Source organism: Saccostrea echinata, unplaced genomic scaffold, assembly GCF_033153115.1.
Source record: "Saccostrea echinata isolate AGI-Se365-2 ecotype Australia unplaced genomic scaffold, CSIRO_AGI_Sech_v1 ptg000020l, whole genome shotgun sequence".
NCBI lineage: Eukaryota > Metazoa > Mollusca > Bivalvia > Ostreida > Ostreidae > Saccostrea > Saccostrea echinata.
In genome coordinates, this window is record NW_026889769.1 from 6,026,722 (window position 1) to 6,151,690 (window position 124,969).

Consider the following 124,969-nt stretch of genomic DNA (forward strand, 5'->3'; position numbering starts at 1 on the left):
TATGTAAATCATATGAAATTTTTAACATTTGTATGAGTTAACTAAAAAATAATGAGCTATCATCAAAATGTAGATGTTACTGACGATTTTTCTAGATTTGATCAATCTATCAAAAAAGAAAGATGAAATAAAACACAAGCAATATTACCTGAATAGCCCTTATTGCCACATCCACATTGTATGATCTCCGTCTTCTCAAATTAAGTCTGGTCATGCGCCTTTTCAAATGTCTACAGCTTAATTATTTAAAAAAAATAATGCATAAAATATATCTTAAAATGGGAGATTTTAACTTCAATCACTATTTCTTAAATAACAGATATATACATACATGTAGAACACGCATATAAACAATCTTTGAATGAGACTATAAATTTAATGTATAGTAATTTTATTACTCTTAGAGAAAATATTTGCCTATACAGGTACTTATATTATCATAACTTATGACAATTAATAATACCTACCTTATTTTCACACCATAATTACTCCAAAGAAGGAATATGATTTCTTTATTATCGTATCCGTTAAAGAAATATTCTTGAATCTTTTCGTCAACAAACGCCATGTTGTGCAATGACTGCTGGGAATGTTATCCGGTTATAGAAAGTACTAGTCGATAGAGCGATGGTGCGATGACACGATGACGATAGTGCGATAAAGCAATAACGATGACACGATATAGCATCGCGCCATCACTATCGCGCCATCGCATCATCGCTATCGCACCATTGCATCATCGCTATCGCGCCATCGCGTCATCGTCATCGCATTGTCGTGCCATCGCATCATCGTCATCGCACCATCGCTTCATCGTTATCGCACCATCGCTTCATCGTCATCGCATTATCGCGTCATCGCACTATCGACTCAAACCTCGATGGTGCGATGATGCGATAGTGAACTGCATGGCCCTATCCGGATTCCATAGTTTCTACAGTCGCGGCATAGCCTTAATAACGCAGTGGAGAAGACTGTGACGTCATAGTTCTCCAGGATCCACTAGTAGCTTGGGAAGGTGTCGGTCTGTAACGTAATGGGAAAATTCATTTCGTGAGAGAAAATGGCAAAATTGGTACGTTGTTATCTGCGAGTTTCAGAGAAGCATCCATTGCTTACAATGTCTTCTACCACAGGTAAGTGCATCGTGCACAGATTCATTAATTCCACTTTCGAATGAAATGTAGCTTTGGAACATATATTTTTTTTATAAGTAATACATTATTCAAAAGTCTTCAATACCATTTCTAAAATGTTTTATTTAAAAAAAGAATAGTTAAAATTTTCTTCATTTTTTTTCAGCTAAATATTACCTTTTAAAACATAAAATAGATAAAATGAAATGAAGTACATTTTTTTTTATTTCATTCAAAATGCCTGAAGACAATTTTACAAAAATATGTATTTCCTGTTTATGAAATATATAGAGGATATTCAATGTTTTGTAGATGAATATGGAATTTATTTTACGAGTGGGACAGGATTTTTTGATATTTTCACGAGTGAAAATATCAAAAAAAAATCCTGTCTCACGAGTGAAATAAATTCCATATTCATCTACAAAACATTGAATTTTCTGTTTATTACATTTTCTTTGATTTTCCCTTTGCCTCTTTCTTTTCTTAACACAGTGTCATAGGCTTGACGTCATAGTTGAGCGGTTGAGACGTCAAAGCTTAGCAGTTGTGTGATTGAAAACATTACATAGCATGGAATTTAGCAATATATTTGGGAAGAAATTTGCAGTTTTAGTTCTATCAAGATGCTTAGTTAATATCTCTATCTTATGACTGGACAGAAATTAATTTTTACTTACTTTGATATCCTTTCACACAGTGAGAGAATATCATTTTGGTATCCTTTCACACTGCGAGAGAATATCACATTTATTCAATAAATAAATCACAGTATTTCACTGTTGAAAATGTAATAAAATAATATATAATTTAATTTTAATTAAATTACTTTTCAGTCCGAACTGTGTGAATATTTCTTTCTTTATTCCGTGCTAGACAGCTAAAATGAAAGAAAAAAATAGTATTAGAACTAGAAACTCATTGCGAGCAATGAGAGGTCTTCCGTCCGATTCTGAATATAAAAATGAAAATTCAAGCTGAAAAAGTGATAAAAGAAATTCAGAATCTCTGGAGATTTAACCCTGGTCTTCAGCGTGAAAATCCAACGTGCTAACCATTAACCATTCACTTTTTTGCATCACTTCCTGTCACGACCGGAAGTAACGGCGACACACGATTTTCATACGATGCAAATAAACTGATGACGGACTGTCAATCCTGAAAGTTTCAGACTTCAGTCGTTCACTGTTGCCGAGCAATTGTGAGAACAAATTCTAATTTTGAGGACAGGAAAACACGCAACCGGAAGTGAATTTTATAAAAAAATCTCTAACGTGTCTCTAGACATTTGCAGTATTTACAACATGTATTAAAACATTTCAATTCTTTTTCTTTAAACGATATTTATGAGAAAGTTAAATATCGAAATTATGTATTTTATCTCCTAAAACCGGAAGTTGACGTTTTTGTTTCCGGAGGAGTCTAACATATTTCATAAAAGCAAAAGAGATGCAATAAGGTGATGCAAGTTTTAATTTAAAGAAGAAAAGTTGAATTTTTTGATTTCTTTGATCACTTCCTGTGACGACCGGAAGTGACGGCTGACAGTTTAACCCAAATAATTTTGCCTACTCTTCAAGGTCTATTACTCATATAAGTTTGTTGTCTTAATCTCATACCGTTTCTGAGATCTCGCTCAGATATTTTCTCACCTTGAGGACAGAAAAACACGCGACCGGAAGTGAATTTTGCAAAGATATTTGACGTTACTCTAGACATTTGCAATCTGAATAATATATCTAAAAATCATTTCAAATACTTTACGTATAAAAGATATTTATGGGAAAGAAAAATACTCAAATTATGCAGTTTTTCTCTTATAACCGGAAGTTGTCGTTTTTGTTTCCGGTGGGACAAACATATTTCGAATCTGCGAAAGAGATGCAATAATGTGATATAAGATTTGATTAAAAAAAGAAAAGTTGAAATTTTCGATTTCTTTGAACACTTCCGGTGACGACCGGAAGTACTGACGACGAAAACCAAGGTAATTTCGAACATCTAGAAGTCATGGTCTATCATCTCTAACAAGTCTCCAGTTCATATCTTTAGCCGTTTCCTAGATCCTTCGAGGACAAAATTTCATTTTAAAATCAGGAAATTGTCCATAACTTGGCACTGGAAGCGAATTTACCAAAAAACGGAATTTTATATAAACTTCATATAAAGACCTTTTATCCCTGAAAATTTCAAAGAAATTCATTGAATAGTTTTCGAAAAATCGCGTGCACAAAATTTTGTCTAAAAAAAAAGAATAATAATAAGAAACAATAGAATCACTATAAGGTCTTCCGTGGAGACGGAAGACCTTAATTATTAAGATCCGAAACGCGTATGATTTCACCAGCTATTATAATTTTGGATTTTTTTCACATGCGATGATTGCTTTGATAATTAAAGATGATGTGCTTTAAGTTACGGAACTTATTATCATTATTCAGCAATACTGAATAATTGTATCAAACCTTTGTTAAAAAAACTACAACAAAAGTTAAAGTTATTAAATAACGACTATAATGGCCAAGATTTTTCATATGCTCACCGAAAAGGACATTGAGAAAACCGATGTCCATAAGAAAACTTCAATCATCTTTATTGCGGTATAAGTTAGAAAGTAAAAAGGGTCAAAAATGCTAAATTATCTATAAATAACATTTATCAAAAGAGTGTTGTTTTAGGTGAAAAAATATGTGTACTCTCACCCAATATTTCTGCACAATATTAATGATAAGATCCATAACTTATTTTCCCGAAGTATATATTTTTCTTGTACCGGTATATGCTTCTTTTTCAGAAAAGAAAATATTTGTTCATCATCATGCATCATGAACCTACCTTAACTTAGAACCTACCCCCACCCCGCACAAACGAAGTCTTAGGGTTATACAGAATTCTTGCCCGTTTGTCCGCCGTCTCTCTGTTCGTCTGTCAGTGTAATCGTGGCCTTGTATTGGAGAAACGTAGACAGCTCTTACTTTGTATAAAGATTGTTCATGACTTGAGGATATGTCATGACTTTGACCCATGATCATTCCAGCAAGTTATTGAAGGTCTCTGGCAGAAAAAGTATAAAATTTGTGTTTGGTCTGCAATTTCCTTATGGAGTAAACAATTGCTAATGACCTGAAGGTGTGTCATTATTTTGACTCAAAATCAGTTGATCAAGTTCAAGGTCACTTTTACACTTTTATTTGTGTCCATTTTAGAACTCTCTAATGGAGACTAATTTGAAGTTGATACTTGACACAAAGATTGCTTATGACTCAAAGGTGTGTCATAATCTTGACCCAGTTAAGGCAATTTTTGCAAGTTCGCTGTCACTGATAGAAAAAAAAGTTAAATTCGTGTCTGGTCTGTAATTTTCAAATGGGAAAATATTGGAAACTCACAGTTCAGACAAATATTACTGACGTATTGAAAGTGCTTTATCACCTTGATCCAAGGTCATTCTAACAAGTTCAAAGTCACTGGTATAAAATGTGTGTCCAGTTCATAACTATCTCATGGATAATTGGAAGTTGATGCATCAAACTAAAATTACTTAGAACTAAGAGATTGTCACGGTATGGGTTAAGCAGAACTTATGGTATCTGCCCTCTTGGGATCTGAGGGGCGGGGTCAAAACCATGAGAATTAAAAAAATCTTCTTTACTCCTGGCAATTATGCAGTGAAACAGTTGGCATGATTGTGTGATTAGCAGTGTGTCCTCTACCAAAGTTGTGAAATTCATGGCCCTTGGATCAGGGTTTGTGGTGGGGTGGAACTCAATTGACCATATACATGTAGTGACAAATGCATAAATTCTTTAAAAATCCTCATTTCTCCCCCACGTATATTTTGCAGACAAAGTGCATGGTTATGATAAGCAAAGATGCCTCTTCCAAAATTATTCGTGGCCCCTGGGTGAGGGGTCATGGTGTGAAGGTGGGTCACTACTGATCCATTATTTCTTTGAAAAATTTCTTCTCTCCTCCTGGGTATTTAGCGAACAAACTAAGTGCACTGTTATGGTAAGCAAAGGTGTCTCTTCCAAAAATTAAATTCATGCTCCTAGGCGGAGGTTCTTGTGTAAGGTTGGGCACTAAGCTTTATCATTTCAGTTCTGTAATAGCAACCAACACTTTTTTCAAAGAAAGAAATTGCATTTATCTTTTAAAGTACATTAATGGCAACTGCAGATGCCATATCACAGACAGTAGTGGAAAGAACGGGGAAGTTTGACATTGTCCGAAATGGAAGATTTTTAGCTTTTGGCGTATTTGTTGGGGTAAGTATTTGTGTGCACAAATTCAAAATTTAGGGGATAATGGGACTCAGACAACTAAATCCCCCACCCCATATTTACACCCTATGTAAATACAAATCTAAGATTACTGTTAATTTTGTTATATAGTTTGACAATAACAGCATTCTCTAATATAAGATTAGTTTTATGATTTCGGTAGTTATTTCTCTTTCGCTTTAATAAAGTTTGAAATTTCCTTAATTAATTCTTTATCCAGTTATAAATTCTCATTCCATTGATCACCCATTGATCATACATTGTATCACTCTGCGGGGCCCTTGCTGACTTATCATTTTTTCTAGTTTATTGTATATATTTTTTCCTTTTTTCCCCTGATGTGTCCTTGCAGTGCAAATTTAAAAAGAAATCTTTTTGAAAATCTGCAAAATAATTGTAAATGTATATAGTGTTGATATTTGTCATGGAAACAATTAAGGTTATTCACTCTGAAAAAGCTTTTCAAATGCAAAAATAATATATATATTTTTTACTTGGATCCCAATTTTATGTATACATGTACTAGTATTCAGCGTCTGTAGGAATGTCTTTTAGTTTTGTGGATGTTATTAGCAGGGACCTTTACTCATTAACGTTTGTTAATATGTTCTTGTTACATGTATTAATTTGAAAATCATATGGACATCACATATAATCATTTTCATAATTAGCGCTTAATGAAAATTTACATATGACAAGTGACCTTGTTTTTATCTATTAATTTATCTATGTGACAAAGTTATGTGATGAACACACTAACAACAATCACTAAACTAAAATAACAAACTCAATCCTTATACTAGTATATACATTTTACATGTTTAAAATGACAAAAATGCACTCAAAATTTGAATTTCTAGCTTCCCCATAGTGTACGTCATTTAATCAATAAATTCTTTCGTTGGTTGTTACATGTAGTTTGGGAATTAATGTTACAGCAGTTTCAGAAAAAATACTTATTCTGCATTTAGTAACATGAATGCAAAAAAAAAACAAGATGTGTTTGTGAAACACTAATGCCCCCGTATGGCATCTTATAGCAAAGGTTAAACTTTTCAAATGCAAATCAAATATGTTGTTACCCAAAGTAAGGTCTTGTCTCGAGGAAAACCTGTGAAATAAGAAAGCCCAAGCAGCACCTGTTCAAAAGTTATGGCGAAGGTTAAAGTTTTTTAAAAGTAATTCAAACATCAAGGTCAAGGTCAAATGGTCAAATTAATGGTGCCTGAGGAAAGGCCTTCTCACAAGAAATATACAGACGAAATATGATAGCTGAAGCACCAATCGTTCAAAAGTTATGACCAAGGTTAAAGTGTTTCAAAAGTAGGTCAAACTCCGAGATCAAGGTCAATGGATTACAATTGTTGGTATCCAAAGGAAGGAAAAACATGTTAAATATGAAAGCCTAAGCAACGACTTTTCAAAAGTTGTGTCCAAGGTTAAAGTTTTCGAAAAGTAGGTCAAAGTCCAAGGTCAAAGGGTCAAAGTTGTTGGTATCCAAAGGAAGGTCTTGTCCCAAGGATTATATATGTGAAGTATGAAAGTCCTAGCACCAACGGTTCAAAAGTTCAAAGTTCAAAAGTTATGGCCAAGGTTAAAGTTTTCCAAAGTAAGACAAACTCCAAGGTCAAGGTCAAAGGGTCAAAGTTGTTGGTATCCATATGCTTAGTATGAAAGCCTTGGCACTAACCGTTCAAAAGTTATGGCCAATGTTAAAGGTTTTCAAAAGTAGGTCAAACTCCAACGTCAAGGTCAAAAGGTCAAATATGGTGGTACCCTAAGGAAGGTCTTGTCACAAGGAATACACATGTGAAGTATGAAAGCCCTAGCACCAATCGTTCAAAAGTTATGGCCAAGGTTAAAGTTGGGGAAAATTTTGCAAAACTGGGTCAAACTCCAGGGTCAAAAGGTCAAATTTGGTGGTACCCAAAGAAAGGTCTTGTCACAAGGAATACCCATGTGAAATATGAGAATATATAAATTTCGTTATAACAATTATTTGAATTCGCTATAAAGAATTAAATCTGTTATAGCAAATCTGGCCCCAGGATCATGAAACAGACTTAGACTTAAGTCAAATTTTCAATTGCCTGTAAAATGATTATTAAATATTGTATCAATCTCTAAATTTGCAGATAAAAACACTTTTGTAAAGCAATGTTGAAAAATATTTTAATTTTGGTATACTTGACTTTTACAACATTTTAGTACAACATAAAGATTTTGACTTAAGCTGAAGATGCTGCATGATCCCGGGACCTGATGAATACGGAAGTCCATTTAGGACCTATCAAAAATATTTTTGAATTCGATATAACGAATTGTCAAATTCGTTATAACGAATTTAATTCGTTATAACAATTTCTCTGAATTCGTTATAAGGAATTTAATCTGCTATAATAAATTTGTTGAATTCTTTATAACGAATTCAAAAATTTGTTATAACGAATTCTAAAACTTGTTAAAACGAATTCTAAAACTTGTTATAACGAATTAAATTCGTTAAAACGAATTCTTTAATTTGTTATAACGAATTAAATTCGTTAAAAGACTTAAAACGAATTCGACAAATCGGTATATCGAATTCATATATAATTTTCTATAGGCCCCGATTGTTGAATTTGATTACACGATTTTAATACGTTATAACAAATTTTAGAATTTAATCTGTTTCAACAAAATGTTTTGAATTCGTTATAACGAATTTAAAATTTGTATTAACGAATCAAACTCGTTTTAACAAATTCTAAAACTTGTAATTAAATTAAATTCGTTAAAAGGAATTCTTTAATTTGTTATAACGAATTAAGAAGCGTATACATGTATTGTTTCTAAAACATTTTCTGTTTTTCTTTGTTGTAGAATTATTATGATATCATGACAACAAACTGGAAGGTATTTTTATAATAAACAAATCACTGTTAAAAAATGATAAATATGTACCAAGCTAATAAGATTGAAGACAGCAATTATTAACACATTTCGTTCGGTTATTTTATACATGTATATGTAATAACAATTACATGGTATACGTATAAGCATAAAAAAATATGTCAGATATTAATTGGTATTATTTATATTTTAATTTATCACAGTAATAGTGATACATGTATGTTTTCCTTTGTCAAATCTGGCCCGCTGCTCAGATAATTAATTTTACATTCGTGCCTTTACAACACAGGTAAGGATTGGTGTGTCTTTGGTGTCACCACTGTTGTGCTGTTGTACAACACAGGTAAGAATTGATGTGGCTTTGGTGTCACCTCTGTTGTGTTGTTGTACAACACAGGTTAGAATTGATGGTTTTGTTGTCATCTCTATTAATTTTACATTTGTGCCTTTACAACACAGGTAAGGATTGATGTGTCTTTGGTGTCACCTTTGTTGTGTTGCTGTAAAACACAGGTAAGAATTCATGTGGCTTTGGTGTCACCTCTGTTGTGTTGTTGTACAACACAGGTTAGAATTGATGGTTTTGTTGTCATCTCTATTAATTTTACATTTGTGCCTTTACAACACAGGTAAGGATTGATGTGTCTTTGGTGTCACCTTTGTTGTGTTGCTGTAAAACACAGGTAAGAATTGATGTGGCTTTGGTGTCACCTCTGTTGTTTTGTTGTACAACACAGGTTAGAATTGATGGTTTTGTTGTCATCTCTATTAATTTTACATTTGTGCCTTTACAACACAGGTAAGGATTGATGTGTCTTTGGTGTCACCTTTGTTGTGTTGCTGTAAAACACAGGTAAGAATTGATGTGGCTTTGGTGTCACCTCTGTTGTTTTGTTGTACAACACAGGTTAGAATTGATGGTTTTGTTGTCATCTCTATTAATTTTACATTTGTGCCTTTACAACACAGGTAAGGATTGATGTGTCTTTGGTGTCACTTTTGTTGTGTTGCTGTAAAACACAGGTAAGAATTGATGTGGCTTTGGTGTCACCTCTGTTGTGTTGTTGTACAACACAGGTTAGAATTGATGGTTTTGTTGTCATCTCTATTAATTTTACATTTGTGCCTTTACAACACAGGTAAGGATTGATGTGTCTTTGGTGTCACCTTTGTTGTGTTGCTGTAAAACACAGGTAAGAATTCATGTGGCTTTGGTGTCACCTCTGTTGTGTTGTTGTACAACACAGGTTAGAATTGACGGTTTTGTTGTCATCTCTATTAATTTTACTTTGTGCCTTTACAACACAGGTAAGGATTGGTGTGTCTTTGGTGTCACCTTTGTTGTGTTGCTGTAAAACACAGGTAAGAATTGATGTGGCTTTGGTGTCACCTCTGTTGTTTTGTTGTACAACACAGGTTAGAATTGATGGTTTTGTTGTCATCTCTATTAATTTTACATTTGTGCCTTTACAACACAGGTAAGGATTGATGTGTCTTTGGTGTCACCTTTGTTGTGTTGCTGTAAAACACAGGTAAGAATTCATGTGGCTATGGTGTCACTACTGTTGTTTTGCGTTTTATTTCACTGCTTTACTTACACTGAAGCCCAAGACTGAATGAAAAGTTCAGTTTTTTTTTTTTTTTTTTTTTTGACATTTCAGACACTCACAAAAAGAGTCAAGCCCATAACCCCTAGCTTTTCCTTTATTTCATTCTTTAGATATTTCTATTGTGAATAATTATTATTTCTTTATGATTTCAATGCGTATATCTCTGTCCTACATACTTGTAGAGGATGAATGCCGTAAAGGTTAAAAGTTTCCATTTAACGTAGGATAACCTTGGGACTCTAGTACTTTATATTGATAACTAGTAATTGCTCCTCTTTTTACAGAGTGCTATTTGTTAATTTTGTGGCTCTGTTCTGGAACATTTATTTAGCCTGGAAGTCTGAGACAGCTCATCGCCAATATCAATCAAATATTCAATGGAAAGAACAGGATGTTTAATGTATACTGGTACAGTATTGTTTCAACAGAAACAATTATCTCTCTATAACACAGCTGTGCCTGGTGAGTTTAAAAAGGGGTGAAATCATTTGCAAAAATGTGATAGGACCAAAATGACATGGGGCGAAAATAACCCTGTACGCAGTAGCAACCAACTTCTTAATTTTCACTTTGGGAACTTCATCAAAAAAGGTCAATTTTTCAAAAGAATAGTTGTCAATGTTATTGATTTCTTTTTCATTTTTAGTGAAATAAAATGTTGGACACTTTGCATTTATCTTATATATACAATAGTGTACTGCTTTTCATTTACTAACAATATTTAAATGGGAATAAACCTGCTTTTACTTGTGGATGTACCGGTTGGTTGAGGCTGGATATACCATAATTTTCATTCCCTTTTTTATTAAATCTATCGAGTTTCTAATTTTGAGCGTGAAGTTTAGGAAAAAAGTACTTGAAGATGCAGTTGCATTGCTGTTTAGTGTACAATTTTTCCGTTTATTATTGTTTATCATTTGAAAAATGGCTTAAATCTAATGAATTCAACAATCACCTGTGTTTGTAATTATTGGCATGAGCTCTGTTATTATAGTCCCCTACCGGTAAAACCGGAGAGGACTAAAACTGCTATACTATGAATTCATTTTTGATAAGTCTTTGTGTCTACAGATAAAAAAATCAGATGGAGGAGGAGGTTACTCCAGAGTACCAACATTATACAAATTTTTGACAGCTAAAACTATCTACAAAATAGGAATGCAAGCGTGTACAAGAGTTTACAGGTGTTGGAAAATAAAATAAAGGTTGTACATGTATTTCATTGTTTAAAAATTTACATAACAAATTTGCTTAATCCAATGAAAATATATTTTAGGCCAAAATAAAAAATACCTTTGTTTCCCCTAACGCGACCGACCCAATTAAAACGCGCCGACTGGAAAGTTTTTTTCATAAGATTATTCAAATATTTTTTTTTTTATACATTTATCAACTTCTATAAAATAAAATTCCATCAAATCTGTTTTTTATCAGAACGACTGATTTTGTTCTGTGATTTTCAAGCGTTTATTGGAAACAAAATAGCGCCTACAACATGTGGTCACGGAGGGTTAGTTCGTGTTTTAAAAGAAAGGCAACGTATCAACCTTATACCTTTAGCATATTAGAATCCTGCACTCTTGAAACACTTCGTTTATAAAATATAATATCCAATGACTAATTGAAAGTGTTTGGGTTGTTCTTAAAATTAAGGTACGTAGAGAGCATGCTTAGGCTCATATGTCGTCCTCGTGATACCCCTCATGAGCAGACAAGGGGCCCACCTTGTGAAAACACCAATCAATTTCATTGCATTTTATTTAATTTGAGTTTTGATCTTGTACACAATTCATCAATATTCCAATGTTTACTATATGGGACCATAGGAGTTGTAAATAAGTCTGCATATTTCATCCTAATGAATAGAATTCAAATGTCCTTATTTTCATGCCTTTTAATCATGGGTTAAACTTCGTAACTTTGAAATTGTGTATGACATGTTATCATTTTTAGATATTGTTTGCCTCAATTAAATATTGTTAACATGGTTTTACCAAATAGATTTGAAATTATGATACAAGCTTCCTGAGACGTCCGTGTATTTTTCTTTAATAAGGCCCTGGAAGATTGGTTGTTTCTTTGATTTGAATCCCTTTGATAATTGTTGGGACAACAACATTTATCTAAACATTTGTCTGGTGAAGGACTCCAAATTTAGACGTGTACGCGGCACTTTAGACCATGAGCAGTGGGGATTTTTTTTTTCATGCCAGTATCTACTGCGTAACTGGACCTAAGTTTTTACTGTGCCATTCGAAGAACTGTTCTCAACGTCCCGCATTGGGATTTGAACCTGCAAATTAGAAATAGCTCCTTACTTCGAGACTCTTAAACGAAATGCTCTAGAAGCACTGCACAATTCGAGGCACTTGAAAAAGTACAAAGCAATGGAAGCTGATAGTAGGTATAAAAAAGTACCCTTGTGTGCAGTGTTTGCGTACCCGAGAATCTTTTAAACAGATGTATTCGATTTCAACAAATTTACTCTGGTATGAGATATTTCGATTGAATAATAGTTGTGAATTAATTTACCTTATATGTTGAGTTTAAACTGCATTTGTATGGTATTCTAGCTGTTTACAAATCACTTTCTTTTGTACTTAACTTATTTATAAAGATATCATTCTATTAAATTTTAAGAATGTATTTTCAAAGCTGCTGTCAAAAAAATTATTTGCCTACCTACCTACCCATCTTGAGATTTTAGGGTCGGGTTAGGGGAAACAAAGATACTTTTAATGATGGCCTTATCATGACTATTCATGACATCAGAAAATCTTTTAGCGTTTCTGAGATCTCGTCCAGACAAAATCTTTTAAAAAAATAAATCATGCAATAAAAAATTTATAACAAATAGACTATAAATATTACAGATGTGCATAAATCACAAATCTTTCATGGGTTTGTCTGTCCTTGATTTCTGTCGCAATCGCTAGAGGGCTAGCAATTAAAAAGGTAGACAACCCAATTCACTTTCATACGGAACTCATCTCGATCACAGAAACGCGCGAGGGATTCCGGGATCAGTTGCTTGGGAAGCAGCCGGTCTGCTACGTGATGGAAAAATTTATCATCAGTTTTACTTAAAGCATAATATTTATGAGAAAAAATGGCAATTTTACTACGAAGTTATCTCCGTGTCTTAGAGAAGCATCCATTGCTTACAATGTCTTGCACTACAGGTAAGTGTTTTATGCACGAACAGACCCATTAAATCCACTCCCCAAATCAAGAGATTTCTATAGGTGGATCCATAAATACTCTGTGACCCTCTTTTATGAATTTTTACACTGTACAGTCCAGTGTTTATCTCGTTGATTTTTGAAAATTTTTGCTAAATGTACAGTTGTATTATGTATATTTGCCAAAATGTACCACTGTGTACAGAAAAATTAAAAATCTGATGATTTTTAAAGGCGACACTCATAAAGACAACAGTAAATGAGTAACACTGTTGATATCTGTTTAAAATAATGCAGTTTATGTAGATAAAAAAATAAAAATTAAGTTTAATGAATATCGACAGTGATTGATCGAGGAAACTCGATCTGAACACGTGTTATATCAGCTACAGTTAGTCCTAGTCTGAATAAGCTTACTTTAACGACTAACTACTATAGTATACTTGAATGACTTACAAGGAACAAAAATCCAAACCGTGAAAAATCTTGGAAAATTCGGACTAGTGAAATGATGTCTTAATTTAAAAAAAAAAAATCTGGTTTTGCTGTCACATGTTATTCTACCTATGCTTTACTAGAATATGCAGTAAAACCTCATTATCAAAAACTCACTGGGACTGAGAAAAAACTTCGAGATATTTAAGAATTCGGGATATCAAGGGTAAAATACTTAAAGAATAAGTGGTTGGGACTTCCAAATCACTTCGACATATCCATGGTATTTGAGATATCAGTGTTCAAGATTCCGTGCTTAAGAGTACTATAGACTTTACATGTAGCTAGCACATCCTCCAGGAGGAGGTAATGCTGAACTTTTTAGAAATAGAAAAGGATATTTCTCAATTAATGTACAGGCAATCTGTGATTATGAACTCAAACTTAATAATGTTGTAATACGTTGGCCCTGCAGTACACATGACAGTAGAATTTTTGATAATTCTTATATTTGTGCTAAGTTCAAACACAGAGAAATTAATGGAATTTTGCTGGGTGACAATGGATACCCATTGTGGTCTTACCTTACAACATCAGTTCTCACCCCATACTTTTGAGAGGAGAGAAGATTCAATTTTGCTTTATGCAATATATACACATGTAAAAATTGAAAACGTTTTTGGCATCATGAAGAAATGATTTCCATGTTTGTGACAGCAGCTTTGACTAAAACTTCATACAAGCTGTATATTATTGTACATGTACCATCTGACCAGTATAGTCAACAACAAAAAACAGCCCAGTTAGGATATGCTGTATCCTGTCACACAAAAAAAGAGGATTCTAATGAGACTGAACTAGCTGGAATTGCTCAGAAGAAACTTGTGAGAATAGAAATGTGAGAATATTTTAGATTAACAGATTTGCTTTCCATAAGTGCAGGGATCTGTGTCCTCTTTTAAAATATTTCCATGCTTTTGATTTCTGGGAGGCATGCACATGTTTAATCTTGTGTAGGTGACTAGCACAGGTTTGATTCAAAATTCATATAAACACACCACAACACAATAATAGCAATTGGAATTACTCAGTTATATATAAACTGTGAAAACTAATCAAAACAAAGTGGTCCTATTTGTTACAGCCTAGATAAAATCTCATGGTATATAACGGTAAATAAAACAGGATGTGTTACAATACATTTAAAAATATTACTTATTTTTTAAAATGTATATATATCCGAGTAACAATTTTACTAACTGATTCTCGCATCATTTGAAGATTACCTGATACACTACTCTCTACCAATAAGTTTTTATATCTCTTTATTATACATGTATAACATAGAAAAATCTTGAAAAAAAAATTATTCATTATACATATAGAGACATACATTTGGTATCTGTTTTCATGATTTTTGAGAAAAAAGGTTTGTTTTTAGCAGGTGACTTTAAAGGGATGTGATAATGTAATCCAGGGTTTGACACTTAGGCACGTCTGACCGACCCAGTCTAGTAAATGTGTGGTCCGGTCGTGTTAAATGTTCATGAAATAAATGTTAACCCTCATGTCAGTCTTTCAAATAAATGCTCTAAAAACATTTTAAAGAAATTTTCTTAATTTTCCGATTGCAAACACAGCCATTGCTCTGAAAAAGAAAATTTCCCTGCATGACACATCGCTATTTTTGAGCCCGGATGTAATAGACAACATGGACAAGTCACAATCGAAACTAGCTTCGTTCAGTATCATTTCGTATGAATAATCTTTGAATAATATAGTTTTTGATTTATTTACATGTATATTTACGGTAATTATTTTATTTAAGTTCCTTGAATTAATGTTCTTTAAAGCTTATAATATTCGCATGTTGACTTATTGGGCTGCTACCTATGGGCTCAATGGGCTGCTACCTATGGAACAGTCTGTCAAAATGTATACTTGAACACATGCGAGAAATACACTGTAGTATGGTTTCGAAGCTTTTTTTCCATTATAATAGCAGGTTATAAAAAGAAAATTTTCAAGTTTGGTCAGGGCTAGTGATTTTAAGGTCAAGGCTAGTAAAAATTATGAGAAGTAACCAGATTTGACTAGTACTCATAAAAGTTAATGTCAAACCCTGTAATCATTTAATGTTCAAACAGATCACTGCATGATCAGTCATGCTTGCTTATAAGCTTTTTCATTTCAGATCTTTAATGACAACCAAGGCTTTTTTCCCAAAGAAAGAAATTGCAACAAAATTATATTTTCATCTTTTTAGGCACATTAATGGCAACTGGAGATGCCATATCACAGACAGTAGTGGAAAGAACAGGGAAATTTGACCTTGTCCGAAATGGAAGATTTTTAGTTTTTGGTGTGTTTATTGGAGTAAGTATTGGTGTTTACAAATTTGAATTTTACAGATAATGGGATTAAGACCACCAAATCCTCAACTCCTGGGGACTTGACAGGCAGTTCCCAATAATTGATATTTAAAATAAAAGACATAAAAAGATTGAATTGATCTTGAATATAGACCCCATTGAAAATTGAAAAGCAAGATGTGTTTGTGAAACATTGATGCCCCAGTATGGCAACTTACAACGAAGGTTAAACTTTCTCAAACACAAATCAAACACAGTCAAACCTCGTTATCTCAAACTCAAGGGACCGAGAAAATACTTCGAGATAACCGAGGATTTGAGATATCCAGAGTAAAATACTTTAGGAATATGCAGTTGGGACTTCAAAATCACTTTGACATATCCATGGTATTCGAGATATACGTGTTCGAGATACCAAAGTTCAACTGTATTTTGGTACCCAAAGTAAAGTCTTGTTTCGAAGAATATACCTGTGAAATATGAAAGCCCTAGCAGCAACCATTGAAAAGATATGGAAAAGGTTAAAAGTTTTTCAAAAGTGAGTCAAATATGAAAGTCATGGTCAAATGGTCAAAATTAATAGTGCCGAAGGATAGGCCTTCTCACAAGAAATATACATGTGAAATATGAAAGCCCTAGCACAAACCATTCAAAAGTTATGACCAAGGTTAAAGTTTTTCAAAAGTAGGTCAAACTCCAAGGTTAAGGTCAAAAGTTCAAAGTTGTTGGTATAAGTAAGGACTTGTCACAAGGATTACATACAGGTAACTCTTGATGGCTCGAACTGCGATCTCTGGAAGTTCTTGATCGCTCGAAGTGAGTCTCCGGTGCCGAATTTTTCCCCTATATAACTAAGCAAATTTACTCTTGATTTCTCGAACTCTTGATCTCTCAAAACCCTTGATCCCTTGAAGTCAAAATGGAGTCCCGCTATGCATATTCTATTAGAATTTACCCTCGATACCTCGAAGTGACTATGTGTATACAAGGTTATGTAATTAGCACCTTTACCTGGACATTCAAATGGCCCCAGGTAGAAGACGCGGGTCTCGAGGAACAGGATGTTTATTCAGGTAACACTTATGCTGCAAGGTGATAATTGATTTATAATTAATCATATTTTGCCTATATGCTATTAAAATAATTATCATCGACTGTCTTACAATAATTTAGAGACGAAGTGTCAGTGAAAAGTAGTAATTGATTAAAAGACAAACCACTGATTTAATTTTTATTTCGAGTCAGTGTCAAAGTTAAACGAAATATGAAAAAGCAGAAATGTTCAGCCTCAATGTCAGTATGACGACTATTATTTGACAAATACTTACAGAACTGCGTTCAATGATCATGTTTGAAATACTCAATGCTATGTACGACGCCATAAAATGTCGTTTACACATAACGAATGTGTAGTATGATGTCCGTATTACAAAGAATAAATAAATGAAATGACGATATACATGTACATTTTTTGCTTACTCAGTTTAATGAAATATTCATCTAAATTATGAATAAATATATAAAAACCACGTGGAAAAGGTTAGCACTGCATAAAAATAATTACATCTGGTAAGACTAATTTTAAAACCTGTCAACAAACCCGGAAAATTCCCGACTCTTGAAAACTCGAACTCTTTCAAGATCTCTCGAAGTTTTTCCTCGGTCCTGTGGATTTCGAGGTATGGAGAGTTACCTGTATGTTAAATAAGAAAGTCCTAGCAACAACTGTTCAAAAGTAATGGCCAAGGTTAAAGTATTTCTAAAGTAGGTCAACCTCCAAGGTCAAGGTCAAAAGGTCAAAGTTGTTGGTATCCAAAGTAAGGTCTTGTCACAAGGATTACATATGTGAAGTATGATGTGAAGTATGAAAGCCCTAGCACCAACTGTTCAAAAGTAATGGCCAAGGTTAATGTTGGGTAAAATTTTGCAAAACTGGGTCAAACTCCAAGGTCAAAAGGTCAAATATGATGGTACTCATACACATGTGAAATATGAAAGCCATAGCTCCAACCAATCAAAAGTTATGGGCAAGGTTAAAGTTTTTGTGCATAAACAGACAGACAGACAGATGGACAGACAGGGCAAAAACTATATGCCCCCAATTCTTTGATTACAGGGGCATAAAAATCATAGATGATGAGATATACAATGTAGGGTTGTATATGAGCTTCTTTTATCCAAAATAATAAAAATAATAATTTTGGAAAGAAGTTTGTGACTACTGCCATTATTTCTTATTAGGTTTGTTAGTGACTGTCTGTAGAAATATCAGTCTCATGGATGGCAAGGCAGAGGTAGATGAGCTGTCTATAAGATTGATCAACCAACAACCCAATATATTTTTGTAGACAGTCACTAACAAACCTGTTAAGTGATTTATTTTCTTGAGGACCATAATGCAGAAGACATACATGTATATACACTGTTATAATTGCCATATTGCTGGATATAACTTCTTACATGCCAGACATAGAAATGGTGGTAGTCACTTTCAAACAAATAAAAGTGTGATATTTTAGTCTGGGGGAAAAATAAATTTACATGAAAATTCTTGCAAAATCATTTGGTCCAAAGATATTACCCCACCTAACAGGACAAATATCCTATAGTGTGCTCTTTGAGAGAATTTCCATTAGAATCACTTTACCAGTAAACTAAGAAAGTTGTTGTATCTCCTAACTATAGCACAGTAGGTTGTTTTTAAAGTGAGATCCTGTCTATACATGTATTTTGCATAGTCTACTACCAAGAATCATTAATTCTTGTCAATTAATTATTTAATTGATGTATAACCAGGCATAGTGTGTCATTATTATTATGTTTAGGCCAGGTAAAATTAATCTTTAGATTCTCATCCCCGCCCGCCCCTCTCAAAGTGCCCCGCCCCGTTGTTTTTTATTTTGCTTTTTGGGTGCCAAACGTATTATTTTCATGTATTTTTATGGCATTATCCTGTTATTCGCTCCGCGGGTTGAATAATATTTGACGTTATTGACGTTATGTCAAATGAAAACCATTGGTCGATGTGAGGTCAGTATTTGAGAGTTTTATAGGTGGAGGTGCTACTAAATACAGGAAAGGGAAATCAAGAGTTCAGGACTGAATCTATATGTAGCCTACATAATAAACATACAAATTTCAAGCGTTGTTTTATATTTTATCTTCACAATATAAAATAAGAAATTTATAAATGAAATTTGAAAGTTTGCCCTTGTGCATAAACATTTTATGCAAGGACAAAGGGCCATACTTATTCGCACTGGTGCGAATAACAGGAGTATATATATGCCGACGATCTTTCCATTTTCAAGCTAAAATGCTCTGGAAAGGGAAGACTTCCCGGGAAAAGGGTTTCTTTTGGGGAGAGTACATAAAAAATGGGGCTTGGAGTTTTTTGGGGAATATTCCCTCTAAAATTGGCATTTTATGAAAGGACATAGGGCCATACTTATTCGCACCGGTGCGAATAACAGGAGTATATATATACAGACGATCTTTCCATTTTCAAGCTAAAATGCTCTGGAAAGGGAAGACTTCTCGGGAAAAGGGTTTCTTTGGGGGAGAGTATATAAAAAATGGGGCTTGGAGTTTTTGGGGGGATATTCCCTCTAAAATTGGCATTTTATGAAAGGACATAGGGCCATACTTATTCGCACCGGTGCGAATAACAGGAGTATATATATACCGATGATCTTTCCAATTTCAAGCTAAAATGCTCTGGAAAGGGAAGACTTCTCGGGAAAAGGTTTTCTTTGGGGGAGAGTATATAAAAAATGGGGCTTGGAGTTTTTGGGGGGATATTCACTCTAAAATTGGCATTTTATGAAAGGACATAGGGCCATACTTATTCGCACCGGTGCGAATAACAGGAGTATATATATACAGACGATCTTTCCATTTTCAAGCTAAAATGCTCTGGAAAGGGAAGACTTCTCGGGAAAAGGGTTTCTTTGGGGGAGAGTATATAAAAAATGGGGCTTGGAGTTTTTTGGGGGATATTCCCTCTAAAATTGGCATTTTATGAAAGGACATAGGGCCATACTTATTCGCACCGGTGCGAATAACAGGAGTACAGTGGCGCCTCGTTTATCCGGACGCCTCTGTCCCCAACGAAATCGTCCGGATAAATGAATCGTCCGGATAATTGAATCACATATCAAAAAGCACTCTCTATATAAGCATGTATAGATGCACATTCTTGTTTCAAATGTGACAGCAAAAAGAAAAAAACTTTTAAATTATATTTTGGTTAATTGTTTTAAAAGCAGTAATTGATTAATAAAAAAATGGATGGCCAATTTTATGCCGAGACCTCCTTTTTAATTCACCTTCTCTTTGACATGTGACTTCATGGGTTGAGCAAATTTTGATCTACTGTTGTTTTATTTTGTCATATATTATAATTATTGAAACTTATATGATATGACAGAACTGTTCAGCATCATCATTGAAAATGTTCAACTATAAACTAACCCTGTATATTCCCCGTATATTCATTACACATGGTTACTATAAAATTAACTGAACACTGCAAACTAATCAAACAAAGTATTAAAAACATTCGTAAACACAAGCCATCTTCATGATTATCAATATTATTTTTTTCTACAGACGCTAAGTTTGAATTTCGATCATTAAAAAATACCTTGAAAAACGTAATCAACCTCTGTACGTAACGCCAGTTTGATATGTAATGGACGTTTGTAAACAGTAGTACATTAGATAGAGATATTTCTTCTGTTATGTACCTTTCTGTATTGTCTTGTGGGAAAAAAAGCGTTTCAAATACTTTTACGTTTTTTTTAGAAATGGAGCTTCGTATTTTAAACTAACGCAATCGACAGGATAAAGAGCATTACGAAATCGCTCGTTATTTATTGTTCATTTTATTTACAACTCCCCAAAATTCTCCTTAATTTAGCGATGTATATACGGTTAGCGGATTATTATTTAATTAATGCACAGTGTCAAATAAATTCTTTGAGCTTCATAATAAAGATAAACGTGTGATTGAATTGGGGTAAACACACGCTAATTATAGACGCTATTGTTTGTAGGTCACAGGTAACCGCCTTCAAACTGACTGCATGGTTAATGTTTTTACAACAATTAACACGAATGCAAGATAAGTGTGAAAATGTCGTTTCTTGAAAAATTACCGTCCGGATAAACGAGTCATTTTTCAATGAACTATTATGTTTTGTGGTAGAAATTGACCGTCCGGATACGGAACGCGAATTTCCGGATTAATGAGACAAAATAACGTGGAAAAAATCGGTTCCCAAAAAATATCGTCCGGATGGTGAAGCGTCCGGATAAATGGCGTCCGGATAAACGCGGCGCCACTGTATATATATACTGACGATCTTTCCAATTTCAAGCTAAAATGCTCTGAAAAGGGAAGACTTCCCGGGAAAAGGGTTTCTTTGGGGGAGAGTATATAAAAAATGGGGCTTGGAGTTTTTTGGGGGATATTCCCTCTAAAATTGGCATTTTATGAAAGGACATAGGGCCATACTTATTCGCACCGGTGCGAATAACAGGAGTATATATATACTGACGATCTTTCCATTTTCAAGCTAAAATGCTCTGGAAAGGGAAGACTTCTCGGGAAAAGGTTTTCTTTGGGGGAGAGTATATAAAAAATGGGGCTTGGAGTTTTTGGGGGGATATTCCCTCTAAAATTGGCATTTTATGAAAGGACATAGGGCCATACTTATTCGCACCGGTGCGAATAACAGGAGTATATATATACAGACGATCTTTCCATTTTCAAGCTAAAATGCTCTGGAAAGGGAAGACTTCTCGGGAAAAGGGTTTCTTTGGGGGAGAGTATATAAAAAATGGGGCTTGGAGTTTTTTGGGGGATATTCCCTCTAAAATTGGCATTTTATGAAAGGACATAGGGCCATACTTATTCGCACCGGTGCGAATAACAGGAGTACAGTGGCGCCTCGTTTATCCGGACGCCTCTGTCCCCAACGAAATCGTCCGGATAAATGAATCGTCCGGATAATTGAATCACATATCAAAAAGCACTCTCTATATAAGCATGTATAGATGCACATTCTTGTTTCAAATGTGACAGCAAAAAGAAAAAAACTTTTAAATTATATTTTGGTTAATTGTTTTAAAAGCAGTAATTGATTAATAAAAAAATGGATGGCCAATTTTATGCCGAGACCTCCTTTTTAATTCACCTTCTCTTTGACATGTGACTTCATGGGTTGAGCAAATTTTGATCTACTGTTGTTTTATTTTGTCATATATTATAATTATTGAAACTTATATGATATGACAGAACTGTTCAGCATCATCATTGAAAATGTTCAACTATAAACTAACCCTGTATATTCCCCGTATATTCATTACACATGGTTACTATAAAATTAACTGAACACTGCAAACTAATCAAACAAAGTATTAAAAACATTCGTAAACACAAGCCATCTTCATGATTATCAATATTATTTTTTTCTACAGACGCTAAGTTTGAATTTCGATCATTAAAAAATACCTTGAAAAACGTAATCAACCTCTGTACGTAACGCCAGTTTGATATGTAATGGACGTTTGTAAACAGTAGTACATTAGATAGAGATATTTCTTCTGTTATGTACCTTTCTGTATTGTCTTGTGGGAAAAAAAGCGTTTCAAATACTTTTACGTTTTTTTTAGAAATGGAGCATCGTATTTTAAACTAACGCAATCGACAGGATAAAGAGCATTACGAAATCGCTCGTTATTTATTGTTCATTTTATTTACAACTCCCCAAAATTCTCCTTAATTTAGCGATGTATATACGGTTAGCGGATTATTATTTAATTAATGCACAGTGTCAAATAAATTCTTTGAGCTTCATAATAAAGATAAACGTGTGATTGAATTGGGGTAAACACACGCTAATTATAGACGCTATTGTTTGTAGGTCACAGGTAACCGCCTTCAAACTGACTGCATGGTTAATGTTTTTACAACAATTAACATGAATGCAAGATAAGTGTGAAAATGTCGTTTCTTGAAAAATTACCGTCCGGATAAACGAGTCATTTTTCAATGAACTATTATGTTTTGTGGTAGAAATTGACCGTCCGGATACGGAACGCGAATTTCCGGATTAATGAGACAAAATAACGTGGAAAAAATCGGTTCCCAAAAAATATCGTCCGGATGGTGAAGCGTCCGGATAAATGGCGTCCGGATAAACGCGGCGCCACTGTATATATATACTGACGATCTTTCCAATTTCAAGCTAAAATGCTCTGAAAAGGGAAGACTTCCCGGGAAAAGGGTTTCTTTGGGGGAGAGTATATAAAAAATGGGGCTTGGAGTTTTTTGGGGGATATTCCCTCTAAAATTGGCATTTTATGAAAGGACATAGGGCCATACTTATTCGCACCGGTGCGAATAACAGGAGTATATATATACTGACGATCTTTCCATTTTCAAGCTAAAATGCTCTGGAAAGGGAAGATTTCTCGGGAAAAGGGTTTCTTTGGGGGAGAGTATATAAAAAATGGGGCTTGGAGTTTTTGGGGGGATATTCACTCTAAAATTGGCATTTTATGAAAGGACATAGGGCCATACTTATTCGCACCGGTGCGAATAACAGGAGTATATATATACAGAAAATCTTAATTTCCATTTTCAAGCTGAAGTTCTCTGGATTTTTTTTTGGGGGGGGGGGGATATTCATGATGAAAAGGCATTTTATGGATGAAAATAGAGTTATACTTATTCGCACCGGTGCGAATGAACAGAGGTAGATTTTTTACAAACGCCATTCTCAATTGTTTAGCAGTGTTAACTGGACCATAGGTGAATGCTATTCATGCATCTGTTAGTCATTGTTCCTATTGTTAGGAGTAAATGTGAAAGCGTATTTTTCTTTAATTGTTGTTATGGCATTGAATTTAAAGATCAGATACAGTAAAGATCGAAGAAATGATATCATGTATGTACAGAGATGTATTCCCTGTTCAAATGACATAATGTGTTTTGTAAATTCACAAAAATATACAGGACTGTGTCTCTGCAAACGCATGGCTTCCTTACCTAAAAGAAATTTTAATTGAAATGGCATGAAAATATGGTTTATTCCGTTACAGGTGTATAAATAAACATAAAATATATTATACAGTTGAGTACATTATTAATTTCCTCAGTTTTAAATTAACGTGTAAACAAACAATAGATAAAACATGAAGATAATTATGGTTTATTCCGTAATAAAACAAGCATGAAAATATAATATATTTCACTTTATTCCCTGAGAAATGAATGAACATGAAATTATTAATGAAAATAGGGTTTATTCCGTTACATTATATAGAGAGTAACTTGATGAAATTTATTTCCTCACGCAAAAGAAATAAAGAAAATCACGGAAAAAACGCTCTATATTATCTCACATTTAAAATTTCACTCAATACTGAAATTTAATCGGGGTTAAAAAGAATTCCGACGAAATAAACGCTAATTTCTTAAAATATATATTCTTTCAAGGGAGGTTTAAAATACGAAAAAACGTCATTTAATTTGAGTTTAAGAATATATGATAATCAAAGAAAAAATTACGACGGAATAAAGGCTAATTTCTTAAAATATATATTCTTTCAAAGGCAAGTAGAAAAACATAACGTCAACAACGTCAAATATTATTCACTCCGCGGTGCGAATAACAGGATAATGCCATTTTTATTCAGCAAGAATCTGGGTCAAAATTTAAGAGTTATCTCCCGTCTGTATTAAAAGTCGCGTGGCGCTATTTATAGCAAAAAAACTATGTGAAGAATGGAGAAAAATCGGCAATAAAAGCAGTTTAAATATGTAAGGAAAAGATAATTTGTCAGTAGAGAGAAGGCAGAAAAGCAAAAATAACATATAAACACATCTAGATACCATAACTGGCATGGGCAAGTTTTTAAAGAGATTTTAACCAAGTAAAAACAGACGAAGAAAATACACATGGTCAAGACTCAAGTTTTAAATAACGATCTCCAGTTGTATGTGATTTTGCATTAAAAAAAATAAAACATCGTCCAAAGACTTTAGAGAATAATAGTGCTAAGGAAATGTTAAATCTTAAAACTGTTCAGGCCTAGGCTTTTCAGTAGAATATTTTACAGATTTACACAATCCTGTTTTGCAAATATGATATATTTTAATGTCGAACATGTCAAGTCTCAAGAACGATTGAATGTATCAGGACAGTGTAAATCTGTGATATCTGTATATCACATAGAACAGGAGTTGTTGGTAAAACTATAAGGTATTTGGGAAAAGGCCGATGAGAAAACATGCATATGCAATTTATTATGATCAGCACCTCATTTTGTTTGGCGTGTGCCGTATCCGTGTACTTGATAATTTGTTAATAAAACTAACGTTATATATATTTTTAATTTTCTATAACAAGAATCTTCTGTAGATATTTAAAAGAATATGAAAACAATAAAATCTATTCATATTGGCATTAACATATGTTAAATTTACGTGTACGAATGTTTTGTTGATACTTTCAATTATAAAAAATAAAAAATAAAATCCGCCCACCCGCCCCAATTTTTTAGCAAATTAGGATGAGAATCTAAATTTTAAATTTATATGGCCTTATTCAGGCAAAGAATCAAATACATTACAAATCATAGTACAGTTACATTAATAATATCAATTTGGAATCGCTGAAGAGTTTTGGCATATATACATGTATCTATCACAATTTAATAAACAATATCAACCCAGTTATTATCACAGTTATCATTATCACAGATATATACTGATCTCAGAACCAGATCTTATCACATGTAATACAAATTAACATATTTTTAATCAATCTTTGCCTAGGATAACCCATGAAAGCAATATATAAAACTTGCTTATTTCCAATGAGGACCTAAGATGTTACAAGTTGATTATATATGACTAAGACAGCATAGACAAAAATAAAATTGAACATTATATGAATTTCCTAGCCTGAATAAAGTAAAATTACATTTATATGTACACAGTTTAAATTTTCAAGTTAATATGAAGTATTTTTAAAAATGTAGCATATCATAAAAATACTATATATAAATACTCTCTTCCCTCTGGACTTCGAGTTTCTTGTGTAAGATGCAACTTGATAGCAGATTTAAAACCAGCTCTACTAGTTATAGTTTTTACTTCCAAAGGCTGTGAATTCCAGTTTAAAATGGCATGATAATAAAAATTTGAACTGTTGTTTGCTCTAACCCTGGGCACATGATAATTAAAATTTGATAATAAATCTTACTGTTTTGGTTTGAAGAACTAGCTTGCAGCTTATTCATCAAAGATTTAGATAGACTTTCATACCATGCAGAAGAGCAATAATCAAAATAGCATTGAATAAGTGCAGAAGCTAATGTTATCCTTAACCTTTTATTTAACCAATTTCCATTTCTGTATAAAAACTTAAGTCTGGAAGTAACCCTAGCCATGATCTCATCCACTATTAGATTGCATTTTAGAAATTTATCAATTGTTATTCCCAGATACTTAACAGACTCACTAGATTTGATAACATAATTGTAACATTTGACCTCAAATTGACCTTCATTTTTTAACTTGCATCTAGGGCCAAAAAGAATAGACTCTGTTTTTCCAAGATGGAGGGATAACTTGTTGTTATCTATGAGCCACTCAGAACACTTCTCTAACACCTTGCCAAGTTTATCTGAGATCACATTAGGGTCTCTGTGTGAGTACAGGATGGCACTGTTGTCTGCATATAGGATAAGTTTATAGTCTGTGTCTGTACTAATGGACATATCATTTACATAAAAACAAAAAAGGACCCAAAATGCTCCCTTGGGGTACCCCACAAGTAATTTTTCTCTGACTTCGAAATAACACCTCCACATCCCACCACTTGAGACCTGCCAGTTAAGTATGATTTAAACCATTGGTTGTCAATTCCCATAATGTCTAGTTTATTACATAAAATTTCATGGTCCACTGTATCAAATGCTTCTTGTAGGTCTAACATTATCATTCCTATAAATAATCCCTTAGAGTTATTGTCCCTTATATATGGTCTAACAAGTGTATTAAGCATGTGTCAGTGGAGTATTTGCTTCGAAACCCAGATTGAAACTCATTCAACATATAAGACCACCAAGTTATCCATACACAAATGATTCAGACACAGAACTTAGAATAAGAGAATTGTTATACAAATTTTGGTTTGAGTAAAAACTTCTAAAATAATTTGAAATTACATTGTATGTGCCCTTTGCAGTGGGTAGGGCTCCCACCAGCTTTGATGCAAGTGTAGTAAAAAAAATTATTAAAATAATTAGCGATTTCCACATCATCATGACAAATATCATCATTAATATTTAAAACAATTTTTTCTCTTCTTTTTGATTTCTATAATCTAAATTTTTCAGCTCAGCTGATCCCAAAGTTTTTTAGGGTTATCCTTATTTTCTTCAAGATTTTCAGTGACATATTCTGACCTAGCCTTTTTAATCTGTCCTTGAAGTAAATTTCTAACTCGTGAAAATTTTTTCTGATCTTCATCTTTTTTACTTTTTCTAGAAATATTCAAAAGCCTATCTCTCTCATTTGTAAGTTCTAAGATTTCATGATTCATCCATCATTCTGTCCTCTGTTTTAACCTCACCTGTTTTATAAGTGCAAATCTATTAACAATATTCAAAAATATTTCCTTAAAGACATTCCAGTTTGAATCAACACAATCAGATGATGTACAAAATGTCCAGTCAACCTTTTCTAATTCTTCAACAAACAGAGCAGAATCAAAATTTTTCCTTGATCTAATTTTCACAGTATTATGTTCTTTAATTTGGCCTTTAGAAATTTTTCTAGTGCAAAAAATTAGATTATGATCACTGAGACCCATTGTGCACAGGCGCTTGACGTTTTTAACCTTTCTTTCCATAAATAAAAAATCCCCCATACTATAATAATAACAAGGTTCGTCACGGTCGCCATCTTGAATTTTTCAGTTCAACTACTTCGCCTCGATTTTTAGTCTAAAATGTGTTTAAAAATAACGGATACAACCGTTTCCCTCAAGTACTTACTTTAACTATGCCTCCACTTTCGGGCAATTCAACCCAAATCACATTAAATCCTCTCTAATTCTTAAAATGTCGCTACAAACTCAGTCTACTGCTACCGATTCCGTAAAACTTAGAAAAGGGAGGCCGGAAGTTGATGTTAGAACGTCACAATCCGGGAAAGCCCTTTTCTGATTGGTGGATATCTTGAGAGTTATATTAATATTAAGAGCTGTTTAAAAATGGAGCTTGAGCAGTTGTAGACTACTGGTACGTATTTTATAAATAACTTAGTAATATATATTGATACATCTATAGTCCCCAACTGTTTTAAGAAACACTGAAATATATAGGCTAAATAGTATACACTGTATTTTACATACAGAGGCGTAGTTACACACCTGAAAGTAAAGGGGGGGGGGGCTTAAATCCAAATAAAAATTCAATTATATTGTCAAAACATAAATGCATTTACAATTTAATTCTGAAATTTAGGGGGGGGGGGTCTGGCAGATTTTGAAAATAAATTTAATTGTCCTTCACTGACATGGAAATAAAGCTGGAGAAAAACTGCCAGCCAAGCCCCCCCCCCCTCCGGAATTAATTGGTCCTCCCTTAAAAATAAATGAATGGCAATATAATCTGTGAGGCCACCCGTAGGTCTTAGGCGAAGCCTTGATTGGGGCGGGGGGGGGGGGGAGGGGAAGCTCCTAGCTTGTACAAATATTTCAATCACATTCTTGCAGGGAATAGCATGGTATTTGGCTTTCCTTATGAAAGACAAGACAGTAATATTGTTTTTAACACGAAGTTTAACTTTCTCGGAAACTTATTGTAAATGTACTTGAGGCATCCAGAATCTTTTACCGCTACATTTGTATCGTCTGCTCTCTGTTATAATATGTATTAATAATGTTCAACAACAAGTATTTTAAATGTTGGTAGCAAGAATAATTTTAAAATCATATACTACAGTGGCGGATCCAGGAATCTTGAAAGGGGGGACCAGTTTGGGGTCAGGGTAGAGGCTCACAGCCACACACAAAAAATTGCTTTATTAAACTTATGTATATTTTGGACACAAAGGGAGGGGGCGGGTCCCCTGTCCCCCTTTAAATCCGCCAGTATACTACATGTATTTGATCAAGCCATTTGACGGTAATTAAACTTAATTTCTCAAAGGTCTTATAGAATTATTAATGTGTTATAGAACACTCACAATAGATTAATGATTTAGTTGGATTTGGCAATGATTCAATAAAAGATTTCAAATAGACGTAATAATATAAAATTTGATTCGAAATAATGACAATTAATAATTTGAAACAAAAATATTTGCCGGATGATGCTAATATTTTTTTTCTCTCAACAATCTCTCTCTCTCTCTCTCTCTCTCTCTCTCTCTCTCTCTCAGACCTAGTTTTTTTTTTAAAACGATGTGTAGTAACGCACTTGCATACTTGCAAAGACAGCTTCGCGCCTGTAGAAAGAGGGGACATGGAGGTTCAGTGATTTTGGCCAGCTCACCACTGTGATGAAAAATAAACATACACATATCTATCCTTCTTTTTTTATAATTTCCATCGCTTCCAAACACTGAAAATAGTACCACTATAGGGAAGAAATATTTATGCAGAATGCAAGGGCCTAGTTTACAAGAGAAATTAGAAACCAGAATTCCAGGACCAAACATAATTTTTATTTCCTCATGATTTTTTCTTCAACAAAATAAAAGAAAAAAAATATTTCACATATTATTTCTGATGATTATGGAAAGCATCGGCCTGCTCAGCATTCAACATGTCGAAAAAGTTTGTTACTGTCTTTGCATGATTTTTCCCGCGAAACGTCATATTTCTTTTAACCAATGAAATTTAAGTAGAGGGAATTCCCATATTAACAACATCAACTTCCGGCCTCCCTTTTCTAAGTTTTACGGAATCGGTAGCAGTAGACTGAGTTTGAAGCGACATTTTAAGAATTAGAGAGGATTTAATGTGATTTGAGTTGAATTGCCCGAAAGTGGAGGCATAGTTAAAGTAAGTACTTGAGGGAAACGGTTGTATCCGTTAATTTTAAACACATTGTAGACTAAAAATCGAGGCGAAGTAGCTGAACTGAAAAATTCAAGATGGCGACCGTGACGAACCTTGTTATTATTATAGTATGGGGGATTTTTTATTTATGGAAAGAAAGGTTAAAAACGTCAAGCGCCTGTGGAGCGCATGGATGTTTCAAGTTGTTGTAAATACGGTCAATGTAAAGAGTTATACTAGTCATTTACATTCATGAAAGAAATTGAAACAGTCTTGCGCTCATTTGTTATTTTCCAACAAGGTGCAAAATCACGGGTGCTTGTCTCCATAGTAAAGGCACCTTGTTTACAAATTTCAACCCGTCTTTGACCTCATGAATAACAAAGCACTGAACACGTGACTCAAATCTATTCACTTCCACGCTTTGAGCACACCTATGCAACATTGTGTACATGTATAGTGTCTGCGAGCCATCAATGGTCAAATCATTTTTTCAAATGGGTAATTAAAATTCTGGGAGAAATTTTTTTTATGATTAAGATGTGTTAAGATTTTCAGTCGATTTTGTTTGATTTTTTTTTTTTTTTTGGTATCTATCAATTTATATTGAAGGCCTGTAGCATATAGCTTGCACTTACTGCTTGTGTCTCATAAATACAGAATTCTAAAATTTAAATTACTGTGGGTATATATTATACATTTGCCCTTGTTCCTAAATATACATCAGTGCTCCGTTCATTGACTTGGAAGATATGAAAGATTTTTTTTCAGTTAAAACTGTCATCAATTTTATAGTCTGTTATTTGAAAAACACCAATTCATCATATCTTTAGAAAAATAAATTGTTTGTTACAAGTGCACAAATGCATACTTCCAATAGAAGAAACCTTAATGAAAAGAAATTGAAGTACGGAGCGCTCAAAAAACTTTTGTATCGGATGAAAGTCACTGGGTGAATACATTTGCACAAAAAGCACCCCTAATTTGAATAGAAGGAAGCTTCATGTTTCTTCTGAAGCAAATGCTATAACTTTTTATATCGGCACAAAATTTCATTTTTTTTTTTTTTTAGATCATTTTAAAAAAAAATCCATGTTCGCAAGTATTTTTAAAGCATAATGTTTAAAAGTAAGAACATGCATTTGTATGACCCTTTCACATGTCCGATCAACGTAGATATTAGTAAAAAAAAAAATCAGTCGAATGAAAAAGAGCGTTAAAAATACCTCGGAGTGATTTATTATATATCTTACTACAAGGAGAGAGTTTGTTAAGATCAAAAAGTACGGGAGTGGATTTCGAAAGTTAATGAATTCCTAAATGAGGAAGATCATATTAACTTGTCTGGCATGAATAAACAGGATTTTTTGAAACAAAGCAATTGAACTGTTTCTTTATCCACCAGCAATGATACTGACGTTAAATTGACGTTTAAATTTTCACTTTCTTAACTATCTATTTTTCATACACCGAGTGTAGTTTTATATCATAATTCAACCGCCTACGTGTATTTGTTGTTGCACTGGGATTTTGCAAAAATTATATATATGTATGAAAAAATTTCTAATTATGTAATAGGCTTAAATGGATTAATTATCTCTTTTTCAAAAAAAAAAAAGAAAAAAAAAAGGTTTCTTTAAAGTATGAAAAATAGTGTATCCCTCGTTATACGTTCCGTTTCCAAATTCCATTGTGTATTTAATGTATAAATAATTAAATGAATTTCTAGTAAATCATTTCAAATACGACTCGTAAGAAATCAAAATTAAGCCAGACAAATTAAAAATGTATGCTTATATTTTGTCGGTCTCTAGCATGAAAAAAGGCTTTTTAGGTGTCAGTTAATCATAACACTTAGTACACCTCGAACACACGCTAATGTATTCATACTAATCGCACGCTTGATTGACGCTCCGCCTTCTCATTCAAATAATACAATGACCTGCATAGCTGTAATGGCGAAATCGGGATTTTACAGTGAAGTATACGATTTTATTTAGTCGATATAATGTATAAATTGAAAGTCTCTTTCCCAAAAAAATCTTTTATGAGAATCTATACAGACTATGCTTGAAGACTTTAGCTATAATATAACAATGTTTTGATTTGAAAATGTAAATTTCTGCATTTAAAAAGGGGTGAGAAAGCAGTGTTATGAGGATTCATTCTTTATCATCATTGTTTACTAAAATATGATCTATTAGTGAAGAGCCCATTTCAGAGATTCTGGTTGGACTTGAAATCAATTGACTAAGACCAAACAAATTAAGAACAATTGCTTATATCCTTCATATACATGTAATGGATTTTTCTTATTTTGCATACAAATATTAAAATAATCAAGAATAATGTTATCTAAATCAGATCTTAAGCACTCTAGGCACTCCTCAAAATGTCCAAGAAACTGTTGATCCTGGGGTGGTCTATAAACTGTGCCCACTATAAATGGTTCTGTTTTTGGTAAGTAGATTTCTGCCCAGACTGATTCTATATTGTTTGAATTAATCTCTTATTGGGAGATCGCAAACTTGTTGTTGATGAACATGCACACACCTCTGCCATTCCTATTCCTATCTTTGCGGATTACAGAGTAGCCCTCAATATGGATTTCTGCGTCATTAACTGAAGAATCTAGCCATGGATAAAGTATAAAGTAATTTATGAAGACCAGAGTGTTATCCTGACATACATATGTACCCTTGCACTGCACATTATTTCAAAATTCAATGTGGATACACTGTAAAATATGCTGGGAATCATGCAAATTTGTAAATACATGTTAATGAAACATTGCTTGTATCAGTGCATTAGAATTCTTAATCAAAGCAGCATTAATGTAAAGATACATGCAATTTTTGTCTCACTTTCAAGAAATCTTTAAATATTTTTTTCAGGGTCCATTATTTAGGGGTTGGTACTTCTCAATAGATAAGATATTTGGCAAAACAAAGTATGCACCTATGAAAATGATGCTAGCAGATCAGGTATACATAGTAAATTCTATTACTTTTATCAAGAAATTGTTTATGATATTGGCAGAAAATGATTAATTTTTTTTATGTTATGATTATGTACAATTGAATGAAAGTTGCATTTGTTAAGTGTTCATAAGACTGATCTTTAAAAAGGCAGAAAAGTAATATCAAGGATTTGTTCTTTTAAAACAAACAAACAAAAAAAACCCAACCATATATATGTATATTTTATGACAGTTAACTTCATGATGATTAGAAAATCTGATGAAACAGCATTCTGAATTATTTGATATAGTCTTTAAATGTTTGCCTTTAGGGATTATTTGCACCAGTGTTTTTGCCATTTTTTCTCTTCACCATGGGAGTTATGAGACAAGACCCTGTACATGAAATTGCAGAAAAAGTTAAGAAGGTAAAGTGATATTAAGGGCATTGCCATTTCTACCAAAGCATTCATAATGCAGATTCTTAGATGGAGTGTAACTCAATATTATACTTTCATGTAAATTACTTGAACTTGATTCATCTAGAAACATTTGTAAAAAAAAAAAAAAAAAAAAAACACTGTCACCCTCTGATTCTGAACAATGAAACCAGCACGATAGAACTTAGCAATAGTCAATATTGTTTGATGGGTGTTATTCCAAAAAGTATTGGTTGCAGGGAATCTATGTGCATTCATTTCACCATTATTTGTAATTGTATGAAACATTCAGTATAATAATAAATACTGCATGTAAATGAAGGTAACATTGAAAATTTCACTCCTCAAAAACCATTGTAAACCTTGGCTATGCCTTGGTTGACAATGGTTTTCTTGGGGTGAAAATTTTCAATGTTATGCTTAATTGCATGCATTATGTTTTATATAATAGTACACTATAAAGTTTCACTTCAGATAAAAAAAGCCTAGTTTTTCACTTACACATGACAAATTATATAGACCTTTCCGTAAGCTAACACAAATGTTTCCCTCTTCCCCAATTATACCCACTACCTTTACACTCTGACTATGATAAAGGGACATTGAGTGAAGATTCTGAAAAATCTCTGATGTTATCATGGGCGTAATCATACAATTCAGCCTGAACTCCTGCCATTGCTAAATTAATGTCTCTTTTCCAAAATAGCAAAAATCTCACCTTTAATATGATAAAAATTCTGCAGCTGTGATTTGGTGAAAAAGAGTTGTTAAATAATATATGTATGTGCCTTTTATTTTATTTTTGTAGGATTATTATGATGTCATGACAACAAACTGGAAGGTAATTAGCATTTAACTGTTAAAAAAAAGAAAGAAAGAAAAAAGTGTTAATATCAAGGAAAATTGAAAGATGGTTTATGTATACATTTATTTGCAGTAGTGACAGCAAGTACATTATATATAAACATCACATTAGAGGGGCTTAATGAAATTTACATGTATCTTTTTTTCTGAATCATATCAAATTGACTAAGCTGAAAAACAGAAATGTAAATTCTTTTAGCATCATTTATAGAAAACAATGAGAATTTTTTGCAGATAAATTTTAGGATGAAAAATACAGACTGAAGTCTTTTTGCCTCTCATTTAAATGATTCATCAGATAATAGCAGTACAGGTGTACTTGATTTTACCAGTATTTTAGCTAAATTTTATCACAATAATAGTCGTATGTTTTTCTTTGTCAGATTTGGCCTGCTGCTCAGATAATTAATTTTACATTCGTGCCTCTTCAACACAGGTAAGGATTGATGTGGTTTTGGTCAATTGGTGTCACCACTGTTGTGCTGTGTTTTAGTTCATCACTGCTCACTTACGTTGAAGCCCAAGAATGAATGAAAAGCTCAGTAGTTTTTTTTTTAGGATTCACTGAAATCTTTTAAATGTATATTAATATTGGTTTTCCTTCCTTTTGTCCTACTTGGGGCTTTTTGAGTTGAGAACACATCACATTTGATTTAATGCTGAGAACATGTTTCATAGACATGATATTATAAAGATAAAGGATTTTCTACAGTTTATATCCATTTTTCTTATATACATTTAAGTTTCATTAATTTAGATAGCTGTGTTCTTGAGCAAATCGTTTTGATTAATGAAATGTACTTTTAATAATTGGTATAAATCAATAAAAATTCTGTTCCTAACAAGTTTTGTCGGGAAGGTTAAGTGTCTATGGATTATTTGAATCCCGACTAATGAGGTTCTACTGTATGTAACATTTGTAATTTGAAAAATGTAGAAAGTATAGTTCTAGGTGAAATATACAGACTTCATATTTATTCCCTAAGTTTTTATTTTAATATTGCATTTGAAAATTTATGAAATACATGTAGGTGTAAAAGTCAACATTTGTCACCCCAAAAGATGGCTTTTTGTAAAAAAAAAAATATATATATATATGAAAAATCTGTATTAACTGCAAATTAATACATCTGTAGCTTAATAATGATAGTTTCTTTATTACTAACAAAATTTTCTTTAGAATTGAGTAATGTCTTCAATTACACATCATATTAAAGGAATAGTTCCTTGACGAAGAGCCCAAAACATGAAAAGCCACACACACCCTTCTCCCCCCCCCCCCCCCCCCAAAAAAAAAGAAAGCATAAAAGAATAACAAAGCAACAGTCCCACAACCCCCACTTCCCCTAATAAAAAACAAAAACAAAAACAAAAAAAACTGCTACATTAAAATACTTTCATTGTTGAATTATTCAGACATTTTATATTGAGAATATCATTATTTCATTATGTTCCCCAAACGAAGTTGGGGAACATATTGTTTTTACTCTGTTTCTTATTATTATGTTCCCCAAACGAAGTTTGGGAACATATTGTTTTTACTCTGTTTCTTATTATTATTATTAAGGTCTTCCGTCTTCACGGAAGACCTTATAGTGATTCTACTGTTTCTTATTATTATTATTATTATTATTTTTCATTTTTATTTTTCTGACCTTTTCAAATCGCGATATCTCAAAAACTACTCAATCATTTTCAGCCAAATTTTCAGGAATGATGTGTTATCTCATGCCATTTTGAAATATTGAAAAAGTTTGGAAAAATTCACTTCCGGTCACGAATTATTACGATTTTTCACTTTTTCCACTAAAAATCTAGTCCGTGAATGTTCTCGGAAACTGTTAAAAGTAGGAGTCTGAAACTTTCAGGTATGATAGAAGGTGATTTGTAGATGTGTGATGGAAACATTTCGTGTGTCGTCGCCACTTCCGGTCGTCACAGGAAGTGATTTAAAAAGGGTAGTTTTTTGAACTTTTTTCTTTTTCATTATTTTTTTATGATATTTATAGGTTAAATAGAGAATCTTATCAGAATGCTAAATATATAATTTATTCAAAAATAGATTAACCCGTACTCTAGATATTTATGCTTGCTACTTTGATACGATGATCTTTGATAGCGTAATGGTAAGCATGTTGAATTTTCACGCGGGCAACTCGTATTCAATCCCCAGAATGTCCAAATTTGTTCACACTATTGTTTGGGCTCAAATGTAATATTTTATTTATATTCAAAGGGGGGGGGGGCTATGTCGTTCAACGTCAGAGCAATGGTGTTTGACTTCACAATGGCACTGTGTCTTTTTACTCCTTCATAAAGAGTTTGCAGTTAAATTTTGCACTATTCAATCCCAAGAATGTCCGATTTTTTTCACACTGTTGTTTGGGCTCAAATGTAATATTTTATCTTTAAGTGGGGGGGGGGGGGGGGGGGGGGGGGGCTATGTCGTTCAACGTCAGAGCAATGGTGTTTGACTTCACAATGGTACTGTGTCTTTTTACTCCTTCATAAAGAGTTTGCAGTTGAATTTTGCACTAATTAATGTGCATATGTGTGTGATATGACAAAATAAGGTAAAGATGTTAATGTAGCTAGGTACCTATGCAATTGAATCACAAATCGGAGATTTGTCAAATTATATTTTGAAAGTAGAATTTATTATTTTCTCATCTTGATTAAATAAAAATAGCAATTTCAAATGAGAGGTAACTTCAATGACATTTAGTTTAGAGCAAGATCCGCCATAATTAAGAGCTCAAAGCGACTTAGCGGATAAAGGTATGGTTAATTAATGGAATGCAGTGTATTAACACAATGAAACACATAAAAATCTGTATACTTGAAACAGTATGTGAAAAAATACGCTTTCACGTGAAGTGTCAATCATTTTGTTATGTGTGTGTGGTGCTGACTCAGGGAGGGGGGGGGGGGACCTGAAATGCATGAAATCGGGTAAAATAAAACAAAATATTGTAGATACATGTAGATCTTAAATTAAAAAAAATATTTAACATAATTTTATATTTTGTACAATTAAGTGTGAGAATCTCAAAAATTTAAAAAAAAATTCACACAAAGATGTTTTGGAACATAGGTCCTTCCCCCTCCTAAAATGATATCTCGTATTTTTTTTGTTCCAGTTTTGCAATATTTTCAAAATATAAACGTTTAATTATATTTTATGTATGATTGATTGATTGATTGACTGTATGTTGTTTTAAGTCCCATTCGAGAATTTTTCACTCATATAGAGACGTGACCACCGGTGAAGGGCTTCAAATTTAGACTTTTACTCGGCACTCAGGGCCATTGAGCAGTGAGGGATCTTTATCGTGCCAACACCTGCTGTGACATGGGGCCTCGGTTTTTAAGGTCTCATCCAAAATATCCGCAACTTTAACTTCAAAGTGCCGAGCGCATGGCGAAGGAACTATTTTTCGTATTAAGGTGTGACAGGGAATGCACAACATAACAAGTTGTTTAAAGAGGAATCAACATCTATGAAGACAGAAAAGGGACGGAAGACCTTCTTGTTGCCATGGCAACAAGGTTTCTAGTTATTATTATTTTTCTTCCTGGGTACTTTTTTGTCCGTGAGTGATCTCCGAAACTACACATCCGATTGAGGTGAAACCTTTTTAGGGTTAATAGGAATGTTATGTAGATTTGCGGAACGAAGGTCATTTTGCGCGCAAGCGCATGCACGTGCATGCGCGTGCAAAGCGTAAAATGACCAATATACTTGATATAGCTGTAACTTTTATATTTTTTGATGAAATGCTTTGATACTCAGAATATAAGGATATATTAATAGTGTAGACAAGATGACATGGTCAGAATGTGCATACATGCACGTGCGCGCATGCGCATTGATTGAAATAACCAATACAATTGATATAGACTTAACTTGTACATTTTTTGATGAATTGCATTGAAACTCAGAATATAAATATATATTAGAGGTGTACACCAGAAGACTTGATCAGCGCACACATGCATGCACGTACGTGTACGTGCGCGCGCGTGCAATGAGTAAAATGACAGATATACTTGATATAGCTATAACTTTCATATCTTTTGATGAAATGCTTTAATACTCAGGATATCAGGATATATTAAAAGTGTAGACAAGATGACATAGTCAGAATGCACATACATGCACGTGTGCGCATGCGCAAAGATTGAAATAACCAATACAAATTATATAGACTTAACTTGTGTATTTTTTGATGAATTGCTTTGAAACTCAGAATATAAATATATATTAGAAGTGTACACAAGATGACATGATCAGCGCACAAATGCATGCACTTGCAAGCACGTGCGTGCGCGTGCAATGAGTAGAATGACCAATATACTTGATATAGCCAAAACTTTCATATCTTTTGATGAAATACTTTAAAACTCAGAATATAAGGATATATTAATAGTGTAGACAAGATGACATGGTCAGCGCATGCATGCACGTGCGTACGCATGCAATGAGTAAAATTACCAATATACTTGATATGACCATAACTTTTACATTTTTTGATGTAATGCTTTGATACTCAGAATATATAGACATATTATAAATGTAGACAAGACGACATTGTCAACATGCACAGGCATGCACATGCGTGCGCATGCAATGCTAAAATGACCAATATACTTGATATAGCTGTAACTTTTATACTTTTTGTTGAAATGCTTTGATACTCAAAATATGTAGATATATTAATAGTGTTGACAAGACGACACGGTCATCATGGACATGCATGCACGTGCGCGCGCTTGCAATGCGTAAAATGACAGATATACTTAATATAGCCGAATTTTTTTTATCTTTTGATGAAATTTGAATATAAAGATGTATTAAAAGTGTAGACAAGTTGACATGGTCATTTTGTACATGCATGCCCGTGCGCGCGCGTGTAATGCGTAAAAAACCAATATACTTGATTGCCTTATTTAATGAAGCTTACAGGGAATAAAACACCAAAAGGAAGTTGGGGAGCGTTTGGGGAACATCTGTAACGGTCCCCGTTACAATTAATACTAGTTATTATTATTTTTCTTCTTCTTCTTCTTCCTGGGTACTTTTTTGTCCGCGAGTGATCTCGTCAACTACTCATCCGATTGAGGTGAAACCTTTTTAGGGTTAATAGGCATGTTATGTAGATTTGCGGAATCAAGGTCATTTTGAGCGCACGTGCATGCACGTGCGTGCGCGTGCAATGCGTAAAATGACCAATATACTTGATATAGCTGTAACTTTTATATTTTTTGATGAAATGCTTTGATACTCAGAATATAAGGATATATTAAAAGTGTAAACAAGATGACATGGTCAACATGCACATGCATGCACGTGTGCGCACGCGCAAAGCGTAAAATGACAAATATACTTGATATACTCGTAACTTTTATACTTTTTGATGAGATGCTTTGATATTCAAAATTTTTATATATATTAAAAGTGTAGACAAGACGACATGGTCATCGTGCACATGCATGCATGCATGCATGCACGTGCGCGCGCGTGCAATGTGTTAAATGACCAATATACTTAATATAGCCGTAATTTTTATATTTTTTTATGAAAAGCTTTGATATTAAGAATATACAGATATATTAAAAGTGTAGACAAGATGATGTGGACATCATGCTCATGAATGCACATGCGCGCGCGTGCAATGTGTTAAATGACCAATATACTTAATGTAGCCATAACTTTTATATTTTTTTATGAAAAGCTTTGATACTAAGAATAAACCGACATATTATAAGTGTAGACAAAATGGCATGGTCATTATGAACATGCATGCAGGTGCGCATGCGTGCAATGCTAAGATGACCAATATACTTGATATAGCTGGAACTTATTTATTTTTTTGATGAAATGTTTTAATACTGAGAATATAAAGATGCATTAATAGTATAGATGAGATGACATGGTCATCCTGCACATGCATGCACGTGCGTGCGCGTGAAATGCAAAAAACTATCAATATACTTCATTGGCTTATTTAATGAAGCTTACAGGAAATAAGACACCAAAAGGGTGTTGGGGAGCGTTTGGGGAACATCTGTAACGGTCCCCGTTACAATTATAACTAGTTGTGATTATTCTTGTGTTAAATAAGTCCTGCATAGTTAGGGGATGAATACTGTAAGGCTAAAAATGCTAGGTTTGTTTTCACTTGAACTTACAACAGCCTTAGAACTCTAGTACTTTATACTGATAAGTAATTATAATTGCTCCTCTTTTTACAGGGTGCTTTTTGTTAATTTTGTGGCTCTGTTCTGGAACACTTATCTAGCCTGGAAATCTGAGGCAGCTCATCGTAAATATCAATCAAATATTCAATTGAAAGAACATGATGTTTGATGTATATCCATAAATCTATTTTAATTACACAATATGCTTGAAATGATAGAAATTTAAGAAGAGATAAAGTCATATTACTTGTATAATACTAGATTTTCACAAAATAGGAAAATTCTGAAACTTGAATATTTTTAAAATTGAAATATGATATTAAACATCTTCTTTCTCTGTTGATTTCATTAAAAAAATATAGTCAGTTGTTTTACATTTGGCAACAAACATTACTGGTTAAATATATTGGACATGTTTTATTCTGAGTTTTAAAAGCATAACTGAGTATTTTTCAAGCAAAGTGTGTATTCTGATGAATTGTATTTACTTCAGGATGATTTGATTGGCATTTATGCTTCAACTTTTTTTTTTCCAATGTTTTTTTTTTCCTGTTGTGATTTCTTATTAAACATTGCTCAAATCTTTCATTGTTTGCTTAATTTCAGGATATAACAAGTATTTACACTTTCATCTTTTTATGTTTTTCTTCTCCTGTATATTCATGCTGTGTACTGAAAAATTTTCACCCTTATCACCAGAGAGCGAATATAAATGGGGGAAATTCAACAAAAATAATTATCTCTCTATAGCACAAATTAATGTTCATGGCAGACACGTAGTATCGTTCTTGAATATGGGTGGGGGGAGGGGGTGCCAGAAAAAAAAATTGACAACTTACCAGAAAGAAAACTTTGACAGGCCACATTTTCAATAGTAAAATGTTATTTTTGGAAAAAAAGTGGGAGGACCATCCCCCTTTCTGATATTACGTGACTGTCTGAGCATTTTTAAAGGGGCAAACTCGTGTACAGATATGATAGCATGAAAATGACATGGGGCGAGAATTACCCTGTATATAGTAGCAAACAAGTTCTTAATTTTTTACTTTGGAAACTTCATAAAAATTTTTTTTTGTTTTTTTTAAATAATAGTTTAAGTCAATATTATGGGTTTCTTTTTATTTTTTAGTAGAGTAAAATGTAGGACATCTTACATACAAGAGTTTGCACTGCCTTTCATTTACTAACAACGTTAAATGGGCATAAACTTCACCTTTCACTTGGGAATGTACTATAATAATCATTCACTTCTTTTATTAAATCTATCAAGTATTGAGGTTTTTTTTAGCCTCAGAGTGTGTGTTTTTGGAAAAAAAACACTTGAAGGGGCGTAGACACAGTTGTATTGCTAACTTGTTTACAATTTTTCATTTATCTAATTTGAAAAATAACTTAAGTCTAATGAATTGAACTTGCTTGATATTCAATGACAACAGTGTTTTTCATAATATTCGATGACAAATTTTCAATAATAACAGTGGTTTTGTTATGATATTCAATGACAACAGTTTTTTTCATAATCTTACAACAAACATCTGTGTTGGTTTACTGGGCAAAGCTCAGTTATCTTTAGGTTTACCGGGTGTATTTGATTTGCTCATACTAAGTATACACATGAACAGACAACGCTGATGTGTTGGTTTACTATCTTACTTTTCTTATTATACGAGGGGTCATTCAAAATATACGTAGAAAATGTCTCTTGTCATATTATTATAAAGAAGTATAAGATTAGCACATTATTAAAATACATGCAGTTTCTTTTCGTTTTGTCACCATGGAGCAGTCTTAACAACGTAACGTCAAAAACATGATGCCATTACAGTTTATTAAAAATACTCCACCTCTATATTTCACATACAGTCTGGCGCCTCACCTATTTATTTTAAAAAGTTTCTAAATTTGCTAACATTTATTCTAGTATCACAAGGTTTTAATTTTTTTTTTGAAGCTCTGCATTCACCAGTTATATGCAAGGATGAAGCTCCAATCACTTTCCATGACGTTACTAACGGTTTTGACCAGAATTTTACTAATAATCCGTTTCATTTCAGGCCGTCAATCGTCCGATACAGAGTCTCTAAGGCTCAAAACATTCGCACACATGTAAGCGTTTTCCCGATTGCAAAACCAAATTGTAGAGTAGATTTTGGATCGGAAACCCTTAGCTAACGAAGATGATATGTCTTCTGCAATTGATTTCTGTTCAGCGAAGCAATTATTTGGCATATGAAATGGTGTAATAATACTCAATTGGAGTGTTTTTTTTTTTCATTTTGTTTTAACACCATTTTACAAGGATATAACTGTAGACATTTAAGGAATGTTTTTAAGTTTAGTGTGAATTATAGGTGTGTAAATCACACAGACTTGCACGTAGGCATATTTTTCATGAAGCGCTAGAGCGCTTCATGAAATTTGCCTACTGACAAGTCTGTGTGACTTACACACCAGTAACTCACACAAAACAAAACATTCCTTACATTTACATTTTACATGTTTAAATGCACCAAAAATATACTCAATGTTTGAATTTTTCTCTGCCCTATATCGTCATATTTTTTTTTATTAACATCTCTGTAGCCTCACTGTGACGTCACTTTAGCGCGAGTTTCTCCGTGTGTATTTCTACGCGTGAGTATACACAAAATGGTTTTCAAATCAATTTCACAGTTGGCTTAGTAGAAAAACACAGCAAATGTAAATATTACAGTATATTTTGAATAAATAATAAAATTTTGACGTGCCAAGATCCCATTTTTGCAGTTTAAATTTTAAACAATTTTGGGGATGTGGAGACGTCCTTCGGATGAGACCGCATAAATCGAGGTCCCGTGTCGCAGTACATGTAGGTGCTGGCACGAAAAAGATCCCTCCCTGCTCAATGGTATAGGTCAATTTGCAGCCCTCCACTGGCAAGTGGCGGCGTCTCCATATGACAGAAAAATTCTCGAGAGGGACGTTAATTAAACAACAAACATTCAAATTTATTAATTTTGAAATATACCAGGGTATATTGATGTTTTAATTCTATTTATTTAGATTTATTTTATTTTTTTCCCAAATTTGGTCATGATATGACGTTAACTAAAAAGTTATGAAAAAAGTCTACATATTTTTTGAATGACCCTCGTAGTTTTTCATATCTTTTATCAATACACTGTAGATTTCACACTTTTCTTGAAAATTCAAAGAAAAAAAATTTAGGGTATGAAAATGTGAATACGCACAACAATCAAACACATCCAAAATTCGTAGTTTGGATAATATTCAAATAAAAGAAATATCTGAACATGCCTCTAAAACGCTTTTGTAATATGCAAGTCATACGAGGGCCGTTCAAAAATTACGCGGACTCTGTTATTATTTACTCTTACAGACATCATGTAGAATTGAAATTTCACAGGAACATATTTTCTAAAGATTCCAATAAATTCTTGGTAAATTTTTTTGATTTTATTTAATATCTCATAAAATTATTGCTGTTTGATACTGCTGATGGTGATGCACGGAGCACGGCAAAAATGTTGAAAAACAAACATGCGGTATCCAAAATTTTATACAGTTATTTTCAATATTTCACGATATTATACGATAATTTTCTCTAAAATTTCTTTTTATTGTTTTGTTATTAAGTCTTTAGATTTCTGACGTAATATTTGAAGTAATAACAGAGATATTGTAATTTTTCTCCGGTGTGACCCCTACGAAATCAACTGCAAAAATGACGTTTCGTGATTTGACGGAGCAGCGCACTTTTATCAAATCATGAATCATGCTGGAAAAACGCCAATAGAGACCCAAAATAATTCTCATGAAACATGTTGTAAACCAGCGGAATATCCGACACATCTCTACAAAATGTAAAAAAGAATTTTAGACTGTTAGACCGTAGCCAAAAGGCAAAAGGGGGATGGAAGAAGTTCATCGACAAAACACTGATCTGGACTGTTACGAATGTAATTGAGATCGACTGACGTTAAACTTAACTTAAGAAATATCTGCAGTTTTGGGGTTTAACACAAACTAAAACCCACAATAATAGTTTTATAGTTTTTAAGCTGAATCGGAAATGGTATATGGATGTTTATTCTGAGTGGATAAGGTAACCCAAACTATACAATATCAAATACTAAGGGAAAATATTGAGAAAATGAAAGCTCCCATTATTTTAAACGCCCGAGACGTTGAAGGTTTTACTGCGCCATGACTTAATAAGATGTCCTGTTAAATCACTTGAAATTGATACCAGTTTACAGTATTTTGATATAAAATTTTGATGATCATATATAAAAAGATTCTTTTATATTATTTATGACTTTCTGATTGATTATGTCGTCAAATATATTTTCTGTGAAACAAGTCCGCGTAATTTTTGAACGGCCCTCGTACATGTATAATGCTATCGAAAATTTTGAAGGATTCAAATCTGTGTCTATGGCCCTTTAACAGTTTTGCTGTGTTATATTAATTCATCAGAGTAGACGTCATTAAAGCTAGCAAAATCATAACTCAGGGGTTTCAATGTGTGTCTAGTATTACTGGTGCCATATATAATCGCTTTTACTTTGCGAGAACTTTATTTTTGCGCGATTATATAAAGAGCTTCTATTCGCAAAAATTTAAATCTTGCGTACATTTATAATTTAAGATTTTATAAAACAATAACCGAAATTCTTTTTTAAAAAAATCTTGCTTATATTATACTCTCGCGAAAATAAGGTGTCTTGGACTTGGACAGTTATAGCGGAGCGTTCACTTACACAAGTACTTGTGAACAGGAGACCCCCTTCCCCGATTTACATGTATGACACCTGGGTTTGTTATACTTTTTCACGATATATTGTTTAAAAAATTGGTTTAATCATTCAGAATTTTCAGTTGATTTTTTAAGCAGTACACTGTGTATAATTTTCAATTTCAAATAACCACACTAACTGTTAAACCAGTTTACTATTATAACAATAGAACATGACTTGAATAATGAGGGAACATTAAAGTAGATTTGGCCGGTAGATTGGTTATATCAATTTCGATCACATTTTTGTCCTCCGTGTTTTTGTATGTGTTAAAAGTTGTACGAAGTATTATTTCAGTACGATAACTGTTTTGACATATAACAAATAAAAGTATCACAGTATCGTTGTGAAGATACGATACGCATATCACGAACAATATAATCAATATATCGCTGCAAAATAGTCTTGTTTCCTGCTACCAGCCTGAAAAAAATAGGGTAGGTTAGTAGGAAAATCATTTTATTTTATATTTTTATTTTATTTTTTTTTCCGACAACATTTTTTTGGATACGAACTAATACAAGATAAATTAAATATGTCACAGGTCAATATTGTCTATCAAAATTAAATTTCATATCTTTTTATGCACAACTCAAGTGGTATTTTATTAAAGTCAATATTTAAAACAAGAATTTCTTGAAATGCTTGTATTGTGTTAACACGGAAACCGATTACGGTGACAGAACGATGAAATTCCGAAAATTCCCAATTTTTTTTCTTCCAAAATAAAAAAAAACTTTAGGGTTGGGTACAAAAAAATAGGGTAGGTCGGGTAGCAGGAAACAAGACTTATTTTTTTTTGGCCTTAGAACCATTCAAAAACTATAAAAAAAAAAAAAGGAAAAAAAAAGAAACTTTTAAAAGGATATCTTAGTTATGTTATAGTTACATGTTTCAAACATGAAGCTAACCAGAAGCAGGCTATGTTGTAGGAAGAAAAATTATGTTATCCACTTGGTCATTGATATGCTGAATACAATCCTGGCTCTCACTCTCTTTATTATTATGTTATCCACTTGGTCATTGATATGCTGAATACTATCCTGGCTCTCGCTCTCTTTCTTTAATAGTCTCGAATTGGGGGGGGGGGGGGGGGTTGAAGATCCAGTTCACAAGTATCCATGAACATCATTCGTGTTCTTATTGTTGTAGATGTTTGTTCAATTTATTGAGGGGTATATTTAACTCGGGGATGATGCATTTAGTTAAATACGAAGAGGTCATGTGATGTTCACCATAAAAGACACGAGATACCGGTATTAATTACTAGCACTACAGATGGTTTTACACAAGCCTCGAGACATAAACTGAGAACAGATTTAAGTGAAATATTTTACTTTTGAATATCTTGACATTTAATTAACATACGCACTGGCGGATTTAGAGGGGGAGGCAGGAGCCCCCCCCCCCTTTTTGTGTCCAAAAATATGCATATACATACACTGTAAATATATTATGGGGATATCTTAAACTTGTACAAACGTAGGAATCTTTTCTGAACTGGGAAGGTATCCATTATATATAGGTATGTTAAAGCAAATTTTCATGTACTGGTATAGACTAGAACATACATCATCTAATTTACTGGAGGCAGCTGCCAATGAGTGCAAGTCAAACACCATCAACAGTGATTGGTACTCCAGTATATTATTCTACAGTGAAAAACTACATATTAATTTGTCCCTTTGCAAAAAATTAAGTGAAAACAAATTTAAATTATACATTAAAAAGCAATTACAATTTTTTTTAAAACTCTTGGAAAGATATCCGTACCAATTACTTAGAAGAATTTGGTAAATTAAGTACATATTTTAAGTATAAAAGGTCATTCAATTTTGAAAAATACTTGGATATGAAAAACCGGGACAATCGGGTAATTCTCACAAAACTCAGAATTAGTAATCATTGCTTAAGGGTAGAGACGGGTAGATATGAAAGGATACTTAATAAAAGTGGTAAAAATGTAATTCTTCCCAGGTGCATGTGAAAGAGTTTGTCGTTACTGTACTTCAAGTCTAACTGGGAATGGAATATATTTTTTGCTAGAATGTCCACTGTATGTTGATTCCAGAGGAGAGTTTTTAAACAAAATCTTTAAAACTTTTCCAAATTTAATACTGCTTAATAATGTGGACCTGTTTATATGGATTATGTCAAATGAAGATTCTGAGTTTGTTTTATTATGCCAACATTTAAATGAAAATTTTAATATGAGAAAAAAACATAGTACAATACACGTATAGGCATTATTATAGTCATGATACATATACTATTTGTATACATTTCATGCATCCTAAAAGTTGACAGCTAACTCTCTGTTCAATATACAATTGTTTGTTTTGTTTATTGTTATTTATGACTATGATTTCGGACATTGTTCATCTTTATGCTCCACTGTGGGCCCAAATTGGTTGGATAAATATTCTATTCTATTCATAAGATTAATAATGAATCAATTTTTGGGTGTCGCCCTGGGCCCCCAACCCGATTAGCAACTGGTCGGGCCCCCCTTTTCAAGAATCCTGGATCAACCGCTGATACGTGCTTAAGAATTTACAGGTTTGTGTAAAATTCAAATTTATGATGAAAAAGTTTTATTTCAAAAGTTATATTAATTTTAAATTTTGACAAGCCTGTTCTCAGGTTATGGTTTCGAGGCCAGGTCACAGGCTCTTTACACTTTTTTTCACAAAATAAATCCTATATACGTATTAAATCAAGTAAAGGTAGGTGGGATGGGAGATTTTTTTTGATAGAAAAGGATTGCGTCAAGTGACTGGTAGGGCTGTTTTTTTTTATTTGGGATATTTTCTTTCGTCTATATGGCGGTAAGTATTTTTGTCTTACCACAACTTTAAATTCGCCTCGGGAAATAGTTGCTGTCTTGGGGAACTTCGTATGAACTTGACCCAAAAGGAATTACGAGCTTACCATCCTGGATTATTAACCCCGCAGAAGATTTGTCAACCATATTTATGTTGGTGGTGGTGTTTTTCCCCCAAGTAAATTTACCACTCTTGCAAACGGGAATATACTTTTGCATTTAAGATCCCAATCTTAAAATATTTTTTATCTTTCTTTTTTTAGGGGGGGGGGGGGCATAAAAACCACTGAAACCACAAAAAACTACCGGAGGGAGGATGGGGCCACAATGGGGGCTCAAAGTTTTACATAGGAATATATAGAAAAAAATCTTCTCTAGAATAGCAAAGCCATGTTAGTCATATTGATATGGAAGCATCCTCAGGTACATGTAGTGTAAATTCAATTTTGTTCAAATCATGACCCCCGGGGGTAGGGTGGGGCCACAATGGGGAATCAAAGTTTTACATAGGAATATATAGGGAAAAAATCTTGAAAAATCTTCCAAAAAATAGCAAAGTCATTATTAGTCATTTTAATATGGAAGCATCCTAAGGTAATGTAGATTCAAATTTGTTCAAATCGTGACTCGGGGGGGGGGGGGGGGTAGGATGGCCATAATGGGTGATCAAAATACATAGGAAAAATCTTTAATAATCTTCTTCCCAAGAACAGCAAAGCCTTGATTGGTCATATTAATATGGAAGCATCTGAAGTATGTTTGTTCAAATTATACTCTCGTGGTTGGGAGGGGCTACAATTTACCATCAAAGTATTACATAAGAATATATAGGATTATTAAAAAATCTCCTCATGAGATAGTGAAGATTCAATTTTTTCAAGTCATGCATGAACCCTGTGGGTAGGAATGGGCCACAACAAGGGATCAACGTTAAACAAAGGAATAAATAAAAAATTTCGTTTCAGGAACAGCAAAGCCATGATTAGTCATAATAATCCAGAAGCTTCCTCAAGTGGTGTAGATTCAAATTCAAATCATGTCCCTGGGGGTAGGGCAAGGCCTCAATAGAAAATTAAATGTTGGGACCACTTTTATATTTAAACTTTTCAATACTGAACTTATTTCTGTCTTTTCCTAGCCAGTGTTCAGGTGAGCGATGTGGCCTATGGGCCTCTTGTTTAAAAATACATATACTGCCACCGGTTTTACCGAGTTGTTTTAATATTGAAATATATTTAACGTGCAACTTCTAGATGACATTAGGAATTCCTAGGAATCTGAATGTAAAAATTCTTTTACTGACTTATCTTGTGCTACTTATGATGTTATTTATGCCACTAAATTCTTAATAACAACTAACCGCAACATTTTTCTTGCGGTCAACCTTAACGATTGAATTCATTAATTCTTTATCAATACTTATGTAGACTTTAAAAAAAGCGTGAGAAAAAAATTCATTTGGGGGGGGGGGGATTTAAGCAGTTCATTTGGAGAGATAATTTAAAGATGCCAACTTTGTTTCATTATTTGGCAAATCTTCTAGATTGAAATGCATTATATACTGAAACGCAAAAGAAACGCAACAAGCGGTATTCTACAAATACATGTATTTGAATTTTTTATCTAATGATTTTCAAAAATGAATACAGTAAGGTAAAACTTGATTTATAAACATCAGAGATTTGATAAAAATGTTAAATTATAATCTTTTAACTTTAGAAAGTAACACATGAATGTTAAAACACCCCCACCCCCCACCCCGGTCATACAATTACAGCGTGCAAGACTGCCATGTACAACAGTTGCAGCTTGATTTTTTATGATGCAGTAGGTGTATCAACCTCGAGATCTGAGCGAAAGAAATATTCTTTGCCATTTTTAAATGCCTGTTTTTCAGATGATGAGGTCGATTTTTCTCTAGCCAAGCGCAGTGTAGTAACCCTTGGACTTCCGGTCCAAGGACCGTCATTCATGCTAATGATACGTAAGAGCCTGCGGAGGCGTAATGTGTTGCATATTTGCATCTGCAACTCTCCATCCCCTTTATTTTGAGATTTTCCAGCTAGAGCAATGGAAATGCGTACTTAAGTTATTTTTAGGAAGCCTTGGCATCGCTTACGGAAAAGAAAGGAGAATTTATTTTTCGTAACATTGCTTCATTACTTATGATGAACAGATACAAATTCTTGAAACTCCATATTATTGCCAAATATTTTGTTAAACATACAATTTTTGATTTCTGTTAAGTGGACTCAAACTTAACTTCCGGTTATGGTATGAAAATCATTCAACCGTTAAATTACCAATATTTACAAAGTTGAAGATGTCCTTACATTTTAGATACAAAGTTATATCCTGTATATAATATTTCCCCCTAAAATAGGATGTTGCGTTTCTTTTGCGTTTCAGTATAAAAGTTAAAACAATCTGCCACATATATATATAAAATATGTTCTCTGTCAACATCGAATTTCATGCTGCATTGCCAGTTTATTGCAAGCGTGTATTCGTCTTGAAATTCTCGCACACTGGTCGATATTGTCAAAGGGAGGATTTGCTTGTGCGTGCAATATCTGCGTAGCACATGAATATTGTGTTCGCAAAAATCTTCTTTTTAAGGTTTGTTAAGAGTGACATCCCCTGTTTTGTTGTAGAATAATGGTGGTTAACCTGGTGTCTGTAGGCTGGAACTGTTACATGGCCTGGATCTCCGAGAAAGAACACGAGGATGTGGTCCTACACCACCACCCCCCGACAGAACAAAAGATCCACAACCACCCCCAAACAGAACAAAAGATCCATACCAAAACCTCGATACCCAAGTCATCATTAGCGAGCTGTTCAAATAAAGAACGATGACAAATGTAGTAGGTATTGTAGCACAATAATATATAACCGTGATATACTCTAGCGTCTTATATTGCCATTGCTTACTTGTCCCCCGTAAATTAATTCGTGTACATCTATTTTAAAACATAGGTCGATTCTACCGATTGTTGCCCAAGATGTCCTCCGATATCTACGTTACATGGAGACCAATATAATGTCTGGTGCACCTTTTGTATTTTTAATCTTCGAGGTGAAATAGACTAGGCAGGACCAATATACGTATAGTTTATTTTCCATTTTATACATTTTTTTATATTTATTCTTATTGATGTAACGCCACTTTAAATTAGAAATGCGATATTATAATTTTAGGGCATTGTTGAGCATTTGTTTGTGGTATTATATTGTTGGGTACTAGTATCCTATATTTGCTGATTCATTATTATTTAAAGTAAACACCGCCAACACCCTCCCCACTCCCCTGGTATTTTCCTCCTTTTGTAAATTATCAATATTTGATTAGTTTCAAGCTTTTATCCTGAATTCACTTTCCATGGCAACAAAACTATTCACATGTAACAATGTAAGAAACAGTATAAAAATCTATATTACCATATTTTTGCAACTGCATGGTGTTCTTTTTTAAATGACTCACGCGGTCCTGTATTCTTTTGAATTTTCAGCAGTTTTTAAAAGTGTCATTCAGATATTAAAAACAATGGAAGTTATGCTTTATAGTTTTGTACCCATTTTTTCACATTTGTTAAAAACAAAATAATGCATGTGTTTTTTGCTTATTGATAAGGTAATATAAAACGATAAGACGTGTTCATTGTTTTTTTTTATGCATTTATTTTTAGTGACAGTTTGTAAATTACGATATTTTACACCCTTTCAGTGGGAGTTTTAAAGTCATTGATAAACCTAGAGCTTCGAGCATTGGTAAATTGTCCAATGTCCGTTCCCTATAAATGTTCCATTTGAAAATGGTTTCCCTCTTGCCCTGTATATAATTTTTTGTACAGTTAGATTTTTTTAAAATTATGATCTTTGTAAGCTTGTTTGACAGTTTTGTCATCTCTTCCCCCGGTTTTTCACATTCTTCTTTAGGCCTTATAGTTTTGTTAACTTAAGGAAGTCCTTTATTTAAAAAAAATTAGCATAAAATGAACGTGTGAAAGGCAATACATGTACATGTACTTGCATATATTGCTATACAATAAGCTTTTATTTGACATCACAATACATGTATAAACAATTAAAGCTGTGAATCTACCTTTAAAATCTGAGTTAAACTAATTCTTCCTTCTTTCCTCGAAGCAGTGATAAGTTTCATCTTTGAATAATTCTTGTTATTATGCTTAGAAAATCATAATTTGGGAGAGAAATTCTAGGCTACAACCTTGTCACGGACGTTTTGGAAAGTAAATAACTGTTGTTAACTTTATAAACTATGATACACAGGTTGTAATTGTAAATTATGTTGTCAAGTAGTTTGTATTTAGCAATACTTGAAGTTTCTTAATTTTTTCTATCGGTGTGTGAAAAATGGCATCGACAAGTCTCATATCAGTACATGTGTATACATCTGTAATTTGTATTTTACTGAAAAGCCGGTTACTTTATTGTTTTTATTTTTTTATGACCAATATATTTGATTTGGTTTTCTTTATCTCTACTTTTTAAAAAAATTCCATGGGCACTTGTCTGTAATAAAAGTTTACTCTCATAGAATAATATTGTTACTAGTATCATAATACTACGGGAAAAACCTTTGTTACAGAACAGGTACCCTGTGGTTATTTCTTATTGTGAATCATTATAGCCTATTGTTTTGATAGAGTGTTCATTATTTCTTTAAATAAGCATATCTATTTTCTGATATGTAAGGTTATGTTATTTCAGTTTTTATGTGGCTCATATTGGGTTGATATTTGATGCATTATTTACTAAGGAAATCTCAAGTTTTATTGAGAAAGCTTTTTCTTCCATGATATTGTATAATCATAATTTACATCAATTTAGTCATAGATAATTCTATAATTTATTTTTTGCACTTCAGTCAGATTTTAATACATGTTGGTGATATAATATCCGTATGAAGCGCCGAGAAAGTTAGTTACGATTACATGGGTTTCTGTTAGCTGCAGAACTGTAGCTCTCTGGTTGAGAAAATTCGGACAGATTAAGCTTTATCTCTACGAAGAGCTACAGTTCTGCAGCCAGGGTTTCTGTATGCTTGAAATACTTGAGGAGGCTCTAAACACTCCACACTGAAGAGTTTCACTGTGCAGTTAGAGTGATTTGCCGAGAGATGTAAGATAGATGAAATGTAAGTCTATAGTGAATAGTAATAGATTAAAAGATTCTTAACATTATAATAAAGTATAAAATAAGGTAAAGGGAGTATTTTTATATGGGGCGTTATATTTTAGGGGCACAATTAAATGTTTTATGCAACCCCTCCCCCACACACACACCCCAACACACACCAGTTCCTTTGGGCCCGATTGAATACATTATTTGTATGTAATTTCCCAATTTAAGAAAACAATAGTGATTTCTGTACACAAAACTATATTGTCTTTCAACATTTTTCCCGGGGAAATGTGATAGACATCTTATGTTGATGAAATCTAGGTAAATTCATTATGTAAACTTTTGTACGATACGAGTTTCCCAAAGTCCCAAACAATTTACGTGTGTATAGCGCATCATTAAGAAACAAAAAAAGAACACTTCTTCTGAACATTTCTCTTTCTCGAGTGTTAGGTATACATGTACAGGTTTGAAACCAAAACAGTACGTTCGAAACACATGAAGGGGTTTAAATCGGTATTTTTTTTTTATTAAATATTATCCAATTTTTCACATTGACGCCTTAAATTAAATTGTTTGTCCATTTTATGCCGAGCTGAAAATGATATTCTAGATTTTCCCTCGTAGATCTATAACTGCATGGCTGTTCTGAGGACAAGGGTGGCGTACTTAGGCTCAGGCAAATGCCTATAATTCTTGCCTCGCTTGAATCGCCTCACTTTGCAAAAGAAAGGTCGTCTAAATTTATTTGTTTATATATATAAAAAAAACAAACAATTTTTTGAATGCAGAATGATGGATTAATGTGTTTACTGGTATTTGATTTATAAAATTATTTTTATTGCTCAATCAGTTGTGCGTGTACCAGTTCTTCAATTTTTAAAATATGAGATTACATGTACATTGAAAGATATTGTATTTTGAATATTTTTTTTCTCAGAAACTGCCTTGCTTTATGTTGTTTTTACAGTAAAATTCAATTCATGTAGACATCTTGAGTGTGTTTATTTATTTATTTTTGGCGAAAGCGAGGGGATATCAGTCAGTCTCTCTGTCACAAAAAAACTTTAACCTTGCACATAACTTTTGAATGAGAAAAGATACGGCTTTTATATTACATTACTGTGACAAGACCTTTCCAAATATACTGTGACTTTTGATTACTTGACCTTGAAGTTTGACTTACTTTTCAAAAAAATTAACAGTACTTTTACATTGGTCTTAACTTTTGAATGAGAAGAGAAAGGGTTTCAATTTTCACATATACATTACCTGTGACAAAACCTATCCTTATATACTCTAATTTTTTTTTACCCCGTGACCTTGAAGTTTGACCTACGTTTAAAAAATTTTAACATTGGTTAAAACTTTTGAAGGAAAAGGGATAAGGCTTTCATATTTGACATGTACATTACTTGTGACAAGATGTTTTCGAACATGCTATAATTTCTGAATCATCATTGAAGTTTGATCTACTTTTTAAAAAAAATTGATAATATTGCTGCTTACTTTTGAAGGAGCGAAGGTATGGCAATCATGATTAATATGTACATTACCTATCACTTGTAAGACAAATGCACTATGATTTTTAACCTCTTGACCTTGACGTTTGACCTAATTTTTAAAAATTTTAGCATTGTTGATAACTTTTGAATGAGAGAAGATAGGGCATTATATTTGACATTTGAATGACCTGTTTCAAGACCTTTCTGAATGTACCCTGATTTTTGACGTGATCTTGACCTTAAAGTTTAATAACTTCGTCTTTTTCATTTTTTTTTTTTTACATAGATAATAACTTTTGAATGAGAAAAGATGGGGCTTACATATTTTACATGTACATTTCCTATGACAACATCATTCAGAGAGATAGTATATAATTTTTGACTCAAGACTTTGACCTATTAGTTTGACCTACTTATCAAAACTTTTGCTCCAGAAGAGACGGGACTTTCATATTTTTTTTTCACATGTGCATTACTTGACAAGACCTTCGGATTGTATTACGATATTTGAACTCATGACCTTGGTTTTGAAGTTAAATGCAGTTTTGAAAAACTTTAATCTTTGCCATAACTTTAATTATCTTTTTTGTATGATGGAGAGACAAGACAGGACACTCGAGACAGTTACAATATGCCATAAATAATTGCATCCCAACCACTGAGACATAGAAATAACTTGTTCAGTGCGGATCCAGGATTCTTGAAAAGAGGGGGGGGGGAGCGAAGCTTTCAGGTTTTATGAGTTTTTTGCAACATTTTTTCTTCTTCTAATTTTAGCTATATTTTAAGTATAAACCATGCAATATGCCATACAAAAGAAATTGATTTATTAATCTTATGTATATTTTTGGTAACAAAAGGAGGTAACCCCCCCCCCTTCTAAATTCACCAGTGTTTCCGACAATTTTTATTGCCTATCTTCAGTATAAAATTCTAGTACATGTACAGGTGTATATGAAAAAGGGTATCTTCATTACATTTGGTACACAAAATATTTTTCAGGAAAAAGTGCGATGTTCACCTCAGATCAAATTCTAAAACGCTTATCACAATCAGCAGCACTTCAAATCTGATTAAATTGGTAAATAAAAATATATCTGCTATACATATGTAATGAAGTATATTTTGATGGGGAATGACTATGATAACGGTAAATGTTTTATGCTTAAAATTCCTTGTGAGTTTTTCCACATCCGAATCCATGGTCAAACGGTGATTACTAAATCTCCCGTTTCCCCCAACATACTTTTTTTTTTCACAAAACTTGCAGCTGATCAGATATAAATATGCAATTGTCTGTTCGACAGGACAAATTCCCTATTAATGCTGTAGCCTTTACCTATCCTTCTCGTCCTTTGACACTCAAAGCGTCTCCACTTATTTCTATTGGCGGCTGCTAGCTGTTCTTGCTGCATTCAACAATATTGCCATCCAGCATCTGTCTTCTACCTGTCTAATGTGCGGTGCTATGTTTTGGTCGTCCACGCTTTCTTCCTCCTGCTGCCCATGTTAGCGCAATGTTACAGTCTTACTGGTACGAAGGATCTCGTCTCGGTAATTGTCCAATAAACTTCCATCTTTCTCTGATTTCTTCCTCACTAATCGCTCAAGATTATCCTAGTTCTTTGTAAAAGGTCTTCATTTCTCGCTCGATCTTCCCATTTTATCTTCATTATTCTTCTTTAGCATCTATTTGTTCTGAGTCTTTCACATGTGTCTATCGTTTTGTTGTCTCTTTTGTTCATTTTCACTGGCGGATTTAATAGGGGCAGGGGGTCAAGCCCCCCCCCCCCCTTCCTTATGATTAAAAAAAAAAATACATAAGATTAATAAATCAGTTTCTCTGTTCTTATCATGGTGTTTCTGTCTCCCAACTGAACATGCTATGAATTTGATCAGTTTTTAAACCTAGGTAATCTACTGAAAAATAAGTTGATTTCACAAGGATTCCAACAATCTCGTTTAAAGTCAACTTTTCGCAAATTCTACTTCATTATAATGACCTTTTTTGTAAATACAACCTATCGTTGGGTCGATTTTATCTGACATGCTCCATACCGTTTGTTAGTTCATTGCTTTTATGCTTAATTTTACTACGGAGTACTCCGTCTACCTGATCAATACATAGGGCTCACGGCGGGGTGTGACCGCTCGACAGTGGATACTTACTACTCCTAGGCACCTGATCCCATGCATCCTGTTATTGCTCTGTTCACGATTCGTTTTGTTTACTGGATTTATAAGATTGATCACTTCGTTTTCTTCATCGTTTACTGGTGATATGGTCAATAACCACTAATTACTTGAATGGTTACTTTTGTTGATGATATTAAGGCGACATCTTCAGACAACACCTTATACTCTACAAAGAGATAGTCAATGGCAACAGGGTTACACCGGTTACTACCTCTGTGATGTTCTTAAAATGAACCTGCCAAATCTTTATTCCAACAAAAGAATGGCAGGGGTCTTAAAGGAACCTCAATTGGCTGTGTATAGGCGCCCGAGGGACTTAAAAGATATGGTAGTTAGAACCAGATAAGACAAACCATTACCTAACGGGGGCTTATAAAACTTATTCTGACTGAAGATGTCTTTTCTGTAAGCACAACTCTGACACAGACAGTTTAAACAGCCCCGTTGCAGGCCGCAGCCGCCGAATATTAGGGATTGTAGCCTATAAAACAGACATTTGTATATATCTCATCATCTGCAAAGTTTGTCAAAAACAGTATGTTGGGGAAATGGGAGATCTCCGCAGAAGAATCAATAACCACCGTTCGACCAGTATGACCAAGAAAGTCAATGAAGCAGTTAGGGGACATTTCAACCTCTAAGATCACAGTAGTGGCTATTGATCATAACCCAAGATGGACCGATGCTCAGAGGAAAAGCAAAGTTATGGTTGCACAGGTTGAAGTCATTCCTCCCCAGTAGTTTAAGAAACTAAATGACTTCACCAGGATGAACGTGAACTAGACCATAAGTCTGATTTTGACAACAAGACTATTCTCTCTTTATAGTGTTAACCTTACAGTTGAATTTATCTTTTTTTGTCACAAAATTCTGGCTGAACTACTGCCGATTTGGCGTAAAGCAGTAAATATAATGGATAAGAACTAGGTTACAGTGACCTACTTTTTGATTTTTTAAAAAGATATTGCCGTCATTCATTTTCAAATAGTTTTGATTGCATATTTTGGATATTTGCGAAACCTTGTCAGTTGATGCATCTTGGGGCCTCAGAGTGTGTCAACCAAAAAGTAGGTCACAGTGACCGACTTTCTGTATATTATATGGCTTTTCAATTTCAAAATATTTTAGTTCAAAATTTCGAATACATGTCCTAAGAGGCTTGGGACTTTGTCAGTAGATTTTGGGCTCTCATGTCAACTAAAAAGTAAGTCACTGTGAACTACTTTTCATTTTTTTTTTACAGCTATTCTTTTTTTCAAATTGTTTTAGATGTACTATAATTATCTTGTACACCGTAAAGTCAAGGATCATCAAATGTTATCAGATGATGCAACCTTAGGCTTCGGGATGCATCAAATTAAAAAAAAGTAAGGTCATAGTGACCTACTTTCTAAATTACAAACCATATACATGTATCAGTTGTTATGCCTTTCAGCCTCGGGATACGTTAATCCAAAAGAACGTCAGAGTATATATAATACTGTCTATGCCCTTGGGCATTTTGTTATTGTTCAAGAAGCATTTGTTTATGATGTCAAAAAAGCCTGCTCTCTAATTACCTTTAAATTAGGAATGTTTGTGTTGAAAAAGTATTGAAAGTCATCCGGTTGGGTGCTATTGATTTTGGCAAATTTTGTGATTTCACATATTCTCAAAGTTCTTTGGATTTTTCTAGTATCCTTATTCTTTTAAATTCCTTCATTAGGCCTTGGAAAAAATATATAATTATTATATTTCTTCTTCAAGAACATGCTGCACTGAGAATCTAATTCTATATCACTTTTTAAAATTTATTTTTATAGTTGTTTTGCCGAAGAAAGAAAAGCAAAACATTTGGGTCGACACAAAAACTTAAGGACTGTCGCTGAATCTATTAATATTTTTTCCTTTAATCACTGAAGGCAGATCCTGCGAGAGCTGATCAAACCATGAGTGGTCGATAATCGGATTAATTTTTTCCACCATGTCCATACGCGCTCAAGATTTAGTATGAGGCGTGCCAATTCCGGTTACGAATATTTAGACCACTTGCACATCAACGTGAGGTATAGCAAGTTTCGTAACTGAAAATGGAAGGACGACAGAGAGCTCACATCATGCTAAATATGCTTTAATGCACTAGATTATACCTTGTCATGAATACCGTCATTCGGGTGCATTCTTTGTTGATGAGAAAACATCCATGGAAGACAGTGGCGTTTTCGACTGGTGAGTCATGTTGTTTACAAAACAAAGCGCTGCTTGATAAGTAAACTAGGGCCTAATAACAAAAATGCATTCAGAAATTAGAAATTACTTACTTTCTATACATAAAGACATTTTTTTTCTCTATGCACTAAATATTAGAACCGATAAAATTTTAAATACATCATGAATGATACATGGCCCATATTCTAGCTCTGTAATAGGTCCAGCACAACCTCTTGATTCAGCTATACAGCTTGAATTAGCTTTAAATTTTATCTTCATTAAGCTATTTCATAATAGCTTGATAAAGCTATTTTTATGTAGTTTTTCAGAAAATATATTTTGTAACAAAAAGACAAAAAGTCGCAAGTATTTACCTATTCATATATGTACTATGCACTATCTAAAATTAAAAGCAACCCAAATGAAAGATAGATATAACATAGCAGCTTTTGAAACAAAACAAGTATTTCCATTGTTTGGATAACTGTACACCATCTTGGTACAGGCTTGTTTGCATTGATGTGTAGTATGGAAAGGAGGAATGAGTTAATATACATTGAAAATTCATAAATTTATATATAATGAAAAACATATGGCTGGACCGGGAATCGAACCCGGGACCCCTGCATTTCTAGTCAGGTGCTCTAACCACTGAGCTATCCAGGCCGATGTCCACAGTCCAGCCTAAATTCCTACAGATGTGTGGATATTAGTATGATTGCTTCACACTGTGCTGAATTACAATTACGTACCTTGTTGACCAGAATTGACCTCCTTTATAATTTCATTCAAGAAGTAACTTTGAGGTCACAAATCAGTTGCTTTATATAGCCCCCAAACTTTTAGAACTTTGAGTACAAAGTCTTTAAAGGAGATGTAATTTTACGAGCAATTTTAACATGCCTTGTTTTCAGAAGAATTCAAGGTTCTCAGAGCTCCAGATAAATTTTTACCCCAAAGTGTATTTACTCTGATTTTCAAATCAATGCAGATTTTGATTTTCAGCAAAATGATTTAAGATTATTTTGTTAATATATAAATGTTTTGACATCTATTTTGATTTTGAGCTTGTTATTGAGATATAAGTGTTTTAGAAGAGGAAAGGGATAAAACTACAAAGGACAGTTCCTGTATTTATTTAAATAAATTTTGAAAATACCAACAAGATTTTTTGCTAAAACTGAGAAACATTCTTTTTTGACAAGGAAGATCATACAGTAGGTAAAGTTACCATGGGCACATAAAACTTTTCCTTCATTTATAAGACAATATCATAACAAGAGTAAACCGAGAGAAAAAAAAAAGAAGCTTCATTAATATGGCAAGTTGAGAGAAATCAGAAATTGGCAATGAACCCAATATCATAAAAAAACAAACAAACAAAAAAACGTCATGTACAAACCGCTTGTAACTGTCCTACTAAACAGAGAACTTTAGGAAATCTAAGAGAACACTTGATCGGTAAATTCAAATACATATTAGGCCATATGCGTAATGTCTCTCTACAGCAATTTATTTATTTAAAAGTGTTCAGTTGATCTTGGAATTAAACAGAGCTGGTTTTTTCGGTATGGTTTTAATATGGTCTTCACTGTTTTTTTTTTTTTACCACATCATGTCCTCTTTGATAACATTGCAGTATAAACTTTTTTTCTCCAGCTAAGATTTTTTTTCCTCCAACTATCGTTTGTTTTCTAGGTAGCATTGTTTTCATTTACTTATGTATTACACTCGTTACAATATCATCTTACAAAGACGACACAAGCTTTTGTGTGCTTAAAAGTACATGTAACTATGCCTAGTGCATAGTCTTTCTATTTAAAGAAATCGATTTTAATCTATATCTTTGATTCTTTCTCCCGAAATGGAAATCGTCGTCGCAATTACTAGAATATTCCTGTTTATCAAAACAATTCTTAAATCAGTATTTCGTTTTGAAAAAAAAATCAAACGCTGAGTTAACCTCAATTCATATCATAAGTCGTACTTGTATTATTCAACCAGTTGTACACAGTACTTTCATGGTGTAATGCTTATCTACGATTGCTAATGCGTAACTGTACACCCAGTTATAATTTTCAATGTATATTTTGTAAAATTCAATGCATATTCCTGCAAATACGCACCTGCCTGGTTGAATATTATCACTGCACCAAAGTGCAACTTTTTGTACATGCTGAAAAATTAACACACTTATGAAAAAAGTGTGGTAAAATAGCTAAATGAAGTTGTTCTTAATAGCTTGATAAAGCTATATAGCTAATTCAAGTAGCTAATTCAAGCTATATAGCTAATTCAAGCTGTATAGCTAAATCAAGAGATTGTGCCAGACCTGTATAAAATGAAATAATCACTATATGAGTTTTTGCCCAAGCTTGCATTGATGGTGCATGAGGGATGTTTTCCATTGTAAAGAAATTAGTTCTGACGTTCTATCAAATTCAAAAAATAAAAATTCAGAAAAACAGCAATCATAAAGAAATATCTGTAATATTAAAAATATCCCATTAATATTGAACCTTCCTTGTGCTTGTTTTAGATGAAATTTGTCAGCTGAACCTGGTAATTCATGATTTAACTGTGTATGTGGCATTAATTAATATAAAAATAATACCACTTGAAGTCCCAGTGTTTGAGTTATTTTTTATGCCCCTGTAATCGAAGATTTGGGGGTATATAGTTTTTGCCCTGTCCGTCCCTCTTTCTGTTTTATTGTACGCAATAACATAAACCTTGCACATAACTTTCGAGTGGTTGGAGCTATGGCTTTCATATTTCACATGTGTATTCCTTGTGACGAGACCTCCCCTAGGGTACCAAGATCTTTGACCTCTTGACCTTGGTGTTTGACCCACTTTTGCAAAAATTTACTCAACTTTAGCATTTGCCATAACTTTTGAACAGTTGTTGCTAGGGCTTTCTTATCTCACATGTGTATTTATCCTGAAAAGACCTCTCCAAGAGTATAAATATTTTGACCTTTTGACCTTGACCTTAGAGTTTGACCTACTTTTAAGAAAACTTTAATCTTGGCCATAACGTTTGAACAGTTGGTGCTAGGGCTTTCATATTTCACATGTGTATTCATCATGACAAGGCCTTTCCATGGGTATAAATATTTTTGACCTTGACCTTAGAGCTTGACCCAGTTTTTAAAAAAAACTTTAACCTTGGCCATAACTTTTGAACAGTTAGTACTAGTGCTTTCAAATTTCACAGTTGTATTCCTTGTGACAAGACCTTCCTTCAGATATCAACAATTTTGACCTTTTGGCCTTGACCATGGAGTTTGATCTACTTTTGAAAAACTTTCAGCTATGCCATAACTTTTGAACAGTTGGTGCTAGGGCTTTTGTGTTTTGCATGAGTATTTTTCATGACAAGGTCTTCCCCTGTGTACCATTACTTTGGACCTTTTGATCTTGACCTTGGAGTTTGACCCACTTTCAGAAAACATTAACCCTGAGACTATCTTTTGAATGGTTGGTGCTTTGGCTTTCATATTTACTAGGTATATCCATTGACACAAGTCCTTTCTTTGGGTAACAACATTTTTGATCTCTTGACCTTCGAGTTTGACTTACATTTGAGAAACTTTAACCTTCGCCATAAGCTGCCATACAGGGGCATCAGTGTTTCACAATCACATCTTGTTTTTAAATACAAATTCCACACATATCCATAACTCTCCTAGTAACTGATTTGTAGGTTTTGTTATGTCAACTGGAGATGCCATTTCCCAGAAGTTTGTTGAGAGAAAAAATAAATTGGATTGTAAAAGATACATGCGATACTGGGCTTTTGGATTACTTATTGCTGTAAGTGAATCTGATATTTAATGCCATTAACTGTCACAGAATGATATGTGTATAAGCAATTTAACAGAAGTTTTTTTTTTACATCTGCTTGTATCATTATAAATTTTAGGGACCACTTTTTCATGGATGGTACTTAAGGCTGCAAAAGGCATTTGGCAGTTCAAGATTTGCCCCATTTAAAATGGTGATCATAGATCAGGTAGTAATACTATGTGTTTGTTTGTATTCACTAATCTTATTTGGCTTTTATGGTAAGTAGACATAAGAGTTTTAAGGACAAACATGTGTTTTCAATACATGTACATGTATTACCTTTGACAGAACTGTTTTTATAATAGCATTGAGCTTTAGCTTGGCGAGCATCTAGTATTTATGCAGAAAAGTTTCTTTTCACCTCAGCAATCAGTTATAAAGGCAATTTCCTCCACTAGACTGAAAACTCCATGACCTTTTCAATGAAACTTTGAAGAAATGCTTAAAAGATAAAAATTAAATAATAATCTATATTTTCAGATAGTTTTTGCTCCAGCCTTTCCTCCATTTTTCTTGGGTGTCATGGGAATAATGAAGGGAGACTCTCTGTCCATGGTGAAGCTGAAAATTAAAAATGTGAGCAACTTAAAGCTACTTCAATTAAATTGTATCAGTGCTCAGAGAATCTGTATGTGTTTTAACAATTACTGACTGTGAATTCCATTCTGCTTTTTATTTCAGGATTATTTTGATATACTCACTAGTTGTTGGTCGGTAAGTAACCATTTTCAGAACACTGATTACAAATAAAAAACATATTTAAGATTTGATTTCATCAAGGCATGATTGATCAATAGAAGATGTCTTTTCAGCTTTGGCCAGGTGTGCAATTTTTAAACTTCCTGTTAGTCCCCGTGAGCCACAGGTATGAACACATTTCAGATTTATTTATCGGATGTGGTGGACTATATTCTGTTTTTATATTTTAAATGAAATTGTTTTAGTTTTAATTCAGAAGTTAAATCTTTTGTATTGAATTATTTTCACACAGGGTTTTGCTCAACAATACGGTAGCCCTTGGATGGGACACATACTTAGCATGGAAAGCAGATTCTAATGAAAAAAATGCACTGGAGGCAAAGCCAGCCATCCTACAGGCAGTGGCAGATAACTCTGTAAATCACACACCCATTCCATCATTATCTACACATGATCTGATCCTGTGAATTAAAGTATACAACAATTTATATCTATTAGCTAATCCCACGATATGGATTTTAATCATCTCTGTACAAGATAATCCCATGAAGTGGACTTTAATTATCTCCTGAAAGATAATCCTGTGATGTGGACTTTGATATCTTTGTACAAGATAATCCAATGAATTGAACTCTAATTATCTTTATGCAAGATAGTCCCGTGAATTGTCATCCTGAGGTATTTTGTCTGGATTATCTCCACATGATCTCGTGTTATTCAAATATTACAATTAAAAACAAATTCCTTGTCAGCAGGAAGATGAGGGATTACATGTCAGTTATATTTAGTGTTCAGCTCATTTACTGCTACTGTATTTATTATGCATCATTAATACTCTGATCTTTGTTTTGCATGGCTTCTAGTTGTTATGCTCCTAAAGAAATGTTCCCCATTTAATCCCTCATCACTGTCAATGCTAGTCTGTGATTAAGAATGATATTACCACTATAAGTGATATTTACATGTATATATAAATATGCATTATCACTGACTATGTTTTATTAAGGATTTGCAGAATATTACTGCAGTTCTTTTATGATGTTCCAGGTATCACTGGTCAACTGTATATATTTCTTTCTTTGTTCTTTTTATTATGTTCCTGTTCAGCTGTTAACTGTAATTTCCGTGCTTGGCATATACATTGTATAATTTCTGTATATTAAATAAGATGCCACAACTACATATTAAAGACACAAATTTTAAATGACTTATTTTACAATTTGTTTAAAGCTTGTGCCATTTTTCCAATGTAAGAAAGGATATATTGGTACCCTTTGCAACTGTCATCTATAAATGTAGACCTAAAGGTGATGAGAAAAATTGAAGGAAAGTGGTACATGTAGTTTTACTGAAACTAGGTAATGTGCACTTGTCTTTCAGGTTATCTTCCATTACATGTATGATACTCTCATTTGAATTATATTTGAAAATTTAAATATATTTTGTTGTACATAGCATATTTATTGCATTTTCAAGCTTTTCAGATTTGTGATCATTCTTGCAGCTTTAATCAAATGGACAATTTGATGTTATATGGAACTTAATGTAAAAGTACAGAGTGGAAAGTTTGAATGCACTGCCATTGTTAATGCATTAAGTGTTTAGAGGTGTTTATATTGTATTGCTTTCTAAATAAAGCTTTGACAAATTATTTTTTTTTTTTTTATATTTTTAAAGAATTCTTATTATCCATTAAAGTGAGCTAAGTGATTTCTTGTGAAGTTTCATGTTCCAAGAAACACATTCTATGTACAGACTTGAACTTTGGTATCTTGAACACTGATGTCTCGAATACCATGGATATGTTGAAGTGATTTAAAAATTCCAACCATTTTTTCTTTAAGTAATTTACCCTCAAATCCTCATTTGAAGTTTTTACTTGGTCCCATCGAGTTCGATTTAATGAGGTTTGACTGTATTGTAATTAGTGTGTATGATATTTCATGGAAATTTATTATGCCCCCCTTCAAAGAAGGAAGGGCATATTGCTTTGCTGGTGTCTGTTAGTCGATCTGTCTGTAGGTCCACCAACACTTTCTGTTCATTTTCTTCCCAGAGGTTGCACATACTGGAATGAAATTTGGTATACAGATTTATCATAAGAATATCTAGGTCAAGTTTTGTTTTGGGTATGTTCGAGCAATGTTTGACAGATTTATGCCCCTTGGACTTAAAAAAAATTCCAATATTTGCAGTTTCCGTTCGTTTTCTTTGTAGAGGTTGCACATACTGAAATGAAATTTGGTATTCAGATTTATTATAAGAATATCTAGGTCAAATTCTATTTTTGGTATACGATCGAGCAATTTTTGACAGAGTTATGCCTCTTGGACTTAGAAATATTCCAATTATTTGCAGGTTACGTTCATTTTTTTTCTTGCAGAGGTTGCACATACTGAGATGAAATTAGGTATACAGATTTATCATAAGAATATCTAGGTCAAGTTCTGTTTTGGGTACAATCAAGCAAACCCTATAATGTTTGTCTAAGGGGGGGGGGGGGGGGCATAAGTATAAGAGCTTCACAAACATCTCTTGTTTTTTTAACAAGTTAATGTAATAATAGTTCTTTCCGAGTGTGCTACATGTATATAAAAATATATATTTATACGCAAGACATTTAGCAATGTACTTGATTTAGTGGTAACTGCTCTCCACGAAACATGCTAAATAGAATACACAGCCAAATATAAGACATTTACAGTAGCTTGTGTCACCAGAAAAAGCAACAATTACAATATAAGCTACAGACTGGACGCCTGTGGACGTTTAGTGGTTTGTATGCTGCATTGCAACTTCTGGACAATTTCAAGATCATTGAAGATGTAAATGATACTTTTGTCATATGGAAATATGGGATCAAACTAATAATTTAGAAAAATATGGAAAGTCAGAAATAGAGTCCAGAGGCCTATGGGCCTTAATGCTCACTCTCGAGATTTCTAAAGAATTCCCATGTAAACCCTTGAAACCCTATTGTGGCCCTTCCATTCTCCCAGGGATTATGACATTATACAAGGATGGTTGTAAATCAGTGCAACAAAGTTTTGCCTTGTTGTTTCTTTTAAAGATTCTTTGTATATTCCTTTGTCAAACTTTGGCCCACCAATGTGTTCACACCCTCCCCCTGGATTTCATTATTTGATCAGATTTGAATGAATACTACATGTGGACGTTTACATATCAATAGGACTAACTGCTGTTCTTTAGAAGATTTACCACTGCAATGTTAAATTTTAGATCCTCCCTTTGCCCCACCCTTGGGGAGGAGGGGGGATTAAGAAAAACACATATGCTTAAATTTATACAATATAAGGTGTAATTTTAGCCAATCAGTTCTTTAAAAATTTTCGAAGATTCTTATGGCATTGAGTGAAGCTTGAAAGCAATCTATAAACAGTCTGATGTTCATAAATGAAATAAGACCCCACCTATAAATGTGATACTTTATTGTGTCACCTGAAGAGCAGAGCAACACTTGGGGATCGCTTTACCAGGTGTCTGACTGTCACACCTTATATCTCGAGAACTGTAAAAGTAATGGTCAGGATTTGATATTTTGCACATATATTGCTTGGTACTATGGCTTTTGTAAATTACCATGGTTACTGACCTTGTGACCCTTGTCCTTTGACCTACTTTTCAGTTCATAGTGCCAATATACAGCATATTTTTGACATTTAAGAGGTAAGTCTATGCTATTTAGCATGTGCACTGTTTGTCATAAAACATTATGAAAAATACCAGCGTTACAATCCACTTGACTTTGACCTACTTTGCAAAAAGTACCCCTGACAGTTTAATATAATTAATGCCTTTTGAATTTTTGAGAGGCATGGATTTGATAATTAGCATTTATACCTGTTTATGAGCTCATGATACTGTATGATATTCAGTTATCAACAAACTTATATTTAGATAGTATGAAAGTACATAGGGATTGGTATTCCACAAGGGATCGTGTAGACCGACAATTGCAGAAAAGTCAGACTGAAATCTCTTTTGGGGGATTGTTGGAAACACGTATTAATAAAAATGATAAATAATTATTTCTGAAAATTAATTTGAGGGTTGGGAACCATACTTTCTTTGTTAGATTCTATCACAGTCATACTATTCACAGATGCTTTTTTTTTCTTTGCAGGCAAATGCATGTATTATAATAGCTGACCACTCTCAGATTTATTTACATCTTTAATGAAGTTACAAAGCAGGCGACACATGCATTCTTTGGAACACTCTAGTTTATAATTAATTTTATATATTCTTTTTAACAAAAGCCCAACCTTTTTAAATGGAGATCCACTGAAACCTTCCAGGATTTCAATACCTATATTATAGACATACTAACATAACAGATCTGTCAAAATTGACTCACAGATTACTCATAGTAAGTTCTAGGTACATGTACTAGTTTTTCATAAAATCCACTTTTGCAAGTAATAAATGTGCAAAATATTGGATTCCTATCTCTTCATTCAAGCAAGAGAATGCTTCACCAGTTGATCCCAATTTGACACACTGTCATGTTCACAAAAGGAGCTGTTTGCAAACTTATCAAATGCACACATTTTTGTGAAATTTCGTACATAAAATTTATCAAGTCAGCTCAGCTTTGGATGCATATATGCCAAGTATTATGGACAGTAAGGGCCAATTTCTGTTCCAACATATACAAGAGGCCCATGGGTCTTAACCATCATCTGATTATCAAAAGTTTTTCAGGTTATGTTCAACTCATCCCTGCCTAATTTAACCCATGTAACATGCATTTTACAATTTGAAAGAGGGCTCTTTGTTCATTATCATACTGCATAAACTTTAGTCTTCAAGATGCTCTAAAAGTAAGGAAGATTTTTTTTTTAAGATAAAAAGCATTTTAAATTTATGATCACCTTAGCCCCACCCTAGGGACACAAACTGGTAAAGGCTCAAAGCTTATAGTCATCATAGATACATTTTGCATGCTAATTTTTAATTTTGTTCACAATTGGCTTCATTCATAGATGCTGCCAAAATTGGTTCGTTCTGAAAACCATTTTGGAGAAACCAGAAAGTTCAAAATTTTAGAAACGATGTTCTTAAACCATAGCAATACACTGTAGGTCACCTGACATAAGTAATCTTCTAAAACCATAATAATCACAAAATCTTTTCATGATGGCCTGTTTTCATGGACTACAACTATTTTATAGTCTTGTGGGGACATCATTTCATGGGCAAATGTCGGATTATAAAAGACATCACCTATATTTCTCATGGCTATAAATTTGAGGGTAAGGGATACCCATGAAATCCACAAAAATTAGTCCCCATAAAAATGATTCTATAGAAAATCACTTTATTTGCCAACCAAAGTACGTCATATTTCAAAGTTTCTTCAAAAAAAAAAAAGAGAAAAGAAAACAGGAAAAAAAAAGAAAAATTCTTGTTATAATTTTTCAATTTTAAAAAGTTTAAAAAAGAAATTAAAGATAACTAGTGTGTTAGAAGAAGGTAGTCCATGTAATGCATGAGAAAACATGCAATTGTCAAAGAATTACACTGTACATGAAAAACTTAACAAATCACATCATTAATGGTACTCATCTCCAAGGGCCCGACTTGAAATAGGAATTACACACATCAGACAGAGAATTAATAATGATCTAGATTACCTTCATGCCTTGCAAACTAAACTCAAACGTTGTCAGTATAAAGTCTAATGTTCTGGGGAGCTAAAAATATCCTCAGGGCTGTTAAATGTTAAAGAATAACATAAAAAAACAGCTTCAGCAATTTTAATACATGTACAAAGTTATAACCATGGATATTTATAAGTATCGCACAAAGTTAACATTCATATCTATTGTAACAGCATACAACTATATTTCTGGTCAATGATTAAGAAATCTTACCAACAGAGAATTTATGGACCATTATCTTTACTAGCATCATTAAAACAATGCCCAACTACTGTTAAAAAATTTTGTTCATTTAATATAAAATCACTTAAAAAATTAAATCAAACATCAAGTCATTAAAATCCATAGCTTGATTTAAAAAAAAAATCCCCCATATAAAAATGTCTATTCCACAGAATTTTTCAATTAAACATAATTTAGTTTTATCTACCTGTACACTAGATCAGCATTTTACAGAAATGTATAATACAGACAGTTTGTACAATATGCATAAATTAAATTGTGTCTTTAAAACACTATGATACACAAGAGACACACTTAAATACTGATAAAAATCATCAGGAATTCTGATCAGATGTGGGTCAACAAAATTTGTTCAGACACGCAAAGTAACAAGTTTGTACATGATCCTTAAGGTGAAACATACTGTATTGCAATTTTCTTGTCCGTGATTACTACCACCTTTGTTAGTATTGGTTTAGTATCCGATAATAATTACATTTGTAAGTCTTCATCAGATATTACGTATATGAAACTAAAATAAGACATAAAATCATATCAAAATCTAACCACAGTACATCAGTAACAATAGAAGAAAAATTTGTATCCTTGTCCATTTATTCATATACCGTATATTCTTTTTATTATAGATTCTGTGATTCACAAATAAATGAAACCCCTTTTCCCTTTTGCATTGCACCTATGTCCATAACAAGGCCATCTATCTTACGAGAATATATTTCTCCCTCATCTATCTGGACATGTTACATAGATTCTACATTAAAATATTGATAAATTATGCACCATTCTATGCATGCTTATAAACTAATCACCTACTTAACTTCACCTGTATTGCTATATACCTTGGGTACAATTATGTTGATTTACATCACAATGTAAGCCTATATTTTAGTGAAGACTAGAAAATAGATTCTGATAATGAAAAAATTACAGTGATTTAAGAACCCTTGGGAAAAAAACACATAATACGGAAGCAACAGATTCACATTTAATATTCAATAGAGTGGGTGTTAGTCTTCTGTGATGTCTTGGGATTTAATTATCTTATTCTAAAGACTCAAAATCATCCTCTTACTGGTACAACATTATCAAGCAACAAAAATTATCTCTTTTTTCATGCAAATTAAACATCAGACACATGAAATTACCAATTTTAAAATTCTAAAACAATCGCATTTAGAGCTACACTGCACCATTTCTATTTTTTTTTTTAATGAAGCAGCTCACACAATTCTAAAATAATTTATGTGGAAAATTCGCATATAAAACTTCCATATGCTGGAGAAGATAAACATTTAAACCATAAAAGGTAGATATAAATACATAAAAATATTTGCAGGCACTTTCAATTCTTAAAATGAGGTATAGCAAGATAAACAAATTGGTTTTGCTTTCTAAAACTAGACCAAGATTAAGTGCTGACTAATTTTGATCCTTGCATCACTAAAATGTAAAAATCCTTTCTTTTTTTTTTTTAAATATGTATATAATTAAATTATCCTATGATGAAAACAGAATTCTTGACAGGTACAATCTGAATTAAAGTACAATATACAAAGGATGAAAAAAAAAATCCTATAAAGCAATAAAATGCCTGCCTTGTTCTACAAAATACACATCCAATCCCACAGGAAAGATCCACCTAAGCATACAGGGCCATAGGAATTTTGTCCTTACTCTGGGGATATTCCATTAATGAACTTGGTTCCATAAGGTTGGAGTCAGAATTGAATATCAACATATATAATTAGGTCAAACATGGGAAGAAATAAATAAAACATCATTTATTGTTATGAAAATGATGTTAAGGCAAAAACTTGTTTGCTGTAAAAATCCAGTCATCATAACTTGTAACATGGCTAAATCAGACACATGCTCCACAAAAATAGTCTGTATTTCACAAGAATTGGGTGCCTGCCTGTGTAGGGAGTTCATGCAGAGTGCTAGGTGGAATGTCCTGTGATGGCTTATCTACCCCCATCAGGTAAGTTGACTAGTCCCGGCCCCCATTTTTCCCATTAGATGTACCTGGACCTGGTGGGGGTGGTAAGGGTGGCTTGATCAATCTTTGGCATCTTGTGTACCTTGTGTCTGAGCAACAATAAGGTATTGAATTTATTCCTAATTTTCACCCATCACTACAAAAAAAGAAAGAAAAATAATTAAGAACACACACACAAGAAACCCACTAGACGGTATGCAATACTGCATGGTATTCACTGTTTGATATGAAATCATTATTAAGTACTGTGATTAGTCTAATATTAATTGTACCTTTGCAGTAAACATAGTGAGACAGATTCATTTTAAGGCTGCAAATTATTTTTCAATTGAAAAGTGATGGTCTATGTAAGCTAACAACTTTGTTTTAAAATTATTGCCACCTATTTACATGTAGCTATGCAAGAAATTTAAAATGATAGTTATGTTAGACATCAGTTTACATATTCCATCTACCTAAGTTTCAAGTTAAAAGAAAAACATAACCAGAATAGGTAACTAACTGACAGAGTCTGAAATTCAGAGGAAAGTTTGTTTTTTTATTTCCCTGTAATCAGGTCTTCAGTCAATATCTAAGTTAACTTGGTAGTAATTCAAGTCCTGATTACAGATTTAATGAAGTTAATGGTCAGTGTAACCATTCCCATCTTCTACAACCCTCTTCTCTCCCTTTTCTCTGCACTTTCCTTTTCCCTTTCATTCCTTGCAAATATGAAGTTAAATGATAATCTTAATGTCATCTTGGACAGCATTTAACTATTTCAAGGTCAAAAGTTGAAGTCATCTTTATTTATGAATGTACATCTTCAGATGATTATCAGGTCATCTGCTACAGATCTAGAGATTAACCAATTTCAAGGTCACCACCCATTGGTAGCATTTAAAAAAATTATTCTATCAATTCAGTTTGAAGATTCAAGAATTTACTTTGAATACCACATTAGTACATCCACAGCACAGCTGAATACATCAGTTTTATAAAATTGTTGACAAAGATCGACAGATGTAATATGGCCATTCAGAACAATGACACCACAATCAAGACGTTTTTAAAACCAAGAAAGTTAAATGACCAAAAAATGGTAGTATTGACTGTAATTCATCAACTGTAAAATGACAGGCTCCAAACCTTAACCCTTTCTTCTCTGATAGGATAAATTATATTACAAGTAAAATAATATACAGAATTGTGTAAAATTGTCTTGCATGCTGTAGCCATTATGTTATAATATTTTTTCTTTTCTTTTTTTCTGGTGTCTGTCATTTGACTTGTTATTTTGACTGTATGTTGTATTTCCCTAAGCTTCAAAGAAATTGAACAGTAACAATCTACTGTTCATTATCTTGCTCTAAAAAAAAACTCACCTAGCCTGTAGCCTGATTTGATTCATCTTCTAAATCGAGTTCTAAAAAAACTCACCTAGCCTGTAGCCTGATTTGATTCAGCCTCTAAACTGAGTTCTAAAAAAACTCACCTAGCCTGTAGCCTGATTTGATTCATCTTCTAAATTGAGTTCTATGATGTTTTCTTTAGTAACCTCCACCTATAAGTGTACCACAACCAACACATCAAGTGTGATGTTAAATCATTTATACAAGTCAGTGACACAATAATAAATGTTGTTAGTGAACCAAAAAAGTATTACTGTATTACTCATTCTAAATGCCGGTACTATACATAAATAAACATTTTTGTCAAAGTATTTAAAATGTTGAGCCACACCACCAGTAAAAGTAACCCACAACAAACATGCCAATTTTCAAATTAACCCAAAGACTATCTTCATGCAAAGAACCAGGTAACAACAGAAGCTTAGTCCATATACACTAAACATACCACAACAACAAAAATACTGAAGTCCTAAGCAAAACACTGAGGTTTAAGTAAATACAAGGCCACGGAATCCATTGCTTGTGCCCTAATAAAAGTAAATCTGGGAAGCATATCCCATGGCACTAGTTACCAAAATGGCTTACATTATAAGACAACAAAAACTAAGAGCTCAGTCATGTTAACCACAAAAACAAAAAAAAAAAAAAAATTAAGGTTCAGGGAGGGCAGGCAAGACACCTAGAAGTACCTCATGTTCTACAGTTTTTTCAATGACTTGAATTGTTCTCAAAGATATTTTTCCTGTATTTTCATCCACAAACTCGACAGTTTTGAGCTGACATTTCTCGTCAAGTACTCGCGACTTTTCCTGGACCCTAGTCTCCCCCTCTTTAGTTTGGACAGTTAGCTTTTTGTTCTGATAGGGACTTCGTGGACACTGGTTATTGTGTCAGAGACAAAAAAAAGGACATGGTTAGATAAAATTCACAAATAAAAAGGTCATTCTAAATGTTGAACAAGCAAGGGCATCCAATGTTTTAATTACTGCATATGATTCCTTGGTTAAATTCATAATTCCACTGTTAGTAAATTAATGATATACAAATCTATTTGAAGTGATCTTTATTTTTACCTCTTGTTCTCCATTTGCACTGTGTTTTGCTGAACTTTCTTCATCTACAATGAGTATAAAGTACAAGTAAGAAGCTTATCTTCGTAACTGGTTCATAATACTCCATGAAAATGTCTTGCAATCCAGTTCATATCTCATTGATAATGTTTAAGTTAGCCATTAAGTTTTCCATAGTCTGTCATAATAGTTTTCTTGTGAACATCCCTAATACATGTATGTGCTAAAAAAATTATCTTGGTTTTAGCAGGAATTAATCTTTTATCAAGCCTGCATATTTTCTTCAGACTAAGTGTTTGTCATAATATTTGACATCCTTTGCAATTTAAATTTTACTATCCTACTTAAAGTCCAAGCTCTTGAATTGGGACTTGCTAGTGAACTGTGGGCAATTTTTAATTTAACTGAACTGTGAGTAGTCTGGACTTGTAATTGAACTGTGGGCAGTCTGGACTTGTTATTGAAATGTTGGCAGTCTGGACTTGTTATTGAACTGTGAGGAGTCTGGACTTGTTATTGAACTGTGGGCAGTCTGGACTTGTTATTGAACTGTGGGCAGTCTGGACATGTTATTGAACTAAGGGCAGTCTGGACTTGTAATTGAACTGTGGGCAGTCTGGACTTGTAACTGAACTGTGGGCAGTCTGGATTTGTAATTGAACTGTGGGCAGTCTGGACTTGTTATAGAACTGTGAGCAGTCTGGACTTGTTATTGAACTGTGGGCAGTCTGGACTTGTTATTGAACTGTGAGCAGTCTGGACTTGTTACTACTGTGGGCAGTCTGGACTTGTAATTGAACTGTGGGCAGTCTGGACTTGTAATTGAACTGTGGGCAGTCTGGATTTGTTATAGAACTGTGAGCAGTCTGGACTTGTTATTGAACTGTGGGCAGTCTGGACTTGTTATTGAACTGTGGGCAGTCTGGACTTGTGTAATTGAACTGTGGGCAGTCTGGACTTGTAATTGAACTGTGGGCAGTCTGGACTTGTAATTAAACTGTGGGCAGTCTGGATTTGTAATTGAACAGACTTGTTATTGAACTGTTGGCAGTCTTGACTTCAGAATCTTACCTGTGGTTCCAGTATCTGGCACGGTGGGCAGTTTGGACTTTTCCTGCATTTCTTTGGCCAGTCCTATCACAGCCTGTGCCTTCATAGCATCCACCTCTAGTGACTTCATTCTACAATTGTTGCATCATGAAATTTTTAAAGTAAGGAATTAGTTTATAATATATGAAACCATTTTATTTTTCCTCAGTCTTGAAATGAAAGGGGGAGAAAGACTTAGAAAATAAAATTTCACAATCATGTATATACCCACAACACATAGTTTTAATACATGTTTATTTAGCATCTACACAACATTACTATATACCGTAACTGAAGTGTAAGGTAACATTTCTTTTTCTACCTCTAATAACCCAGGACTACGTGTAAAAATATTAATTCAAACAAGACATGTTAATCAGGTACAGAGAAAGCTCACAAATCCAAAACCAAACCATGAGGTGCCAAACCTTGTCTTATCATGCACTCCACTGTTAAATATTTAATATTTCTTTCATTCAGTATGTTTAGAAATCATATCTTTAATGATGAAGATGATCATTCTAAATTACTAATCAAACCATTAGTTGATGCAAGATGATCATGATAATAAGAATTACAAATATGAAAATGCTATGTTAAATTGACTTTAAAATTATAAGATTTTCTGTTTTATTGAAAATTCTTAGAAATAATTGGATATACACTGATACAAAACAGAATGCATGAGGGACGAATATTCATGCCAAAAAGATTATATTCCTTCCAGTTTACGATAAGAAAACATATTTTTCTCGCTTCAGTCAATTTAACAGTGTCAAACTCCTGAGTGATGATGATCGTGGTTGACAGACCTCGCTTGTCTCCACGCGGCCCTTTTTTCGGCCTCCAATTCTCTTTGCTCCGCAGGGCTTAGTGGTTTTTCCAGTAGCCCTTCCTTTATCAGTCTTTCCTGGAGCCGTTTTTCGGCTTTGGCAGTTCTTACGACATAAGAACCTGAAGAGCTGCTATATCAAGATACAGAGAGACATACAAATAAAAGCCCCCGCAAAACACAGCACAGAGAAAAATAAACGTTCAGCTTCACTTAAACTCACAGCAATCGTGCTCAGTGTGAAAAGGTAAAACACTGGAAAGACTGAGAGAATAAATGAAGGAATATGATTAATTTATACAGGTATTACATGGAAAGCTCTAACATATTACATGCTACTAGTATGAACATTAATCTGATTTATGAAATAGTTATACAAAGACATGCCAAATTTTTAAATCTGAAAATTTCATGAAAATTTCAGAGGTGGAATAATAGTTGGATTTTCTCTTTAGCAAAGCATTTTAAGATCGCACAATGCTTGCATGCAAGGTTGACAAAACATTATTCTTTGTACCCGTACCCTTAAACATAATTCATGATTAAAATTTTCTTTTTCTTTTTCCCCCATAGCATTCACCTCCCAGACAAACTCAATATGGTGATCGTGTGTGTGGTTTTTTTTTTAATAATTATTCCTACCTTTTCCCTTTCCATTTTAAGTTTCTAAAATTCATAATATATGTTCAAGTATAAACTATCCTAGTCTTATAAAACTTTCCTTAAAAACAAAAACCATTTATCAAATGAAATTTTCATTTTTAACTCCTAGAGTTGACTATTGGAGTGATAAATTCTATCTAAGAAATAAACTGTGTGGTATACACATGTAAATAAATTAGCTAACCTGATAATTGGTAATAAACAGCATAATGAAAAACACTACCAACTAAATCTAAAACAGTTACCTTTGTTGATCTGAAGAATCAACTGAAATGAAAAGTTCAAATGAATGATACATCACATACTGTAAAATCAAAATTTTTGTGGTTTGAAGAAAAAATATTGGTTCACTGGGATTTGATTTCATGGAAGAAGTGTGGAGTTATTTATTCGAAATTTTACATTTTGTGGAGGACAAGAATTCATGGGTCTCTTCATACCTCAAAAAAACCCCTAAAATCTCAATTTACTTCAATTATAGTCATACATTTTTGACACAATAAGGAAATAGTACTAGATTTGTATATATTATACTTAAAATGACATTTTGATGTTGATCATACACCTGTGCCAAGGTAAAAAGTGTCCACAGTAATTATTAATTTGGACAATTAGAAGCCTCTTGATTATATCATTCCTTACCAGAATGTTCCTGTATCTCCTTTTCAAAGAAATACTTCTTGTCATTGAAAGACAGTGTTTCATTCTTTGGTATGGCATTGGTTAAATGTGATGTCTATAAGGAAACAAAGGCTCATGGACCACAACGCTCACCTGAATCAGCTTTCTCATCCACATAAATGAGTATGTAGATTAATTAAACTCCTTATACATGTAATAGATAGCCTATCTACTTAAAGTTTCAACAGTTTTAATTCAAAGTATCAATTTTAATTTACAGGGTTTACAATTTTTAATTTACCATATCTACACAAAGTTTATGAAGTTTTGATTTACACTATCTAAATGCCTGTCATCAACTTTACAAATGCTAGACTTTTGTTTTCAATATATTTTTGTGTAAAATCATTAGATTTTGACACCAACCATGGTCTCATCCTAGTATCAGGGGCCATGATTTGAGCAAACTGGAAGGCTTTTCTAGTCAAGCAGTTCTACAGATGATATTCAAATGACCTTCCAACAATATTTATTATTATCTCCCCTTGGGAAATTTTGAATTCCTTTTACCCAATGGCAGATTTTTTTTCTCATGTTTTATTGAAATTGGCCTAGTATTTCTGCAGGCAAAATCAAAAACGTAAAAATAAAATTAAAAAAAACCACAGACGAGAGACTTCAAACCTTGATAATGAAAAATGGATGATAGAAAAACTTTGATCAGAAAAGTTCACTTGAGCCTTCGACTCAGGCGAACTTAAATTCAACATTCAATAAGCAAGTACAAAAATATCAAACTAAATGTGTTTGTTACAGCCCTTCTTTCTTTACAGATGAGAACTATACTCATAGTCAATGAAGCATTTAAGGCCTAAAAACAAATCTGGCTGTGATACAATGCCATTCTATATGTACCTATTCTCTTATTTCAGATATCAAAGCCAGTCATCATTCATGCTTAAAGATTTAACAAAAGAAAAAATCATAGCAATATCAAAATTAAAAATTGAAGAAAAAAAAATAAAATAAAAATCATGCAAAAAGGAAAGTTTTTTGAATAAAACATATGCCAATACATATATCATAAACACAAGTCCCCAATGAAATAAAAATAAATAGGTTCAGGGCCTGAAAAGATATGAGTAATGGCTTCCCCCTTGGACACAAGACCATCACTTAACACACAGAAATAACAATGATCTCCTTCCAGCTTTACATGTAGTTACCTTGGGAGGAACAGCAGGTTTGGCCAGGGGAATTCTAGACTGCTTGGGGGAGGCAACCTTTCTACCACCGGAAGGCATTCTTGATTGCTTAATTGGGTCCACAGGGCTGAGTGGGCTGACTATCTCTGGTTTGGCCGGCAGTGGGGGTTTGGGGGGAGGACCCAAGTCCTCTAGACTCTCTGGTCGAGCAATGTATGAAGGCTTAGGAGGAACAGGTGGCCGCTTTGGTGGAATAGCTGGTTTAGCAGGCGGCTGATGTGAAAAAGTCACAAGACATGATGCATGCAGGAGAATTTATAGGTCATGCACATACATTTATTTTGATTAGTATCATTCAATCAGGTACCTGTATATGAGACATACATGTATATTTTCATTCAAAACAAGAAGTGTCATGCTTTTATAATTTATAAAGTAGTTATAAAGAAATGTTTGTTAATCTAAATGTGTTTTAACATGAGTAACTAACAATGACAGTGTATAGTCACATTGAAATGTTGTTAGCTTTCAAAATTTGAAAAATATATATCTATGTCTATAAAATTCTATCAAAATGATATTGCAATACATGCTGTTTGTCTCATTCTATTCAAGAAAGTGCCCACATTCTATCATTTTTTAAAATAAACAAAAAATTCCTTTCACTTCTCTCCTACCGAAAATAAATGCAAAAGAATTCTGCATAGCTTACCTCTGGTGCAATTTTTACTGTTTTTTCTGGAGGCACTTGATTTTCTACTGAATTCTGCAGTAAAAAGAAATATACAGTCCATTACAATTATTCTTACAAGTACAACGAAGGTTGTCCCAAAATTCTGTAGACTGAGCACATATCTTACAGATATTAACGTATCTCTGTAAAATTTTCTGGGCAGATAAAGTGTGTTGTTAGTTGATAAATTATGAAGTTTAAAATTGTTTATATGAAAACAATTCGAGTAATTAAAATCGCATTGTAACCTTTCCTAATATAGGGAGCAATCTCTATTGTAAAGAAAACACAAACTTTACCTCCCCTTTCAGATTTCTTTGGTGGAAATACAATAATTACCAGAATCAAGTTCTTCAATTCTTCATAAAGATTAAAGATATTGTGAAATATCTCATTTGTTATAATATGATTTAATATTAAAATACACATAAAAAATATGTACATGTGTATGCATCTCAATAATTTAAAAAAAAAAACAACAACATGTTTTTAAGGGTTTTTCGTCTGTCATCTCAATGGATATGCAAAGTGACACTTTGACAATGATTTCTTCCCTTATTCTTCGACCAATCTTTTTTTTTTTATTTAGTTTCACTTTTTCACAACTTGCAACAACTGTTTCTGTTACTTTAATAAACTAAGGACAAAAACATTTCCATGTGTACCAGACATTTATGACTTATTATGCTTTTCTGTAGGAGTGAATTCAAGTTCAGAACATTTGATCACATTCCAGTAAAATTCATATTAATTAAATTATGTACAAGAAATTTGGAGGAAAGGTAGTTATAAACACACTATTAAGAATCTCTATTTCTAGTCCCCCCGATTCGGAGTAGTAAATTCTTTTTCGTATGATCTTAAATATCATATACTGATTTTTTATTGCGATTTTTGGGTACTGCACCACCTTCTTACACCAGACTATATAATATTCTATTTAAATAGGTTTCATCTGTGTAATTACTCAATGGTTGTCCATAATTTTTATTAATTATTGTTGGTTTACTTTAATCTATGTACAAATAATTTATGACACCAGGTCCCTAAAAAACTACGCTTGTCTATGGAATATTGGGACAACCCTCATATAACAAATTGTCTGTGCATGCTTCACCAAATACAAATATCAAAGTGGTGCTTATCTTATTTGCACATAGCAATATATGGAGATATCAATATCTTCTATTGTGCACCTTGAATCATGAGTTTTCTAAATACAAACCACAAACCTGATTGACTGTGTTTTCAATGATATCATTTTCCACGGTCTCAGGAATTTTCTCATGCAATTGCTGCCTCTGTAAAGAGAGTGGGATAATTAATACATGTGTGTCCGAGTCAAGTCGGCAATTCAGACTGATCATTACGGAGTGGTAGTTCATATAAACATATACTGTGCAAATTTCTGACTGTTGTGTTTTGCTACAGTTATTTTTTTTTCTTTTTAATTTATCAAATGTTATAATGTGTAACACAGCAAAAAAAATGTGACTATTTCTATTATACAGTGCTTCTGACAGATAAGTAACAAACTTTAACATCTCTGACCATTTATCCCTTTTCAGTGAAGAAATTAAAAAAAATTAATGTAATAATTACAGGTACATGTGTAAGGAACTAAGGACTTAACTTTATTAAGAGTTTGAATAATATGGGATTTATCTTGTCTTCATTACCTGCTGTTCTTTATACAAGATACAATCATGTAAAACCTATGTTGTAATACATGTACTAGTACACATGTACCTTCAACTTCTATTATGTAATACTGCTCCTCAACAAAGCATTTATACATGAGAAACAGGTGTCAGTGTATTAAACATTTTTCTTAAAATCAGTTCATTATTACATTGCTAGATTTGGCTACATGCACATAAATAGTTTAGACTAGAAGTCAATACAAGTATTATTTATACATTTGAAAGGTTGTTTTCAAAAAGAATCTTTTATGTATGTTGCAAAGGGATACAACTGTGTTCTTCACTTTTTATTTCTTCCAGTTCCAAAAAATTACATACATGTATAACTTAGTACTGTAAGAAATACACAAGAAGACTACACCCGTAAGGTTTTTTAATGACAAAAAAGGATGCTGTGCATTACAATAGCAACCTGGGGTTACAACACATCAGCCATGTCAATCATCAAGAAAATTGGGCGTGTACAAACCCTTAGCTCCGCCTCTTCCTCCTCCCACTGTTTGGCTTCTTTATTGGCTTCCTGTTCCTAGTAACACATAACAACAAAGACATGCAGGTCAACATAAATGCATATCTACTATCTACCAGGACTTGTAGTGCTGTTTGAAATCATAAAATGATGTGGCATTAGAAATTGTTACTACAAACTAGATACAAGTTTTCAGTCACCACAAGTCACTGATGAGATCATCTACATAGATTTGTGCTCAGGAGTACAGCAATTAACAACATTAATTCTTTTTCAGTGTTACTAGAAAAATCTACAATTAAACAACATACAGTACTTGTAAGAAAAGAGGAATACTTTATTAACCAGTGCCCATTTAATGCACGATGTGTTTTTCGTTAATGGAGAAGAAAATCAGTACACATAAAGGATACAATAGGATAAATGGAAATAAAATTGTTTGACAACAGCAATGCTTAAATCCGTCAAACTGCACAAATTCTGACCCACCTTCTGAATAATAACGAGATCATCACCATCCCTGTCAATGCTGGAGATGGAGTCACCCCGCCCCCTGCTTGGAGGCATAGGGGCATTAGGGGAGTCTGGAGATTGTAGGTCTAGGGCGGGGTCAAAGCCATCAGAGACCATGATGATCATCTGGTCACTGACACTTCTCAGGGCTCGGACGGCCTCCTGATGTGTAGCCCCTATAAGACTGGTACCATTTACCTATAAAGTACATGTCAATTGCTTATGAATTCTCAATTTTCATTAAGAATGAATGGTTCCCAAGTCCTGGCAATATTTACAGCTCAAAGTTAAAGAGGAGTATATATATGTATCACAAATCAAAACCAGTGAGAATTTAGTATTGCCACACATCATAGAGTACTTCAACCTGCCACCTAATCATCAGAAAAAATCTCTATAGGAAGCAGGCAAAGAACTGATGCATGAATGTGATAGAAAAATATCATTATGGGGAAAGTGGGGGCTTTCCGTTACATAAGGTTTAGTGCATATGTTTTACTAAATACACAACTGAAACTGTTTTTTTTCTCTTTCTAATACGCTGAAAGACCATTTATTTCAATATATTCATGAACATGTAATTTTTCACTTTTAATTTCTCATTTACCTACAAAATAAAATTCAAATACCTCCAAGATTCTTTGTCCGACCTGAAGTCTGCCGTCCCTCGCCACTGCACCGTCACTGTTGATCTACAATACATGGCTATAATTAACATCACTATTGATATTTCATTAGACATCACCAATGACTTTTTCTTCCTATGAGTGTGTATCAGTGATTGATAGTCAAGCATAAATTAAGAATCCTAGAGCTATGCATGAGAAAAATACAAATTCATGTGGTTTTCAACGTAAATTCATTAATTATTACATATATTAATTTTGGCATGGTTGTCTGACACACAACCATGTCCAAGCCATCATGCTTACACCCTTGGTTGGAATAAGGTAAATATGGGGTATGTTGTTGTTCATGACTTAAAGTATGTCATGATATTGACTCAAGGTCAAGGTTACTGGGCAATAAAAATGTGAAATAGTTAGCATCCCTTGAATAGGTTCAAATTTCATTACATTGTTGCTGAGAACTGAAAAGATTCTCACGATCTCTGACTCAAAGTCATATTTCAAGGTCACTGGACAAAAAGATGTTTCAATCATATCTGTTACTCAAGAACCCTTGATTGAAATCTGTTTGACACATTTTTTTTACTGTTGTTAGCTTTATGCTGAAGAACTGTAGATCATAACTCAACATCATATTTTTAAAAAATCAATATCTCTGTACACCAGCAGTTTTAATTGATTCATACAGTTAGATGGTAACCAACCATGCTCATACTGAGTAATACAGTATCATTCCTATTTACTAACCCGAGAAATGAAAATGCCTTCATCTGTCCTGTCTTTGGGATTAGCAGCGTAACTCTTCACTCCACCTTTTATACTCATTCCTAATTTCTCTCCTGGACCTTTTTCAACAATTAGTTCCTGGAAAAAAGAATTGTTTGTAAATCTACATGAAAATCCTAATTTTTTAAGAAAAACATCCCGAAAGACAGGATGTAATCTAGAATTGTACATGTTTAAAAATAAGTGAATGGTTTACAACTACTTAAGTTTCTGAAGTTAAGGTTGAAAACATCAGCAAAACAAAATATATGTTGATGTGTTAATGAAATATTCTCCAACCTTTAGGCCTGATGGTGGTGGATCATGCCGAACATTGAGGTTAATTTCATAAGTTGGTGAAATCAACATCATCACAGCCTCCTGATGTGTGGCATTTGTTACATCCCGATTATTGACAGACAAAATGCGATCTCCAATTTTGAGATTTGTCTTGGATGCTGCTCCATCAGGAACAATTTTGGACACAAATACACCAGGTTCTTCCATTCCAAATGGATGACTTGAGTGATCACTTCCACCCACAATACTGAGTCCTAAGGGACCACCTGCCTTGACAATAGTCACCTCTTCCATGGGATATTTAGAATCTACACTACTGACTTCATTATTACCTATATGATTTACAACAGAACTAGAATTTGGGGCAAAAGTGTCTTTTGAAGAAGATTCCATCACAGATTTGCTGTCATGAGTGGTCTCTGTGTCACTTTTTATACTATTAGGTTTTGTTATAAGAGAAGAAGGGAGTTTCATTTGTGAATACGGGGACGTTTCCTTCTTGATTTCTGTGGAAGTTTTTTGTGCACTTGTTGAGGATACACTAGGTGTAGAGGTTCTATTAAATCCTGGATACACAAATGTAGGGGGTCGCACAGAAGTGGTAGGAGGTGTGTTCCAATCTGATGATATTCTCGGACTTGTCTGTGGGGAGGTGGGGTTTGGAGAAGAGAAAGATGAACCTAAGGATGATGTTGTGGGATATGTATAGGATGAGGGGATAGAGGCCGAGAAAGGACTCGGACTCACAGAGGGACTCTTCTCCACTGCATTACTGATGTGTGAGGTCTCAATGGGGGCAGGCTTGGCAGTAGGGAGTTTTTCATTCCAGGTAATCAGGGGCTGAGTCAGACTGTCCAATTTCTGTCCAGTAGGGGGCTCAGTCTGGGCCTCCTCAGGGGAAACCACTTTTTCACGATACACAACAAGTTTTATCTCCTTATCGAATCCTGTCAACAAAGCTACAGCCTGGTCATGTCTGGCATCCTGCAAGTCTACATCATTGATCTGAAATACAAAGTACATGAACAGTAAATTTCTTTTATCATAAGAAAGACCACTGAGTTTGTCTAAAGGATGTAGAACCAAAGCGTAACAATGAATTTAATTTAGTGCATTACTCTGTATTAAGCAAGGTTTAACAAAATATCGAAATATAACTTACAGATATAATACGATCTCCAACTTTCAGATTACCATCCATCTGAGCTGCCCCTCCGTCCACAATGCGGGAGATGTAAATAGCCTATAAGAAGCATAATACCTCATTAAATACCTATAAGAAGCATAATACCTCATTAAATACCACGAAGTTTTTTTTTATGGCTTTCTATCATTGCATGAGAATGAAAAAACACAAAAAATGACACACATGAGGGTCTTAACAACAATTCACACACAAAATCTGAATTGTATGAAACACATCTCTGCCAAGGATAGTGAAATCACAGAATGTTTTAAAAGTTAGAATACGCCAATCTCTTGATAAATAAATTCACTCAATCTTTGAACATCCTCCTATATGTAATCATGCAATATTTCAAATTCAGTGATGAATCTTACATGCTTTCCACTTGGGAACCAAAGGTGATTATAATATCAATATCATTAAAGCAATATTGGACAAACTATTCTGTTAATTAGGTATTCAATGTCAAATGCACACTATATGCTATCTGAAATTGTGGGATTTGTGGGACAATCTGCATCCAGGTGATATTTCACCTATTCTAAACAATGTGCATGTGGCTTAAAAAAAATCACTAAATCTATTTTGTTTGGTATTTGAATGCAATGAATCAATGAAAAAATATTTCAAAATCAAAGGAAATGTGTAAAAAACACAGCTCAATCACAGAGGTTTTATTAAGGTTATCAAATCAGTTGTGATCCAAGAACAGGTTTTATACTGATACTTTTTCCAATGTCATGGTCATTCAATGGTGAAAAGAAGACAGTTTTTTTTCATATCTGTGCTTCTTTCAATATTTTTCCATTTTTTTTTTAAATTTTAGTGGTGGCATTTTTTGAACACTTCAATTTTCACAGTGAACACTCCAACTTTGAGTCTGCCTAATACATATAGTACATATCTTAATAGTTTTCATTTTGGCTAATTTTGCATGTAATATACCGGTATAAAGAAAATTAGCAAATTGCCACAGGATAACTAATGACTGTCATAATTGAATTGTAAATGCTGTACAAACACCTACCAAGCACGTTGTGTTGAGGCTTATTCGAACATCAACAATTTTGAACAGTTTTTTTTTCTTGTAACTGAGAGGTGATTTAGCATTCAATAATTGAACCTTCCAATGAGTACCAAGTTCAACAGGTACTTCTAACTAATTTTAAAAACATAAGTATTTCATATTTCTCATTTGATAACAAGGAATGAACAGATACCCTTTTCGTATAAAATAACAAGAAATATTTATACATAGAAACAAATTATACAAGATTTTACCATAACTACATAAAGAGTTGGATAATTATAGACATTTGATGGACACAATTAAATAGTGAAAGTAAAACTAACACTGACTACTGGTAATTCAAGTAAATCCATGAAGCTGCTGAAAGGCAATAAACCTAATAATTTTTTTAGTCTTTACATATAATGAATTCACTAAATCACTAGATTTTATATGAATATTTGAACGTACGGAAATGAAAACTCATATTTTAATTCTCACTGAAACTGAAATACAAACATGCTTTATAAGGAATCTATTTAAATTTGAAATCTTTCTTGAATTCTTTTCTTATCCTGAACTGACAATGTACATGTACATTTAAAAAAGGCACAAAGCTCATTTAGTCATGTAAAAAAATCAAGATATTTTCTAAAATTAATGGTCATGGTCATAACTAAAACTCATGCCAGCTTTGGGTGAACAAAAAATGACTTGGATATCACGCCTAACACATGCCAGACAATACCAACCTCTAAGAACTCATAGATATGCTGCAAAATTATTCAAATCAGCAAATTATGATGATGTGTATACCAACTGACAACCAGTTAAATCAATTAAACCATTGTAACAAAAAGCTATGAGAAGCATGCTAAGTTGATATGGATTTTTCCTCATAAAATTTTTTTTTTTTTTCATCATTTATTATTTTAACTTCATATGAAATTTATTGCTGATCAATTAAGAGGCTAATGCCCAAAAGTATTGCTTTCAAATGTTTTAACCATTATATAGGTATCTAAATCTAAAAAAAAGAAAAATACTGTATGTATATAAAATTCAAACTCAAAGCAAACACAAATTAAAAATAAGTTAGGGGAAAAAAACCAACTTAATATACAAGTACTACATTGACAAAACAAAATATCATGTTTATGTTTTTCTTTTCTTCAAATGTTTGAAAGAATACTTCAATGCAAAACATGAATTATAACAGAATAACTAACTCAAGAGTAATCTACATGTGAAATGATAAAATGAAGGATGACATTAAAAAAATCTATTCACCTGATTGTTTCCTTTAAAAGGAACTGAACCTCTTCCTCCAGCAATACTGAAGCCCAGGCCTGCCTGGTCTCTCTTCAGCGTGGTGGTGATCGTCTAAAGAGTTATTGTAAAGAATCAAAAGAAATCACTTATGTTTTTTTTATGTGCATGTACTAAATTTCAGATATAATCATTCTTTAAAGCTCCTCCTCAATGTTTGACAGACATAATCTTGAAATTACACTTGTTTTCTTATCTCTTTTTCACAAAGAGTACATTAACTATTAACATTGGTATAACTACAAAAATCATGTGCATGGGGGCTACTTTCACAATTCCATCATCAAGAACAGTAAATGTTAAATTCCCTCAAAATATTTGAGCTTGAATATATAAATATTCATAGTTAGGTCCTACAAAAATAATTTTTGTTGCCAAACAATGCAGAGTAGATCAGACATACCTCTCCATAAATCTCCATGCCTGGCTCTGAATCAAAAGTAACAGTAGCGAAACCAGTATTGCTTATCTCCTCCTTCTCAGGCTCCTCATCCTCCTCCTACAGTATTTATTGCACTTTTACAGTAAAATCATCTTACAACAAAAGATAGACAATTTTTACCATACATTTGAACTTCAGTCTCTCATTGATATCTCACATACAAGTTGGATATGCTGATGTGAGTTGGAAGTCCCAACCACCTTTTCTTTATGTGTATCTTAACCTGGGATCTGACAAAGACTTTTCTTGGTCCTATCGAGTTCTAATTAATGAGGTTTGATTGTATAAATTTATGAATTTTAAGAAAAAAAAAAATTAGATTTTTTACGTACAGTTAAACTTCTTTATCTCGAAGTTGACGGGACCGTTGATGAACTTCGAGATATCTGGGGGTTCGACATATCGAGGGTTATAATTCAAATGAACCTCAAATAAACTTAGTGCAGTGAACATGTACTTAACAGTAAAAACATGTCAAGTTCCTTCTTGTTTGAAATTTTGTATATGATTTCTTTAATATACATGTATTTATCAATCAAAAAAAAAAATTTACATCCTCTATATAATTCACAAAATAAAAGGCTTGTATGATATGCACAGAAGTATAATCCTTCTACCAACGCGGTAAGTCAACCGCTAGCATCGTTTCCCATGTATACATAACCGGATATCGTCTATGCATTGTAAATTTAAAACCAGTCACCGTCAGAATAACGAAAACGAAATATACATTTTCTTTGGAAAAACATGTTCACACATGTAAAATCAGTTAAAAGAAAATCATATTACCATAATAAAATCAAATGCAAAAGAAGAATCACGCACTTTTGTCAAACAATAGAACACTGAATCACAGGGCACTACAGCACAAGTTTTCACTGCGACACATGCTCACATGATGGTGTGTACGGACAATTGTAAATTCTGCACGCTCGTATAGAGAAAATAAATTCTAATTGCATTAAATTACAGAATTTTGTTTTACTTCGATGTTTATAATTTTCACTTTCATATCCATAAACTATGTATGCTCGCATATTTCACATAGCATTAAATTGCGATTATCAAGATAAACGTACCCAAGCCACTAAACAATTAACGTGTCATCCACGCGTATGCATTAGACTAATACACACATCCTTTGGGTTGCTAAATTACAATCAAGGTAAGCCATACATACACTTCGTATAATTATCGCGCTATTATCTGTTGATCACAGGAACACAGGTAACCCGAGCGTGACAGACAGGCGGGTTTTATCAATAGAGCATTCAGTTTACCTAACGGACTTGATCAGCAGAGTGGAAAATTATCCTGACTTTGAGATAACACATGTGATTTTAATGAATGGGTACACAATTTTACTTCGAGATAACTAGGGTATTCGACATTACCATGTTCGACATAGAGGGGTTTATTTTAATCATTTATAAAGCAAATTTCGTCGGGACCGTGGCCTTACTTTGACATATCTGGGGTATTCGAGATATCTGTGTTCGAGATTTCGAAGTTTAGCTGTATATGATCATACTTTAAAGTAAGATTTAAAAAAAATCTGTGTAGTTTATGAATAAGAGTATAATAATAATTTGCATTGCCATTCTAACCTCTTCCTTGGGGATTTTCTCTCTCCCTAGCACCATGACAATGTTATTTCCTGCTGTTTTCAGTACATCAACTGCATCATAATGATCAGCATTAACCAAACTCTCTCCATTTACCTACAAAGAAATATACAGACAAATCAAAATTTCTTATTAATTTTGACAAGATGAATTTTCTTTAGCATGCATCATACTTATGATTAAAGAGATTAAGCTGAGATATGAATTTTCCAAATCACTAGTTGACACTGGATATTATTGAAATACCGAAATAAGCTTATCCCCAACAACGACTCCTGCATTTCCTGCTGGTCCATCTTCAGACACGCGTGATATAAACACACCCTGTTGATAATTTTCTAAATTTTATACATTGTTCAAATATGTATGCATATGGTATTGTACGTGTACATGTACAGTATATGTGTACATGCATGTCATACTGTACATATACGTACAAGTACGCATATCATATTTTAAGACTGCGAAATTAAAAACAATACATTAGCTGGCTATTAAAATGTAAACTTTGGACAATTTCTAAATACTCCTTAATATCAAAGCTTTTGAAATGATTTCTAAAATAAATCTTCTAATACAAGTTAGTTTTATCTTCTTCATTTAAGAATAGTACCTCGTCATTTCCTTTGAAGGGCGTAGAGCCCCTTCCTCCAGCAATGCTGATGCCTAGCCCCTGTCCTGGCTGACGAGCTATGTGGACTGTTATCTCCTCTTCTTCATAATCTGGTACCGACTCCATTGTCAGTTCTAGCTGACCCACACGAGTTCCCTCATAAGACTCCTCCTCTGGCTGTCAATCAAGCATAAAAAAAACTCTGACATTATGCAAAATACATGTACCTTCTCAATATTAAGGGCAGTAAAATATTTTTTTTGTTTTGAGTTTTTTCCTACAGTTTTACAAGAATAGCTACAGTACATGTACATTTTATTTTATTATACCTCTACTGTTATTACTCTATATAAAATTAATACCATAAAACTGTCCATTTCCCTGAGAAGATACTATTTCCCTCCTCTGAGGACTACTCCCTGAAAAATCGGAGCTACTCGGAATATTTATTAATAATTTTAACCAATTAAAATGAACAGTGGGCGGAGCGTTCAAGGAATCTCGAGTCTGTGATGCAATGTTATTGGCAATGTAACTATGACGTCAAAACATTTTGACATGCGATGTCAAAATCATACTGGAATTCTAGCAAAATGAAGACAAAGATAATCTTTCGAATTGTCAGTGAAATTATTCTATATTTTTTAATAATTTTATTTTCCTTGGTATTGATGCATTAGTTATCTTACAATATTTTTAATCACATGCATTTGTGATTATTTAAATGCCTCTATATTGTTTTAAAAAATGTCTGAATCTCTAGTTTAATAAATCTCCCATGTTTGTTTCGGTATAATAAAACAGTTATGGAATGGGTACTCGGGAAATATCAAATTTATGGTTCCCCTCGGCAGGAAATTATTTCCCTCAGTGGCTTCGCTGCCTCGGGAAATAGTTTCCTCCCTTGGGGAACCATAAATTTGCTATTTCCCTCATACCCATTCCATAACTGTATATTATCCATCTAAAGCCATTACAAATTCAAAACTTCTTTACAAATTCTACACAATAAAACTATAATGGTAGATAGTTCTTTATCAGTGATCCCCTACCACTTCTAACTCCTCCTCCTCCTCTTCCTCCTCCTCAGATGCAGCCTTTTCCTCTTCTTCCTGTGCCTTCTTTGCTGCTAGGATCCTCATTACCTCTTCCTTTGCCTCCTCACTCTTATCTCTGTCAATTCGTTTATCTCTTTTGTAGAATGGAGTATCCCTCCTACGAAGTCTAGGCGTATGTTTCTCATCACTGTCTGCGGTGTCAAATCCCACACGTCTTCTATCTTCCTACAACACAAACACTCAAGAATTTCAATTTATTTCTATGTGAAATTTCATGAAACACATGGGCTTTTAAGAGGATCTTTGACTTATTTTCCTTTAAATATGAATATTGGAAGTTCAAATCCCAAAACTGGCGCAAGAAAAAAAAAAGTTTTGCAGTTGAAGTGCAACACAGGACAGTTTTTACCTCATCAGAGTCAGGCATCTCTGTACGGACAACAATCTCTTCTGTTGGAGATGTCTCGACATCAGAAGCATCAGACTCCTCATGTCCATTAACACGAGGTGATGTTGGGGTGTAAGTGACTATAGTGGGATCAATAGACACTTCCTTAAACAATGGCTGGGTTTCTGATGGAGATTCTTCTTCTGAGCTGACTTCCTGGTGTTGATTTTCCTGTCTTGGAGGACCCTCAAGTTCTGGAGCTAGAAAGGATTCTTCATTATTAGTCTCACATCATTGATTTGTACCTCTGCCCGATTTGCACACAATTTCTGATAACAGGCTAGTTCATTATTATTTGACAATATCATACCATCAAGTAATGGGGACAAATTTAACATTAAAATAAGGAAGATTTTTAATGATAAAATACTTACTTCTTATTGTAGCAGGTTCATCAATAAGAGTGACTGTCTTTTTCTCAGGTATGATAACCCTAGGGGGAGCAGTCTGAGGCACTGCTTCCTTTTCAGGGGGAGGAGGAATCTCAATTTCCATTATACCACGATACTCAGGGTCTCTTCGAGGGACGAAACCTTCATCTTCCTGTATGCCAAAAATAAAGCTTTGGTATACTTATACTGATAAAATGACTTAAAATCTTCTTTTTAAACAGGTACAAATGGAACAAGTTTCCCATCACACAAAAGCAAGAGTTGTCAAGCAAATTTTACCAAACTAGAAGTATGTGAGCAAATGCTCACTAGTAATACCCCTGCTCTGATGTGAATATACTCTCATGTTGACATAGAATTCATACAAAAATGAATCCAACCATTTGGCATGCCTAAACAAAGACTGTGCTAAAATTTCAAGCATCTGCCTTGACCAGTTGCTGAGAAAACTGTGACAGAAATTTGGTACGGACAGACACATGGATAAACAGGAAGTTGACATCCGATCGGAACAAAAATGAATCTCAAGCTATGGCATGCCTAAACAAAGATTGTGCTAAAATTTCAAGCATCTGCGCTGAGTAGTTGTGGAGAAAATTGTGACGAAAATTTGTTACGGACAAAAGCATGGATAAACAGGAAGTTGACATCCGATTCGAACAAAAAATGAATCCCACCATAGGGCATGCCTAAACAAAGATTGTGCTAAATTTCAATCATCTATGATGAGTAGTTCCTGAGAAAACTGCGACGAAAATTTGCAATGGACAGACACCCGGATAAACAGGAAGTTGACATCGGATTTGAACAAAAAATGAATCCCACCATATGGCACGTCTAAACAAAGATTGTGTTAAATTTTAAGCATCTGCACTGAGTAGTTGCTAAGAAAACTGCGACGAAAATTTGATACGGACAGACACATGGACACACAGACACACACACAAGGGTAAAACAGTATACCCCCCACTCCTTTGGAGCGGGGGTATAATAATTTTTTTATCAGAATGTTGTCACATGGCCATTAATGTATTGCCTTAAAATCACAGGTGATACATAAATTTTAAACCAAGATGCTCATTAAAAATAGGATGCAATATTTTGCTGTGCACTACAAAATTGTTGACACTTTTAATAATTATGACAAAATATCTACAGATTCTGCCACACTTAATGATAATTTTACCAAACTAGGAAGTACCTGTTTCTTTTCTTGGTGAGGTATGATGTGGCCATCAATGCTGGACCTGCCTTTCGGTAGCTTTGGATGTCTTCTTTTGAGGTCCGCAGGATGAGGCGTGTTATGTCGCAAAAATTTCTGAGAATGAAAAAAGTTACGGAGGCTATGTTTAAAGAGAAGAAAACATTCCAAGGCAACTCAAAGATACATGCAATATAGCCTGTACATGTTTGACTGAGCATTCATGATGATAATGAAAAATGATTTTAGACAAAGAATGACTGTTAGTTTCGCTGTCAGGAATTGTTAGCCTATGAAGCACAGAGAATAATACAAATACAGAATTCTGATAAAATTTCATTTCAAAATGTACATGTACAGGACTGGTGTATATACATGTAATTATAACATACTAAAGTATTAAAATAAACCAAGAATTTGGAAATAACATTCAAATAAAGCAATTTAAATTCAGAACATGTCACTGTTTTGGAAAAAAAAAGTTTTGAAAATTTTTACCTTTGGTATACAGAAAAAACAGCTCTATAAGATTGAAACAAATACAATTCACAGCTGCCAATGAATTTATTGGAATTCATGCAATCCTTAATAAATTAACGAGATGTAAAATGATTTTATATTCAAGTTTTCCAACTTAAATTAGAAGTAATATAAATATTTTTGATTTCTTATTAACTTGCACAAAAAGCACTCTTCATTGATGTGAATGTTAGGAATTGTCTACATATAAAATGTTAAATTGTTATAATTTGCAGTAAGTAGTAATTACACCAATTTTGATTCATGATGCTCATGATGAGAAGGAAAATGTCAATAAAGTGTTATCTGTGACTTACCCCCTCTCCCTCCCCCTCACTGTCAGATTCAGCTGGTACATTCCATGTGATGACGCTATCTCTCTGTTTCACTGGTTCATCAAAATCAACCACAGCGCTATACTCTGGTAAATCTAGAATACAAACACAGAAATGAGGATAACGTATTACAGATTTATACTACCAGTGTTAGCAGTAAAATATATCAAATGTTAAGAATGTCTCTCAAATTTGTCCAAAGATAACATAAAATAATAGCAATATCACTTTATGTATGGCCAATTTTTTTTTTACAATGCAGGGCCAGTTCTACAGAGAACTTAAAACTAGAATGAAGACTACATGTCTAAAAACATTGTCTATCTTATACAAATAATTTTCTGATAAAAGTTATATAAGATTAAACAATTCAACTTTTCATTATCACTATTAATCAAAATTCAATTCTGCAAAAAAAAAAAAAAAAAAAAAAAAAAAAAAAAAAAAAAAAAAAAAATATAAAATAAACTGAAAAATTTACAAATGTAGTTCTTTCATAGAGCAGCACCATGCATCTTTAACTACCTTTCCCAGACAATAGGAAAATATAAAGCCTTCATGCCTTAAAGATTATCAAGCACTTGCATACATAAGTCCACCATAGGTCCAAATTCTTCATCCCAAAGTTACATTTAAGTAGTCTGTTAGTAACAATTACATGTGCAATTGATTTCTCCTTAAGAGAATTGTTTGGTTAGATCATTAATCTACAAGGGACATCAGGAAAGAGTTGATAGGCAAACAATGACATGTGTGTGAACTACAGTAGTACAGTGGAACAAAAATGTTGCAAGATAAATTTGCAAATTAAAAAAAATCATTTTTTCATCCTTGATACTTACTATGTGTATGTTATAAGTTATTACTTTTTCTCTAAGCCTTCATGGAAATTACCCTCAACCAATGTCTGAATTTCTTCTGGTTTAGTTATGCATGGTCACAGTTTGAACAATGATCAGTAATGAGAAGTGCCTAAGCCCTAGTTTTCAGCCCTAGCTAGGTTTTATATACATCGTACTAACCTCGATCTAGTTTATAGTTCAGACGACTGTCCTGATCGGTAGTAGTGCTGCCATTTAACATATTCTCTGTAAAACAGGTCAAGCAAGAAGCATGTCAAACCACATCCCAAAATCGGAAGCAGTGTGCTAATGTTAGAACGTTACACAATAGAAAAAGAGAAGGATAAGTATCTAGACAGAGATTTTTAATATATAAAAGAGATGGAACCATCATAAGCAAATATTTATCAATAGGGTTGGTTAAATTGCAGCGTATAAGATACAAGGTAATTAGAAGTCATGTATATAAATGAACAACAAATAAAGCATTTCTATGCTATGCACATACTAATATCAAATAAAGAAAGCAGGATTGCTATGCATTTCTGTTAAAAATTGCCATTAAAGCTATACACATCAAAATTTACTGTAAGATTTCACTGTAAAGTTCTAAAGTGAATTGTCAACTTTGTCAAACCAAAGAATGTTTTTCATCTCATAAAATATTAAAACAGAGCTTAAATATACAATCCTTTCCCATCTAACACTTTTTTTTGAGGGGAAACAAATGTTTTTACAGTGCACTGACTACATGGAAATGTATAAATGCGGAGGCAGAGAAAAAGCCATGGCAGACTGTGACATAGGTAGCAAGCCATTAGCAAGAGAAGCCAGGCAAACAGACCTCTGTCAACATTGTAGCTTAGGCGACTGTCTCGATCGGTAGCTATGCTGCCTTTCAGAAGGTTTTCTACAACAAAAATCCCACATCAATGGACAAATGTGGGGGCACTGCATGCATGCATGTTCAATTTTCAGATTTAGATCACTGAAGTTTATTGTGCTTTGCTCCCAGAACATGTGCATAGAAAAACTGTGATAGTTAATTAAGATAGGAAAAATGGCTACCATGCAGTCAAATGAAACTGGGCTAAATTTACATTCATAAAAAGTTGACAAAACTCTTTGAAGGATGGGCTTCTTTGAATAATTTTTCATTAGAATAAATTTAGTAAGGGGTCTAGAATTACTATATTTTTCCTTGGATAGGGTAAAAATCCATATCAGGATACACAAGTACACGTATATAAACTGCAGTATGAAGTATTAATTACAATTTGATTATATGTATTAAGTAAAATACATTTCCTGGAGTAATTGAATTTTTCAAAAAAAAAAAATTAATTCTTGACCCCTGAGTCTACAAACAAACTGTCTGGAAATGTAAAGATAAATAGGGCCAGAAATTTACCCATGCTTTCTGTGTGGAAGCCTTGCTGAGGAAGGAGAAAACAGGTCAGCACATGCTGTCCGGTCCTCTCATCGAAATCTGTCTGAAACTTTAACATCGGTTTGGCCTGGTTCTCTGAGAGCCATAGTGCTTTCAGATGGAGATTGGTGATCGTAATGGGAAGATACTCAAGTCTGGCAAAGACACAATAAAAAGTCATTCATAGAATGTGACGAGAAAGTTTAGTACAGTACTGAATCCTAGGTTATGTTATGTTAAACACTTCTTACTTATTCCCTGAAACATCTAGTACATGGAGTTCTTTCAGGTTCCCTAATTCCTGCGGCAGCCTCAGTAGTCGGTTGTCTCGTAATGACAGCACATTTAGTCGCACACATTGTCCAATCTGATCAACAAATCTCAAACATAATTCATGAAAATGAAGAATAATTTTACTATCATGTAGCATAGAACATCCACAAACAGAGAATGCCTAGTGGGCTTTCCATTTATCAGATAAGGTTAATTTTCAATCTTAAAAATCACCAAAGAAGTGTCTAATCTCAAATACAGATACAAAACATGTGCTTTCAGTGTCATAGAAAACAAACCTCCACAGGTATTTCCTTAAGTTGATTCCTATCTACATTTAAGTTCGATAAATGAGTCAGTCTTCCAATAGTGGATGGCAATTCCTTTAATACAATTTAAGAAAAAGACATATTCAAATCAAGTAAAGTTAGGGTTAGGAAAAAATCAGTGACAATATAACTCAGGAAGATAATAAAAGATTATCTAGAAATGAATGTAATATGTATGTTAACACAAAGATGTCTTGTACCAAATGAATGTTCATTCAGATGTATTTATAGATTATTTCATTGTAGGACTCTAATTAAAAATCTAAATAGCATTTGAATAAAGACCCCTGCCCTCTCCAACTTTAAGGCAAGCACATGAGTAAAATCAGCTTCTCTGGATACTCCCTGACTTACCTCTAAATAATTCTCTGTGAGTATCAACTCTGTCAAACTGTCACAACTTTGAAAAGAAAAAAAGCATCAATACACCATGGAAAACTTTTCTGTAAGATCTCCAATGGTTTGTGGTTGGATGTGATTTTTATCCAAAGAGTTATGTGTTTTTTATTCCCCAAGCCTTGGCGAGGGGATAAAAAAAAAACATGAGTTGGACAAAGATCCTATCTAACCACAAACCATGGGAGATTCTTTTCATCACATTTTAAACATAGTTATCACAACACTCAAATGTTTTATACTGATTTTCAGATATAAATCCACCTTATTTGACTTCATAATTTTCAAGTAAAAACCATTGTGCTGTTACAACTGTTGATATGAAAATGAAATCATGTGAATGATATCCACTCTATAAAGGTGTACATATTATAAAATTGTATATCAGTCAACCTGCACAAAAAAAACGCATCAATTCTAAAAGTATAATCAAAATTACAACTCTATTCTACCAGATATATTAACAAATGAAAAGGTTGTTTTGTTCTCTAGTTTTAAAATGTAAGTTGACCTACTTTCCTATCTCTAGTGGCAGAACACCCAGCTTATTCTGGTCCAGCTTCAAAATGGACAGCTTCTGTAGTGACCCTAAAATTAGAATCCAATTATGACACAGTTTACTTAGAGAACTAGGCAGGGGGTTACATAGCAGTGGATTCACACTTTTAAGAAAAATATTAAGAAACAATTCTTGCAAAAATATTTAACAAAACTGACTTCAAATAAATGTTCTCTCAAATATGAAACAAGTTAAAAAAAAAAACTGACAAAATCCAACAGTGGCCCATACAGTATACAATTTATACAGTATCAATGATCCTAACATTTGAGCATGTGACCTCATATATCATATAGGTGTCTGTAAATAATAAAATATACTCAAATACCAATAAAAGTGTGTTTATGTGAAAATACACTCCAACTCATTTAAGTCATTTCGATCCTGACCTTTGAATGACCTCAAAATGTTAAAGCTTGTTCCACTTACTTGTATAGTGAAAATTGACCTTGACCTTTGATGAAGTAACACCAAAATTTACAGATACATGTATTTTCCTCTCTTTTTTTCATTTACACCCTACATATGGATTAAGTTACTGCATCACTGGTCACATGAATTATTCAGACCCTTGATCTTGACCCTCGAACAAGTGACTCCTAAATTTATAATTTTTTCTGACCATTATTCAACTACACACTACATATGAAGTCTGCAGGTTTTAGAAAAGAGCAACTTATTATATCACAACAATCATATAAATTATCTTGAGCTTTGACCTTGACCTTGTTAAAAGACCCAAAAAAACCCATCACTATAGACCAATGTAAAAAGTATGATGTATATCATAAAAAAATGTACAAGTTATCACATAAGATAAAAGTGAAGTGATAGTGATCACTATTCTGACTTTTAACCTTCATCTTTGACCAAGTGACTTAAAATATTGGACTAAATTTATCACATAAGATAAACGTGAATTGATAGTGATCACTATTCTGACTTTTAACCTTCATCTTTGACCAAGTGACCTAAAAAATTGGACTAAATTTATCACATAAGATAAATGTGAATTGATAGTGATCACTATTCTGACTTTTAACCTTCATCTTTGACCAAGTGACCTAAAAAATTGGACTTCTTTCTTTAATCATCCTCCACCTATGTATGAAAAAGAAAGTCTGTAGTTTACATGGTTCTCAAAATTTAGTGTCTCATAAAAGCTTTGAAGGACACACAGACCTGATGATTACTACAGGGCATCACCTAATAATGAAAAATATGGCAATTCTGGACCAAAAAGCAAATATTCCATGACATTTTGCCATATTCTCACAGGACCGTCTTTTATACAAATGACAGACATAACCCACATTTTAAATGTATCCTACTGATGTCTGAACCACATTGACAACTCACCAATTCCCTCTGGGAGATCCTCTAAGTCGTTCTGTGACAAACACAGATCTGTCAGGTTCTGTAGTCCACAGATTTCTTCTGGGATAAACGTCAGCTGGTTTTCTGACACGTCTATTTGTGTCAACTTCTTTAAATTACCAATCTCCTGTGATTCAATGAAAAAGAAAAGACCTGTCAGTGGTTTATTTAAATTAACATTTTTTTTTGTTGTTTATTTGAATTTAATTTTTTTTTAAACATAATTCTTCTGATTTATCCATTCTTCCAGATATACTCATATTAAACCCTTTTTAGATTAAAGTCCCTATTCTTAAGTCCTTAGTGTTAGTGTTAGTCCATGATAAATTAACTTACTGGTGGTAAGTCTTGTAATTCATTGCAATCTAACCACAGTTCTTGCAAGCTCGGGAGACTTCCAATTATTTCAGGCTACAAGAAAGAATAAAGAATTGTTTCATATTGTTTCAAATTTCATATTCCTATTGACTACGTAAAATTGAAATTGTGTGTCTTTGTACCGGTATATATTTAGCACTGTTTTTGTGAGGGTTTCTGGTGTCATTAAATAACCAGTAATTACACCCTATACAAATAGATGCGCTTGCTTTATTGCCAAGACATATCAATTGTCAGCTAATAGCTGCTCCAAAAGAACCCCTAGTTCTTTCTTATTATCTCTAGCTGTCCCAAGACTTTTTGTGTCAATCAATATGAGGTTACAAAAGAGAAATCAGTGGCTTTGACAAATTCATCGCAACAGTTTTCCTCCATTAGGGGGTGAACTAGACACCACTTTGGAAGGGGCAAAATTTGTTTGTCCTTTATGTCCTCTAATCAATATCTGAATGTCCATACTGCTTTATTTTAGGCATGTAATTCATGAACAATTGAATCAAATTTATCAATAATGTTTGCATAAGTGGTTTAAAACTGTGCTCCAAAGCAAATTAACTCCCACCCATAATACATGTACTAGTAATAGGCATGCATTTTTGATTAAGATCATTAAAATCTTTACTTAAAAAAAATAATTTCCTTAAAATCACATGCCCATATTATGAAGTATTTACATTTTCACACAATGACTCTTGATGCAAGGAATATATTATCACATAATTTTGCAAGAAGCACAACTTGTGAAATAAAATTACTTGTTTTTATTTCAAAACATATAAAAACTCTTGATCAACAGTCTGCTCACGAAGTCGTGTTCTTGTGATTTGACATCTAAGAGTCATTTCGCAAAAGTATGAACTTGTGTAAAGTAAGAAATCTACAGCATTCAAATCTTTGCTAGGCAAGTGTTCCAGATCTCCTCACAAACCCCTGGCATATCATGTTTCAATGTTTTTTAATCATGTTTTCATTCCTAAGACTTATAGTCAAGAAAAATCTAAACGGAGATATTTTCATTTACTATAGTTTTGCAATACATTCTCTGATTGGTCGAACCCCAATCACATCTCAAGAAAAAAATCCCAACTTTTGATAGTACAATAGGACAAGGATTTGTGAGGAGTGTAGTGGAACAGAAACATTGGCTAGGGAAGATGCAGTATTCAAAATACTACATCATGATTTGTCTACACATAAAATTGAAGATGGTGGTTCTGATGGATTGCCCATAACTGACTTCCAAGAATTATCATTTCATTAACAGGTCTTTGGCTCAGGTGAGCTAGAAATTCACCAACCTTGTAATTTCTTAAAGATATTAATTTCAGTCTAAAATATTCATCATATACTCTAAAGTAACAGAAAATGTGTGATTACACTGATTCAACAATTATTGAATTGTCTTATTTACAAGATATTTTCTGGAATGGTATGCAGACCTTGTTTTACCTTTGAGTAAAATCTAAAGAATATACCATGATTAAAACACGACAACATAGCTAAATGCAACAGCTTGCAAATCTGAGACATAAAGGGATGGAAAAACATCATCAATCCATGGACAAATTTTGCTTTGCAATGTGACCAATAAAAGTCATTTAGTTGTATTATATTAACATCTGAAATCTACCCACCAATTCCTTAATGTTGTTACTACCGAGGTCCAGAATCTCCAGTTTAACCAGGAAGGACATGGACTGTGGTAGAAACTGAATCATGTTTTCTCGTAACTCCAAAGACACCAAATTAGTGAGGCTGTAAACAGAAATGGTTCAGTCAGGATTTGATTATCATTATCTGATGATTTGTTGTGATTTACAATACTAAAAATTAGTATTCCTTCATATCAAGTAGAAGAATAAGGCCAAATAAAAAAATATGTGTGGTTGCGGTTAACCGACCGTCCCTATTTTATACCCCCGACCCTAAACTTTTTTTTGACAATTTTCAAATTTCCGGAATTTTCCCTGATTTCCCTCATTGGCTCCGGTATAAGTTTTAGTTTCAGCAATGGTGGCCTTCTTTGACAACATTGTTTCAACACGCAGTATAAGTGTTTTGTCAGTTACAAATATCACCACTTGAAAGAAAGCAATAGTATTATCTCACCAATAGTTAATTCAAGAACATTCAATGATATTTTCGACGTTTATTATATTCAAAAAAAAAAAAAAAAACAAGAGGCCCAAGGGCCACATCGCTCACCTGAGCACTGTGGCTAGGAAAAAAGGAAAAATCAGTTTAGTATTGAAAAGCTTAAATGCATAAGTGGTCCCAACCTACCCCTAAAAAGGGAGTGGGGGGGGGGGGGGGGTCATGATTTGAACGAACTTGAATCTACACTATATGAGGATGCTTCCGTATAAATATGACAAACCGTGGCTCTGCTGTTCTTGAGATTTTTAAAGATTTTTCCTATATATTCCTATGTAAAACTTTGATCGTTCATTGTGGCCCCGCCCTACCCCCGGGGGTCATGATTTGAACAAACTTGAATCTACACCACCTGAGGATGCTTCCATATAAATATGACCAATCATAGCTTTGCTGTTCTTGAGAAGAAGATTTTTGAAGATTTTTCCTGTATATTCCTATGTAAAACTTTGATCGTCCAATGTGGCCCCACCCAACCCCCGGGGGTCATGATTTGAAAAAACTTGAATCTACACCACCTGAGGATGCTTCCAAATAAATATGACCAATCATAGCTTTGCTGTTCTTGAGAAGAAGATTTTTCCTATGTACACCTACATGTATGTTAAACTGATCGTCCATTTTGGCCCCACCCTACCCCCGGGGGTCATGATTTGAACAAACTTGAATATACACCACCTGATGATGCTTCCATATAAACATGACCAATCATAGCTTTGCTGTTCTTGAGAAGAAGATTTTTGAAGATTTTTCCTATATATGCCTATGTAAAACTTTGATCGTCCATTGTGGACCCACCCTATCCCCAGGGGTCAAGATTTGTACAAAGTTGAATCTACACTATATGAGGATGCTTCCAAATAAATATGACCAATCATAGCTTTGCTGTTCTTGAGAAGAAGATTTTTGAAGATTTTTCCTATGTACACCTATGTTAAACATTGATCGTCCATTGTGGCCCCACCCTACCCCTGGGGGTCATGATTTGAACAAACTTGAATCTACACCACCTGAGGATGCTTCCATATAAATATGACCAATCATAGCTTTGCTATTCTTGAGAAGAAGATTTTTGAAGATTTTTCCTATATATTCCAGACCTATGTAAAACTTTGATCGTCCATTGTGGCCCCACCCTACCCCCGGGGGTCATGATTTGTACAAACTTGAATCTACACCACATGTGGATGCTTCCAAATAAATATGACCAATCATAGCTTTGCTGTTCTTGAGAAGAAGATTTTTGAAGATTTTTCCTATATATTCCTATGTAAAACTTTGATCGTCCATTGTGGCCCCACCCTATCCCCGGGGGTCATGATTTGAACAAACTTGAATCTACACTACCTGACAATAATTCCACATGAGTTTCATCTTTCCTGGCCCACTGGTTCTTGAGAAGAAGATTTTTCAATAATGCCATTAATTTTTTGCTATTTCGTAATTATCTCCCCTTGGAGGAGGGCGTGGCCCTTCATTTGAACAAACTTGAAACCCCTTCACCCAAGGATACTTTGTGCCAAGTTTGATTGAAATTGGCCCAGTAGTTCTGGAGAAGAAGATGAAAATGTGAAAAGTTTACGACAACAACGACGCCGACGCCGCCGACAGACAACGGACAAATTTTGATCAGAAAAGCTCACTTGAGCCTTCGGCTCAGGTGAGCTAAAAAACAACAAAAAACCTACCTACCTACCCTAATTTGTTTGGAGGTGTCACCGGAACCCACACATATTTTTTTATTTGGCCTAATATGAACTTTATGGTCATTTAGAGTGAATGTCTATAACAAATAGTGTATCTAAAAGGAATTTGCTTAAAATTTACCATGCCACCTTTGACCTCTCCTACTAATGATATTCTTTTTGAAAGCAATAGTGCCCCACTATCCTTGATTATTTCAGGCATGTGTCTAAAACAGGATATTGTCTTCAAATACAATTCTACACATTGTTCAATGTGATTAAATGTTTCAGTCTCTCCCTCCTTTATTACCAAATTATCACCAGTACTACCAGCTATAGCACACGACCAATTCATCAAATTCCAAAAACAATATTCAAGCTTAAACGTATTATAAATAGCAGAATAAGAAACAACATTAAAGCAGTGGAAATGGCATACACAAAAACTGAACAATATAGAAACTCAATTTTTTTCCGTATCTGATATGTGCCCCTCTTTCTCATTTTCAAAGCACCCTTAGACATCAAAGCAAATATGGTGTTTATGCATTCATAACAATAATACATAAAAAGTATTTATATTTGCTATTACTTAAAAAAAAATTATCCTAATTTTAAACCGAAATATAGCAAGAGAAAACACTATGAGCCATATTTGAATTCTAAGATAATGCAACAGTACAAATTAATCACAACTGTTTGTTAACCCATAAAGATAAAACTTCAAACCACTAGGAGATGATTTAATCTGATACAATATGGAGACTAACAAATGAAACAATTTTTTATTATGATACTCCTGGGATTTTGCAAGAGTGTAATATCAACAAGGGGCTCAATTATACATGAGAGTGTCCTTCTCCCATAGCTTCTAATTCAAATTTGCAAATCTAACACACACTCATTCTTTCCACCTAACAAAGTCTGCAACATACAGTAGAGCCTTGTTAGTCTGGACCTCAATTATCCAGATGTCTCATCTTCCAGATGAAGTTTGTGGGGAACAAATTTATTTATATTTATACACACCAAATAGGACGCTTCATTAATCAAGACAATTTGCTCGGGAACACAAGCATTTGGATTAACGAGGCGAGACTTTATACGTAAATCTGATATATGTGTAGTTAAGCTTCCTTATACAATCCTATACCTTCCAATATCTGGTGGCAGTCGCATGAGCGAGACATCATTGAGTCCCAAATGTGTGAGATTTCTGAGCTGCGTGAAGCCTTCTGGTAGTCTGTAATGAAAAACAAACCATTTTAATACACTAAAAAAATCTTTAATTTGAGCTTTTACAATGCCGTTATGGCTTAAAGCATTATTACTTTACACTGCAAACTTCACAGCACCAAATTAGAATGCATCTCCCACCCATTCAGGTCTACTAGGGCATTAGTTAATTCTGTCTTGCTTAAAAGCATGCCATTTTTCAGATAATTAATAAAGGCACTTATGTTAACAGCATAACATCAATATTGGCATTCCTTAAAAAGGTCAATACAGATTTTTTTTCCCTGTTGCTTTAGCACTGAAGAAAGTTGAGGAATTGTAGACAGGTTCCATAATCTCATTCTTTGCTTTTTTTTTATTTTGAGCAACAACCTAGATTCTTTCCGAAAGAGCAATATTATTCTTTTTTTTTTGGTGGAACACATGACATCCTCTTGTTAATTGATTAAATGATGTACATTTCATGTCAATGAACACAAGTTCACACTTCTTTTACCAACCTATCATTACAAAAAAACTTTCCTGTGTTCATAAAAAAACACACAGGTAGAGAGAATAAATTCTTCAATGTGCACGACATGCACCTTCACTAAGGCATAGTAAAGATATATTTATCTACTGATACTTTCACATAATACAGTCCATAGTTATCTTTAAAAAAAAAAATCTTGCATGATGTCAAATCCTATCAAACATTAAGTACACAGGAATTACATACATAATGCATGATATAATTTAATAAGTCAAAAATGTGGCCACACCCACTGCCTGCAATTTTACTGCACATGTGCATACTTGTAAAAGCAAACTGTACACACTGCCCTAAATATTGCCTACATAATCCCTGGATTTAATTAATTGCTCACACTGTTATAATTAATGAGTTTATGGCTAATCAGCTGTTCAGACATTATACTTACTTTGTCAGAGGGTTGCTGCTGACATCCAAAACCTGAAGATTTTTCAAGAACTTAATGTTCTCTGGAATATCACCAATATCTACAAATTATAATACATGTTTAAATTACATGATTTAACTTAGTACCTGATACTTAAGACACAATATTAGCAAAATGTTCCAACAATATACTATAATGCATAAACAATATTTACATAAATAAATGTACAATGGTTCTGATAAGAATATCTAATACTAGTAAGTTATCCTCAGAAATCTTGATCTCCTTTTATAATAAATGAAAATGGTAGTGCTTGAATTTCATTCATTCCCTAAAATTGTTTAAGATACAAATAGGTTACAGACTTGAAAATTACCAACTTGTCTCCTCAGCCTTTGCATTTTTAATACATTTTTTGAGATATTTTGATTTCATGTACTTACAAATTACTTTTTTAAAATCATGCCTTATAATAGAACAAGACAATAACATTTATTTTTTGGTCATATTTTTAACTTGCCATTCTCCTAACAAGTGATACCCTGATATTGATTTTGGTGCTTTTGCACCACTGAACAATAAATCTCTGACTCTGTTAGCTAAGTAATCATTTTATTTGTCTAAAATTAATTCCTTAAATAAATTTCTAAAGCCTTCACTGTAAATTAAATACTACATTAATATTTGCCCTTGAATTGTTAGACATTAAGCAAGACTCAAAATCGAAAGCATATTTCCATTCAAGCAATCTACTCTCGAAGTGGAAAATTTTCATTGGTATAAAATTTTGTTGATATGTGATCTTAAATGACTTTATGGGGATTTAATTTCGTCGTTTCAAAAGTAATCATATATGTAGCCATATAAAAATTTTATTTGGGATTTATTTTCATTGATAATTGTTAACAACATAACAACTTAAACTTTAATGCCCAGCAAATACTTCTGCTTTTACATATGTTACAGTAGTCATCGTAGTTCCATTTTTTTTTTTTTAGATTTAGGCCTTTCCAAGTTTTTTCCCTGTTTAGCGTCCATCCATCTTTTAAAAACCTACCATTTATTTGCAAAAAAAAAAAAAAAAAAAAAACACACAAGACAAAAAATAAAACACAGACTTGATAGTCATAAAAATGACATCATTAAAGAGATTTGATTTCATTAATCTATTTTTCTTGTAGGAAGGTCTATTCTTTAGCAAAATCAATGTATCAAATGCTTAAAATACACCTAATATAACATATTGTTGACATATATTTAGAGAAATTAAGAGAATTCAAAGATTTTGACCAGAATAATTAATCAGGACTCCTGATTTTGTTTGCTTTTTCTGATATGGGGTGTCAAAAACCAAAGCGCACACAGACACTAAACATAGAAAAACTTGGAATGGCCTTATAGAAGAGCTCTTGAAAAAATGACATATCTTTCAATGAACATACTCTACTGACAGGATTTTTCATACAGAATCTATTAAAAAATATGATTATTTTGGTACACAGGTCTTCAAAAAAGGAGATTTTATACCTAAAGTCTGTAATGGCAAGATAATAACTTTACAACCAACCAAAAAATACCCTCTAGACTTAATTTTCCACCTCAAACCTTAAATTAATGGTACCTTTGAGTTCAATACACTTTTATTTTATCACAAAGTAAATCATTTTCACAACATTAATTAAAAGAAAATTATATTGTATTGAAAGGAAAATACACATTGAAGTCACTGGCCACCTGTTTTATAATATGACTCAGTACTGACTAGAATAACTTTTGTTTTTCATTTCCTTGCTATGTATTACAAGACAGATAAACTAAGCAATTGTTCTGGTATTATACACAAAACAAAAAGTTCAAATCCCCATCCTTGTTCCATATGAAACATGAGACCGCCAACAAATGAAGCCTGTACATACATATGCTGTCACTCTCAAGGTTCGGATGGTGCTATTTAGAATGTAGTGTATCAGATAACTAGGAATGGATTATGTTGCTATACTTACAAGAGATTTCCAAATAAATCACATAGTTTAGTCATGATATCACTGTTTATTAACCACTGTAACACTTTACCCTGTATATTATAGAACCTTTATGTAACACTTTACCCAGTACATGTACTACAGTCAGACTGGTGATTATTACAGAACCTTTATGGACTTACAGCTGGAGAATATTAAAAAGAACATTGCACTTTTAAAGTTAATGTTAGCATACATAGGGGGAAAAAACACTGAGTAATTTATGTTTTGTCACATTGATTTTTCTTTTTCTGTAGCAGAGAATTATTCAGTTGTCATTATTTTCCAACATTATCATCTATATAAAGAATAGGTCAGACAATATCATGTATATAATCTAGTGTTACAAGAAAAATCCTGCTTTAACATTGAAGAACCCCACTAGACAAATGAGGAGATGATGGGTGAAAATTGATTTTACTGGGTTGACAAAGAACACATAAACTCCATCAGAAAGGGCATTAAAGAAACTGAGAGACAAATTAGAAGCCTGGATCAGAGTCTGGCAGAATTCTAGAATCATGTGTACATACCAAAGAAGGTCAAGTCAGCCTAGAGGACTGATAAAATCTGCCCAACTCAAATTATTGTCATATTTAGCACTCAAATTACAGTGCAAGGAGTTATATATGAAGAACATATGACCAAATGAATATTTTTTTGAGATTTGAACTATGAAGTTTCCTTAAATTATACATGAAAAATCTTGCATTATTTTTTCAACATTCATTTTGGTTGTTGTTTTGTTTTTATTATTCTGTGGATGTCATTTACATACAAGTACAATACCATAATACAGTAACTATTGGTTTATATGTGATACAGACATGTCAGTTATATGTGATACAGACATGTCAGTTATATGTGATACATGCATAGATCTCCTTTTTTCCCCTGGGATTATAAAGAAATCACATGTTGTTTCATAGCATAAAACACTGAACTATACCATATCTGTTTTTATGTTGATTTGTCCACAGGTTTAATGGAAGAATACCAAACATTTATGGCTTTCATAAAAACTAATACATTGGGTATTTAATAAATGCAGATGTAGAATAAATAGGGCTGAAACGATTCACCGAAATATCGATATTGTTCAATATTACTGCTCGGTTCTATGTTCGATTCACTATCTCGATTTTCGGTTCAGTACGTTTTTTATGATTGGGTTTGGTTACTCCTTCAAATAGATTGGGTTTGACCTCATTTTAATAGTTTGACACACACGAGGGAGAAAATTGGACCTCGAAAATTGCGACGGAGAAAGTTTCAGAGCAGGCTGCCACTGCTAGTATTGACACAAACAAAGTGCTCTTTTAATCTACAGAAGCACAAGTAGTGCTCTTTATTGTATCACCACCTTTTACTTGCCTTTTGAAATCTGAATACATGTTTTCTTTAACCTTGTGATTTGTTTCTTTTTTTAAAACGTATCATATTGAAAAAATTGAATTGTGACACAAGATTGTGATACGTACCATATCGTGGAGGGGGCGTATTGTTTCTGCCCTAAGAATAAAAAATAAGGATTGACCTTGACAAAGCTCAAAGAGAACTAAAATCATCATCTGGAAACTATTTTATGCAAATATGAATTTCTGACCTTTTGACCTCGGAATCAATTATGAGTCGGTTAGAATAAACACTGTAATCTTCCCTGCAAAGCTCAAAGAGAACTAAATTTACCATCAAGAAACAAATGTAATGCAATATATGAATTTCTGACCTTGACCTTAGACCTTTTGACATCAAAACCAATAGTTTTCTATATAGTTGTCCAAAATGACTTGTCAGTTACAAAGCATTTGCAAGCAAAAAGTTTCTGTTTCTTTGCCATTGGAATATCATAATGTTAAAAGGCAGTTCGAATTTTATAATTCCATACCATCATCATCATCAAAATTGGATGGATTGTCTGTGTTGCATGGAATAAGATGAACTTAGAAACGAGAAAATGATACATGCTCACATTTTGCAGAATATTTATTTGACACAGCACGCCATTATTGCATTGCACCATTTTTCGGCAGTATGCGCCCCTTTCCAGGCCCTGTATATCATCCAAGAAACTAAAGTATTACACACATACAGAATGAAAGACAGATGGATAGACCCAAATTTATATCCCCTTTGAGTGAAACCTGGGGACAAAAACATTTAGTACTCCAAAATTTGCCATGTTCTCAACTGTTTAATGCACCATGTATACCTAATACCTCATTATTTACAGTCTCATTTGAATGTGAAGCATATTCCATAAATGTAAGTGAAATAATACATTATCTTGTAATAACTTTTTACAGTTCAATAAAAATTTATTCTTTAAAGAGTCCCAATCTATTAAGAAATTATGAAAACAGACTCTCAAATATTTTCAAATTTTGGATACATATTCTAAAAGAGAAAAAAAATTGCCCTGATTGTAGTAAAATGGTGACCATTTCAAAATATGGACTATTTGTCATGGTTTTTCACAAATGCTAAAACTTCCTAATTAACAAAGTAATTGACAAATGAAAAAAAACTATAGGGTAAAATGTCTTGCTTTTCACCCTAGTATTCATTAGTCATTCTTCTATCAAAAAATGAAACGAAAATTGAGGGTAACCTTTAACGTACTAAAAAGGGGACATATCAAAACACAGAAATAGGACTGCAAATTTTATCTGAGTTAATCTTAAGTCATAGTAAGTTTACAAAATATCAACAAATAATTGTTGTACTGTATACAAGTCATGTTTTGTGACAGTGAATGCTTCTAACATTATGAAAGACTTTTTTATTTTGTTTCACACACATTTTATATGTTGAAAGGAGGGGTGTTTAAAAGGCAATAAAATTACTAAGTTTCTTAATAATAATATGTAGGAAGCTTATTAATAATTTCTTCTAGGTTGCATTTAACTGACTCATAGAAAGATAAAAAATTTAAGCTACTGCATATATGTTTAAGTTATCAACATAAAAATGTTAAAATTATTCTTTTGGCCGAGTCATTTTTCAAATACAAAATTTTAAATAACATTGTACTTTAACATGTGTAGATAATTCTCTTGATTCTCTACATAAAAATTGACCATATCATCAAAAAAATTATGTTCAAAATCTGTTTATTTATAATAATAATAATAATAATACACATTTATTTATTATAAGAAAACATAATTTGATAGGGTATAAGCTTTTTTACATGCCTATCCTTGATGCAAGTCCAGCACAATTTGACGTCATTTAAACTGTGATGTTATTGTATTCAACTGTGATGCAATCAGGGGTACTGTGATGCACTGAAACAACTCTGCATAAAAACTCATGCAGATCAAGTAGATTGAGCGTTGTTAAATGCAATACCAACTTCATCATGTTCATCTCCATTGTTATAGACCGTACTATACTTTTTCATCCTGTGCATCCTTGTGAAGCAGCAACAGCAAGCGTTTACAAACAAGTTGTAAAGGGAATATGTAAACAGCCTGCTAGAAACCCTACCCATGTGCAGACAATTATTAGAAATTGATTTGTAATAAAGATATATCAGCAAACCATTTTACTGCCCTCATCTGGGGATCTCATGTCTACTGTGTTTATACATGGGTTCAAGTCTTACAACTTAGGGTCTTCTTGGACTTGACCTTAGAGTAATGTATACAGATCTGGAAGGGATAAGCTTAGATTGCACAGCTGATAGAGACTTACAGAAAGGTTTACAATATGAAGTAGAAAGTTATCCCAATAACAACAGGGCCCCAAGCACAAGATTAGCTGTCATACATGTTGTTTCTGGCAAACGAACCACATGGGGACAGACACTGTTTACTACTAACACGGTTAACTTGTACTAAAGGAGTTAATAAATTAATATATAATGAGGCAAACACGTTTCTAACTTTATAGAGCTATGTCTGAGTCAGGGATGTGTTTGCTGTCATCAAAATAATAAACATACAGAACTATTTTAAACTGATCTAAAATATCAATGTTTTTTCAGAGTAATCTTTTTTAAAAAATGCCTAATAAATTTCATCAATGACATGATCATTTACTAGTCTATTCATAACCTTTCCTGTAGATAGTAGTACCATTATTCAATGCACTGAATGGTATAAATAATCCAAACTTCATGTATTATATATCTAGATTAAGATATTGTTGTCTATTTAAACATGCTATGTGATTTAACTTATATAAAGTTTCCCAAACAGATGTAGGAATAGAAAGTAATTGAATCAGGTGATGCATACAACAAACTTATGGCATAATGTTTACAATAATTTAATACTGATTAATACATTTCATATGCACATGTCATAGTCAATCTAGTTTGTTTACACTTACTTCGAAATGACAATTTCCTTAAAAAGTTTTAGAATTCAAATTCGCTTTGTAGGAAAGGAAATATAACTAAAAGAACAGACACAAACAGAGCCATGCGGTGCCTTAGACAGACATACTTATTAATATGAATAAATGCATGTAAATATTTACACACATGCACATTACATCACTGGTATGAACTGTCTAGCCGATGTCTACATTCTCACTTAGATAACTTGTTATGCTTTAAGCTTTTAAGGCAATTCATAAATAACAGTAATTGTTTCAGTGTTCACAAGCACTGTAGAAATACAATGTATTAGATGAAGTAGACTAAACTGACACATGTATATGCAGATTATAAACAAAACATTAATGCAACAGGGTAATAAAAAATCACAGATCTGTCTAAAAATCTATTTATATTCCAGCATGTGCACTTCAAAGGTTGTGAATAATGTATGTGCTGGTACAGTGTCCTATGAATGTTAGTAAAGCATCTGATGAGGTGACTTTCTGAATAAGAAGATCCCAACTAATGTGAATCATGACTGATTCATGTTTAAATATACACCCATATGCTATAGAGTAAACACTACATATGCTTGTATATACAGCAACATTCTATAGTGAATTGTTCTCAAGGTGAACATTTTAAGGAAAAGAAAGCATTATCAGTTTGTTATTTATAATAACATGTTAAAATTACAAAGACATAAAAATTATGCATTAGATTTATATTTACTAAAAGCAAATTCTTAACTGTGGGCAGGGCTTTTAGTAAAGAGAGACAGGAGGTGAATTTTCACTGTTTCATTGATCAGAATTCACCACTTCAAATTTCATAATTGGCACATAAATGACTGGAAATAATTCTAAAACAGCCTCTTCTGATGAATAAATTCACCTCTTCACTTCAAATATATTGAAAGCCTTTTTTGAGAATTGATAAGCTTTTAATTTATAAACAAACCACTCTCAAGAATAAATAAATCACTAGATCACATCAGAAGTGGACTGGATAATGGCAAAAAAATTTTTTATTCCCACTAGAATATTACACTAGATCATTTGGATATACATACACAAGTTGTGCTTATTTAAAATGAATTTCCATGAATCTTCATCAAATCACACTGAACCATTTTAAAATTTACATTATTATGAAAATAAACTGATAAAATTTGCTTTAAAACATCTGTAAAAAATTAAAAATTGATTTGTCTCTCACTAAGTGAACTAATTTTCCTACACTGGAAAATGCAATTATATTTTATGAAGTAGAGGATGTTCTTCCCAATGGATACATTTTTATTATGCGTTTTCTTTTACACTTATGGGGAAGAGGTAAAACTTTTCTGAAATGTGTTGCAGCAGTTAATAATTCTATACATTAAAACTTTTCATGGTTTAGCAAGTAAAAATTTAAAATATTATTTGAAAATTCAAAAAAAAAAATTTATCAAAATTTACTTGAATGCTATTTGAAGAAGGATTTAACTTCTTTACTGATTTTAGCCCTCAAATGTAACCCTATGACTATATAACTGTTTAGTAAGTGAATGGTATTAAGAAGCTATTCTCAGCTAATAATTCATCCAACTGAACTTAATTTGACATTTGTGTGTATTATTCAGGCCAAGAATTTTGTGGCAACTGTTAACAGGTCATGTTGAGGCATCAATTACTTTTTAAGGTGGGAAAAATTCCTAGCATTCCACTTTCTGTTTATCAAGGATATAAGAGTTATTCCCCTTTATAAACAATCTTCAACAAACCTTGGTATTTTAACCTCTATCATTAAACAACTGATGATAATTAAATTTTGGAAATGTCTAGAAAATTAAGAGTAGAAGAGTAAGTAAAAAACAATAACATAACGCAAATGTACACTTTGTGGCTAAATTCTAACACACCCTCTTTGCTTTCAACCAGTAGCATCCAATATGGCGACTATAGTATCAACTTCCGATTATATAGATTGAAAAATATATCTCAAAACTGTAGACATACCGTTCCTGCTGACATCCAATTCCATGAGGTTGACGAGGTTTGCAACCTCTGGTGGTAGTCTGGCGATCTCATTGTCACTCAAACTCAATTTCCTGAGCTGAACAAGACGAAAGAACCCCTGAAGAACAGAAAGTCATATTCATTACCAAGGCAAAATAGCACGCCATGTTTTAGACTCGGTTAAAAATTCTAAGCATTCTTACCTTTGGTAAATCTTTTAACTGATTTGCGTCTAACAGTAATTCCTCTAAACTTCGCGTATACCTCAAAACATCATCTGGGACTTCAGTCAAACTACAATGTCTTCTGTCAATATATTCCACTTGCCGGTTGCAAGCTTTGAACAGAGGTATACACTTGAACATTGTCCGATTTTTCAACTATTTAAAACGAAAGGGAACATCTAAAATGTGTTCTAAGATCATCAAACTAAAAGGAAGAGGAGAAAATAAAAATTCAGACAGATTTCACATCGTAAACATTGTCCGTACGATTTCGAATGTGCTTACATTTATCAGCGTGACGTCACGTATTTCCCATAATGCAATATTTACAGGTACGCGATATATCTTCCGTCTTCAGGTGCGCTTGTAATTGAAATATATTTCACCAAACTAAAGGCAATAAAATACACAGTTATCTTTTCTGTCTTTCTGAGGGACTTTTTAACGAATATAATAATGTATAATTTATGTGAAAATTTCAGGGACTCATGAAGTCCTACCTTCTGCATTCGGTTGAGTTTGTTAACGTTATTCTACTACAGAGTATACTATATATATAAAAATATATATATAAAGCTATTTTCACTACTTTTGCCTTTTGCACATATGTGTTCCATGGCTTACATCTTTTACCGGCTATATTAATAAATTAGATCAGATTATAAAAAGTAAGGATGAAGATAATACCTTTATGGAATATGTTGATAGATAAGGAAGAGAATGATGAAAGTCTCGACAAGTATTAGTCACACACTGACTTTACCTCTATAGCCCCACCCCTCACACCACCCCTTTCCAGAAATTCTAGGGAGATATTACTTGACACTTTTGGAAGGATCCTGGCTTTATCAGTAAAAATGGCATTTTCCCCATAGTAGAAATACCCCATTGCCGATGATTATTGCTCTGATGATTTTTTTTTTTTTAAATATTTTTAATTTTGACAAAGACAAATCATCAAATTATTCAACTTTTCTGAAGTATATGAAGTATTAATGAAATTGCATTGATATTTTTAGACACCGGTTTCAGAGATTTTGCTTCATTCTCAGTTACCATGAATTCACGAAAATTTTAATTTATTTCTAGAAAGGGAGAATCGTCGTTATCAAATGACCTTGGACTCCCTGTCTCCCCTCACTAAATAGTTTCGCATCTGGACGAGTTAATTTTCCTTCATTTTTTTTTTTTTTTTTTTTTTTGAATCTGAGTCCCGAAATATTTCCGAGATCCTTGACGTTAAAAATTGGTCATTTCGGCTCATAGTTTTTATGTGCATTCCTGTTATGGATAATATCATTATTTATGATATGTATATAGTAAACAGAAGAAAAAATACCCTCTTATAAATTTTTAACCCGTGTCCACTTATCCACTTCTACTTATCGCATACTGTTAGCTAAATGTTTGTACATAATTTACACAAATTTAATGACATCTTTAGGAACAAGCTAATTCAGTGAAATTGTGTCCCCCGCTTAGGGAAAAAAGAAGAGCATGCGCAGTTCGGGGGGGGGGTGGACTCCAGAGACTCTGAAGTTGATTTTAAAAAGATGCCGGAATTCCTCATTGGCAACATTTATGTGGTATTTGGATACCAGGTCTTCCAAAATCCTTCTGTTGGAATTCCGATGGGCACTGATTGTGCTTCTTTATTAGCCGACTTGCTTTTATATTCTTATGAAGCAGAACTTCTACATGAGAAGAAAACTCTTGTCGTGGTTTTCAATTCAACACTTCGATATACTGACAACATTTTTGTCCATTAAGGACAGATGATGCAAACAAACTTTTGTCAAAAATTTTAAAAATAACAACTTAAGTCATGTTCAAAGGAGTATGAATAACTTTAACCGTATAGATTTTCATTTTTTATTATTAGTTTCATAATAATGGGATTTAAAGTAGCTAAAAGTTGTATAGATTAATAAGGATGGCTGCAGAAAGGTAAAATTTTGACAATGATAGAAAGTTTACATTTTCTTAATATTTTAGAAATTTATTATTCGCATCATTTACAACCAAAATAGGTCCAAAAATATATATCAATCCAGGCATTCATTTTTTTTTTTTTTTTTTTTTTGTATCATCTGTCCTTAACAATAGTTATTTTCATTCATATGTTTACCCAAAATATCTGAATGAATTCGAAATAAAGGTTACCACAGAGTCCGCAGAGTATCTGGATATTTTACTGACTACAGAAGTTAATGACCTACTAAAATCTAAACCATATGACAAACGGGATGACTCCAGTTTTCCATCGTCAACTTTCCTTTTTTTTCATGCAGTAACATTCCACAATCCCCTGCATATGGTGTATATGTCTTCCAACTGATTACATACTCAGGAGCATGATCTAACCGTAATCAATTTTTAAGCAGAGGTAGCCTACTGACAAATAAGTTGATGTCACAAGCTTTTAGACCATCTCTTTAAAAGTCAGCAATTCGCAAATTCTATGGTGTTATAATGACCTTATTTGCAAATACAACGTATCGTATTTTGACATATTTTGACTGACATGTTTCCTACTAATTGTTAGGCCAATGTTTTTTATATTATTTTGACCAAGGTTTACTCCATTTACCTGATCAATACATAGGACTCACGGCAAGCGTGACCGATCGACAGGGGATACTTACTCCTTCTAGGCACCTGATCCCACCTTTGGAGTTTCCGGAGGTCTATCCTTGTTTTTGCCCTATTCACGATTTATATTCTTTACTAGATTTATGAGGTTGATCGCTGTTTGTTAGTTTCACCTTTTACATCAATTAACGATATTCATTTTATTCATATTTCGACTGGATATTTCCAAGAGAACTCAAAATAAAGGAAACCACCGTCTTTTTCTTTTAAAAATTGGTCGAATTCAAAAGATATTCATATTTTTCTATTAACACAAAGGTGTCTGCTGGAATTTAATATGGGCAAAATCGTAAGTATGGACGGTAGAGGAAAAATTAAAGGGACGTAAATAATCCTGTATACAGTATATTCATGGAAACATTTTGTCTAATTGTACTCTGTTAATATGGCGAAAAATTTACTCATGAGTATTTTTACTAATGAGTAAATTCTCTTCTGTGTGCAATATTAAATTAACTATGCATTCTCCTGTGATTTTTATACCTGCACTTTCAAAAGAAAGTTCGGGTATATTGTTGTTGTTATCCTGGTCTGTCCGTATGTCTGTCACACTTTCTTCTTCTTATAATTCCTCATACAATTTAAGCAGTAACCAATTTATCTTTTGGAATATGATAGTTGGTGTCCTGTAGAGATGAAATAAGGTTTCAGAGCTTTCATTTTTATCTTGGGGTCAAATGGGGGTCGAAAAATGACTTCTTTTTTTAAACAGAAATCTGGTTCACAGAACTCATACATTATACTCAGTAGCCGAATCATCTTTTTGAAGGTAATTGGTGGTGTCCTGTAGATGTAAAGTAGGACTTCGGAATTTTATTTTCATCGTTGGAGCCAAAGGGGGTCGTAAAACGGCGTTTTTTTTTATATCTGCACTTTCTAAAGAAAGTTCGGGTATATTGTTTTTACCTATTTTTTATCGACTTAGGTCAGTCTGCGAGGAGAATACCAAGGACAAGATAAAGGTGGATCCAGCGCCGGGCGCCCCTCCCCCTGGTTGTTTTTTTTTTTACCTGTATGTAGAACTTATATGTCCATTATCCTAAAATCAGTGGAAAAACCTTTTATTTGTAAGAATTCGTCAGCTTCTGGGGGCTTCGTCCCGGACCCCCACCGGGGCTTTTCCTTTAACCCACTGGCACTTCAATGCAGCCCCAAGACCCCCTGCATTCTACTGCGCGCGTTATGAAATTCCTGGATCCGCCATTGCAAGATCTTGTTGTGAAGAAAAGTTGACGCCAACACAGAGCACGGGAAAACCGGTGATGTACAGGAGAAACATAGTGAGAATTCAAAGTCATTGGTTTGGGAACTCTCATACTGTAAGTAACCTCCGAACTTTGGGGCTCTTATCTTCTGTGTCAACCTAGGGCCTTGAGCCTCTCATCCTCTAAGACACCAAAAAAGCTGGGGCCTTTTATCTTTTGACTCATCCCCCGGCCTATCATCCTTTGAGTTAACAAAAGACTTAGAGACTCTCACTCTATGATTAACTAAGGTTTGACAGCTTCTAATCCCCTGAATCAACCACTATGCCAGGGACCTCTCAACCTCTTTGTCACCGTAGGGCCGGGGTCCTCACAACATCTGAGTCAACCTTGGCTTGGAGCCTCTCATCTAAGAGTCACCCAACGACTTGGAGCCTCTCATCCCCTAGGTCACTGAAGGACTTAGGCCTGTCGTGCTCGAGTCATCCAAGGGCTTGAAGCCTCTAATCCTCCGAGTCACCCGAGGGCTAGGAGCTTCTCATCACTCAAATTGACGCAAGGGTTGGTAGCTCCTTATCCTCTGAGACAATCCCTGCAATGGGGACTCTAATCCTCTACGTCACTAAAGGGCTGGGTACCTCTGAGTCAACCTGTTGGCTGGGAGCCTCTCTGCCTATGAAGTACCTGAAAGACATCATCCGAGGATCAAGTCAACAACAGTCCGATGCCGTCTGCGAAAATGGTATGTTTTTCTTTTTTTTTTTTTTTTTGCTAGGCGAACTTGCAAAGGTCTTATTTTCACACAATTAAGGACATACGCAAAGTAGTTTAAACCTTAATGTCTTTTTCCCTGGAGTTGAAGAGTTCCAATACTTAAAGGAACTGTGTGCTACATTTTAATGTCTATATATGCTGTTGTACACTTCTTGTAAAACAAGTTTGGATAAACAAATTATCTACAATTTGTGTTTAGTTATTTTTGTATATTTTTCTTTGAATTATACGAGAATTTTCATCAATTGATATCTTTTCAAAACCCCTGGTAATGCATGCTGATTTTTTGTCTACGAACATCTGATGACACTATAATCTTAAATTAAAAATATCTCGAAAAATTATCAGTAGGTAAGGTACGTTGCGTATGTCCTTAACGCCAGCACAGCACTGTTTAGCATTGGTTATGTCATCACAGAACACATTTCTACCTTTCGGAAACTCTGATTCTCAGACATAATCAACTGCTATTGTTTATTTATGCTTTAATATTTCTCTTATTACTTCTACAAAAATGATTTGAACTTATTCGATGGTGCGTCTTTTACGATATAGTCAGTATACTAGAAGTATGAAACATGTCAAACAAATTACGATCCCAGTGATAGGTTGTATTTACAGACAAGGTCATTATGACGACCGTCAAATACTTTAAACGGTGTTGAAAACAAATAAAACAATAAAGAACAAATGGGTATTTTGCATTAGTATGGTAAGAAACAGAGTCAGTAATTGCGGTGTATTTTATATAATCCACAACCAGAAAATCACCAAAAAATAATTCATCATAATGGACTAAAATGTCGCCATTGAAATGATGGCAACAAATTTGCAACAACTGAAAAGAGGCATTGAGAGGGACTGTAATAAGTTTCATTCCATGTTTATGGCAATAAGTCCAGAAAAACACGCTAGAGGAACAAAGAATTCTGTGAAAACATGGAAGACGGCACAGATATAAAATTTCGCAAATACATATATTAGCGATGAGACAAATGTAATATAACCACGGTTTAAACAAGTACATGGTTTACCGGAAAGTCGTTGGAAAGTCTATTATCAAATACCAAAATACATCATTCATGCTAGTATGTTACCAACATGCCTCCATACTATACTCCCATACTCCAGCTACAGTGTTCATTCTCTGGGACTCTTTTCTCTCAGAATAATGAAGTTGTATCATAAAGTAATTCTGAGTCGTAAGAAGCTTACATCAGATTGACAGATACATATATATAAGTTTTTTCCCGATCGAGTGACAAACGGTTTATCTAAGTCTAGGTCTAGGAATAAACCTACTGTAATGAGCACATGGGAAAATAAATTATATTGACTTTTATAACAAAATTAACAGAAACAGCTAGTTGCTTAAACTACTTTTTCAAAGGTCAACGCTAAAAAGTCAAGATTATTGATAAAAATGCATTATGGATCATGCATCCATATGTTATTTGATGTTAAAGTCGATCACCTTTCCCTTTGCTTAATCATTCAAAATGCTTTTCAACTATTGTAGACCCCTCCTTAATGAACATTTCATAAGTGTTTGATTAGCTCAATCAATATTTCCTTAATCTATGGTTCCATCACTGCAGGTACAAAAACATTTCTTAATAATGGAGAAGAACAGAGGCTATGTCACTTACGAAAATCAGATCTGAACTCGATTCATGATGTATTCGAAAATCTAATTAATATCTGACCAATCTTAACCTTTCCAGCATGCAATGTCAATTTCTACTATATGATCAGCTTTGCGTGTAATTGGAGTCGCCAATCCATTTGGCGCATGCATGCTCAGTTCATACCATTTTGTACATTTTTATATTCCAATCCAATTTCCTCCAAATTATCCGATTTTCCAGTTCAAGTCGTACTTCCTCCGAGTTCGTCAAATATGGCACTGATCGTCTTAAAATTACCAGGATTGAGCAAAATTGTATCAACTCACAAGCCTTAATATTCCTTGCCCCAAACACCTCTCTTTTAACCCCCTCAAACCAAGTCCAGGTCAATTTACACCTTATCGTAAGTCGAATCACATTCTTTGTGGAAGATTGAGGAGCACAATGCCTTTTATTTGCCTTACTACCTGTTGATAAAATTTTTGAGTGTAGAAATTTGTTTGGAAGTATTTCTGTATAGGTATTTAACTTTGGTCAACTGTGGTTTATGAAAAAAGAAAGTTAGTGATAACAGTGAACTAGGGTCATTGAACAAAGTCAAGGTCATAGGAATTGTAAATTCGTCCTTGTAATCAACTTCAGAAAATTAGAATCACATGCTAGAACCAAAGATATAACTTTTGATAACAGAATGTCTTGCACATCGAAGGAGGTAAGTGTGTAATTTGAAAAGTATATGTCACAGGAATTTGAACCTATTAAAAGAGTGGAACGCTTTTTGAAAATCTACAAAACAACAACATAAACGCTTTTTATTATTCAAAGTTTGTTAATTAATGATTGTAAAACAAATATTGCATCTACTGTAGAGATTCCAGTTCGAAATCCAAACAGTGCATCAGTAAGTATACTATACTCATTGTCCCATTCTAAAATTCTGTTATTTAATAGAATATTTGAATGTGGAATAATTCCCTTACGGTGGACTTATGGCAATATAATCCCAATATATAAAAATAGAGGTGATAGTTCTGATCCCCAAAAACTACAGACCAATTACATAAATAAGTTGTTAGGGAAAATTGTTTACTGTCATTATCAACGAGAGACTAAATAATAATGCTGACAGAACCCAACTTATCTTAGAGTTTCGAAAAGACTTCTCTACTCTGGATCACATTTTTTCATAATACACACTTACTGAATTGTTTAAATCATATAAAAAGAAATTGTACTGTGTTTTCATAAATTTTGAGAAAGACTTTGACTCATTCTGGCGAATAGGTCTCTGGAATAAAACTTTATTAAATAATATAGATAGCAAATGTTTTAAAGTTATAAACAATATGTATAAGGGTATTAAATCAAGGGAAGTAGTTAATGGAGCATCATCAGAAATGTTTGCATGTACTGTTGGAGTAAGACAAGGTGAAAATTTTCACCATTTTTATTTGCACTGTTTTTGAATGATCTTGAAGGATTTTTGTTTGACAAAAATGTAAAAGGTCTGAAAAATTGAAGATGAACTAAATATAAATTTACGGCTTTATGTTTTACTTTATGCAGATGATACTATCCCCTGAAGATCTTCAGTATCAGCTTGAGATGTTCTCTGAATACTGTAAAAATGGCACTTGAAGGTTAATAGTACTAAAACCAAAATTGTTATATTTGGTAAAGGTAAAGTAAGTGCTAATATTTCATTTAATTTTGAAGGTGTTCCAATGGAAATTGTTGAAAATTAATTAGGAGTAACATTTTGTAAAAGTGGATCTATAATTTGAATGCTTAGGAAATGTATGAGAAAGCTACTAAAAAAATGTATGGTGTTCTTGGAAAATGTGGAAAAAAATAATCTGCCAATCGCTTGTAAATTAGATATGTTTGACAAAATAGTGAAACCAATTCTGTTATATGGTTGTGTTCAGTATAGGGTTTTAGTATTATCGCTCTTGTTGAAAGTCTTTATCTAAAAGTTTGTAAACATTCTTAGGTCGTCCACACCAAATTTTATGGTATATGGAGAACTTGGTTAGATACCCTTTATCTATTAATGTTAAAAATCGTATGATTTCTTTCTGGGCAAAACTTGGTACTAAAATGTCATCAAAATTATTATATGTATTTAAAAAGATTGGGCTGCGATATTTTTTTTTCTTTACAGAAAAACACATTTTTCTGAAACTCTCTCTTAAAAATCAGAGTTTACTTCATTACAATCATTAATTTCAGACCTGTATTGAATTTATTATTTGAAATACTAGCATACGAGGGTCGTTCAATAAATAATGCAACATACGGTCTATCATGATAAATGTAGACTGATGTATTTAATTTAATTCCCACAGCAGTCCAAAAGTTCTATTAAAGAACTAATAATTTTCGAAAAACTGCATTTTCCTACTGTCTTAGCAAAGAAATTCACTTTTAAAGTAAGCATGGTCACTACATTGAACTTTAAATTATTTCAAAACGGTCTCTGCCAAGAAGATGAACATGAGGGCGTATGTGAAAACTGTGCTTCATTACAAAAACTGCTGAAGAACCCATGTAAAAGATATGGTTTTGATATGTGGTAAGGTTAGTCTTTCACGCTGTACAGTTTTCAGATGGATTAAGTAAATCAAAATTAAAAAAAAAAAAAGGAGAGTTACAAGATCAGTCAAACTGGTCGATTGAAATCTGTGTGGACACCTAAAAGTATCGATGCTGCGAGCATCATGGTATCTAAACTTCTAGTTTTACCTTGAAAGACATTACTACGACACTACATATTTCATCACCACAACAGTGTATAGAATTATTCTATCAGATGAATGCTTTATTTCCTTACAGATGCCTAAGATAAAACACTTACTAGTACCCAGTAGCCAAATCATCTTTTGGAAGTTAATTGGCGGTGTCCTGTAGATGCGCAAAAAGGGTCTCGGAATTTTCATTTTTACTCCGGGGGCCAGATGGTACGAAAGCCCAGAAGGCTCATTCGAGATTCGAGTTATAATATTTAAGAAGTTTTAATAAATTTAAGCATATTTTGCAGACCCAAAACCCAATATTTTTTTTCTAATTTCGTTCTGATATATATAACACTCTTTCTTGCATTGTAATATAATCAAATGACCTCTTCGGTTTGGATATATTCAACGATTTCTAGAAGGTCAAAACTTAGCAAAGGGGAGTAATTGAATCTTAAACCGCCTTTTGATTGGTTAGTTTGGATCTTGAATCTCGAAACTCGAATTTCGAATCTCGTATTTCGAAACTCGAATCTCGAATGAGCCTTCTGGGCTTTCGTACAGATGGGGGTCGAAAAACGAAATTTTTCATTTTACATAAACCGGGTTCAACAAAAATCCTCTTACATTTTACATAGAAGCCATCTAATTTGTTGCAAGATGATTGAGGGTGTCCTGCAGGAGTGCAATAAGGTTTCGGAAGTTTCGTTTTCACCCTGGGGACCAAATGGGGTCGAAGAACGATGGGGTTTTTTTTATTTTAAAGAAACCTGGTTCCCAGAACTCCTCATACTTTTTACACAGTAGCGATCTCATCTGTTGCAAGATGATTGGGGGTGTTCTGTAGATTTGTAATAAGGTTTTGGAATTTTCATTTTCACCCTTTGGGTCAAAAAACGTTTTTAATTTTACAAAAAAACTGCTTCCTAGAACTCTTCATATATTTTCCACGCAGTATAGCCATTTCATCTTTTGAAAGATTAGAGGTTTTCTGCAAAAGTGCAATAAGGTTTCGGAACTTTCATTTTCATCCCTGGGGCCAAATAGGGGCCGAGAAATGAAATGTTCACGTTCCAATTTGGGCCAATTTTTTTTTCTTTACAGAAAAAAAACCCCATATTTCTAAAACCCCCTCTTTTAAAATCAGAATTGACTTCTTCACAATATTCAATTTCAACCGATAATGAATTTATTATTTGAAATACTAAGAAGCCCATGTTCATATGCTCACTTTGCATATTACATATAAACATAGTTTATGTAAATTATAGAGTAACTTTTTTTTGGTTTCTTCGCTAAAAGAGAGGTAGTGTACATTTAGAGGCAAACACTTACTTGCGTGTATTACCGTCTTTACAGCATCTAATTTGTATTTACAAAGGCTCAAGCAAAGACTTTTTGCTTTAGGTTTAGCTATTGATGACTTTGAAATTAAATTACATTCTTCTCCCAGAGGATAGGGGACCTCTACCCTCCCAGATCACCTCATATCATTCCAAAGACCTTGTCAATTTTAGTGTCTGCCTTCCTATATTCACGCAGTGTCTAACCATTTTTTCAAAAATTCTAACAGCCAAAGGAAATACCATGTAGTATTTGCTGAAAATATACAAAGTAAACGTTTATCTATTCGACTTGAAAAAAAGCTATTTTAAAATGTATATTCTAGGAGAGACCATAATTTAAACACTTGAGATAATTCACCAAGTGTGTACAGCTCTACTCAGGAGCAAAAAAAATGGCATCAAACGGTTTTAAATAGGGAGCACAAGCATATAGTAGCTATGTTTTTAATCTATATATAGGCAAAATTATTGGGGGGAGGGGGGACGCCCCCCTCTGGTTCATACGGCCATGCTACTAAGGTAAATTTTGCAATAAAATTACTTTTCAAGAACAAAGAGACTTCCACTTCTGGGGGCTTGTAAGACCTGCACCCATTAAGCATAAAAGCAGTCAAAGATACAATGGATTACCCCCCCCCCCCCTTTCTGCATGGTTCGTTATCTAAAGAATAAATTGTTTAGCGTTTCGGTTATAAGATGTAATCCATTAGTTTATGCAATTTGCATGAAGTGGGGTAAATTTGTTACATAGATTTGTA

General features: G+C 33.4%; 3 protein-coding genes and 1 non-coding gene across 20 annotated transcripts; 2 read left to right on the forward strand and 2 right to left on the reverse strand.

Annotated features, from left to right (window-relative positions):
* Positions 1-12,938: 12,938 nt before the first annotated feature.
* Positions 12,939-52,184, forward strand: LOC133189992 (uncharacterized). 4 transcript variants are annotated; one of them, XM_061325452.1, is made up of 8 exons: positions 12,939-13,103; positions 15,805-15,914; positions 32,892-32,981; positions 33,289-33,384; positions 34,205-34,237; positions 34,644-34,696; positions 50,739-50,955; positions 51,064-52,184. In XM_061325452.1, the coding sequence occupies exons 1-7, from the start codon at positions 13,031-13,033 to the stop codon at positions 50,941-50,943; spliced, it is 660 nt and encodes a 219-aa protein (XP_061181436.1). In that variant the 5' UTR covers positions 12,939-13,030; the 3' UTR covers positions 50,944-50,955; positions 51,064-52,184. The 4 variants fall into 4 exon arrangements, with proteins under 4 accessions (XP_061181436.1, XP_061181435.1, XP_061181438.1 ...); XM_061325451.1 differs by having other exon boundaries at positions 50,739-50,951; XM_061325454.1 differs by lacking the exon at positions 51,064-52,184 and adding an exon at positions 40,516-40,586 and having other exon boundaries at positions 50,739-50,865.
* Positions 52,185-58,962: 6,778 nt separating this feature from the next.
* On the forward strand, positions 58,963-65,324 carry LOC133190118 (protein Mpv17-like). The gene is made up of 7 exons (XM_061325593.1): positions 58,963-59,141; positions 62,832-62,941; positions 63,051-63,140; positions 63,455-63,550; positions 63,656-63,688; positions 63,787-63,839; positions 63,966-65,324. Exons 1-7 carry the CDS (start codon positions 59,069-59,071, stop codon positions 64,138-64,140), a joined length of 630 nt encoding a protein of 209 aa, XP_061181577.1. The 5' UTR covers positions 58,963-59,068; the 3' UTR covers positions 64,141-65,324.
* Positions 59,717-59,790, reverse strand: Trnas-aga (transfer RNA serine (anticodon AGA)). Its single transcript has one exon. It is a non-coding gene; the product is annotated as a tRNA-Ser (tRNA).
* A 4,113-nt stretch (positions 65,325-69,437) lies between the features above and the next one.
* Positions 69,438-114,180, reverse strand: LOC133189997 (protein scribble homolog). 14 transcript variants are annotated; one of them, XM_061325458.1, is made up of 44 exons: positions 113,851-114,180; positions 113,648-113,765; positions 105,318-105,396; positions 104,315-104,404; positions 100,957-101,077; positions 99,281-99,355; positions 98,927-99,071; positions 97,524-97,596; positions 96,967-97,012; positions 96,583-96,666; positions 96,262-96,377; positions 95,993-96,165; positions 95,426-95,491; positions 94,762-94,827; positions 93,722-93,834; positions 93,384-93,407; positions 92,886-93,002; positions 91,667-91,835; positions 91,254-91,492; positions 90,839-91,069; positions 89,787-89,963; positions 89,420-89,497; positions 89,156-89,269; positions 87,510-87,605; positions 87,068-87,160; positions 86,530-86,550; positions 84,745-84,825; positions 83,583-84,587; positions 83,265-83,381; positions 82,518-82,580; positions 81,865-82,086; positions 81,376-81,432; positions 80,436-80,504; positions 79,183-79,236; positions 78,492-78,743; positions 77,287-77,380; positions 76,890-76,911; positions 76,624-76,647; positions 75,962-76,114; positions 75,132-75,241; positions 74,064-74,107; positions 73,680-73,868; positions 73,074-73,142; positions 69,438-71,735 (listed from the first exon to the last, which is right to left on the reverse strand). In XM_061325458.1, the coding sequence occupies exons 1-43, from the start codon at positions 114,010-114,012 to the stop codon at positions 73,074-73,076; spliced, it is 5,511 nt and encodes a 1,836-aa protein (XP_061181442.1). In that variant the 5' UTR covers positions 114,013-114,180; the 3' UTR covers positions 69,438-71,735. The 14 variants fall into 14 exon arrangements, with proteins under 14 accessions (XP_061181442.1, XP_061181447.1, XP_061181446.1 ...); XM_061325463.1 differs by lacking the exon at positions 95,426-95,491; XM_061325462.1 differs by lacking the exon at positions 94,762-94,827.
* Positions 114,181-124,969: the final 10,789 nt, after the last annotated feature.

Excerpts from the sequence above, each read along its gene's own strand:
- LOC133190118 (XM_061325593.1), top strand. The coding sequence starts at position 59,069 with ATGAATACCGTCATTCGGGTGCATTCTTTGTTGATGAGAAAACATCCA. Across the intron at positions 59,142-62,831 it reads GACAGTGGCGTTTTCGACTG|GTTTTGTTATGTCAACTGGA; the intron begins GTGAGTCATGTT and ends ACTGATTTGTAG. Across the intron at positions 62,942-63,050 it reads CTTTTGGATTACTTATTGCT|GGACCACTTTTTCATGGATG; the intron begins GTAAGTGAATCT and ends TATAAATTTTAG.
- LOC133189992 (XM_061325452.1), top strand. The coding sequence starts at position 13,031 with ATGGCAATTTTACTACGAAGTTATCTCCGTGTCTTAGAGAAGCATCCA. Across the intron at positions 13,104-15,804 it reads TACAATGTCTTGCACTACAG|GCACATTAATGGCAACTGGA; the intron begins GTAAGTGTTTTA and ends TCATCTTTTTAG. Across the intron at positions 34,697-50,738 it reads TTCGTGCCTCTTCAACACAG|AATAATGGTGGTTAACCTGG; the intron begins GTAAGGATTGAT and ends GTTTTGTTGTAG.
- LOC133189997 (XM_061325458.1), bottom strand. The coding sequence starts at position 114,012 with ATGTTCAAGTGTATACCTCTGTTCAAAGCTTGCAACCGGCAAGTGGAA. Across the intron at positions 97,597-98,926 it reads GGATCTCCCAGAGGGAATTG|GGTCACTACAGAAGCTGTCC; the intron begins GTGAGTTGTCAA and ends TTCTAATTTTAG. Across the intron at positions 95,492-95,992 it reads CTTCCACACAGAAAGCATGG|AAAACCTTCTGAAAGGCAGC; the intron begins GTAAATTTCTGG and ends TTTTTGTTGTAG.